The sequence below is a fragment of the Chrysemys picta genome, chromosome 8 (assembly GCF_011386835.1).
Source record: "Chrysemys picta bellii isolate R12L10 chromosome 8, ASM1138683v2, whole genome shotgun sequence".
Taxonomy (NCBI): Eukaryota; Metazoa; Chordata; order Testudines; family Emydidae; genus Chrysemys; species Chrysemys picta.
Genome location: NC_088798.1, coordinates 40,430,122 through 40,574,300, shown reverse-complemented (window position 1 = coordinate 40,574,300; position 144,179 = coordinate 40,430,122).

Here is a 144,179-nt window from a genome sequence, read left to right as displayed (position 1 = left end):
TTCTGTGTGTAGCAATAAATGGCTGCTCCAAGGTTTACAGTTCTCTGTGTCTCCAGTGATTTCTTCCTAAAACTGTTGCCCCCAAGGATATAACAACGTGGTGACGAGGGTGGGATATCTGTGCTGCCCCAGCAACAGAAGGAAGTAGAAGTTAAGGTACAAAAACCAACAAACAAACCTTGTTTGCTGCTGGAAGGGGGTGAGAACTGGCTTGTTTGCTCTGACTGTGCAAACTGAAACTAAAATCAGGGCCACTGGAACCTTTTGAGGAGACTATAGTGCAATGGCATGTATATACTGAGTGTTTTGAGCTTTTTGTTATTGCAAATGACATTACAGAAGAGAAGAAGGTGCCAATATTCTTACGTGTTGTAGGGGCTAAGACCTACTCCCTGCTATGCAGCTTACTACACCCTGTTAAGCCAGAGACTAAATCTTACAGTGACATTGTGGAAATCCTGGGGTCCCATTTTTCTCCAAAACCACTGTTAATTGCTGAAAGATATAGGTTCCACAAAAGAGACCAGAAAGAAGACGAAACAGTTGTACAATTTGTAGAAACTTTGAGAAAGCTTGCAGAACACTGTGAATTTAAGGAGATGTTAAATGATGCCCTGCGTGGCTTGCACAGTGGAGCTGTGTGTGGCTTGCACAGTGAAGCTATACGGAAGCATCTATTGACAGAGGCTCAGCTTACCTTACAGAAGGCCATTGATATTGCTTTCTCCATGGAACTGGCTACAAAAGAGGCACAATCCATTGGTGCATCCCCTAGGGTGCATAAGATATCATAAGAACCTACCCACAAAACTGTGGGGAGTCAGGAATGTTACAGCTGTGGTAAGCCGGGTCACCCTGCATCAGAATGCTGGTGTAAGGACCTGGTGTGTCGACACTGTGGCAAAAAGGGACACATTGTGTGTGCCTGTAAACAAAAGAAAAAGAGGAAATCTGCATACCCTAGAGCAGACCCAGGATGACCAAAGATACCTCCTCACAAGAAGAAGAGCCACTCCACGTTTTGTCTTTGGTAGTGGGCTCACATGAATACTGGGTAACCCCGTTGTTGGACGGCAAACCTATATGCATGGAACTGGACACCGGTGGAACCATTTCGCTGGTCTCAGAGACTGTGTATAAAGAAAAGTTACAGCATCTTCCGCTTAAAGCAACAAAAACAGTGCTGAACACATATACGGGATGTTAAGGTGGAGCTCAATGGACAGGCTGCTAAATTGCCACTGTTTGTGGTTAGAGGTAATTACCCAGCCTTAATGGGTAGGTCTTGGCTTAGGAAGATCCAGCTGAATTGGGCAGAAGTGCACCGAGTGACTAAAGAAGAAACTGGTCTGACCACTATACTAAAGAAACATGCTGCTGTTTTTGGAGAGGATCTGGGAAGCATGAAGTATGAAGGGAATCACTGTGACATTGAACATTAAACCTGACAGTCAACCAAAATATCTGAAAGCCAGAACTGTGCCATATGCCATCAGGCCGAAAGTTGAAGCGGACCTGGAGTGCCTGGTCACAAATGGAGTCCTAATACCAGTTACCCATAGCCGATGGGCAACTCCCTATTGCTCCAATAGTGAAGAAAGATGGCTCCCTCCAGATTTGCGGTGATTTTAAAGTTACTGTCAATCCAGTGTTATGTGCAGAGCAATACCTGCTTCCCCGCATCGATGACCTCTTTGCAGGCCTGGCTGGGGGACAAAAGTTCAGTAAGATTGATCTGAGTCAAGCATATTTACAGATGCATGTTGATGAAAAGTCCCAAGAGCTGTTGACTATTGTGACGCATAAGGGGCTTTATTGATACTGTCACCTACCCTTCGGAATAACATCTGCTCCCGCCTGTTCCAGAGGGCTATGGACCAGATCTTGTGTAGCTTGCCAGGAGTCCAGTGCTATCTGGATGACATCCTGGTCACTGGAAGGAATGAGGAGGATCACCTAAAGAATTTGGAGGCTACCCTACAAAGAGTGGAAGAGAATGGACTGCGAGTCCACAAAGACAAGTGTGAATTTTTCCAGCCCTCTGTTGAATATTTGGGACACATCATTGATGCTACAGGTCTTCATAAGGCCCCTGCCAAAGTTAAGGTTATTGTGGAGGCTCCCCCTCTTCAAAATGTTAGTCAGCTTCGCTTGTTTCTAGGACTATTGAACTATTATGGAAAGTTTATCTCACAGTTAGCCACACTGCTAAAACCACTTCACGGACTCCTTGGGCAGAACAAGGCCTGAAAGTGGACTGAAGCCTGTGATGTTGCATTTAACAAAGCTAAGGATGCATTGCTAAATTCTGAAGTTCTGACGCACTTTGATCCATCCTTACCCCTACAGTTGGCCTGCGATGCGTCCCCTTATGGAGTGGGAGCAGTCGTGTCACACATTATGCCTTCAGGAGAAGAGAGACCTATTGCTTTTGCTTCACACACTCTAAGAAAAGCAGAAACGAACTATGCCCAAATAGAATGTGAGGCATTAGGAATCGTTTTCGGAATTTGGAAGTTTCATCAGTACCTGTTCGGACAGAAGTTTACTCTTCTCACATACCATCGACCCCTGACTTCAATTTTTGGACCCCACACAGGAATTCCACCATTAGCCGCTAGTCGTAGGCAACAGTGGGCATTGTTGCCTTCCGCGCACACATATGAAATCAAATATCGGAAATCCACTCTGCACGGCAATGCGGATGGTCTCTTAAGGCTGCCTTTGCCAGTCAACCATCGAGATATTGCCCAGAAGGAAATCTTTTACTTTGAACAGGTAGAGAATACACCCATCACCGCTATTCAGGTAAAGAAGGCAACTCGAGTTGACCCAATATTGTCCCAGGTTATGGACCTGGTGATGCATGGAACATCTCGACGAACCTCTCTGGTCTCACGTGACCTTGTTACCTACATGTCCAGGAGGACGGAGTTATCAATCCAATCTGGTTATTTGTTGTGGGGGAGACGTCATTATCCCACCACCACTGAGATCACAGATGTTAGAACAGCTCCATTCCGGTCACTGTGGAATAGTGCGCATGAAGGAAATTGCACAAAGCTATTTTTGGTGGCCTGGGTTGGACAGTGCTATTGAAAAGAAGGCAAGAGCTTGTATGTCATGTCAGGGTGTGAGGAATGCACCCCAGTGGGCACCCCTACATCCATGGGACTGGCCTGAAAACCCGTGGCAACGTATTCACGTTGACTTGGCTGGCCTCCTTGAAGGTAGATGCCCATTCTAAATGGCCAGAAGTCTCTATAATGCAGTCCACTACTGCAGTGAGTACTATCCAAAAACTACGAGGATTCTTTAGTCGTTTCGGTCTGCCAGAACAACTTGTGAGTGACAATGGACTGCAGTTCGTCTCTCAGGAGTTTCAAAAGTTTATGAAGGCAAATGGGATACACCACATCACTTCAGCACCATATCATCCATCCACCAATGGATTAGCTGAAAGATTTGTGCAGACAATGAAACAAGCTTTGAAATCGGCAAGGGGACAATTATCCATTCAAAAGCGTCTGGACACCGTCTTACTATCCTACAGAAACACACCTCATGCTACGACCAAGGCATCCCCGGCCTTTCTAATGATGGGACGACAGCTGTGCACTTGCTTTGATCTGCTGAAACCTTCTGAACCCCAACAAATTGTGCAATGTCAGCAGCAAGATCAAGTTATTAGGCATGCACTCAGAGCAAAAGACCAAACCTTTAGCCCGGGACAACCAGTTTTGGCTCGGAATTATATTTCTGGAGCTAAATGGGTCCCTGCCACTGTCATCGCTCAAATGGGACCTGTTTCCTACACAGTCCGGACTTCAGAGGATCTCTCCTGGCGGCGACATGTAGATCAGTTGCTGCCAGGTCATACCAGTCCTCAGGACACATCTTCAGTTGAGCTGCCTGACTTCACCACCTCCGGCGAGACACCAAATCAAGAGTCACCTGTTCCTGACTTTTCCCTTCCATTACTGCCAGCGGCAGAGATACCCCTCTGCCCGGCACGAGCTGATACCCCATCCTCACCCCTTCACCCTACAAACCCTGAGTCCATTGTCAGGCCCACGCCCAAGACACTTTCAGGTGCAACAACACCAGAAGTCCGCCGTAATCCACCTAAAGACAGAAGGCCTCCTCGTCGGCTGGATCTTTAGCTAGGGCGAACCCATGGTTACAGGGCAAAATAATCCCTGGGGTTTAGCCGGGAATGGAGGCAGTCTACCCTCCTTCTCTAGTTAGTGTTTGTTTCATTTTGGGGACATTCTTATTAAGGGGGGAGGAATATGTTGTGTATTTGGTTGTTGTGGTAATAGAATCTTGTGTTGCTATGGCAATTGAGTTAGATTATTAGGGGATAGTCTAGCCTGTTTTGGCTGGCTGTTGGTTAGTTCTGTGTGTAGCATAAATGGCTGCTCCAAGGTTTACAGCTCTCTGTGTCTCCAGTGATTTCTTCCTAAAACGTTGCCCCCAAGGATATAACAGAAACTGTTGGTTTTTTCAGTTGTACCTGCATATATTGGTGCAGCTGATTTTAATTCCTCAGCATGAGTGGGATTTGAAGCCCATTGAAACCAATGGAAAGTTTCCCACTTTCTTTAATGGGCTCTGGAGCAGGCCCCAGATGACAAAATCTAGTTGTAAACAGCTCTTATCTTCTATTTATTCATATTACACATATTACATATTACAACTTCAGGTTTTTGAATAGGTTTAAGTGCACGATAGTCAGTAATATTTACACTAAATTAAATAGCTTTAGAGTTAAATCCTGGCCACATTGAAGTCTGTAGCAACTGCTATGGAGTTCAATAGGATTAGGATTTCACCCTCAAACTTTGTGTCCAACAACAAAAAAATACTCTGAGATATTTTGTGACAGTTTTTTGGAATGAAGAATCAATGTTATTTTGAACACAAGAAACAATATAATGAAGGATAAGATTGATGTAAAAGTTTGGTTGGTATATTCCTAGGGCTCTGCTAATGGAATAAAAGTGAATTGCTTTATCTTAATATCATTCATTTAGAACTAGTCTTTCCAAATATTGTAATTTTGGGGGACAAAATGTCTGATGAATTGTACATTTAATTATATATACAAAGTGAGTCTGTTTTTTGTAGTAGTTTAGAAAGTTACATAGACCTAATCTGATTGGTCAGTTATTTCCCCTGATGAATATTCTGAATTTACATATAATACCTGTATGTATTAATTATGTTAGAATGTTTCATATTCAAACATGTTAAATACACCTCTACCCCGATATAACACGACCCGATATAACACGAATTCGGATAAAATGCGGTAAAGCAGCGCTCTAGGGAGGGCGGATCAAAGCAAGTTCGATATAACATGGTTTCACCTATAACACGGTAAGATTTTTTGGCTCCTGAGGACAGCGTTATATCGGGGTAGAGGTGTATATGACAGAATTATTTTAAATGTTCTTTTGAAATACCTCAAATCAATTTTAAAGTTTATATAGATTTGCGTATACTTCTCTGTTTGAGATCCCATTTTATTATGAAATATTAAATTGATATCCTACTATAAGCAAATGAACCTAAATTGCCCTGCATTGAAATGCAAGTTGCAATATGCAAACATCCAGAATAACAACATATCTATGGAAACATGGTATTGTTTAAGTAAAGAACATTAAGGACTAAATCATTCAGCATATTAAATACTGAAAATCTACTTATACAAAAATTAAATCATCTAAAAATTATCATATTAACTTTGAAGTCTTTTTAAATATTGAATACATCCCAAGCAGCCAACCCTGATCTGGTAATCCCAATGGATACTAATTCTGAGTTTCCCTATTTTTTCATATGCGTTTCTTAAAGCATAATTTTTCATCTGGTGTCTGCTTTTTCATGGAAGTGTGTCAATTTAGCCCTTGTCCTTAGATATAACCTCGTATTAACTCAGTCTGTTTAAGACTGAAATACATTTTGACATTCTTCTCACATTTTCAGCCACAAGTGCATATATCTTAGAAACCTCTACATGTTAATAAATTCTTCTGCTGGATTCAGAAACCAAAAGTAGCAATTATTAAAGGGAACATATGGCAGGTGCCTTAAAGCTCCAGGGTGACACTAAAGCATATGACTTCAGCTCATTATAAGTATTTTCTAGGATCTTCTTAATTGCTCTAGTAATTAAAATTCACCAAAAATTGTGAAAATGCCAAACAATTAAATAATATGGAGCTAATATATGCTTTAGAATATTGAATTTAATAGAAAGGTGAATTGTGAGAATATTTTTTTAAAATTCTGGGGGGAAATTATAATCCATCTGTCTAGTTTTGTTTTGTTTTTTATTTAATATTTTATTTTGTTATCCTTTGTCACACTGTCTTCTGGTTAAGCAATTGCATGTTGGTATGTTTTTAGTTTGCAGGTAAAATGTAATGATATTACATAAAGTAGCCACTACAGATCATAGGTGATGGAAGCACTAGAAATGTATGGATGAATGGATGGAGAGAAGGGTCTGATCATGGAAGCAATGCATATGACAGCTACTCTTCATATTAATGGGAATTACACCCACAGAGCTCAAGGTCCTGATCCAAAGCCCAGTCAAAAGCTTCTTGTTGACTGAATTGGGCTTTGGAGCAAGCCTTCATAGAATTAGGCCCTCATCATACAAACACTTATGACCATGAATAACTTTTAAACTTAAGAGTAGCTCCATTGATTTTAAACATGTGACTGTGTTTGCAGGGTCATGGCCTTTGAATTTAAGCAATGCATACAGAAGTACAACAGTGTTGACATTTGAACTCTGAGATCATAAGCTATTTTTTATATGAAATTGGATTGTTAAATGAAAGCATCTATTTGTTTTGTGGTATTGGAGGTTAGATAATACCCTTGAGAAAACAGAGTTATTTTAAAAATATAATCTGAAATGCATAGCCATTGCAAATTGGCGTTCAACAGGAGGTTTAGTTATTATGTGTTTAATCAATCCTAGCTGTAAGGAAATTTAAGAGCATAGTGTAAACAGAAGAAAAATGCAGTTCATTCTTTAAGGCAAAAATAGAGAATTACAAATAACTAAGCATCTAAGAGATTTACCAAGAAGTTTCCTGGGGATAAAACTGTTTGTGACAATATTTTATTATATTCAAAAAACTATGTTGAAAGGATGTTAATGTTGCAACATCAAGCACTCAAAATTAAGTAACCAAACCACTAGCCAATTAAGGTCATCAGTATGGTTCAGACCTATATTATCCACAGCTCAGGATACTGTCACTTGAACGAATGGAAAAAGATTTCTATTAAAAATGGGTGGGGGGGCGCTGAGAAATTTGTTTTTGTGTAGCTTTTCCTGGTTTGTAGTTATTGGGTTTTTGTAATTCCACATCCTTCTGTGAGATATTTATCAAATTTTTCATTTTAGAAACTAAGCTAGTTATTATAGTCAGAGGAGAATTCTAAGGTGAAGATGAGTAAAACATTAATTTTTAATTATGTTCTGGAACTCCCACTAATGGATCCTTCCTCCCAACTTACCCAAGTAAAACATCTGTCCTCTATCTAGTTTAACAGCTGGATTAGATGTAGCACACTTACATCTGTGCTTATCTGCTATACATATTTGATTATGGGGCTGCTATCCAACATTGCTGGGGTTGTTTATTCACAGCTATTGAATAAAGGGAAAAGGCAGGTTGTCCATACCCCAGGGCATATCCAACTTCCTGTTCTTTTTGTTAACATGCATCAAGTCAGACAATTGGCTATGAACAAATGCCAGTCTTACTCAAGATATCTGCTTCTTCTGCGTATTTGAATCATAGCTGCTTACTGTACTGCCAAATCAAGTGTTCATTATTTCAACACTAGTAAAGCTATTGCAAAGTGAGCTGGATTCTGTTCTGCTCAGTGCTGTGCTAACAAAATATTAACATGGGCTCCCTGAAATATTTTCTGCACATTCTCTGAAAAAAATGTTCCTTTAAAACAATCATTCCAATACTCATTCTCCTGCAATACTCTATTGATTCTATACTCTTACCCTATACTCTTCACCCACCCCTCTAGATCTTCCTCACTGCAGCAGTGGGGGTGGCAGGCAGGTTGTCCTGGAGGCTCTGAGTGTGGGGTGGGTCCCCTCTAGTGACCACATAAGGAACTGGTCTCCTTTAGCTCTTGAGATGAGCTAGTCTCTCCTGACTGCTGGGGAACTCCCTTAACTCTTGGGAGAGGGCTTGTGTCTTCCTTAGCTGGCACAGGGGCTTGTGGTAGAAAGTTGGAGTTAGGAGGAAGATATGGCACTTCAGGCTTCCACCCAGAACCAACTCTTTAAACGCTAGGGCTGGACAGACAGGCACTGGCAGGGAAAGTGATGGCCTGCAGCTCTAGTGGCTGACCCTCTTACAGAGCAGCAGCAGTCTGGCTCCACCTGTTAAGGAGAGGTGCTTGACTCCATGGTACAATCACCCATGTACTCCTCCTAGTGCAGGTTGAGGATGAAATAAGGAATTCTTCTTCTTTGGGAACGAGCAGCCTGCACAGTCCCAGTCTCACAGAGGACTGAAATTTTTAAAAAGCAGATACAGCCTTAGCATTTTTGGGTAGGCATACGAACAGTTTTTTTCACTCACCCTTCCTCCTATAAGTGAGTCTGCCTCAACACTGATACTTGTAATGACATAGGAGGCAGAAAAATCTCAGGCTGAGTTTTCAGTCTGGCCAGTTAGAAAATCTTCTTTTAACTTGTAAGCTGAATATATTTCGTCCAAGAGTCATTGGGAGGGAATGAAAACAGAACCCCACAAAGCCAGCTCTCTGGCTAGAATTGCACTTTAGTTTCTCCTCATTCTTTCTCCTTCTGTTTTATGGCTGCTTTTTGAAAAGAAAAACATATAAAGGTTATACTTTGAAACACCTGTCCCTCTGTGTTGTCGTTTTCTTAGTGTATTGAATGCAGTTTTGAAGGGCGGGGAAGAATGTGGAGGAATGCAGGTTGAAAAGTTGAGAGAGATCTCAATGAATGCTCTTTTCTGCATTTACAGTGTCCCATTAGATAGTAACCAAACTCAGCTTTTTTACAAATACTAGAAACACTCCAAAAACCCATCATCTGCAAAAAGCCATGTCTATAGTGTTGAGTTCATGATAAAGCACTGCAAATTTAATAATGCACAGTTTTACAGAGCATAGGTAACTGCCCTGAGGATCTTGCAGTCTAAGGTCTAAGCTCTTTGGACCAGGAAGTATCTGCTATCTAACAAAATACTGCCCCATTCTTGGTTACTCCTTAGGGACTACTGTAATAAAACTGATTATTAATAATAATTACAAAGCCTTGATCCTGAAAGACTTACAGCTGTGCTTAGTTTTATACGTGTGAGGAGTCCTATTGAAATCAATGGAGCTATTTACAGTGTATAAAGCTAAGCATTTGCGTAAGTCTTTACAGGATCAGAGCCCAAATGAGAGAAAAAAACAAATACAAGAGAAGTTCTAGGGAACTGTTTTGGAGAGAGAGGGACTGGGGATTATTAATGGTACAGAAAGGGAGGAAGATTTTGTGGGAAGGTGAATTCGAAGAAAAGATTTTAAATAGCGAGAAGGCCCATGGCTAATAACATGGAAGTGCTCCAAGGAGCAGAGGGCAGTACAATGAAAAACAAAAAATAGACTGAGAAAGGGACAAATGAAAGAATAAAGTGAGAGGATTAGAAATTGGATCAGAAGCAGGAGGTGTAGTACCAGGGAAAATAAGTGTAGGATATAGGTGGGACAAAATTATGTAGGACCTTGTAAATGAGGACAAAAGGGCTTGGATTTTATGTGGTCAGAGTTGTGAAGCTAGTCAAGGAATCAAAGGATGGAGCCATGGAACGGGAGTGGTTTTTTTTTTTTTTTTTTTTTTTCATTTCAGCAGCCTAGAAGAATAGGATCCTATGCTTCTAAATGGTGAAGTTCATACAGGCTGAAGGCACGTTCCCCTCCCCCACCCTATATATATTCACCTTAAACACATTGCTTCATTGCAAGTTTCTTAGACACATTCAGATTCGTGATGAAGACTGAGCCAAGTTGGCGAACAGTAAACAGCTTGCAGAGTTTGAGAGGCTTAATCATATGAGTTTTCAGCTCTGGCCAACAGTTCTCTGCAATTAAAATTTAGAAAATAACAAGTGAGTATCATTCAGAGTCAATGGGTGAGCATGCCATGAAGAAATACTGAAGGCTGAGGGAAATGTTCTACTTCTAGTTTGGCTGAATATAACTTTATACTCTGACAAAGTTTTTCCTTTTTATTATTATTTTTGTTGTTGCTGTGAAGGAATAAGGAATGGTTTCAGAAACAATTTGAAACTAATCTTGGTTATATATAATTTGACATTAAAACAGGGACTAATATCACATACTAGGAAAAGAAAGGCATTTTGAAAATTGAAGCCCCAGTGATTAAAAAATAAGATTGAACTGCCATACCATATAATAAGTAAAATTGCTGTCCTGCAAGCTTTCTGTTTCAGAGGCAGCGGCAATTTAAGCCACAATCGCATCTTGATAGAGAATGACAAATGGCAAGTCTTTCCTCATCAGTAGAGAGTCTGAGAAAACTGGCTTAGAAAAGAAAAGCCCTTTACCATTAATGCTGTCTCAGATCAACAGGGTAAATATAGATTAAAACCTATGGGGCCACTTTTAAAGCAAGGGGCAACATATAGTTGCACTGCCTCAGGAGCTGAGCAGCGACCACAGTGAGACTCAGAGCTGAAGTCAGTTGTACTGGTCCACCTCCTCCAAGCTTTTGCCTTCTTACTCCCTATCTACCTGCTCCGGGGATAGTAGCTCAGCAGTGTGAGTGGGTATCAAGTACTAGGGAATAAGAGGCTCATTGCTCCATGGCATAAACATATAAGTTACAATGCTGGTATCTCTAGGCAGTTGGTAACTCTGACTAGTATCACTATAACCTTCCTTGGGGATTTTAAAAAGAGAGAATCAATAAGGTGCTTAGCTGTGATGTCTCCATTGTTACCATTAGGCAAAGCCTTCAGCAGCCAGCCAAAATAGTTATCTCTTGGCCTCCAGCTTGTACAAGGCAAACAGATTTAGCCGTTCTAGAATTTTTATCCCGTTGTAGGATGAAAGACGCCTGTTAGTTTCCTTCTGATGGAGGAACTCTCCTCATATCAACACATAGCATAAGTTCAGTGATCAGAGATAATGCTCCTATTTCAGCAAGGTCCTTCCACATGGGCTTCATTTGGAACAAGCAAATAGTCCTATTGAAATCAGTGGGATCAATCATGTGCTTAAACTTACACTCATGTATGAGTTCCTTCCTAAATCAGGACCAACACATAAATGTTTTCCAGAACTTATCCTTCATGTCAGTTTAAATTAATTTTTAAGCACTTATCCTTGACCTTCTGTAAGGATTCCATTTTATCTGCAATAACTGTCAGTGGTGCTAATGCACCAACCACTCATGGTATCTACTTAGCAGAAGTTGTAAAGTATTTTAGGCGAGACTGGTAGTGCTCTCTGCTATTAAAGTTACCTGACATTTTCCATTATAAAATTCTGTTTTTAGTTGCATATAAAACTTTAGTGTTTGGGCTGAAATTTTACATGACAGGTGTCTACCTCCGGCTGAACTTTTCTGGAAAATTTCAACCAAAGCTGATCAGATATTTCCAAAAAGAAGACATGGGGGAAATATATATCAGGGGTCGGCAACCTTTCAGAAGTGGTGTGTCGAGTCTTCATTTATTCACTCTAATTTAAGGTTTCGCGTGCCAGTCATACATTTTAATGTTTTTAGATGGTCTCTTTCTATAAGTCTATAATATATAACCAAACTATTGTTGTATGTAAAATAAATAAGGTTTTTAAAATGTTTAAGAAGCTTCATTTTAAATTAAATTAAAATGCAGAGCCGCCAGGACCCAGGCATTGTGAGTGCCACTGAAAATCAGTTCGCGTGCCCTCTTTGGTACACGTGCAATAGGTTGCCTACCCCAATATATATTATTGCCCATGTTAAAAAACTTCCACCAACATGATCAAAAACTTGAAATTTATCAGGGAGTGTCCTTTGTGTCAGCAATAGGCCTTTTCCCCTCCCTAAATTTGGCTAAGTTATAAACTTTGAAAAATCGCAGATTGCACCAGCTCAGTAGAGATGTATTTGCTTTTAGCAGCTAAAATCTCTGATGATTGCATTCTCACATCCACATTCTTGAGCCCCCAAAGCTCCTAGCGCTGACCAGATTGCACATGCACCATGCCTACAGTGATGGAGCATTCTCCCTCTCTCCAGGGCTATAGGGGGGAAGGTGGACTTTCCCTGTAATGGCTTCTCTGGGCCAGGCACTGGAACTGGGAGCAGGGAGACTGATTCTGAGTAGCTCTCAGTGCCCCCGCTCACACCCACGCTGCATGAAGGAGGAAGTCACCTATTTTTAATGTAGTGGGATCAAAAGCTAATCCAGGGGGGTGGGAAAGGAGTAGATTGGGACAAGGAAACTGGTGAGACTATGACAGGGGTTGGGCAGAGAAATTGGAACTGGTTGGGAAAGGAGACTTGGATGTGAGGCAGGTGTGAGAAGGGGAGGCTGGAAATGGGAGTGGGGCTGGGAATGGGAGCCAGTGATGGAAACAAGACTGGAAACCAGCTGGCTGGAGGTGGAGACACTTAGCTTGGATGAGGAGCTTGGGGGTACAGGAGGGAACTGGTAATGGCTGGGAAAGGAGACTAGGTCAAGAAGCCTTTGAAGTGGAGACTGGGCCTGGGTAGGAAAGGTACTTCGAACTAGTAAAAGGAGCCAGAGGTGGGGAAGAGCTAGGAGAGGTACACGTTGCCAGTGACAAGACAGAAGTCCTGAGTCTCATCAATCCTTGGCAGACCTCAGTGAAACCCACTGGCAAATTGTATGTCCCATCTTCCTCCAGTACTAGTTCACCTGTAAGATGACAACTTCCTACTATCAGTTACTCAAGTGGCAGAGGTTTGCACAATAGATCTGAAGGTTTCAACCCTGCTGATGGACCATGTGAGTGTTAGTATGATGTCATGTGATGGAATTTCTGATTTGTTCAGTTTATTTTTTTAATGAAATAATTTCTTGGGAATTATTAACAAACAAAGACACTATGTTAAAATAACATTATTAAAGTTACAAAGTCAAGCACTCAAAAGTTAGGAAATGTCAGACTTAGAGTTGCCTGTGAAACTTTAACTTGGCCCTTTGTGCCTATACATTATGATGCAGTCTTCAATTACATGATCACATACATTTTTTTTCTTTCAACAGGACCTCTGCTTTATTCAGTACGCAGGATAGACCTGCTCTGGGGATGAATCAAGGTTGTATAGTGAAGGAAGCTGTTATCTTTAGCACTCCTGCTTCATTTGTTGCAGAAGATAGAAAGTGTGTAGTGAACGAAGCCAGGCTATTGCAAGAAAGGAAAAGATGATGGTATCATTGTTAAGGTAATTGAAATGCTTTGTTTTGATTTCAACTTTTAAAAAATGTTTGTATTATCATATATTTAAAAATCAAAACAAAGTAATTTCAAAACAAAAAATCTAAACATCTGATTCTGAAAATGTTGAAACTTTTTCCAGTTTTCTTCCAAAACAAAATTCTGGCAAAACTGACCCAATTTTGTGAAGTATTTTGATTTCAATGGAACACCATATTCCCATGGAACATGGTTAGGTCAAAGTTTCTCCAACTAGCTCTAATAGACATTGCTCACCTTTTCCCTTGAAGTGTATGTATTTTATGTTCCCTGGAGCTTATTTTCACGTAGTCCTATTTTGTTCTGTTTTAACATACATTCCAGGACACATGGCTGCTTGCCTTCCAATTTGTTCAGATAAGGTGATGTTATCATTAGCTTTTACTTACTGGCTTGCGTATTTGCATTTCAGTTGAAGGAAGCATTGATATCAGAACAAAGGTGTATGGTAGATAAGCTGACTATAAATTGTGTAGTTTTAACATTTATTTTATGCTATTATTATTTTATTAATATTAGTTCCTAGAAGCTCCAGTGAGGGGTCAAGTTTCCACTGTGCTCAGCTCCAAAGACTTTATAATAGATACTCGGGATGAGACACAACAGGTGGATAAAACAAATGAATGGGAGATAAGGTAAACATAACCTCACTCAATTATTAACACTATTTACATTCATATTTGTGGAGCTTTCTGTCTTACAATATATTGGTGACTTCACTTCCTGACCATAATATTAAACCTCCATTAAATGGGAAATAAAAATACAAATCCTTTTGTCAGACATTATCTGGAAAACCATTTGGCTAAATGTCAAAAATACCTCAAACTCTCTATCTCTGTCTTCAAGGTTCCTTCAGAATAAGATTTTCAATCAATTCTAATGGTCCCCAGAGAGGTTATAGCCCTGCTGAGGACAGTAAATGCCAGAGGTGTCATCAGCAGGCAGTGAGTCTGTCACATATACTTTACTCATGTCCCGACCTGCAAAATGTCTAGTCTGACACATCTCTCAGCAGTCCTGAATATCCAGACTTCTCCCTCTCCCTGATTCTGCTTGCTGGGCCTGCCAGAAGTTGATATAACATCCAGCATGTCAGTGAAATAACTCCTTACTGTAGTGATTCGAGTGATCCTTAGAAGATGGCATGTTGGCATCTGTCTAATACATTTCAAATGGCAATCTGACCTAACAAACTGGGCACATATTTTTGTGTGGAAGAGATACGAAGTAAGTGGGGTCATATAGATTTGTTAAAGGGGTAGTTTTGCTCTGTCTTTTCAGTTTTTGTATTCCAGCTTCAGCTCATAACCTGCTAGTTTTCTTTGACTTTGCACACAGTGCCCTCTCACTCTCAGGGTCCTTTATACACGGTTCCATATGCCTGAAATGCACTCCCAAACCCTTCCGTTCCCTTCCTATATCCTCTTGTCCTCCAAGTCTCTCCTCAAAACACACCCATTCCTAAAGGGAGATAAAGCTTAATCCCCTCCAGAATGAGGTGGTAACTAACCAGGCAACTGAAAGTTATAAACACAGCACAACACAGACACATATAATCTCCAGCAAAAATCATGGAAATAACAAGATACAGTCCCAATTTCACCACCCACTCATTGCATCCCATTTCTTCTGTTTGGCTGCATGTTTTCTATTTAGAAACAATTGTTGCAAAAGACCTTGTCTTCATACCACTCTGTAAAGTGCTTAGCTCATTGTTGCCACAAATAATTGGTTTTTGATACCTTCCACTAATCAACATCTTATACTTTCCATAGCACACTGTTCATGCTCAATAAAGTATCTTATGCTTTCTGAACATAGTGCTGGTAGATCATCTACTAACTCCATTCATTCCTGATCATTTTAAAAAATGAGTAATGGGGAAGCTAGTGGTTAGGGAAAATCGGTGAGTGGGATTTGGGTAGCATGGCAGCTGTGTGTATGTATTTTATGTTCCCTGGGCTGAAAGGGGGAAAGAGTAGAGTAGAAGAGGCAGATGCCAAGCAGTAAGCTAGTAAGTGAAGGGATCAAACTTGTTGGTAGGGCACCTACACAACTACATGGAGTTGCCCTGCAAGGGGAAGCAACAGCAGAGCCAGCTCAGGGAAGATTGTTCTTCTACAAAGAAAGTTGCACTGCTGTGAGGTAGCTACAACCTTTTGATCAAAGATGTATCCAATGAACCACTTTAATAATATGTCAGAATTAAAGAGTTATAATTAATAAGGGATGGATAATAATAGTGATGATGTACTTTGGCTTTTTCGAAGACCAGAGCGTAGTTATTTGTATCTGATAGATACTGAATCTCCATACAGCCACTGATTATCATGGAGCCAGGCAGCTGGGGAAAGAAGAGTGTGTCTAGGGCACTGGGGAGTTTTGGTGTGAGAATGCTGGACAGCAGGAGAGAGCAACTGGAAGCCTTAGCAGAGACCTGGAGTGAGGTCAGGTAGCTACAGTATGAAAAAGGAGGAGAGGGAAGGAATTGAACCTTATTTAGAATCATAATGTGTGATCACCATTTTAAGCACACATTTATTTACTGTAAAGTTGGGAAGCTGATTTGTTTGAATATATGTGGCAGTACACGATACAAATCAGTTCAGACTCAGGAACTCCCCATACCCTTAAAATTATTCCTGTGTATTTTAATTTAATGTATATCTTTGTATTTGTGCCTTTCTTCAAGGATCTCAAAGGGCTTTACCACCATTCATTAAATAAGTTAGATCAACAGCACCACTGGCAAGTAGGTAACCATTATTATTATGCTCATTTTACATATGAATAAATTGAGGCACAAATTTACATGAGATTACAACATGTTTTTCAAACTTGGGTACCTAAAATCAGGCATTTAAATAAGTGCCCTGATTTTTTCTGAGCAACTCTGAAATCAAGTTACTTTTATTTAGGTGCCAAAATTTGGACATTCAGGTTTGAAAATTTTGGTCTAAGTCTCTTGTCTCCTATCACATAAGATCATAAGAATGGCCATACTGGGTCATACTAATGGTTCATCTAGCCCAATATCCTGTCTTCCAACAGTGGCCAGTGCCAGATGCCTCAGAGGTAATGAAAAGAACAGGGCATTTATCGAGTGATCCACCCTCTGTTGTCGAGTCCCAGCGTCTAACAGTCAGAAGTACAGGGACACCCAGAGCATAGGGTTGCATCCCTGACTGTCTTGGCTTATCTTCCATCATACTGTGGCCAAATCAAAATTAGAACCCAGGACTCCTGACTCCCAGTCACTTGCTTTACCTGCTAAAAGCAAATGTATTAGCCTTACTGCTATTTGAATTTTTTAAATTAAAAAGACAAACAAAAATAAAATAAAGGGTTGGTTTCAGCAGATATTAAAGATCATTTTGTCTCTGCAGTGGTAGCTTGGTAATCTTCAGAGACTAGTGATATTTCTCTCCCCAAAAATAAACTAAAATGCTTCAGCTTTGTGGTTCTTAGATTGGTTTTACAAAGTGTAAAATTGATCTGTATGTTAACCAAGGACATCCACTTCCTAAGACAGGTGATTAATTAATGCAGCTTTTGATTCCAGATTTAATAATATTTTATTTTGCCTATCAACACCATTGTAAAATCCCAGAAGCCCTTTACTGAAACTGGAATGAGACAGAGTTAGCAGGTGTTATTAAGAGAACATGTCTGTTGCCTTTGCAAAATGCCAGAAGTTGATTGCAGACCAACTGGGGAAGACCTATGAGATCCTTCCAGTATACACAAAAGGAATGAACCTATAATTAAATTACAGTTAAACACAGATGGTTATTTTACAGCAGGTGCTCAACTTTGAAAGTGTATCTCTGGACTATTTTTGTTCCAACATGGTGTTCAGTCCCTGTTGGGTTTCTGGCAGCATTTTATGGTTAGATAGAAATATCCCTTTGTATCAATTTTGGTCTTTTTGCCAGAATATAAAGCTACTGAGCTCTGTTATGCTTTAAAGAAAAGCTAGAGGAATAATTGTGAAGCATAGATTAAACATACCTTTAGATTTTTTGAAAAGGAAAAAGAAGTATCACTAGATCATAGTAAAGGATATCTGCATACTATTCACAGGATTTAAAGGACTGTTATGTACAATTAAACCTAGTTCTTAGAATGTTTCATTATCCAAGGTGAAATAAATATTATGCAAATTTTACAGTTAAATATATACTTTTTATTTGAATGCCAAAAAATATCTCAGTGGAACATTATAGCATTCGAAGGTCAGCGTATTAACTTCTGTTTGCATTTTTATACAAAATATGAGCCTGACCCTTCAAGGGCTAAATATCTTTCATCTTCCACTCAAGTGAGTGCTTTGTGCCACTTAGTACCTTTTAGGATCATGCCCTAAAAACTCTCACTGAGAAAAATAATAATAATTTGAAAAATAAATGTCTTTAAAATGGAATTTGCTTTTAAATTTAAAAGACTTAATTGCATTTAAATCCATCCAGTAGAAAATAGCCATGTCCTTCCATCCATGCAATGCATTCTGATGGTAACTTGGTAATAGTCAAAAGAGTCAGGTTTCCTAGCTTATGAGTCTATTTGTCATGATGGAGTTTAATCTGTGATTTATATTTCCTATTACTCATCAGAAAGGTTGGTGTTTTGCTGAGAGATCACCTCAGTGTTTTTTGTTTGGTTAGTAGCTTTGGCAGTAGTATGCAAGGGGGATTTGACTTGCACTGGCAAGACATTTAAATAAACCAATAACGTAGAGCAAGATGTTGTAAAATAGCTTTGGGAGCAAGTTATATAAATGAGCCACCCATATCCCTTGCTCTACAATCATGTAACCTAAGGTAGGTTCTGCAGCCCTAGGGCTGGAGTAGTCCTATGAGGAGTCCCAAAGTTGAGAAGAATCTTGCTTCCTTTTCTGGTTTAAGTGCCATCTAAACAAAAATGACCTGATGTCTGTTGGGGCGGACAAGCTGTTCATATCCCTACTTGATAGGGGTTCTTGCTACTGGATCCCCAAGTCCATCCAAGCGATCATCCAAGCACTTGATTAAGGGAAGGTGCTGAGAGGGATTTTCTGACAGTTGCTCTTCTCTTCTCTCTTGCTGAGCTAAGCAATACAGCTGTCAGTCAGGATGATAAACAGCTTCTGAATATTTGGTTTGTGGTTGACAGAAAGTCAGTCTTACATGGAACAGCCTGTCCCTCTCTTAGAGAACAAACTGAGAACCTTCTACATGAGCAGTTGTGCAGCATGAAGAATAGTGTCCTACCCAATTTTAGTGTAATAGTATACTGAACTTACACCATGCTCCTCATCCTTCTCCTCTGCATCTGCTCCTTCTCTCCATCTTTAGTCACCTCAATCCTACCCCAGTCTTCCACTCTCCCTTTACCACTCATCTATTCTCCTTTCTCATTCTTTGCCATCCAGAAACTTTACTCTCTTATTAACCAATTGCCACACCCAGCAATACCATTCCCTCTCTTGCAGATCTTCTCAGCTCTGCTTCTTCTTGTTTCCTCTCCTTGCTTCGGGCAATGTCTTTTTCAATCCTGGCCCACCATATACTGACACTTCTTTTACTCCCACTGCTTCCTCTGCCTGCAATATTCTCCATGATGTGGTATGCCATTCAACCATATTCTCTTCCTTCATGCCCTTCTTTGAGACTCACTACTTTTATTATAATATTTGTATTACACTAGTACCCAGAGACCCCAGCCAGGTTGAGGCCATATTACAGTCCGCACTGTAGAGCGACAAGATGGGTGGGATAATCTCTTTTATTGGACCAACTTTTGTTGGTGAGAGAGAGAGAAGCTTTCGAGCTATGCAATACAGCTGCAATAATAGTAGGCACTATACACGCATGTAATAAAACACAGTCTTTGTCCTGAAGAGTCTTACATACTTTTAGATAATGTTTCAGTGCTGACTAAAAAGCCCATCTTACTTTTAAAATGAAAAGGGAACTAATATGATGTACACCTAATAGAAGCACATTTCAGTCTTCCACTGTTATAGTCCTAATCCTCTATATCTGACCATTACATATCCTGGTTCATGTCATCTATTGCTGTGCTCTATCTCAATTAGACTGCAAACTCCTGAAGACAGGGCCTCTCTCTCTTTCATGTGTAAAGTGCTTTGTGCATCTATGGGGCTCTATAAATAATTATACGTAATAATGACCGTCTCTTCAAATGCACCCAGTGTGTCCCCCAGTGTGATGCCCATTAGCTCAATTGCTGTATACGTCAATCAGTCTGTGTAGCATCTACAATTTACAATACATACTAGAAACAGTCTTCTCCATCAGAAAGCAGTTAGCTCCTTGATTGTGCAACTGTGGTAACTGCTCCCTTATACCAATGGGTACTACCCATTCACTAACATCCAAGTTATGCCAATTAGGCCCTAAACAGCTACTCCACATTGTCTGTTGGGTGGCAGGTATTGTAAGGTGGCTACTTAGTGTCTAAATTGGCATTACTGAAAGGGCAGTGGCCCTTGGTATAAGGGAGAAGCTTCTACAGTTGCATAGTCAGGGAGCCAACAGTTTTCTAATGGATTAGACGATTTCGATTTTCAAATGCATATAGAACACTTGCTGATGACCAAGGAATGGCAAAAATCTAGAAAATCTCATTATCAGCTGTATTACAGTTTCTCTTTTTATAAATGTAGCCTTTCATATATTTTTTAATCTGTAGTCAGCTACTAGCTAGGTTAGTGGAGAATGTGATTGTATTAAATCTAAGAGTACAATAACCAATGCTTTGTAAAGCCCCCTGCTTATATGGTAATAAAAATACAATGTGCATCAAAAGGCTCAGATAAGTACTACCTAGCCAATACATTTCTAATGGATAGTTTATCTCTTATGAAGATGATTTAAGAAAAAAGTCATTTTAAATGGATATTTATCACCCTCATTATAAAGCCACCTGTTGTAAGTCTCTGCCTAAGTCTGAGGTTGTGCTTTTCTGACATAGGTTTTAATGGTACAGAGCCATTATGAATAGGTAACAAAAAAAATTCACCCAGAGCAAAACTTGCAGTATGTAGCTTAATTGCACACCTTCCCAAAATCCCCCACAGAAAAGAGTGATGATGTCAACAAAGGTTCGTGAAGCTGTTCCTGAGACCATCTTAGTTGGCTATTGTTTTTGAAGAGCTATCAAACCATCAACAAAACTACTGGTTTTGTCCATTACAGTATGGTTAGATTCATAAATAACCCTTAAGGATTAAATTTGCTCAGATTGACCCAATTAAATTGTCTGAAAAGAATATTCTATTCTTCCAGGTTCATTCATGTCTAGTAAGATCATGCAAGGCTCTCCATGATATGTAAACCCCACATTTGCTCTGTGTGTGTGTGTTAGCAAGAATTGGGGGTCAGCATAGAGGGAGGCTTTGGGAGTTGGGATATTGGAGGGTCTATTGGAACCGTTATGATGCAGATTCACTGTCTCCAAGTGTGGAAAGGATGGAGCTGCTGCTCCAGTTCAGAGTATTTGGGGCTGCTCTAAGGTTATGCATCCTGCCTCAGGCTGCACGATGCTGAGTAAGCCCCATCAGCCTCAAGATTAGTTACTCAGGTTTATGGACTTAAGTTATTGACCGTGAAATGACTTTTGACTCCAAATAACTGATGTTCTACCGTACCTTGATATGTTAATTTGTTTTCCTACATGTTGCCGCCTCCTTCACTGCATCAAGTTTCTAAACAAAGAAAATCTATTTTTAAAAGCTTAGAGTTCTACAGTATTCTAGCCAATATGTGACTGTTAGTTCATTGTGATGCTCATAAAAATCTATCCAATCCTGTTGAAGTTCTGCCTTTCAATAGTTGAGCTACACTTTCTTTGTCTTAAATCCCCCACCTCTTCCATGGCTCCAGTAACCTTGGGATTTTAGAGCTAGGTTCTCAGATTGGTGGTTTCTTTGTTAGTTATTCATTTTGTTAAAGGAAATTAGTCATTTACTTGCCTTTGCAAGTAGGTACAGACTTAGAAGATCTTTTAAAACAAGATATGGAGGAAATCTTTAATACAGGTTTTACTGTTTTTCACACATTTTTCCTTTAAATCTAATCAGTAACTGCAGCACCTTGTGCTCTATGTTTTTAGTTACAAATTGGGCTGTTTTCCGTTACTCCCCAGTGTCACAAGATGACATTCCTAATAAACTCCCGTATGCTTAGGATTTACAATAGGTCAGAGTGGAAATACTACTTCTTCACCAAAGTTTGGAAACTAAAAGGAATCTTTGGAATCTTGAAAAACATATAGCAACATAGAAACATTCTCATCAACAGCATGGTTATGCATCTGACTCTCCTCTATACTCATGGGTGATAGAATTTTTTTTTCATATCAGCATTTTCCTTATTGCTGTTTCCAACACCGTTACTTAATCACATTCAATTTACACTGACCCCATAATTTAAAGCAATGAGACTGGTGGAGATTTCCTTGTTACACTTGAAATATGACAGTTTTGCTTGCACATTAATCACAAGAAAGTCAATGCTTGGATTTGAGATTTAGGATGGGTTCCAAGATTTATTCTACTAGATTTATGTGAAAGGATTACAATGTTTTGAATAAGAATTATATAATACTGACTAGCTGTGAATTATTTTTACTTGAGATTCACCTTTATGGATTTTAAATTAAAATTTGTTCAACCTTATTGAGACAGACTTTGTGTTTTTATCATAAGGTCAATAATACGGTAATAGCCGCATAGTAAGGAAATATTAACAGTGTAATAAAATACAAAGCTTATTTTTTCTTTCTCTTAAGATCAATTCACATTCTTTGCTAATATTTGACCAGTCCTACTGACATAGTGATTTACCTGGCATTACCTCTGATACGTTCCTATAAGGTTCTGATTCTATTTGCCTTTCAACTCCTTATGACCTACATTCATCCTTCTATGACTGAAGGAAATTCCTCCTTTGCCATTCCAGTATTGGTGAGTAAACTACTGAGAAAAGATATATGTAAGCCATTCATTGCCATTGCCATTAAGTTAGCCATAAAATGTTGATATACAAGAATGTCTCCTATCATATCCTATATGCACTTTGTTGCCATGTGCACAGTGCAGAGCAACAACGTAGGTAGCATGGATAGATGTGACTTCTGACCACAGACACAATAATTACTGATTTGGACTGAAACCATTTTCTCCCCAAAATTTCATATGAACCAGAGATTATGAAAAAAATTGTTTTGGAAATGTTGCAACATGATGTTTCTGAAACAAAATATGCTCCCAATATGCCCTGCAGCTGCTGGGATCTTGGAGTCTGCTGGCTTTGGGAACACCTAGCCATGTGGACCTCCCCAGGGACAGGGACCTCAGAGCTTTGAAATTTCAAGGCCAGCTGATTCTGTGGGCTGCCTGACGCCTGCTGCCCCAAGGAACCAGTTGACCTGGGAGTCTGGCTCAGTGGCAGGAGGCCTGGAAACGTTGAGAGCCTCACCTTGAGTTGCCACTGTCTGGGCTCCCTGTTGTGGTAATGGGAACCTAGACACTGAGAGCCAGGGCTTCCATGGCTGCCATGCTCCCAGTAGCAGAGCCAGGGAGCCTGGACCCATGGCTGGAGCCAGGGTTCCAGTGTTGCCATGAGCTGAGCCCTGGTTACAGTCGGGCTTCAAAGACTCTCTGCTCTGCTGCAGGGAGCCTGGAAGCCTTGGGGTCCAGGTCCCAGGTCAGTCCTTCTGGCAGAACTGCAGCCCCTGGAAGCATGGGCTTCCCAACAGCATGAGCTGGCAAGGAACTGGGATCGTTTCCAGTGGAACTCTGCCTGCAATTCCACAAAAATTTGTCTAACTCGAACTGATTTTGTGAAATATTTTGGGTTCAACAAATCATCATTTTCCAACTAAACTCAGTTTTATTGGAAAATGTCTGACAAGCTCTACACCTAAGGGCATATGGGATAGTGTAGCCACCTCCCAGTCTTAGTTCCCTTTTCCTGTCCTTGGCAGGAAGGCAAAACCCAGCAGTGTCCTCCTACTGTCCTGTACTTTCCTTTCATCAAATCAATTTGTAAATATTGCTAGTAAGTTTAGTGTCAGGAGCAGGGCTGGGACCAAGGCAGGCACAGGAGTGATTGCAAATGCAGGATAAGCATTGAGCAGCTAGAGAATTGCTCTGGGCTTAAGAGCAGGCTTTCTGATTCCCGTGGCCAGTCAAGTGGAGTGGTCAATCTGGCAGTCCTTCTGTGGCTCAGTTGTGCCCATAGGCTGCCCAGAGACTGAGCAGATGAAACTGCAAGTCCTTGTTCCTGACAGGGAGTCAGCAGCAATGTCTCTTTACAGGTGTTCTGGCCTAGCTTCCTCTTCCCTGTTACCAAAGACCTTCCCTGCTTGCTGGCACAACATCCTCAATGGCCTCCCCAAGCACCTGGTGACTACCCAGTCAGGCTTTGTCATGTCCCTAATGCGTAACTGGCTATGGGATGTGTCACAAATATGCTTATGTTATTCATCTGCTAAAAACACATCTCTTTAGCCTCATTCTTCTTTAAATATATATGGTATTTAAGTGGTGTAAAGATAGGGTGACCAGATAGCAACTGTAAAAAATCGGGACAGGGGGTGGGGGGTAATAGGAGCCTATATAAGAAAAAGCCCCCAAAATCGGGACTGTCCCTATAAAATCGGGACATCTGGTCACCCTATGTAAAGATACCAATGATGGGGCAACAGCTCAGACTTGCAGTACAGTCCCTACCAGAGGAAAAGAGGAAAAGAGTTTGGAATGGTATTGGTAAGACAATTGGCAATCTCCTTCTTTGTATCTAACTTTTATGTAGCCGCTTGGCCAAGCTTTATTATTATTTTTCCCCTTTGTTGCCTTTAATTAAGTTGTAAAGTGAGCTTCTCTGTGTACCTAACTCCCAAAGGGGGCATTATAGCTAGACAAACTCTTACTGACAATATTGTCAGAAAAGTGATGTGGAGATATTACATCCATGTTAATAATAGAAAAGGAATCCCCAATGCTCATTTTCAGTGTGTATGTCATTCCCAAACTACAATATAATAAGTACCTGCAGATCGAGACCTTTAGTGGGGAAAGAAAACAGAGATCTCAGTTCTTGTGGTGCCTGATTTTTTCAGAGGCACTGAGCACCCACAGCTCCCATTCAAGTGAAGGGGAAAGGAGGCACTCAGCATATTTAAAAATCAGGCCATAAAAGTCTCAGGTTGAGTACCCCAAATTAAAAATTCTGATATCTTAATGTCCACTAACCGTGTGTTCAGTTAACCTGAAACCAGGAGTCTCTTCCAAAACAACAACAAAATTGATATGTGTCTAAAGATGACAGAGCAAAAATTATATTGAAAGGTTGGTAACCTCCTCCTGACATCTGTACCCCCAAATTTGGATAAAAGACAGCTAATTTGATGGAGGTCTTTTTTTTTTCTTTCTTTCTTGTGGGTGAACCTGGAATCACATAATTTTTGCTTGGTTTGGGTATTAGTAACAAATGTTTTATCCAGCTCTAATGAATATCATAGTGGAGCAGACATTCCCAAATGTGTTTAGAGAAGCTGAAGAGTTATTTTTTATGTAGCATGCTGAAATTTAATAGATGGGGAAAGTATTTTCCACTTACATACTGTCCACACCTGGGGCAAATTGTGCTGTTAGGTATGGACATTAATGGGAGCAGAGTTAGGTCAATGCTGAGTGCCTTGAAAATCCTGACCTCAAGGACAGGGCTGGGATTGAAGAAGGTGTAGAACTGTGCTGCCCCAGGGACAGCTCTGAGAGACACTGTGCTAGAATGGGCCTTCCTAGCATGTAAGGGAGTGTGATAGTACATTCTCCCTCGGAGGGGCACGGCATGCTTTCCTCTGCATAGCCAGCCAACTCGACAGGCTTGTGCAGACTGGGGAATGGTCCATAGCCTGACCACCTTTCCCCTCTACTTTTTGGGGTGGTTGACACCACTGGGAGCAGTACCTGTACTCAGGAAATTGCTGGGACTATGATATTGGCTGGCGTCTCCATAGCAGGGGGCAGAGGAGAAGGGGGAAGGAGGGAGTGGAGAGTGAAGAAGGTTTGTTAAATTCACTTACTACCTGTTTACCCTGAAAGAACTAGGGAAAATCTGGACCATGCTGCACTAGTCCTGAATAACTTCATTTGCCAGGCACAGAGGTTCAACGTGGTGCACATTTTAATGAAGTCATGCAAATGAGTTTTATATCTCTGCTGCTTGGATTAATAATTAGAACCACCTTCTTTCATCTGAGTCATAGAAATATACTGGAAACTGGGCATTAGATAGTTTTCTCTCTTTGGAACAAAAAAATTATTATCCAGTCAAATAAGAAATTTGTGAATTTATCCACATATAATTTAGTTAGTGGCTTGTATTGCATTTCCCTCACTGCATTGGTTGAATGGTCTGTCTGTCTACAAAAATTATAATTGTTTGTTCCAGACAGTGTCAGCCTCAGAATATTGAGAATACTTATGTTTTCATTATCTATTATGTTGGGAATAATTTTGTAACAGTATTTAGAAAATGAATCCAGCACACAGGAGAGGAAAAATCACAGATGGCTCAGATTTGGTGATGATGGATAGATACACTAGTGCTTTTAATCAGAGAGCATTTATATGGGACTCTATTAGCTGATGGAATAAACAGGGAAAATCTTTTATTATTTTTCTTCTTCTAAGACATATTTCTAGAGTACTTTCAAAGATGGCAAGTGATTTTTTTTTTCAACTGAACTTCTGCCAGGTAACTTTAGTTGAAGTTGCTATTCTACAAAAATAAAAATGGAACATTTTCATAAGGCAGAAAGATTACACTGGTCTACAATTTTTGAGAAGTCGTCTGCTTCAGAGATAAAATGTGCTATTTATTATGTATTTTGATGTGCTGAATTCAAATATGACAATTAAAACAACTGATTGGCTACTGTTTCTAAGATATTTAAGTTTTTACATTTTATGTCTATGCATATTGTGTAGATAGTAGAGTTTTAATCATAAATTGTAAACCTAGGTCTTTTCATGTGTTTATGGTTGTAACACTTTAAAAATCAGCAAAAGGGTTATATAAATAAAATTTATTATGAAACAAAAGGCAAAAAACTATTACGTACATAGTTTAGACCTATTCAGTGTCTACTCGGCGCTTCTTGGCTTGTCTCTTGTATTCATTAAATGGAGCATCTCTTGTCACTGTCCAGCAATAGTCTGCAAGCATTGATGGGCTCCATTTGCCCTGATAGCGTTTCTCCATTGTTGCAATGTCCTGGTGAAATCGCTCGCCGTGCTCGTCGCTCACTGCTCCGCAGTTCGGTGGAAAAAAATCTAGATGAGAGTGCAAAAAATGTCTCTTTAGTGACATGTTGCAACCAAGGCTTTTGTATGCCTTGAGGAGATTTTCCACCAATAACCTGTAGTTATCTGCTTTGTTGTTTCCGAGAAAATTTATTGCCACTAACTGGAAGGCTTTCTATGCTGTCTTTTCCTTGCCACGCAGTGCATGGTCAAATGCATCATCTCGAAGAAGTTCACGAATCTGAGGACCAACAAAGACACCTTCCTTTATCTTAGCTTGACTTAACCTTGGAAATTTTCCATGGAGGTACTTGAAAGCTGCTTGTGTTTTGTCAACGGCCGTGTTGCAGCATATGTGTGGGGCCCACCACTTGTCCTGATCTCCAATTTTGCAGCCAAAATAAAGGTGATAGGCTTTCTTAACCATAGTGGTTATACTGCGCTTTTGTGATGCAAAAGTCACTTCACCACAAACAGAGCAGAAGTTATCTGCACTGTTCACACAAGTACGAGGCATCTCTGCTCACTTTGGCTAAACAGATATGTGTCCCTTTGCAAAATCAAACACTGACAAATAAGAGAGCACGACACTGTATGATTTCTAGAGCTGATATAGGGCAATTTGTTCAGCAGAGTGATGTAAGCTTCGTTATGATTGCATCATCCATGACTTCTAGGAATAACATGATGCAATTCATATCACGTATGATGCAATACCAGCTTCAGATTGCATCATTCATTGTTTTGCCTAAAAAGCAAGTACTGTCCAAACGCAGTCATAGATTTATTCATCGATCCAGTCAAAGATGTATTTTAGTCATTTCTGGTTTAAATTGAGATCCCTTCCCTTTATAACTCACTTATCCTCCGCCATTCCCAAGTCAAGGGTCGTATATACTGACCCAATAGCATATCTTGAAAACTAGAGCCAATCAACAATTTTAAGCATCATTTTCGTTCTCAGTGACCCAGAATTAGTAAGTTTGCCTACATTTATTTCAGAAGCATTTTGGCTGTAGAGCAGTGTTATTATATTAGATATGAGCTGGCATAGTGTAGTTTCCAAATCTTTCTTCTAAGTTTAAACAAATCATCAAACTGAATGCACAAAGACTTAAGCTAGTTTCTAGCTTTATTTCATCAGTTAATTACACTTGTTATAATCATAGGTTACCAAAAGTGAATTGGTGAAATTCAGTGTCTCTCTCCTCTTTTATAGCTTAAATAATAAACAAATACTAGGTTATTTTAAAATATGCTTACATCTATAGTATTACCTTAGGAAAAATATAATTTGCATCGGCTTTTAAATATTGTGCTTGGGGATGTGTTTATTCTATCAAACTGGATCCCCATAATATCTTAGTAAGTTGCTTAATACTTGGACTGGTGGTTGAATCGCTGACAAGGGGCATAGCATGTTCTCTAAGGTAATTGGCTGATGAATCTGTGGTCTAAATTTATACAATTTGATTAGTTCCACTGGCAGATAATTGGTAATTAGATGGTACACAAATGTCATTTTCTTCCATGCTTCATCTTTCAATCTTATTTCCCAAATAACATTTGTTGGAATATAAAATCACGAGCTGACATGAAAACAGCTTTATATCCTAAATAATGTCATAGAATGGAGTATTAGGATTGATTGATACAATTGTTTATGTTGAGAGTAACAATGAATTTATTTATTTTAAAGGAAATGCAATTTAGGTTTATTTTTCATCATAAAATTTTAAAGATAAATTGTCTAAGACAAGCAGACCTTTAGCTTGCAACACTAAAACGTGTCTGTGCTGCTGCCATGTTCGATTCTTTATTAAAACTATTTTCTTTGCAAGGTTTTGCTATGAATTACTGTGAAAGTCTTATAGATATCCATTACCATCTGGTTATAAGACGAATGACTGTAACATTTGCTTATTAGCATAACAGACCAGTGGTGCATGTCCCATTATTTCAAGAGGGTGAAGCAGCAGTTTCTGTATTTGGAGCTCTACAGTAACTAAGCAAAGAAAAAGATGGGTTCCAACTACTGAAATGCCAGTAGGTCCCATTAGAATCTATTCTAATCTATGGCTTCTGTTCACCAAAAGTAGTTCTTTAGCAATGAATGACTGAGGAAGAACATTGCTTTCCTAGAAAGAATCTAGATCAGATTTTCTTCTTCACTGAAAGTTAGGTTCAGCAGGACTTTAGTGTGTGGTCGCTGATGGAATAATTGAAGATGAAAAGCAAATGGGATGTCCTCAGGGCCAGAGAGTGGGATGATGAAGATGACTCCGGAATATGCTGCTGATTGCAAGTTAGGTTCGATGAGCAGAAAAGTCTAAGTATAGGTATAACTACCAAGAGTTCCTGAATTCTAGTGCCACTCTGACAATGATGGCTATGGCCTTGAACAGCTCACTTAAACTTCCTATCTCCATTTCACTGTTATTGATGGAAATTAATGGAGTTATTGGGTCTTCACTTCCTTGCAACTTGCGTCATCATTCACATGTGTGCAAGGTCAGTGTGAAACATTACTGTATCAGAATTGTAGCACAAGTGTAAATGACTTCAAGGTAATGAAGAATCAGACCTCACTATATTTGCCCCACCTCCCAGTGCTGTTGTGAGTATGCATTAATGTTTGTAAAGAAGTACTTACTATTTACATTAATGGCAAGAGGCCTCTGTTAACAATTCCTACTGTGAAGGGCTTACTGGGTCTAATTCTCCTCTGGCTTGTACCAGAGTAAATCAGGAGCAACTCCAAGTCATGTGAGTGGAAAACTGGGGAAAGTGAGAGGGAGAATCAAGGCCCAAATCTAAGCAAAGACAAGTCTCAACAGCTGGGTGTAACAAATATGAGTGCGTATGAAGTTAACAGTGAAAGGTACATGTAGTTAGGGATACTAGCTATGTTCCCAGCCTCTAGATGGCAAAACTTTATTTTTCCAGTACATGAACAATAGGTAATATTAATGGTGTCCATAATCCCTGCTGGCCAGCTGCCTAGCAATTTTCAGTCAATATGAGAAAAGTTGTCTAAGGGTTAGTACTTCTATAAGCCCTCCTATTTTGCATCTAATTCACTTGACCAGTGAAGGCTTCAAGTAAGAAGTGAAATGAGAACTTCAGTTTCTCAAATGCTGCCTAAACTTACCATTAGCCAATTTTTAACAAACTTTGCTAAAGCATGAAAAAGAATGTTAACATGAGGAGTACAGACTCAGTCCAAGAGATAGGATAGGTTTAACAGTCTTTGTAAATCCCCCTCCTTTGAAAAGAATATTGTGTGTCCAAATTTTGCCAGGAGCTGGGAATGGGCAACAGGGGATGGAGCACTTGATGATTACCTGTTCTGTTCATTCCCTCTGAAGCACCTGGCATGGGCCACTGTCAGAAGACAGGATACTGGGCTAGATGGACCTTTGGTCTGACCCAGTATGGCCGTTCTTATGTTCTTAATGCCACCAGCTAAAGAAGAAACATTGGTAAGAATCCATGGATGGAAGATGACATATGTGGAACACGGCCTATAACAACAAAAACGTTAGGACTTAATGTCAGCCTGAGGAGGGGGTGCCCTGATGCCTGGGAACTCCTAGAGGCAGGTTGGTTATCGCAATCTGAAGTGGGAAGTGAGGCTCCAGGTGAGGAAGGGCCCCCGTAAAGTGGCAGAATTATGCCCTCACTGCAGGGGAGAGGCAGTAAGTGCTGCTGCTCCTTTACCATGAAGAGGGGTAAAGTGCAGAGCAATCTCTAGCTGCTTGGTAGGGGAGGGGAAGCAAAGAGTAGAGGGCCCAGCTGAAGGAGGAAAAGTAGGATGGCTGAGAGCCTCCCATATGCCCAGGAGAACAGAGGGGGCAGCAGCAAGAGTTATTGTCTCAAAAGAGGGAAATGTGGTAAGATTGAATTTGTTTTGTGGGATTTGGGAATGGTTGATTTACTGGGGGTATGTGCAGATGTGACAATTAAATATTCATGACTTTGGCAGGGTGGCTGTCGTGGGGCATGGCAGTAGGCTTAGGCCTTGGAACAAAAGGATTCTTTCAAGTGTGGCTCCTCACACTTCCTCAGTACCCCAAGATTTTGCAAGCTGTGCCTCATAAAAAAAATTGAGACCCACCCCCAGGCACAGGCTGGAAACTTTGGACCCTCTGAGACGTGAGGTCAAGAGAAGGAAAAATGTATGGCATTTGGGATAGGGTGTCAGGGCCCTCAGCAGCTAGCTGCTTTATGTTCTTCTTCCACTGTAGGAAACTCCTATAGCCCAGGTTCCTTATTTCCTGTTCCTGCCACTGAATCTCCTCTCCCAATTTGAATTATAAGCATGGGGGAGAGAGGTGTAAGAATTACATGGACCTCATGACTCAGCCAGGGTCTCCAGATATACTTGAACAAGCCCTGCCAGGAGGCATTTTGCCTCTTACAAGTGTAATACCTCTAGTGAAGCGGCAGAGCAGCTGTTGTGCCACAGCACAGGGTGTCATATGAGCTGGTAGAGGTGTGGGGTCATTGCTATGCCCCTCTCTTGCCCTATTTGTGGAAGATACTGTTGCTAGCGATGCTGCCTGGAGCAGGCCTTGCTTTCAGAAGTGCACACGGATTGTCGCGCCCAACCTATGCACAAGGGCACAAAGTCTGGGCGCTGTCGGACCTGGAGTGAATGTGTTGGATTATCTGAATTTTCGGAATATTGCCAAACGTTTCAATAGCAGCTGCTTTTGTGATGATCTAATTATACAGATGGGTTAAATTCTGGTAGAGATGTTCACCAGCTGTGTGAAGAATGGCATCATTCTGACGTTACTCTGGTCATACTCTCTGTGTGTGACAGATTCTGCACTGCCTGAGGATGCAATATGCAGTAAGCAAACATCAGTAGTACAATATACAGATACAATGCATTGTGCTAAAATGTAAAGGCAAATACATTTTGGGGTTTGATTTCACTGTCAATTTCCCTTCTTATGTCATCGTAGTGCATATTGGCAGAACGTCCAGTTAGCTTGATCATGTGGGCATTTGAGTGCACTTTGCTCATCTCTTTTAAAACAACCAGTGTGCACTAGTATATTGTATTCATGCTTTACAAGATGCTCAGCAATGCACACCCACATAATTTGTGGGAAAGATCACACCTTCAATCTTTCACATATGTTAAAATCAGCTGCAACTATTGATACAGTGCTTCATTCATCTTAGTATTTCATTTTATTATTATTCATCAGACTCAAAAAAATCTGCTAAATCCACAAATCTCTCCAATAAACAGGATTTAGCCAATAAAATGTTAAGGCACTATTCTACATAATGCAAGGCCACTGATTTAAAATAAACATGTTGGTCTTTTCAGTAAGAAATGGCTGAAAATCTAGCTACATCTCTGATACCTGAAAGCACACTTAAATTCCAGGATTTACTTTTTCTTTAAAAAAATTAAATTCACTTCTGTAGCCATTGTGGGAACCTTCTAAAAGACCCATCTGACATGAATCACTAGCCTAATTACAGTAATGTCAGAGCTCTGTTTAAACTTGTAGAAACATTTATTTTCTGTGTCTAGTTACATCTCTGTAATAATTACTGAGATTTGGCAATACTTCTTATATAAGCATTGACCATAAATTATAGTTAGAACAAGCACCTTTGGAGACTGGTGGTAGGACAGCTGACAGTTTTAATTTACTGATGCTGTTGTCATTAGTGTGTGTGTGTAAAGTAGATGGTAAGGTGAAAAGAGGGTCAGGGTTAAATTCTACACAAGTAGAGAATCTGATCACAACTGTAGCAGGTGATTACCCCTCCTATACAATGGTATTGACAGTCTTTTAGCAAGGGTGACATCTGCTGGCACCTGTGAGCAAACAGTAATAGCTTAGCCTGAAATTCCTTATCATTAGTGCCAGTTCTGTTCTGCTATTGCCAGATCAGCAGAGTTAGTAACAAAGAGTGCCAAGCAGCAAACCAACACAATAGAACACTCAAATTATCATTAAACAAATATAATGTGTGGTGTGCATGAGTGTGAGAGAGACACAGAGAGAAATTGCATACATGTGTGACACACAATTGGTGTGTGTTAGTGTGGCCAAATACAGATATAAAGGGCCAGATCCTCAGATGGTGTAAACTGGCATATCTTCTTAGACTTCCCTGGGAACACTTGGTGCTCAGCACTTATGAAAATCTGGCCAATTGAGTGCCTAATCATGAATTTGGGAGCTTAACCTTAGGTGTCCATTTTTTAATATCTTGTCTGTAGAGTAAGAATAAAGACAGAAATATTACAAGGGCTTGTTATACATGTAATTTCATGGGCCCAATTCTGCTAGCTGCTGAGCATTCTCAATTGAGTTGAAGATACTCAGTACCTCGCTGAGTATCAAGTATTTAGTTTGAAGGAAATATATATTTCATATAGCCTTTTGTTTGAGAAATAGTTTTGTGTTCACACAATTAAAGGATGTGTCATAATTCATGCACACTAGGGGCTCTATTTTAAGGTTACACATTCATCCTTAACTGCCATTTTCTTGACTTGGAGTGGTTTAACTGTAACTGTGATGTTGCAACATTAATGTGTGTATGTGTGCCCATATATGCAACTATGTTTACTGACTTGGAATGAATAGCTGTGTGATTTGTTCTCTTAATCTCTTAAAATGGGGGGGAGGGTTATATGAAATATATCTTGGACCTCAATCTCCACTCCAGGTAGTTTTTGGCAGAGGCAGAAACAAAACCTACTTCTCCTTTGTGGCATTCAATTGCTTTAACTATATGATCACCATATCTCTTTTTGCAGCCTCATTCTCTATACACCTTCCAACTTATTCATGACATAGCCCAGCTTCATTCCCTGAGAACTGTCCATCTGTCCATCTTGTTCACTGAATGAAGGGATCTTGTAGAGAAAATAGTATGTGATCATGTTATTAAGGAGGGAATCATTTCCCCCAAAGGGAAAAAGATACACTTTTTATAGACTATCAGGGTTAGAAGGGACCTCGGGAGGTCATCTAGTCCAAACCCCCAAAAAGCAGGACCAATCGCCAGACAGATTTTTGCCTCAGATCTCTAAATGGCCCCTTCAAGGATTGAACTCACAACCCTTGGTTTAATAGGCTAACACTCAAACCACTGAGCTATCCCTGCGTGAGGGGTGACCCCTGAGCCCTGCCTGCATCCCCACATGAGGCTGGGCCTGGCATCACTGCTTGCCCGAGCCCTGCCTGCCCCCCATGCTCAAGCCTTGCCTCCCCCTGCACAGGGCTGGCATCAGCACTTGCCCGCCCTGCATGTTCCTCCACACTCCGCTTTTTTGACAAAAGTGGGCATTTGTCCCATTTACTCTTGTCAACTGATGAAGTTGGAGACCAAATGGGACAAATGCCCATTTTTGCCAAAAAAGTTGGGACAACTGGGATAGGACTTAGAAAAGGGACTGTCCCAGCCAAAACCGAACGTATTGTCACCCTATGCATGCGTACAAGAGACCAGAACTGAGGATGTCTGAGCAACTTTAATTCTGGCATTTCCTAACTTCTGGATACATGGCTTTGCAACCTTACTACATTCTTTTTCATAGGGTTGTTCTTTGGGTCCTGGGTGGAGGATGTATATTTAATTTCCAATGTTTTTTAAAGAAAGAACAAACATTTTTATTACATGGAATGGCAAAGCGGCCTTGTCCATTGCATCAGCAACATGAAGCACTGCAGCAGAGATCTATACCACTTAAGCTAAAAAGTTAATTATGGTAGCTAGTAGCATGAGTAGGCTGTTACCAGACACTAGAGAAGGATGCTGCTGCCACTCCCTCCCTCTTTCTTTCCTCACTTACCATGCTGGTGCCATTTTGTGTGGCCTTCTAACGGTGTCACTAACTCTCACAAATGTCTTAATATTTGGCATGTCTTTTCTTAAAGCCCCAACTCCAGGAGTCATGTGATTACATGAGAATCTTGTCTTCTGGTTCTTTAAAAAGGAAATTTCTAGCCTCCTGTTTGCTGAGAAAAGCTTGAAAATATAAATCCCAAAGGCTCAAAACCCAGAAGGCCAGTAAAAAGAATCCCACATGTATTACATGTAAAATCTCATTATTTTAAAATAATCTCAAGATTTTTGGGAGCCTTACTCATGTCTTTGAATGATTGGGGTTGGCAGCACTGCTAAAGGAAGATACTGGAATGGTGTATGTGCAGTGCTCATAGAATGCCCAGCATTTTTGGCAGCAAGCCTGGAATGACTGTACTGAGCAAAACATAGATGGGAAATGGAGATTTTTCTCAGGCTCATAACTTACCCAAATAGGAATGGATTTTCAAGGGATCAGTACCTTGAGCCTAGGATGATTCCCCCTGACAACCTTCAGATGCTTGCTGCAAACCATGGAGGTTTTAGAGCTTTAAAAAAAAGCCAGAAGAATTTTTATAATGGAAAGTATTAGTCAACGTTAATAGAAGGGTAGCTGCTGCTCCTTCTACAATGCTTTTTTTCTTTGTATGGATTGTATTTCTACAATGTGTATACATGTGATATTTATGTACCCTTCCATATGTTGTTTATGGCAAATTCACCTACAACAAGTTGGTTATTTGCTGCTGTGAAAGACTCTGGGCTTATTTCTGCAAGCAGCTGTTGCTTCCAAAATATGTATTTTTGAAATAAAAGATTGAATTGGCTAAAAAGGTTAAAAGTTTCAGATGTGTTGCTTTTGACTAGCAATGTATACAAATTTGTTTGTTTTTTCAATTGTTCACCCCGCCGTAGTCAGGGATGCATAGGAGGGTTTGGTTGGTTGATTTTTAAAGAAAGTTGCTGAATATTAAAATGATTCAATTATAAATCAGTATCAATCTTCAGAGTCATTTTTTAAATCTGGATATTTTGAAATGTTTGGCTTTTGTAGGTTAGTAGCCAGGAGATTGTTAATGTTGTGACCTTACTGCTTTCAGAATTTTAGTCTTAGGCAGGTATTAGCAAATTTCTGGTGGTTGGTTTGTTTCTACTTCTCAGTAATTGCTTTCAAATGTGTCTGCCATTCACCACTTTAACAAACATTGTATACTTTTATAGTTCATCTTTGAGCTGCAGAAGCATAGCCTGGTACCATGTGATGATGGCACCATGAGTCAGATGGTGATGAATATGCAAATTAGTGGTAAACCTCATTCATTCGTAAATTTCCCCTTTAGACATTCACAGAGAAACCTTAAGAGTCAATGAACTTTAAAAATTTAGAGCACTTTTTTGGCTCATTTGATGTGACGTTTTGAATAGCAATGAGTCCTGTTCATAAAGGGACAAATCCAGTCCTCCTCTGTATGGCTGTGGTGATCCCTCAGGCATATCCAAACCCATTCCATCATGTGTGGTGGAGGTGTATGCCCCTGTTTGGCGTGGAGTTCAGCAGTGCATGGGTAATGAAGGAAATGTGGCAGGGGTGGCAAGGTGAGTTTTGACATCAGCGTCAGAGGATCCATTAATACCATTGCTCTTCTGGTCCTTTCCCTCACCCCCACATGGGAAGGAAGAGGTATTGGGGCTATAGATATCTAATTCAGCCATAGTCCTAAGAATCCTGGGCTAGAATGGCTGTGCCAAGTGTATTTCTTTCCTTCTCAGGTTCCAAGTGGGGTAATCCATCCCTGGAGGCTCTGGCTGGATCCTGGGTCCTTAGATTGATGCTAAGTGAAGTTGTATTACAGTATCCATTCTACCACTGATGGCCCAACATTTCATACACCTCAATCACTTTTGGAAAACTTTTGCATAATATCATGGAAGTTTCCTCATCTGTACTGATAGTTTTAGTATAGAGAACTTCACATTAGAAAAGTAGCTAATTAAGGCCCCAATCAACCAAATATTTACACATGATTTGACTTGACTTGAGTTTAGCTTTAAGCACATAAGTACTTCTATTGAACTCTTTGGAGCGTCTGGTGTGTTTAAATCTAGAGTATGTGCTTAGTGAATAGCCTGCATCATGGCCTAAACATTGTCAATGAGAGTAACTGATTTCTGTACCAGAAAGATTCCTAGAAGAGAAAGTCCAACAGAGAAAATGTAATGTCTGTTTAATATCTCCAAAGTTTTGCTAGTCCATTTTTGATTATTTATTCTGGACATACAAGGAAATGCAAAGCATATTAATGTTGAAATGTGAAGATAGTTTTTTGTTTGTTTGGGGGAGGGAGGTTAAATGAAAAAAGTTAAATAAGTTTCTAGGAATAATTAATTTATTTCAAAACTTTTTTAATAATACATTCAATAGAAAAATGGTGGTTTTAATGTTATTCTATCATGCAAGAAGTCATGGAACCACACAAGTATCATCTTTCTAAAGATGACCACATCTTGGAGACATCCTCTCCATAGCAATCATCATCAATTAACTGTCAATTTGGGACAATATAAATATGAAGCAATACATCAAACACACACAAGCCATTAAAAAGGGTGGTAATATAGCTATGTAATGTACTGACATGGCATCCATTACAATAATATATTTGTACTTTGTGTTCTTTTAATGCATTTATCCTCACAGAAAGGATGGAAGTACTTTCCCCGCGTTTCACAGATGGGGAACTAAGGCACCATAAGATTGACTAACTTGCCTGAGGTCACACAGGAAGTCACTAGTGGACCAGGGAGTTAAATATAGCTCTCCCAAGTGCTGTAGCCAAGTGTTCTCCTTTAGAACCCTAAGCACTGGGCCATCCATTCTCCGACCAGAACACAGTTTGAGGATTCTGCCCAGTGTAATTACTGAGTAAGCTAAAAGTCCTCTGGTTTCAAAGTAAAATACCCTGTTCAGACGTAGACTCTCCCTTCCTCCTTGGATTCATTGATAACCTCTCTTAAAATTGTAATAGGAAGCCAACCCTGAATAAAAGCAATGTTTGTTGAACTGCCAGTCCCAGTTTTCAATATCATATGCCAGCATCCTGACAGTCTGTTAGTGTTCCTCGTCATCTAGCTATTTTATCACCATGCACAGCGCAGTCAATGAAAAGTAACTTTTTTTACTGATTGTGCTGCTCATTCAGTGCAATTATACCAAGATGCATCTCTCATTCCTAAGATTGCACATGGCAAACAATCATGACAGGAGTTATTAGGGTAGCCAGATGGGAAGTGTGAAAAATTGGGACAGGCAATGGAGCATAATAGGCACCTGTATAAGACAAAGCCCCAAATATCAGGACAGTTGCTATAAAATCGGGACACCTGGTCACTCTAGGAGTTATGTAAGTTATATCCTCTTAACTCAAATTTGAGGGTCTGATACAACACCTGTGCAGACTAACAAAATAGAGCTGGATGTCTATGAGAGCGAGCGAGAGAGAAAAAAACAAAAAAACTTGTATCAGGTTTTAATGTATTCTGATAAATATATCCTTCTGACTACTAAAATGACTGCAACCACCTTCCTTCCTATAACCTTTAAGTAGTCCATCTGGTTTCCTTCATCCCATCTTGGTTATGACCCTCCTAAAAAGTTTGTGATTTTGCTACTACAGAGAAAGTAAATACTCTTACATTTATGTTGCTGGTAGTGTTAAAACATAGTTATTCCTTAGGATTTTTAAAGCATCTTGGAGGATCAAAAAGGAGGGGAATATAAAAGAGCCAAAAGGAGAAAGTTATGTCTCTTATGTATTCAGGGATTAATATATCTACTCTTCAACAGGAACAGTAGGCAGCCCCATCTTTGGAGCTTCATCCCATTTCTAATCTACTCCAATTTGCCTTCAGGCTGATTTATAGACTTCTTGTACGTCTTTCCTGCTGAATTCATGTCAGAGGTAGAGCAATGTGTTATTTTAATTTGGGAATAAACACCCATGTGGATTCAATATATGCCACTCGCATACCAATTCCTTCTCAACCAATTAGTTGTATTATCAGCCCCTCCTCCCATGGTCATCATAACACTCCTCTTTGACCTACAAGCTCCTATGTGTCCGTTCCTGGATAACAGAATATTAGAATATTCCTTGAATTTGTTGGGAGAAAAGGTCATTTTGGCCTCCACTGTAACATGCAACAGCCAATAAAACTGTTCGTTTTATCTCTTTATCTCTTGGCTTAGTTTTTCACAAGGTACTCTAGACCCAGTTGTGTGGGGCGGAAATTCTAAACTGAACTGTGTATTATGAATGTCCTGTGGGGAAAAAACCATAATGTAAATAGTACTTCCATTTAATGTCCTCGTGTTTAAAAATGACCTATGGATAAGTGTAACAAATGAATTACCTGCAAAAAATCAGCTCTTCTTTTTACTAAAATAGAGCCATTCAAATATGAGGCGTTTGATTCTGCAAAACATACCCTTGTCTGTGTGACATGCATCCGACGAAGTGGGTATTCACCCATGAAAGCTCATGCTCCAATACGTCTGTTAGTCTATAAGGTGCCACGGGACTCTTTGCTGCTTGTCTGTGTGGTCACTGCTATAACTAGAAAAGAAAGGAAGAGATGTAATGATGTATGCTACCTTTGCTCGTTTTGTACAGGAAGTGATGTTTGTGAATCAGCAGACAGAAAAGATTGTGACTTTTTTTTTTGAGAAAGCTTATGAGGTGTGAATTTCCAATTTGGGGACGTTGGTTTGACATAAATAAGCCTAATGTTAAGCATAGGCATAGTCACATTGAAATCAAGGTGCTTAAGTTAGACTTTCTGAATCAGGGCTTGTGTGATTCCTCAGTACATAGTTACATTCTCCTGGCAGCCTCATTTGGCATGTTCTTCTCCAATTCCTTTCTTACATTTTTTTGACGTCGTGGTAACATTTTATTTTGGTTTATTGTTTTGCAATTGTTATGTTTCATGCCAAAGGAAGTTACATTTCAGTAGATGATGAAAGTGAAGTGATTCCAAGTACCTGCTGCTACTGCATTATGTAGTGGCAGCACCACGGCCATAATTAAGGTTGCAAACCTGCTTTAGTATCCTTATGACTTTAATTGGGAAAACTGGTTTGACCAGAAAATTACCTGCATTACTATACTGGAAAAAGAGAATGTTTGTTACGATGTTAAAGAAAATTCTTCGATTTTTTTAATTTTTAAGAGGTAATTTAAAATTATATTTGAAATTTTGACTTTTGTCTTCCATTTGTTTGGGTCCTTTTAGCTCCAAACAAGCTTGTTTCTTACCCTGTAAACTATTTACCATGTATTTAAATCTATGTAAATCTATGTAAAAGCTTGTGAATGCCTGTATTTAAAGCCAGTAGATTGTAGTTAAGCAAAGTTACTGGTATATTTTTGTTGGAGTCTCAGCCTGCTTTTTTCGATTTCATAGGGAGTTATGGGTCCTAATCTGTTCCCGTTGATCTCATTAGTGGTCTTTTGCCATTGACCTCAAAGGGAGCGGGTTTGGATCCTATGGGGGAAGATTTTCAAAACTGTTCATCTCCCATTTGGGCTCCAAAATAAGTGGCCACATTTTCAAAAGAGTTTAGCATCCAGCATGCGGGGATCCTTTGAAAATCTGGCCATAAGTCTCACAATGTGAGCAGTTGTGGGCTGAGCACTTCAGAAAATCTGGCCCTTTATGTATGTGCCTAAATAGGAGCTGAATTCTTTTGAGGGGAAAAATCGATCCCCTTGCTTGTGTGAATATTTTCAGCAGCTGCTGCTTAGAAAGGACATAAAAGTCCTTGTGTAGCTGATAGTTAAGCAAGAGCTTCCTTTAGCTGAAATGGTAGGCTCTAGATACAGCGCTGCAGCTGTGTTTAGTTTATTAATTCTGACCCAAAATAAATAGTATTCTTTCAAAGTAAAGGTGGTGTTGTGAAAGTCCATTACTTTATACTTGAGAAGAATAACTTGTTTACTATGTATGTAGTGCAAGATTTACAGTCTCCTGAGCTATTCACTTACTTAGTTTGAAGCGTTTAGCTGTTGTAGATGTGATGCTACATGGTTGCTACTCAGTAAAGAATTGGGGGGGGGGGAATGTTTTGACCCAAAATGACAACAAATTTTTGGCAAAGTGAACAGTTAAAAAAAATTTGTTTTGGGTTGAACTAAACATTTTGATTTGACCCAAAACAAAGCATTATGTTTCAGTTTCAAGATTTTAAAGGTTTTTGTTTTAAATAAAATTGAAGGAAATTTATAAATGAAAAGTCATTTTAAATCCAAACATCAAAACATTTCATTTGGAAAATATTGAAACAACATATTCTGATTGTTTTTTTATTTTTTGACAGAAACAATTCAGTGAATTTGGTATGAATTTGCAAAATGTTTCAGTCAACCCAAATTTGGATTTTTCACTGAAAAGATTTTGGTAAAAAGAATTTCACTAAGCTCTACTCAGTAACCTTAATTTGATTTTGAAATAAAGGGGAAAGGGCTGTTTATTTTGTTGTACTTATATATAACATGCATTAATGCCCAACACATACAAACAAAGTTCTTTTAATTAGGGTCCCTTAGTGGGTGGTCTGCTATCTCAGTTCTCATTTATGAAGACAGAAAATGATATCATATATGTCATTTTGAATATAAATCTGAATGCAAAAATTAAAACATTTAATGCATTTGGTCTTTTATTTCTTTTTATTAGGTTGTATTAAAAGATGGAGCTTAGAATTTCGCATCTATATAATTTCTGGGTAAGCCCTGCTTGGCACTGGCCAACTGTATTCCCATTAAGCAGAAGGTATGCTAATATTTCCTGATTAAATTGCAGTTATTGCCATTCACTATCTTTAGGTTAGATCTGTTTCTTTGAGGCAACCCAGTTAGGTGGATTGTATGTGTATGGGAAAGAAACTTTAAAAAAAAATTCTTGTCTACATATTAAGCTACTAAATATGTAATTGCTTTTTTATGACCCCTTTTGTTTGAACTACTTTGTAGAGCATCAGAGGATTTTTTAGTTTTTGCCTTCATAAAAAAGAATTATTTTAAGCAAACTGAATTTAGTGAATATATCTTGTCTTCAAGTGTCAAAATTGGGCAATGGGTCACTGCACGCTTCCTCCTGGGGGCGCAAAGTATTTGTGCTTCAATGACTCTCAGTGCTGAGTGCCCAAGGGACTCACCAAGAAGAAATTCTGTTTCAGTACTAAGTGTCATCAAAAACAGACTTGCAAATGGAAATCTATAGCAGCATCATAGACACACCATGTTTGCCAGCTACTGGGAGCAAAATTCTAAATCTTCTGCTCCAAAACCACCAGCCTACGTCTTTTAAATAGAAGGAAAATCTCTCTGAGCTCTTCCTAAGATTCTTGTTCCCTGCAATTTGAAAAGTCCAGTTTCAGAAAGCTCATCAGAACTGACCTGATCTTTGGAGATATGTGTTTGAGTCATTTTATAAAAATGCTAACGTGGAGAAGACTCTCTTCTGTGCCAGAGCTCTGCTTGGTGTAAGAGGGGGTGGGAAGTGTTATTTCTGGGGATAGTCTTGGCCCTGATACCACTTAGCGATGTTGTCAGGCAATTCTAAGTTCCGCTACTGGTTTAGGGTCCTTCACAGCCCTATGCAGGTGGAGGAGAGCAAAGCTCCCTCGTGCACCCTCTCCACTCCCTATCTACTCTGCAATCCTATACGCTGAGAGGGAGTGGTTAATGGCAGACAAAGTGTACTTGCCAGCATACTTGCACCAACAGGGGTTTCCTCTATACCACGAGAATTCTCTGCTGGCTATTTGTGGCCAGATTGTGTCCCCTTTATGCCTCTTGAGGGAAGCAAAGGGACTGAATCTAGTTAGACAACTCAGTCTTAAGAATATGAATAAGTATTTGTAGTAACAATAAATAAATGTTAAAGGTTTGACTTATATGAAAATCCTTGGATGTAGTTAACAAATGCATACGGTACACACTTCACTTCCTTCAGCTAGGAAAGGGCATGCCAGGAGAGGTTATTTTCTTTTGCTGTGAGCTGTATAATTTGCTTTTTTCACACCTTGTTACTAATAATCCTCTTCTCCTTGCACCTTTTTCTTCTTCCTTTTTGTGATGGGGAAATTTAAGTCATTGGACCAAAGTTACATCCATGGACAATGGGGTTACGTGAGTGTAAGTGAGAGCAGAATATGGTCCCTCCTATTTCAAACCAGGCTGTAGGTTAGACTGTAGGAGTGTTGTGGTTGATCCTAATTGCTGAGAGCACATGTTTCAATTTATTTTAGAACATTTTCACTACACGTGGATGGTGATGTTTGCCACTCCTTTCAACATACATAAAGATGCGAGCTGGTGCAGAGTGGCTTCTCCTTACTTTAGGCGTTGCAGTTGTGTTTCCCGTTCAAAGCCCATTTTTAACACCAGTTTTGAATTGTAGCAGTAGGTATTGACTGATTCTTTTTCTGCATTTTTTTAAAAACTGCCAGCAAAGAAAGGTGACAAAGTAGCAGCAGCTGCTCCAGGCTGCTGGGGACTGATTTTCTAAGTTTTCTGAGACATACTCCAGGCAATTGCCTCGGTACCAGCTGTATTAATTTAGTGCTTTGGATGCAAGACAACTATACATTTTTTGGTTTTGCTTTTGTTTAAGCAAAAGAGGCTATGAGTGAGTTTCCCAACTTCTGTGCACCACTATGCCTCACTCCTGACAGGCTGCACCTTGGCTTGCATTTCTGGTACTGACTGCACTTCACTTTATTTTTTTGGTTCAATAAAAGATATTACCTCACTCACCTTGTCTCTGTGCTTCGCTTACACAGTCTGCTAGTCGTGCTGTGGTGGAGCAACTGGTGATGAGGGCAAATGTTAAGGACTATGGAATGGAAATGTAGGTTGCATATCAGAAAAATAATTCCCATCAGGAGGTTCTATTAAAATGTGGAATGGTCTACCAAGGGAGTTGCCACCTTTTCACGTTCTCTGTATGTGTGTATATATATCTCCTTACTATATGTTCCATTCTATGCATCCGATGAAGTGGGTTGTAGCCCATGAAAGCTCATGCTCAAATAAATGTGTTAGTCTCTAAGGTGCCACAAGTACTCCTGTTCTTTTTGCGGATACAGACTAACACGGCTGCCACTCTGAAACTTGTCGTTAAAAAAATAAATGCATTAAATACATTTGTGAATGAACTCCTTGGGGGAGAAATGTATGTCTCCTGTTATGTTTTACCTGCATTCTGCCATATACTTCATGTTATAGCAGTCTTGGATGATGACCCAACACATGTTCATTTTAAGAACACTTTCACAGCAGATTTGACAAAACGCAAAGAAGGTAACAATGTGAGATTTCTAAGGATAGATACAGCAGTTGACCCACAATTTAAGAATCTGAAGTGCCTTCCAAAATCTGAGACGGATGAGGTGTGGAGAATGCTTTCAGATGTCTTAAAAGAGCAACACTCCGATGTGGACACTACAGAACCCGAACCACCAAAAAAGAAAATCAACCTTCTGCTGGTGGCATCTGACTCAGATGATGAAAATGAACATGTGTCAGTCCGCTCTGCTTTGGATCATTATTGAGCAAAACCCGTCATCAGAATGGATGCATGTCTTCTGGAATGTTGGTTGAAGCATGAAGGGACATATGAATCTTTAGTACATATGGCACATAAATATCTTGCAATGCCGGCTACAACAGTGCCATGCGAACACCTGTTCTCACTTTCAGGTGACATTGTGAACAAGGCGTGGGCAGCATTATCTCCTGCAAATTGTAACCAAACTTGTTTGTCTGAGCGATTAGCTGAAGTAGGACTGAGTGGCTTTGTAGGTTCTAAAGTTTTACATTGTTTTATTTTTGAATACAGTTATTTTTTGTACATAATTCTACATTTGTAAGTTCAACTTTCATTATAAGGAGATTGCACTACAGTATTTGTATTAGGTGAATTGAAATATACTATTTCTTTTTTTACAGTGTAAATATTTGTAATAAAAAATAAATACAAAGTGAGCACTGTACACTTTGTATTCTGTGTTGTAATTGAAATCAATATATTTGAAAATGTAGAAAACATCCAAAAATATTTAAATACATGGTATTCTATTATTGTTTAACAGTGCGATTAATTGTGATTAATTTTTTTAATTCCTTGACAGCCCTAAAAAACTCCCACCTAAGTATTATGACACATAATTGTTACTGTTTACATAATATTTCACATACTTTTAGTTTAAAGAGTCTCCAGGATTCCAGACACTCAGGAACGTATTTTAAAGCCTGGATCTTTCAAAGCTGAATGTCATAAGTACACGTAAATGATCAATATTCAACTGTGAGAAATCCTTCCAGTGCTGCAGTATTTTTGATGTTTTCACTGATAGAGAGACTCAGTGTTAATCCTGTGTTTCTAAATTTTGTTAAAAATCCACAATCTAATATTTCCCCATCAAATTCAAGTGTGACAGAAGTATAGACATTATTGCTTGAGTATCCTGATCTGCTTTACATAACCAACACAACTCATAATCCAGTAGTCCAGCTGTACCACTAACAAAACCACTCATACAGGGAAACCAGTAATTCAGGGAAGTTCTTCTTGCAAAGTTTAGCTAGCATCATTCTGGGGAGGAAGTATGATTTTTCCTCTTGCTTAAGCCCCATAGGGAGCATAGCAGATCTTGGTAAATTCACTGCTCATGGAGTTTCACTTCGTCCACTTGACCTCTTCTGATTGTCTTGGTGCCTTCTTCTCTGTTGGGGTCTGAGACTCTAGTGGCTGTGTGGGCCATGTTTCAACTTGAGTTATAAATGGAGCCTCATGCTGGGTATCTGATCCAGGCTGGGTCCAGACCTGGGGGAAATAAGAGGGGCAATATCACTATGTTAATATAATCTGATCCCAGATGTTCCAGGTGTTCATCCCAAGATTGTGGATCTATTCAGCATATATCCCTAAAGTTGTACTCACGGGAGGATTCTTGCTTAAAAATTCTGTTGGTATGCCATCTACATGAGTTTGCTGGAGCATTTATCTCTTCAATTGATGGGCTTCTCTCTTCATTTCTCCAAGTCCTCAAGGCAGTTGGTAACTTCTTATGAATTTTAATTACAGAAAAATGCTGATTACTGCTTTTTTTTTTTTTTTTGCTGGAGACTTTTTTTGCACCTTAGTGATGGGCTTTACCCAATTAATTACTGAGAGGCAAAATAAAGCAGATCACAGTACAGGGCATAGCTAGTCTATCTGGACAGATCTATATTTGAGGAAGTATCAGTGTGGGTAGGATTTAAGATTACTTGTGTGTCTTGAAAAATCATATATTAAAATTTCAGATTGGGGAGAGCACGGTGCATCATGGGAGATGTAGTAAAATTACAGGACACAGTCTATAGAGGGGAAGGGGAACATAAGGCACCCAAACTACAAATCCCACAAGGTACTGTGGCAGCATCTCAGAATCCATTTTTTCACTCAAATATTTTGGATTTTGATTTTTCTCCTCTGTCAAAATTTTGTATGAAGCTCCATTTTACCACTAGTTCTAGTAATTAGGCATGTAACTACCTAGTTTGCAAGCACAAATACCATTTGCAAATTCACAGCTAAGGTTTTCTGCCCACTTTAACTTAGGTAGCAAAAAAGAAGTGCCAAAATATAGGCATATAAATTTAGAGCCCTTTGTAAACTTGCCTCTACGTGTCTTCACTCCTCATAGAATGCCCGATGTTGTGGAAGCTTACTATATGGTTCATCTCCTGGAAATGAAAAAGAATGGAAGAAAGTGGACAGTTGGTTGAAAGAGACTGGATTTGAGAGTGACAGAAAGCTCTATCAAGTTTGGTTCAGGCACTTACAGAGCTATAGTGGAGATAAAATACTGTTCTATCTGCTGTATATTCAGCAAAGAATTGCCCAACAAAGTTATACAGGCTAGTGACGAATCTACTCCATCCAGACTTATTCTTCCCTAATTCAGACTCATTATTTGAAAGTTGTAAGCAATTTGCCATCTTGTTTTGATGACAAAATGAATTGTGTTAGAGCAAGTCTCTCGGCAAGTAAACGATGTGAGAATGGAAAGGTGCAAGTGTCCTCTCTAACCTGGTTGAATTAGATCAGATGCCCTCTTGAGTGTGTTCCAAGGAGTTATCTAAGGACTTGCAAGATGCAGATTTTTTAAAGTACTGGCCATATAAACACCTTGAATAGGTACCAGGCATTTCTCCATCTATCTAAAAATATATGTTTGCTCCTTTAAAGACTTTTTGGGGAGGGAAAAGACTATGAACTCATAATATTTTGATACAAAGGTTTGTGATAAAATGTGCTAAAGTGCCTAAAGTCACTTATTGAAAGTCAATGGGACTTAGGCTCCTTAGTCACTTAAGCACTTCTGAAAATTTTATCCTTGGTGACTAGAGACTTGTTTTTTCCCCTTTTTAAGAGGTGGTGACATTCAGCACAATGTGACTAACTAGGTATATTTGTTTCAGTTAGTCTGTATAGAAGTAGACATTTCATCCTGCAGAATTCAACCACGAGAGGATAGGAACTTTTGCATGCAGAGTACCTGGGTGGGTAAATATATAATCAATGATACATGAAACCTCAACACATGTTTGAGTGTAGATTTCAAATATAGTGTATGATTTTCCTTGGCACTGATTAACAGCATGAGAGAACAATTTAAGTCTTGAGTGGACAATACAGAGCAACGAAGAGGCAGCCTGATGCACAGAAACTAGTTGGCAGGTTTTATAGTACAAAATGGAGGAATTGCCTTTAGCGCAGTCAGCTGATTTTGATACTCTTGAAATTACAAGCTTTTATGCTTAAAAAGCTGATACCTAAAATCTTAGCTATTATTGCCACTGCAAACTCTTGGGCATCTAGTTAAGGAGCACTTTCTGTATCTTCATATGTAAGGGTGCTCAAAAGGTGTAGAAATCAGACAGCTTAGACTGAGACAGCACTACAAAGTATATGACACAAGGAAATTAGTCCAAAAGCCTGGCAATAGGAATTAGAAAGAAACAGTGGGAAATAATAGTAGAAAAAGCTGAATACAGCATAAAAATATCAGCTAAAAACTATTAATACTTCTGTGATACTATGAGCATATTAATAGTACAGCACCACACATCCTTTGCAGATGATGCTGGCATTGTAGGATGAAATAGGAGATGTTACAGACATGGTTTTGCATTATGAACCATTCAGACATTTTATGGAAGGATAAATAAAGTTCATGTGTAAAGTGCTACCAAATTTCCCATCCATCCCCTCCATTTGTTTATTTGGACCCAGGGAAAGCTAGCCAGTTGGGAAATATGTCCTCCAAGCTACGGAGTGTAGCATTTTCTGTCCAATCACTGTGTTAATGTCTATCAAAAAGAGCATGAAAAACACGGGTGTCTCTTTTAGATAGTCCTTTGTCATTGCTGTTGATATTTTCTGGTTGGCATAAAGATAGGTATGTATTGTCAGACTAGTCATCTGTTTATGTGGAGCAGAGCGCTTGTTGGGTACAATACTTACTATAGTGCATTTACCTGAACCTTCAATATGGGCATTCTATTCATTGAGCTCTTTCCAAGGTTGGCAGAAGTTATTCTTGGGGGAGAAAAGCTAAGTATCAACAAAATGTGTTTCTGGTTAGATAATGAAACCTTGGTGGAGCTGATCAGTTGGCAGCCTTCCAAATCAGAATCTGTCTTGCACCTGTTTCATTTATTTGTTTTATGCAGCCTCTAGTTCAACATACTGTAATATTCAGGTAAAGCAACCAGGTTCCACTAATCAAATTGCTAATGCTACCTTCCTTTAGTTCAAGAAATTCCAGACACTAATGCCCAGTCTGCAATTACAATATGAGAGCATTCTCTAGGGTGTTGGAATATAATTAGAAATGTGCCAAATTTTGCAACGGAAATTCTTTCTGTATTAGAAGCCTGTAAGCACTTATGCTGCTGGTGGCTAAGATTACTCTGAGGATGAATATTAAAACACAACAGGACTTAGAAATCAAAAGTCAAACATTCCCAGTACAATGTAGATTTGATTTGATTTGTTATTCACATGGACTTAAAGGGCTATTTAGAGCAACACCCTGCTAAAGAAAATGGAATAAACTATTGGGACCACTTGACAAGCTATAGGCAGTTATATTATTTCTGGTAAATTCGTGTGTCATATGATCATGTTCTGCCTACAATTAGACAGGCCTACTTTATCTGGGCTTCAGCAGGTCTGCTTCATAAAGATGGTGCTTGCATGTAAATTGTTACTTTAGACAACTTCAATCAAAATGTTGCTGAATGTATTACAAAAATCCAGATTGCATAGTCTAGGAATCACCATTTCTGAAGATGTAGATGTGTTGGATTGATTTATATAATTGCTAAGCTTAGCAATGGGACATTTATTGTCTCATGTCTGAGTCTCCCTATCTTTTCAGAACATCTCCCTAATGCTGATGGGTAATCTGGATTCTCACTGAAAGCTCCATTGTCATTATTAGGGAAATGTTCTGAAAAGATAGGGAGACTCAGACATGAGACAATAAATGTCCCATTGCTAAGCTTAGCAATTATATAAATCAATGGTGTTCAAAATTACATAGAAAAGAATACACCTTATGATATTTAATTGAATTGCACTTATCCAACACATCTACATCTTCAGAAATGGTGATTCCTAGACTGTGCAATCTGGATTTTTGTAATACATTCAGCAAAATTTTCATTGAAATTGTCTAAAGTAACAATATACATACAAGCACCAGCTTTATGAAGCAGACCTGCTGAAGCCCAGATAAAGTATGCCTTCTAATTACAACCATAAGGTTGTAATTTTTCAAGTTCCATCTAATTCTCTACAATGGTAGCGTGCAAGTGTATTCTAACCTGTTTCAAGTTCTTGCTGGTTTTCTTGTTCTAGTGAATCATCTTTCTTTGTTCCATCGTTATATTTTTAATTGTTTAGTTGCTTGTAAAGCTGTGATATTTTTGACCCAGCATTCAACTGTGCCCCAAATTTTTCCTGTTGGGTTTGGAGTAGAAGAGGAAAATTAGGATATGCTTTCCTGTGTAACAATGTTTGAACTGCAACTCACTGCCTGCTGACAGGTGAGGAAGTAGTTGTCAACCAGATTTAAAGTTACTGTCATGTTTACACAGCCACACAGAAGAGGTTGAGAGAGGACAATGTTGTTTTTGTTCGTTTGTTTTTTAATTAAATACCAACAACTACTGGACCATAACAACACACTTTAGTTATCATTAGTGTTTTAGATTTGCATCTTTTTAAATATGTTTAAGTCTCTTTTCATGTCAACAAGTGTCTTCCCGTATGCTGCTCATCAATTTCTTCAAAGATTAATGCACTGACACCAGATTTTTAGAGGTTGGTTCAGATAGGCACCTACTGGGATTATCAAAAGCACCTAGGCATCAAACTCCGGGGCACCTAGCTACTTTTGAAAATCCCACTATGTTTTTGACATAAAAAGCAACTTCAGCATCTCAAAAAAGATGCACATCGCAAACATTAATGATAACTGATGTCCACCATGTGGCTGTGTAATCATGACAGTATCTTTAGTTCTGGCCCTTGGTTCTTATATAGCCCTAGCTTTTATTTTCCATTTTGCTTACGCAACTAGCAGGGATGTGCCAAAATATCTGGATGTTAACTGTTTGCTTTTAGATGTGAAAGTTGCTGCAAAAGTTGAGAAAGGTGCTGCTTCCATAATCACTGGATTCAGTAAAATGCTGGATTTCTTTTGGCTGTGAAGTGGTTTGAAGGACTAGATCCAAGCTTTAACAATTTTAACTAAAATTTTGCTGGCCCTGGATGATATATGCAAGAAACCAGAGAGATTGTATGAAGTCTCTGAAATAGTTGGGCATGAAAAAATTAAAGCACCTCAGAATCTGAATTTGGAGAGACTTGAACCTCAGTCACCATGGCAATCAAAGGATGCTCCTCTTTTCTTCTTTCGATGGAGTTTGAAATCTGGAGTTTTGTGTGAGCAGTTCTTCCAGAACCTAAGCTTGGCATTGTCATGAACCATTACACCAATATGAGGCTGAGTATGACATTACATTTCAATATGTGCATATTTGAATGAGAATGTAAAAAGTGCATACCATCCACACACACGCCCTTAGGGCCAGATGCAGTGCTGCAGGTATTTCAGTCCTTAATTTCCACAACTGGGTTGACAATAGGTTTAATAAGGTTTTTATTATCAAACAGTGCCCTCCCCTCCCCTTTCTGGGGGTCTTACTTATTAACAGCAAGTTCAACAACAACAACATAAGAGACTTTTCCTTAGGCCCTCCTCTCTCTTTAATGTCACCCATTCAGCTGAGCTCTGGTAGCCTTTTATTAAGCCCTGGTGCTTGTTAGCCAATAAGCTGCCAGCCAGCCACTTAGGCAATTCATTTACTAACAGGTGGGCCAACAAGGGCTTGTTCGCTTTGAAAAAAAAGATCCCTGGTAGCCTTGGCCAGCCACCCTGGAACACAGAACATGGGAAGTTTATTAAATGTATCAACTCTTTTTAAAATGTTATTTAAAATGTTAAGAGCAGTGGTACTTCAATACTCAGTGTTCAGCTATGATAGAAAAATGCAAAAGGCCTACTAGCTGAGCTACCAGAGCTCCTTCCCCCCCCCCCCTTCACATTAATGGGTGTGGTAGCAGTGCTTTGATGCTGTAGGTGTTGAGTTTGAATATCACTTATGATTTCTATATGTGAAATGATCAACTGTAGTGTGTAACTATGCACAGTCACAGATTATTGGAATGTAACAGTTAATCAAAAGATTGGCAACTTTTATCTGGTACAGGATTTGCAAGTCTGTTGCCATAGAGTATTTATATTTAAAGTTCCCAGTAATTGAGTACTATACAATGAACATGTTAATGTGCTGGGAAAGGGACATTTGTTTGTGCAGCACTAGCATTTCAGGAAGCCATGAAAAACAATTCATATGCATCTTTGTTTTTAAGTAGTATGGATGGTGTCTGATAATGTTTGAGTAGGCTAATTATGTCAACAGCAGACTGGCAACCTTTCCTTTCTTGAGGCTTGCGGCAGATTTAGAGAGCAGAAAAGAGAGAGGCATACAAAGACAAATAAAAGGTAAATCATGCAGAATACCTTAATCAGCCTCTTGTGAACTGCTTGGATGGTATAAATAGGCAACTTGATATACAGCAAGCATCTATAACCTATGGGAAAGTGCCATTGCCAGTAGCTAATGAGTGGAGTGATTGCTCACTGCCTCTAGTAAAATCAGCTTTTTTTTTTAGGGCTGCCTGAAGACTTTTGACACTCAGGGTTCTGACATATGAAACTGTAGGCCTAAGGTTTAAACAAACGTATCTTACGGTTGAACTTCGACTGCACAGAATTATTCACCAGAAATTTAATCACTTTTTAATGCCTATTTACGTACAGCATATGTCCCCTAATGTAGCCTCCATAAGGCCCTATGTCATATTAGTTAAATCCTACTGCTTCAATGAAACACCAGTGGAAATGATGGAGTGAATTTAGGAGCACAAACTTTGTTTTACACCAGTTTGAGTCATACAGCTAAATCCTCATACACTAATTTGAAGGTGTATCAGTGAAACATATGGCACTGGGTCTGCATGGGGTGCAAGAAAGGTCAAAACAGAGGACAATAACTTTCTGTTGCTGGATCTTGTCTTTTAAAGAGGTTCACCAACACACACTTAGAAGAATTCAGATAGGAATTCAACCTAAGAGTCTCTAGAACACTTTCAAAGTGGTATCAATATCACAAGACCGCATGAATGTAGTAATTAAAGCAGTTCTTGGTTTTGATTTCAATTTTTTCTAAAAGAAAATATAGTTTTCCACTCTCTGGCTGATGTATCACCTTCTGGAGTGTACCATTACGCACCCAATAGGTCCTTGACAATTGTGACCACACCATTATTTTTATTTTCAAAATCGGAGACTTTGTTGCAGCCAAGGTTATGTCTTTATGTCTCCTTAATTATCCCAGGGAAGCAGCATTTTAAAATGTCATTAAGAATTTTCCACTCTATCAGTATGTTAACTTGAACATGCATTGTATGCCATACTTCAATACTTCAGGCTGATTCAAATTCCAGGAAAAGTCATAGATACACATAGCAGAAACCTCCTGCTATGTTGTTCTCACTCACCATCACACATGGTACCCTAATTCAGTATCTTAAATTCAGTAATTTAAAAAGTAGAAATACAGAATGTAGGGGCAAAAAAAAATGCAGGTACTGTACTTCTAGCTAATTGCATACTAGTTACTGGTTATTTATATTTCTTTCAATCGTTCAAGAAAATGAGACTGTGGAAGTTCATAGGCATTTCCCCTTTCTAAAATTGATCCCTAAAATCTTTTTCTAGATGCTCCTAAATGAGGGACTATTCAGGAGAGCCATAGCCCCATATATTGTTAGACTATTTTGACAACAACCAATTTGTAGGTCTTTCTGTTTTGACTTTTGTGGTTTTAAACACAAGTGCATTACAAAACATTCAGTTCTTTTTTCTCTTTCATTTTGTCTGGATCCCAGCAAGGGCAGTCAGGGCCAAGGGGAAAAACTGAGACTGGGAGTTCTAGAGGAGTTCGTAATCAGATCCATGTAGGGTTGATACCAAGGGTTAGAATGAGGTTTCAGGGTCCGAGTCAGGAGGCGAAGTCCAGGTCAAGCCAGGAATTCAAGAGCAAGGAGCTGGAACAGTTGTGACAGGTACAGAAGATCTGCACTGTTGCCTGGACATGTCCTAGAATGCCCCTTGAGTTTATATAGGGCAGGGAGCTAATTGGGAGCAATGGGGCTGCTGTCTGTCAAACCCTTGAGGTGGAACTTTCCACAATCTGTGTCCACAGCAGGTCCTGGGAAGTGGAGCATAAGTTGGTTACAGCTTCTGTTGGTGGCAGCCTAGCGATGTCAGTTGCCTGGTAGGTCTACAGATCTGAGTTCTAGATCTGTGGAACCCTACACAGTCAAAGCTTGTTTAATATGCACATGACTTATGCATTGCCAAACTTACAATTCATTGTGGGTCACTTATATTAAACAAACACTGGGAATATTTTCTGCTCTTACTGTAACAGCAAGAATGCCAATAACTTCACTGCAATTTGAGCTCTGATCAGAATATTTTAGAATACATTTTTCCAAATATTTTGTGAAAAGAAATGTGCTAGCACTCAATATTTTGTCACTGTTGTTATAATTATATTTTCTGGTATTTATTTTCCATTGTCTCTTCCTGCCACAGTGGCACTTTTAATATACACAGGCAATGGCTTCCAGGGATTGCCATTAGGAAATATGACTGGAGTACTTGTAAGCTTCCGCACTGCAGTGGCTGCCACTGAGCTGGTTGTAGGTGCCAGGCTGAACACTTTTAATACCACACTCTGTCTCTCCATGTGTTCAGCTTACAGAGATTAGCCTGAACAAAAATCCCCAAATCAAAATGCTCTTGAACTGCGGAGCAGTTTGGGATCCTGAGCTACACTTTAGGGTTGTCTATAATTAGCTGAAACAGAGATTTTTATCCAAATCGCATTGAACGGTGAGGGATTTGAAATTTGGATGAGAATATGAAGTTTGCAACTGTGCCAGAACCATGCTGCTACTGTCTCATGTTTTTGCCCTGTAGTAAATATGGAACAAAATACATAGTAGCACAGGAAACACTGCCCCTAACATATTCTGTAATCAGTTGATTGTAATGAAGCATCATGGTAGATGCAATTATTTCTGTTGGCATTTCTAAAAACAATAGTTCTGATAAATATGCTATTTTAATCATCCAGTCACTTTCATATTTACCTTTATGCTTTGCCAGATGTCATAATCAGTTACCTATTCAAGCATCCGTTATCCCATCTCTGCCAAGGAATAATGCTTTAAGGTCATATCTGCAGTAGTTGACCTTGCAGTTGATGCATACTCTGGAGATTCACTTTAGCAGTGGGGGAATTTAATGTCTCTCTCTGTGTTTCTGTGACTTTTATTGCCATTTTCTCCCTCCCACTTTGCATTAATATTGATCTACATTTCACTGTATGTGATGTAATGATGACATTAGAAGACAAAACACTGTTTTTACTTTAGGTCATAAAGGCTTATCTCAGAAGTGATTAGAAATAATGAATGAATTATCCTCAATATTTATTTTCACCAAGCTGTAATTATAACCCAGCATTCATTTGCTTATGAATGAAAACCATACATGCTTATTCCAAAAATATTAGCAAGGCCTTGTTTACAGATTTTTTTGTTATCAGATATAATTTGTGTATGCCTGATACACAGAAGGAGATGCAATCTGAAAATATGTTGTTTGCATAACAATGTTATACAGAGCGTTAAGAAGAACAGAATCAATAATCTGCTTCAGATTTCTAATTATTGCCCATAAATGTATGACATAGACAGAAAAATGTTAGTATATAAAGCAATCAGAAGGGTTGGCTGACACATGGTCGAGTAAAATGTGAAACCTGCGAAAATAGTTATGAACTGGCAACGTGCCTTGGGATAGAGACACCGGGGAGCAATGTTAAACACTTCATCATTCTTGCCCTCCAGTGTCTGATGTTTCTGATTTCTTCTTTATTGATTTCAACTAAAGAAAATATAGAGGCGTATAGAGATGACCTATTTTGTTGACAGATACACGTGTTACTCTCAGACTGCCAGCAAATAGTTTAGACATCAGGAATAATGGCTGGTAGGCAACAGATAAACACAATTTCCTGTGATTTCCAAAGCTTTTTTGTGAATCAGAGGGCAGAAGTTAAAGACACAATCCACTTTTGTAGTCACTCTGTTGTTTGTCTATTATTAAATTTAATGAAAATTTAAAAGGATATGGGTTATTGTCATTAGTACCATTTTTTGTCAGTCCCTAAAAATTACTGAGTTCTTTTTGCTTCAGGGAAGTCTCTGTATATTTTCAACAAAACTCATTTTCATTTTTTTATTGCCTAAGTTATGAGCCTGATCTGCTCATGTTGAGCCTAATTCCACCACTGGCCTTCAACTTGTATAGTCATTTGACATCATTGTAATATGAATATTATAGGTCATAGTTCTGATTTGGTAGCATTTTACATGCATTTAACACTGGGGTAAAATGACTGCCCAAGTTGTTGGGCAGTGGTGAATTAGCCCCATCGACACCACCACCATCCGAAAATAATGGTGCACAAAAATAGCATCTGAAACCATGAGCAACTGTTGCACTGTGCTGCTAATGTCATTCAGTCCAGTTCATAAAACTTGCCCAACTGGCACAGGACTTCCACTGTTTACTCAGAAAATATGGTCTTTTCAGGTTAGGTTTGGGCTTTGGAGATGCATGAAATCCCACTTGTTTCATGCTCAACTCGTCACTTTTGCAAACTACTCTAGGGTTACCATATTTCAGCAAGCAAAAAAGAGGACGGGAGGAGCCCCACCCTAGCCCCGCCCCCGCCCCCGTCCTGCCCTAGCCCCGCCCCTGCCCCTTCCACTCCCTCCCACTTCCCGCGCCCCTCAGAACCCCCAACCCTCCCCCTGCTCCTTATCCCCTGACTGCCCCCTCCTGGGACCCCTGCCCCTGCCCAAATTCCCCCTGGACGCTACTTTTAGCTCAAAATTCGGACATGTTCGGGGGTATCTGGACAAATGGTAACCCTAAACTACTCACTAAAAAGCTGTTAACTGGAAATGAAAAGAGAGCACCCAGCTTCAAAGAGAAAATTATGTATTTTCTTATGAGAGTATATAGCAGAGGCATTCAGTATACTTGCCGGGGCACAAACCGTGTCTCGTTATTTTGTTTTATACAGTAGTTAGATTGTAAACTCTTTGGGGCAAGGAATGTCATTTGTGTGTGCACATTGCTCAGCTCAGTGGGGCCCTGATCCTAACCTGGGGCCTTCTAGGTGCTACCAGAATCCAAACAATAATAAATAATCAATGCTCTCTGAATGCAACCAAAAATATTCACTGAATAAACTATTCAATTAAAAGTGGCACATTTTTCCTAATAATATATTTTGGCAAACACTATCCAATCAGCTTTGCAGATAAGGAAAGTAGCACATATAGAGTATTCAGAACCCATATGCGAAAGACATTTTTTCCTGTGCCTATCTGCCTTTACCATGAGTAGTGTCTTTTATGTTCCTGCCTGAAAACCAGAGACAATTATTTCTTTGAAATCAGCTGGGTACAGTCTGAACAAAAATTTGAGCCCCATCTTCTTCCCAAAACAACAGAGTCGCAATTCAGAACCCAAACATCTGGACTTGCTGTATACAGGTTATGATTAGGGCTACATAGGGAACAGTCTACCTGTCTTGTCAGAATTTTCGAGATCTCAAAAATTTTCCTGTCCCAATTCAAGTCTTAAAATCAAAAGCTTAAAAAAAATATTGCAAACTGACAAACCGAAACAAAAACAAACAAAAAAACACACCCCGACCAATTCAGTTCAGGTCACTTTAAACATTTCATTTTGATAATTTTGAAACACTTCATTTAGATTTTAACCTTTTTTTCTGTGTAAACCTTTGTTAGTATAAATTAAGTTAAATGGTGAAATACAAAAAGCTGTTTCAAACCAAAAACTTTAAAGTTTTCATTTCAAACATTTTTTGAAATGGGATGTTTTAACAATTTTGGTACTTTTTCCAACTTTTTTTTGAGTTAGAGAATTCAGCAAAACTGATCCTTTCCTGCAAACGGTGTCAGATTTGTGGACTCTACATTTTTTGGAGGAAAAAAAATGAGTTGCAAATTCCCACCTAGCTATAGTTATGATTCCTTTATGTGAAGTCAGCCACTACTCCAGAATAAAGTGACTATTCCCAATGGAAGTCAGAAGAAGCCAGTGGTGAACACAGTAGTTCACCAGCCAGAAGCAAGAAACAATGTACTCCCAAGGATATTTTGGTAGCCCTAATGGGGAGAATCAAGAACAGCAGCTCTAAATATGATGCAAAGCTGAGTTCACAGCTTTTACGACTAGACCAAGAGAGTAAGGTATGTTCTCCAGCTAAAAGCTTACTTAAAAACCACCTGCAGTTGTGAGTACCTTCTATTCTGCTCTCTTCCCAAAGTGAAGCTTTGAGCTATCACAAGGGATCAGATTTTTAAGTTTTATAAAAACCTAAGACCAGAGATGGGATCAGATCTTCAGCTGGTATAAACAGATATACACCTCTATCCCGATATAACACACCCCGATATAACACGAATTCGGATATAACACGGTAAAGCAGCGCTCCGGGGGGAGGGAGGGGCGGCGGGCTGCGCACTCTGGCAGATCAAAGCAAGTTCAATATAATGCGGTTTCACCTATAACGTGGTAAGATTTTTTGGCTCTCAAGGACAGCGATATATTGGGGTAGAGGTGTAGTTCCAGTGTCTTCATTGGAGCTTATACCACCTAAGGATCTGCCCCATGGTCATGCTTCAGGTTTGATTCCTGGTCTATAGAACTGCTGAGTATTTTACTCTTTCTAGATTACCTCTGCTCACTTAAGTTTAGATTGAAATGAAAATTACTATCATGCAAAAATATAAAACTGGAATTATAATTATCTATCTAGTACTTAGGGGGTAAGACCCTTTAAAAAATCTAACTTTCTCCATGAACACAAACATAAAATTAGTCTGGAAATTCAAAGTTAATATTATACTTTTAGCAAAATAAAAAATATGGAAATTCAAAGTTATCCAATCAATGTTAACTGTGACCCTGTCTCCTGGTGACTTTCCTCCTTGTGTTCTTTTCACACCTTTCTTGTAAAACAAACATTTCCATTAAGGATATTTTTTAATCAAGACTTTAAGATATTTGCAGGTTGTGGAGTTCATGAATTGGAGTCAAGGAACATTGAAATACATGGCTGTATTTTGATATGTAGGGGTATGATATATGAGATTCCTCTTGGAACCTTTGTTCTGGTTGGTAAGTTACTTAATTATTGCTACAGTCTGGAAAAGGATTAAGATAAGATGATGATAGGTCTATTTTAGTTAGTTATTTTAGTTATTAAAAACAATTTTTTTAATACATGAAACTCCATGCACTTTTAGGGAATTTTCCCTAAGGATTATCCTGAATGTGGTCACTTTTGCTTAAGAAATATTTTAAAAACCTGGCTCTTTCTGTTGATTATGTATGGCCTCAAAGAAGGCAGAAGTAGCGTGCTCTAATGAATGTACATGCATTTAGCTTTACAACAACAATCATTTTAGGTGATTTCAATGCCAGAGTTGGTAGTGATTATGCATCATGGGCCAATGCAATAGGTTATCACAAAGTTGGTAACACGAACTTTAACAGTTTGCTACTACTTTCTGAATGCACCATGTACAACCTGGTCATCACAAACACAGGGTTTCAACAGGCCAACAAGTATAAGATGGCCTGGATGTACCCTCATTCAAAACACTGGCACATAATCGATTACGATATTTTACAGTGAAGGGATCTCTGCAATGCCAGACTCACTCGGGTCATGAGAGATGCTGACTGTGGATCAGATTGTAGACTTGTGAGAAGTCAAATGTCCCTCCCTTTTGCTCTCAAGCAACATAGATAGTGATTCAAATCAGTGAAGAAAATCAATATTTCAAGCCTGGAAAACTGAGAGACACAGTCTGAATTCTAACTAAAACTCACGGAAGCCTATTCCCTCACTAAGAGAAGTCTCTGCTGATGTTGAGACAGCCTGGAATCATTTTTAAGGTACAATGTATAATAAGACTGCTGAAGTTCTCAGTTTCATTGAGGAAACATCAGGTCTCATTTGATGAAAATGACCCCAAAATATATTGGCTCTTGAATTCACTGCATACCATCCATTGAGCCTACATAGTGGACAAGAATTCAGCAACTAGGAAGGCTGAATATCATCATGCAAAACAGATGGTTCAGACCAGAGTTCAGCAAATGAAAAACCAGTGGTGAGGAAAAAAAAGCAGTGAAGTTACAACTGGCAGGAGACCTCAAAGACACCAAAAGCTTTTTTGCTGGCCTTCATGCAGTGGATGATCCCAGGTGCAATGGGATAACCACTGTATGCGCATTGGACTGCAATCAACTCTCAAATGACAAAAAGGAAATACTTGACTGATGAAGGGAACATTTCAGTTTGCTTCCCAATCATCCTTCCAACATTTCCAAGGAAGTAATTAATTCTCTTCCACAACATTTGTTAAAAAGAACTTGCACTAGCCCCACCTTATATGTGACCATGGTAGCAATTGAGCAGATGTCACAAGGGAAAGCACCTAGACCAGCTGGCATTCCAGCAAAGATCTATAAGCAGGATGGTTACCTTGCTGCAAGACACCTCACATGGCCCTTCTGTGGTATCTGAAAGCAAGAGTCATTGCCACAGGACTTGAAGGATGCCAGCATTGTCCATCCCTATAAACATAAGGGTGGTAGGGCAAACTGTGATAACTACCATGGCATTTCCTTAGTCTGTTGCTGGGAAAATTCTTGCAAGGGTCATATTGAATAGACTTGTGGAAACCATCATCTTGAATCTCAGTGTGGATTTCGGTCTGGAAGAGGGCACGATAGACTTGATATTCACAGCCCATCAGCTTCAGGAAAAGTGCCAGGAGCAAAACTATGGTCTTTATATGGTGTTCATCGACTTAGATAATGCTTTTGACTCTGTAAATTGTGAGTGAATCTGGAAGCTTTTGTTCATATTTGGGTGTCTTGCAAAGTTTATTTCTGTCACTCGGTCTTATGATGGCCAGAGAAGGGGAAAATTGTGAGATATCTGATCTCTTTCCAGTTATTAATGATACCACAACATTCTTACATTCTTTTCCATCCTTTTTTTTTTTTTTTGGCTATGCTTATGGATGTCTATCATTACACTGATAGTGGAGTATTTATCCAGTTCTGCACTGATGGGAAGCTGTTTAATCTACAACACTTCCATGCTTGCACAAAAGTGGCAGATTTACTCTTTAAGGAGCTTTTATTTGTTGATGACTGTGCACTGGTTGCTCACTCAATTGATGACATTCAGTTTATAACTGATCACTTTATTCATGCAGTCAATCATTTTGGTTTTACAATCAGCCTAAAGAGAGCTGAAGTACTGTATGCTGGTAATGTGTGCTGGGGGATCCAATTATGTCTATCCAATTATGAAGATCAACATCACTCCTCTCAAGTCCGTGGAGATATTTTCCTACCTAGGGAATGTGCTGTCACAGAATGCCACAACTGATGAGATTACCTATTGCATAGCCAAGGACAGCTCTGCATTTGGAATGCTGTCACACCAACTATGGAATGATAGGGGTGTCAGAATAAATACCAAGCTAAATGTCTATTGGGCAGTCATGCTTACAATGCTTCTGTATATTTGTGAGACCTGGACAACATATTGCTGCCACATTAGGAATTTTGTTCAGTTCCATATGCACTGTCTTAGCACAAAGCAAAGATACAACAGTCTACAATGGTCATGGACAATCCTGTTAGTCCCACACGTAACCATGATTGTGGTTTTTATATTGGTCTGACCTCACATGTTGTACGTCAACATTGATGTGAGACTCTAACATCGTGATGATCACTGTATAATGCATCTATTAGAGCAAGGCAGTCTAGTTAGATCACTTCTCAATTTCTAGAGTCACTGATGCAATGGAAATATGCATATTTTTGAGGCTAGGATTGTATCTTAGTTTTCTATTGTTCTGTAGGTAGCAACAATAACATTCCTTGTGTGAACTTCAACAGTGAATTTCCATATATTAGCATTCATTTGCTTTGTTGTGGTGGGTTTTTGCTTTGTTTTGTTATAGAGAACATAAACTTTGAATTTCCAGGATTTCTAATATTTTATTATTAAGAGAAACTGCAACATTCTCTCAAGATATTTTTTCCTTTTAAGTAATTGACAGAAACTCAGAACCTTAACTCCATCTTAACAAATTGGGTGAGGCCCATCCTAAATTGTGGTTTGGCAATTGAAGGAGTGTTTGTGACTCAAAAGAAATAATAGGTTTTTGCAAGTGACAAACAAGACTGTCACTATTCTGACTGAATGCTGTGCAAGTCAAATATATGAAGGGGTATGTGCTGATATGATATCTAGTCTTCTCTAGTCTATCATTTCTAACTCAGTCACAGTCTAGGGGACAAGGCTAGAGTAGAAACAGTTTAAGTGGTAATAAGTAAAATAAACTTTAATCATGTTGGATATCTGTAATGCTAATGTTTTCCGCAGATACGCTATAGAATGACAGTGTAATAATGGGCATTGCCTGGGAGAAAGATGATACTTAAATTTATTTTGTCTGTCCAGAATCTGAGAAACACAAGCTTATTTTGTAGGATTGCCAAATTCATCTTCATAAACCTGGGAGGCTGTATTCAAAAGGCCACTTCCTGAGGGATCTGGAGAAGATTGGATGAAGCACAGAGTCAGCCCAGATGAGGACAACGAGTAAAGATGGAGAATGTGGGATCTCTATGTGCCTGCAGGTTTTTGAAAGCCCCATAAGATGCTGAGCACTCTCTGCTCCCATTAACTTGTGGGATAAGGCCCAATGACAGAAAACCTCTAAACATGAAGATAGTCACTTGCTACCAGTGAACAATAACACTTAGAAACAGCGTAGCTACACCTGCAGGAAGAGCTGTCACCAAAATCAAGTCTGTCCACAACATATTCTAATCTAGGATGTGTGGGCAATTACAATTACTTAGTCAGTAAATGGAAATACACTGAGACAACTAGAAATTGAAAAGAACATCCTGGCTCCCAAATATCAGATCAGGAGGGAATTTCTTCCTCTGCTTAATCATGAGTTAAGGTGGACTGAGAGAGTTAAAAAAAGGAAAAAGTCTTTTAAAAGTGGTCTTGGGACTGAGGTATTTTTTATCCAGAACTTAGGGGACAATCTTGAGACGGGATGCTGTTTGTGAATGCTGGATCTCTCTTATAGTTAGGGAGTACTCTGAGAAACTGTTTTAAGGCAAACGGTAACTCTTCTTAGAAAAGGGATTTTATCTAATATGAAAGTGTAAAGCCTGAATTTGTCTTTGTTTCTTTTCTGTGTAACTTGTATATATTTGCTTTCCCTTACTATTTCATCTTTGAATCTGTGATTTTTCTATTAAATAAATGTTTTCTGTGGTGTGCAAACTGTGTGGAGTGTGTGTGCCAAAGAATGCTGATAAATGGGTGGCTGGTTTCACTCCTTTAGGAGTGACAAAGCAGAGGGGAATGGTCCGAATGTCTGGTAATTACAAATTCAGGGAGAATGTATTTGGAGATACTTGGGACTGAAAGGGTTGTTGGTGTCACCCTGCAAAGAGTAACTGGGTTGGTGAAAGCAAGGGTGAGACCTTCTGCTGGTGGGCTGCTTACTGGTGTCAGGGATCTAAACTATAGCTGTGCAGCACAAAGGCCCCCAAGGTTATCAGGCAGTGGGGATAGAACTGCTTAGTGGTCTGGGTGGTCCCCAGAATGTCACACTGAGGTCTGTCATTAGCTATTTCAATGACTGTTGCCTTTCTATCTTCTCAAAGAGAAGAATTGTACATTGCAGCAGGATGGTCATTCCAGGGTTGGCACTGAAAGTAAGAGAGTCCGCATAAACAATTAACAAACATAACTAAACATTTCACTGAGATTGAACAGTATAGCTATATCTGATCAGGAGCATTAACATGAATAAATAAGATATTTTAGCAACATAAAACAGAAGAGATCAGCCATATTCAGATGTGAAAGCTACAACAAGAACAGTAAATGGCTGGCTGTTAAAAAGTTCAAGTTAAGACACACATAGGGAAAAGTCTTTCTCCCTCAAAGAGCTATCTGAATTCTGGGAAAAGCTTGCATTGTCCATTTAAATAGTTTGTCTGTACTCTGGGTTGCTTGGAGTGAAATCCAGGGATGGCCCTAGGCATTTTGCTGGCCAGGACAGAAAACATTTTTTGTCCCCTCCTCCCGCAGAGTGGCTAAGCAAAAATAAATAAATAAATGGAGAGACAATCAGGAAAACAAATATAAACAAATAGAAAAATCCCACAGCCTACTATCTCTGGTATGGCACTTGCTGGAATCAGGCACTCAAGGCAACCACCTTGTTCACTTGCCCCAAGAATCAGCCCTGCTGTCTTCATTGAAATCAATTAGCCAGGATTTTATTTTTGGTTGTTAAAAGATAGCTAGATAGATAATTATTATTATTTTATTATTATTATTTTAATCTTACTTTTTTTTGCTTTTCACTTGTAGTAAATAATTTTGATCACTGTTTTTCTTCTTGCAGAAGCATTTTTTATACTTTCCCCCATGCTATATGTGGCACAAATGCCCTGAAAATATTCAGAATGTCATGGCTTATAGGAGCATGAGCAATCTCTATAGGGCATGTTGTTTAGACAGATGAGGGGATGGCATGGGCTGTGCACTAAAATTAGTAAATAGTTATTACTAAACAGATCCCTTCCTGCTTCATGTAGAATCCACAGGCTGCATGCAAAGAATGAATTCCACAGGGTTTCGAAGAGTTAGGGCCTGAAAGCTGCAGACAAACCTTTGGCTGCCCTACTGCTGCTGATCATCTGCTGTACCCAAAATCTAGATATAGCCCTAAATATTTAACTGCTTCAATAAACTAAATAAATAGAAGAAAAATATTCTCCATTCTCAAATGCATATTCTTTAATAACTAGTTTACTTATTAATATCATATTTTACAGAGGAGGCTTGAGTCATTTGTACAAAATCATACTTGAGGTCAAAACTTTTATGAGAGATGGTTATTTTATCCATATACACTTAGCTTTGTATTGGACAACAGTAAGCACATTGTTGGCTCTAAGCAATTCAGCCAAAGTTTTCAAAAGTGACCAGTGCTTGCCCTCTGAAATCAGACCCCTTTAAGTTATCTCAAGTTGAGTATCCAAAATCAGTTGTTGCTTTAGAAAATCTTGGCTTCAATAAATTATATCACAATCTCCAGCAAGAATAGTGTGTTCAGATATTGATGTGGAAATTTGCAGTTGTACTGATGAGGAGTGGGGCACTTCAAAAGTTTTCAAGTGTCATTCAGAGAAATATCCAAAAATTTAGAAGCTGAAACAAACTATCCAAACCTTTTCAAGTTTTGCCTCTTCTTGAATGGTGCTACTGTTCTCCCCTATAACCCTTCTGGTAGCAACAAGACCCAGAAAGATTCCTCAAGTGATTTAAGACAGCCAGTGCAGGGGGAGTCTATCAGCCCCAGACTCTTAAAGGCCATTAGCTGCAGGAGTAGGACTGTACATAGAGCAGAGATTAAACTCAGAACTCATTAGAGAATAATGCACATTATTTTTTTATGACTGTTTAAATACAGCGGCCTGTAAAGGGGCCTAGTTTTTGGTATTTTTTCCTTTTACTTCTTGCTCTTTTCGTTGGTGGTTTTTCTCTTTTCTTTTCAGTTTAGTACCCCAAATGGTGTAATCTGGGCCTTGTTCATGGACAATTTGGGACTCCTGATTAGCGCTTTGAATGATGTATTTGGGTTTAATGCCCTGTAACCTGATAGGACCAGACTATAAGTGTGGGGTTGGGGTCAGGTGGGAAAACAACAGGATCCTCTCCTCCTCCGCCTGTCCTTTGGGTGCCCTGCTCCTGCCAGCCCCTGCCACCTCATTGCACCGTGTGTTTGCTGCGGAGGGAGCATGCTGAGCCAAGGAATCCAAGCAGCACTTCCCACTTGCAGCAGGCAGGTGAAATGGCGGCTGGGTTGGGGAGGAGACACAGTCGCTGCTGCACTGAACCCATGGGCAGCAGGGGGTGGCTGCGCTGACTCGGCTCTGGGTTTGGCCTGAAAACTACTTGAGTCTCTCAGTGTTGGGTCTGCTTGGGCTGGGTTCAGGTCCAAGTCGAGCTTTAAAATTAGGCCCAAGCAGACCTCTATCCCAAATGCTGTGTTTGGAACCTCCTTTTGGGCTATGAATGGTATGTTTGGGGTCCCCATTAATGGCCTGAATTGTGAGTTTGGGGACCCCTTTAGTGCTTTGTAGATTTCATCAATATCCACTCCAAAACTGGGGAAGGTATTATGGAGGAAGCTGGAAGCAGATGGTTTATATGGCTGATTACAGGGGACAAAGTTATGACAATGGAGCTCACGTGGCTACAGCACACAAAAACGTTTAAAATTGAATTCAGCAGGTTAATCAGTATCTATTTTTCATCACATGTGCTGTCTGCTCAATAAAACTTATTGGAGAAGCTGCTGCAGTGGTTGTTCCCCAATTTCTATTTTTGGAATTGTTCAAAGATTATATACTCTCTTTTTCACTTCTACCAGTCATTGGGATGTGTTGACAAAGCATATTGTATTACATTAAAATGCCAAAGTCTGACAAAGTGGTCAGCAAAGGTAGAGGCAATCTGTTCACTAGAACATCAGGTGGGGGGTGTTTTTGATAATTTAGATGAGATCAAGGCTTCATGCAATCTTACACCAGATTTTAAGTCTGAATCTGATAGCTTGCAAATGAAGATTTCACAGTTTTTGTTTCTTATTTTGGCTGAGATATGGAATAAGATACTATCTTATCAAAAATTAATATTGTGAACAAAAAATTGCAGCCTCTAGATCTTGCGATTCAAATGGCTTGCTGTTTACTTGGTGGCCTTCAAGACGCGTTATTGGAATTATGGTGTCCTGGATTCCCTGCATGTAAAGAAGCTGCTGCTTCATCGACTGAAATGTTAGGCATATTCATGCAGTTGAAAGAGAAATTGAAGGAGGAAGATAATACCAGGCGAACTTGCAAAGGACAAAAAGATCATCAGATCTCAAAAAAGTTTTGGAATGTGAGGTTTGCAACTACACCTTAGATACAGTATTAACACAATTAGACAGTGGGATTCATGACCATGATGGAGTTGGATAAAGGTTTGCTTTTTTGACAGGTGAGAAAATTAAAAGTCTCAGCAGCGAAGAATTAAAGAGGCACACTTGCAATGTAGCAGGCACTTACCCAGAGGATTTAAACTCTGAGAGTTTTGAGAATTAAATTGAACTTTTTGCCAGTTTTTGCAAGCAAAACTTTAAGGATGGCTTGGAAACAAAAGCACTCATTGATCTCCTTACCTACATTCATGAAAGGTCTTTAGATGCAAGTTTCCCTAATACAGAAATAGCACTGTGTGTTTTTCGGTATCTTACTGTAACTGCGGCTGCTAATGAAAGGAGTTTCAACAAGCTAAAATTAATCAAGACCTACCTAAGAACATCCATGGGGCAGGAAGGGTTAAGGGATCAGAAAGTTATTTCTATAGAGCAGGTGTAGGCAACTTATGGCACGTGTGCCAAAGGTGGCACGCAAGCTGATTTTCAGTGGCACTCACACTGCCCGGGTCCTGGCCACTGGTCCAGGGGGCTCTGCATTTTAATTTAATTTTAAATTAAGCTTCTTAAACATTTTAAAAACTTTATTTACAACAATAGTTTAGCTATATATTATAGACTTATAGAAAGAGACCTTCTAAAAATGTTAAAATGTATTACTGGCATGCGAAACCTTAAATCAGAGTGAATAAATGAAGACTCAGCACACCACTTCTGAAAGGTTGCTGACCCCTGCTATTGAGAACTTGGAAGCAAGAGTGAGCTAATTAAGGAGGTTGTTTCAGAGAAGGCAGAGAAGGTCCCTTAGTAAAAGTACTTAGTGGTGAGTATGGGTGGCGGGGGGAGAAGGAGCGTTGAGTCTTCAAACTGGGCCTAGAACACCTGTCCTTGGCACAGCACTGTTTCTGATAGCCGGTTCATAGGAGAGTGCCATGTAACTTACCCAGCAGGATGTAGTCGTGAGGAAAGCTAACCTGCTATAAGAATACACTTGCCATGGCTTATGAAAGCTCTATCCGGAAATCTAAAATTCCAGATTTTCCTCATGCCTTCCTTGTTCTGTGCTCTATAGGGGTGTATTTCTAGAATGGGTCTAATTGCCATCCACTCTTTGAGTGCTGCCAGCATTCTGCAGAACATACATGTGTTCCTTTAATAAGTGATAGTTGGGAATGAATCTCCTATGTTCAGGTAATTTCTTGTTTGAATTTTACACATACATTTGCAATTTTATCTTTGAAGTCTAAGGAACATTGTTCGTTATACTGTAGATTAAAGTAATTTCTGGAAGAACAAATCTGTAAATTGGCAGTGAGTAAATGATTGACACCGGTAAAGGGATTTATTTTTTTCAAAAGACTGCCTGAAAATGTGAATAATTTAATTCAAAAGATACAAAAGTATCACTGAGAAAAGGATTACAGCTCTTCACCCACTCATATCTTATGTCCATATGTCCCTCTGTGTCCATGTCTTTGATTCGTACACTTACTCAGCCACCATGATCTGAAAATGACCTAGTCTGTTTCCATTGCAGATAGTGGTGAACCTCCCATTCAGTAAGAACAGATTTAGGCCAATGTGAGCGCTTTGGAAAAACCCACCCACAATGGGCCTCTCAAGCAGGTCCGGCTCCAGGGTTGTGGCCGCCCCAAGCAGCCAAAAAAAAAAAAAAAAAAAAAGCCGTGATCGCGATCTGCGGTGGCAATTCGGCGGGAGGTCCTTCGCTCCGAGCAGGAGTGAGGGACCGTCCGCCGAATTGCCGCCGAATAGCTGGATGTGCCGCCCCCATCCGGAGTGGCCGCCCCAAACACCTGCTTGCCAGGCTGGTGCCTGGAGCCAGCCCTGCTCTCAAGACCTTGTTGACAATACATGGAAGTCATTCTTTTAGAACCAAACTCTACCTGGCTTTTATGTGAGCATGCAGTGTGGGAGTAGAGGGCATAAGGAGTGTTTCCTCCTTGCATTTGCAAGCCTATACAAGGGTCCAGGAAAATTGCAACCCCTGCCTTCTGGGGGATGTAGGAGCTGTTCCATCCCTATTTATTTTAGGATTCAGAAAGGGCTGGGAGGGGGCAGTGCCATGGCTCAGTCCTCCCCACACACAGGGAAGCATAGCTTGACAGCCTTCCAGAGGGGGTGTAAGTGGCACACACAAAGGGCACAGTATTGGGTATGCAGATATTACAGATGTGAGAAAGTCAGAACCACTTTACCCCCTTGAGGCAGAATATCTCTTGATGCTACACCCAGAGCAGTGTGACTGCACCATTACTTATTGTCGGTTATACCTATATGGCACAGCCCTTAATGATCATGGCAAGATTCTTTGTAAATTCCAGGGGGAAAGATATACCATGCTATGTCGCAGCAAATTTGTGGACTGCTACCAGTGTGTGAAGTATCTTGTTACTTGCAGGAGCTTGTACTACTTCTAAAAGTGCTACTTCTTTTTAGTTGTGATCCATATCCATGCGTGCTTCAAAATCTGTCAGAATAGAGCATGTCATATGACACATAAGAAACATCAGTTTTCAACAGGAGGTAGAAACAATAATTATCCTCAAAGCTGGGTGTTTTCCTCATTGCTTTAGGACTTAGATTGAGGCGTATCTTGTCTTTTGGCAATAGGTAGACTCTATGGGTTTTCCTACTGGTGGTTATTCCCTTTTGTTTAAATATTTTTAATTGTATCTTCAAAAGGATACTTACATTTAAGAACAGGATTATCCCACTGTTTCTGCATGTGGCTTATTCACAGCTAACTGGTGTTCTTAAAGCTGCTTAACATTTTTTCACATGCCATTTATTCTTAAATTGTAAATTGTTCTTTGTAAACAATAATCATCCATGTAAAACTATTATTTGGGCTTCCGAGGCTGTTTTTTCTGGCAGCTTTCTGCCCTCTTCACATATCAGGACATACTCTGTTCTTCAAATTCCATCTCAACTTACTTTTTACTCAAGCAGTTTACATTCTAAAAAGCCACAGCTATCCACTTGTAGTGAGAGTTAGCAGCACTCCTCAATAGATTCCGTTTCACAGCTATATTTATATGATAATTAAAATGACCCACAAGAGGGAAGCCAAAAGACCATAAATAAATTTTCATTGGAAAAGTTAGGGAGAAATAGGACTTTAAAAAGTCAGCAACTGCTTTTTATGATTGCAGGAAATTATTTAAAATAGGCAAATTCATACCCTGATACTACCTTTTCTATTGACTATACTTTGTATTTAGTATTTAAACAGCATGCTTGCCATTTATAAGGTTTATCTGGCCATTAATGTGTTCCTCTTGACATCTGCAGGACACTTTAATGGAAAGCATCATTGACACAACTGTTTCCTCAAGGTGTAAAATCTAGAGAAGGGGAAAAATGATTAGTCACAGTGACAGCATGAACATTTGGGAATTACTTTTCTGTGCATATCATTAAAAAATCAATAAGATGAATATATAGAGGCCAATACTATTTACTGTAGAAAAACAAGGAAAAACAGAACAGCCATGCTTTGCATTACTTAGATTTTTCTCTGTGGTCTAGTCCTCTTGTGCAATGAAACTTTGAGGAGGACATGTAATAATAAAGGTCACCTTTATTGGTTGGTTGTATTTCCCCTCTCTTCAGAAGCCCAGTGCATCCATACCCAGGGCAGAATAAAAGACTTCATTACTTAGGTTTAAAAACAAAGTTACATTCATAAATTATGGGTGGAAAATGATTTCCCACAATGAACCAAGAGGAAATAGCCTTTTTTGTGTGCTATTTATCATTGAGCCTGTTAGATCAGTAAGTGAGGTTTTATTTAAACTATGTGGCTTTGAATTTGGTTTTTACAGTTGATTTTAGTCTTTGATGATGCCTGTTCATGCCTTTTTTAAAATGTACGTAAGTTTTAATTAATACCATATTGGTAGTGCTGTAGAAACTGACCTGCCATCCTTCCGGAGGAATGCAAGAGTCTTTTGGGCCCATTAATCACATGATTAAAATAGTGTATGATGGCTCTTAGGGAGATGAATTTCTTGGTCAAATTTGATATATGAAATAACATACAGAGAAATCAGAAAACTACTATTAACTGCAGTCCTATGCTGTATATAGAAGCTAATGATTCACCAGCATTCCAAGCAAGTCACTAGGTGGCTGCAAGCTTTGTTTCATGAGCGTTATGTCATTTGCCTCTTGGGTTTATCCCAAATGTGGTCATTTTGTCTCAAAATAAGTGTGTAACAGTGGGCCTGAAGGAGGGGAATTGGATAAAATGTAGGATTGGCTTTCTGATCTTCTTTCCCCTTATTTTGAGGAAAATAACCAAAATTAAAGTAAAATTCTTCAATTTTCAAGACAAAAAAAAGGAATAATTACAATCATTTCTGTAAGGACCCCACAGCTGGCCATCATTGGCAATAGAACCAGAGAACTTTTTTTAAGTAATTCAAGCATTTATGGCTTGAACTAGAGGAGTAATAGTATTAGTTAGGTGCAGTAATGGGTTCTTGTCTTCTGTGTGAGCAAACAATTACAAGAGGATGTGGCACACCTAGGCTGTGTGTGTTATATTTTCATAAAGAAGGCATATTACACAAACATATGGGTGGGTTTTCAAAGTTCAAAATGCATAGTTGTGTCCACATACTTTTGTATGTCTAATTTGTGCTGAAAAAGCACCCAATTGGGAATATACATACAGAAATGCTGATTTTGCCATGCATGGTCAGATATTTGTGTATATTCATTAGGACCATGCAAATTTACATGCCCAGGTGCATGCCACTAACTTAAAAAATCTGACTCATAGTCTTCACAGACTTTGATGAAAGATGGTTCTAGAGAAGAGCATGACTATACCCTTAAGCATAAATTAATTATACAACTTGTGATATATTTGCTAAATTTCTGTGATAACCTAGTATGCAATAATAACTTCAGGTACTGTATCTTTTGGAAATCTGCTATTTTAGCACCAACATAAAGGCACTTTAGTTGATGCTGCTACCAGGTAGGAAGAGAGTCAGTACAGTATCTTCAGATAAGAAAATGACTAAGATAGTATGTGTGTAGTGATACCAGAATATGACAACACAAATCAACAATATGTTTAAATCTAGTCACATTATTGGAAGTTTTTTATTGTCTGAATAGTGACCCTCTGTTCTGAAATGTAGTTCTGTAAAAACCTTAAGATCTCAGAACTGCGTGGAAGAGTGTAATCTGGTTGAAGTTCTGCTGCCAGTATCTTATGCAGAGAGATCTGTTGAAATTCTCACCTTACATGCTACTTCTAAGTAGCAATTCTCCTTAGACAAATCTTTAGTCTCTACTCGCACATGAAAGTTTTGCCTGTGCAAGAACTATGAGTTCTACATGAACTAGCACACCTTATTTATTAATGTGTGTGTGTGTGTGTGTGTGTGTGTGTGTGTGTGTGTGTGTGTGTGTGTGTGTGTGTTTCATACACTGTAAATCCCTCTTCCTCCTGTTCACAAAATGGTAGCCTAACATTTTAAACTCCCATTGTGGTTATTTTTAAGCAGTCACGGGGTGGTGTGGCTCTCCACTATCCTTGGGGGAATTCTGGCAAAGAACATGGCACAAAAAGCACAATTTCTCATGGATCTCTCTGGCATAAATGCTGATGGACTGTTTTTTATGTAGACTGCTGCCCCCTGCTTGCCTGGAGGGAAAGAGCAAATGAGTGCTGAGATGGATATTGTACCCTGGCCTCTTCACAGAAGACACAAGCTGAGGACATTCATTGTATTTTCCCACCCTTTATGCCTTCATATTGAGGCCAGACACATTTTGTGTCCTTGCTCCTTTTCACAGTGTAGACTCTATGTGTCTAAAACCAATATTTTTACCCTGCCTAACTTTCAGAGCTTGAAATGTTTGGATTTCGGTTCCTGGTAGCATAGCTGATTGTTTAGTTTACTTACAGTTTTCTTTTTCTCTCACTTTTTCTACAGTATTTACAGGTTCCCTGGAGTCAATGTTTTCTTAAGAACAACTCCTGTATCATCCAGGAGCTCCATGCTCCCTGAAGTTTGATTTTTATCCTGATTAGCTGTGTCAGACTCAAACTGTGATGTAAACTCACCCCCAGTTCTTCCCTGGTGTGTTGAGCTATGGTGCTGTTTGATAACTCATTTAAAACTCGACAACACAATAGCAACATACAGAATATTCTGCAGATAGAGAAAATATAAACATACCACTGTAATCTTTAAGGGGAAAACCACTTCCTTTGTGCAAAATAAAATTGGGGTTAATAAATGTATACTGTAGCTAACGGTTATCATACTTTTATAACTTTTATACCAACTCACATACAGAACAACCTTCCACATTGTTGAAATTACAGCAAATATTTTATAATAAGAAGTGACACATATTTCAGACCAAATTCCAAGTACTTCATAAAAGAAATGTGAAACTTTCAAACTCTGGTGTTCTTTTTTAGTCTCTAATGAGAACTCATCTCATTAAAAATTAACACCTTTTTATTATACCTAATTTACTTATAAATCTTATTGCCACTCATTATCAAATTTCATGGACATCTCAATCAACCTCATGATTAAATCTCTTTTATTCAGGCTATCCTTTCCCTATGATTTTAATTCCACCTTAATGACTTTTTCTTTTTTCTTTGAGAATTCATTCAGCTTGATACTTTCTCATAGTTTTATGTGCATACCTTTAAGCTTTTATTGGTTCATGTAGCCACCAATTGGTTGTTTTTATTAAACCTATACTATGTTTGTTGAGAAGAAAAACCTCTTATACTGTCTAAATAGTGCCACATTTAAGGACATTCTTCATAAAAGGTTATTTCTTAACTTTATCAAAAAGTTAAATATAACTAACTAGCATCAAATTATATCCCTCCCCACCACCTTTCTAGCTAACAAATGAGACCCTAGTTGAGACATTGTACTCAATGAAGTCAGTAGATATTGAGCCAATTATGTGACAGCCAGGATATTAATTTTTGGAACCCTGACCAACATTGAGTGACTGAAGTCAGGCAATAAAGTTCAGCTTTTTCCCAGAACCCCTGTGTCACATAATTATTAGAAATATATGCCAGGTGAAAGTCCTACAGAGCCTGAAAATGAGGTAGCTATGTAACCTGATTACCCACTGCTAAAGGGATGACATTACTCCCTGACACATCACACACTCTGGGCAATAGTAATAAAGTACCTTTGTCTTTTAATAGACGTTAAATCATCTTGTATATAGAATTCATTCTTGTTCCTCAGTGCATCACATACTTCCATCTGACAGGCTGGGTCTTAGTGTTTCCTAAGAAAAGTTGCTTCTGATTCTCAGGTAAGGCAAGTAGAGGTGAAGAGCCCATTTTTCTTCCTCTTTGTACATTCCATTCTGTTTTCTCATGGACTTAAGCAGAGCTCACAACAGCTAAGTAAAATGAGACAAGAAAAGGAACCAGTGGTTGTGAATGGTACCATTCCAAAAGCTGCCTTTTTCAGTTCTTCTAACAAAGTAGATAGATTGAGCAGATTTTTGCTCTCAGTTGAAAGGGTGTAAATTAAAATGACCCAGTTTACCTCAGTGTAATTACTCAAGATTGATGGTGATGTAACCATCAGATGTAAATCAGAATTTAGATCACTGAGAGTAGATAAAGAAGATATAACACCACCGCTACTGGCAAGACTTCTATCACAATTCTCTTTTAAAGTGCTAGCCATGTGGGTGTATTACCAGATAACTGCTTAGGGTGGAGGGAAGGGAGAGAGAGACTTGTACTAAGTACTGGCAGCCTAAATAAGACAATCAGTGGTTTGTTTGTGAATCGGTTAAAGTAGCAATAGAAAAATGTGTTGCTCTTCCCTTCTTGTAATCAATTTGGACAAATGTAAATAGTTATGCAAAGTATCAATAGATACCACAGGTATTTTTAAGTGAAGGTAGGTATTGCCCAAACACCTTTTCCAAAATACTCCATCTCTGAAATATAGCAAACCTGCATTTTCCTGTAAGGGTCTGATCTAATGTATGCATCTTCTGAACTTCTGCCAGTCATGCCAAATTGTGCTCTTTTTTAGTTTTTGTGTTTATTGTGGAGAAAGATCCACAAGCAACTGTTTCACTGCTAAAGCCATGTCATTCATTGAAACATGATGACTGAGGAAAATAGGTCTACAATGCATGGCACCACAAAGTCCCCTTCTATTCCATTGTCATTAATTTGCAAAAGTTTAATGAAAGGAGAACCAAGAAATAATCATAGTGCAGGTTTCTTTCCTCTGAAAAGACTCTGGAGTGAGTCAAAGAACAAAACGTTGCAGTATCCACTTCCTAGTGTGTAGGGAAGCAGTTTTAATACCTATATCTCTCGGCCTTCGTGAGTCACACATATTACTTACTGTGCTATGTTACAGTACTACTCAGGAAAAGTGCTCTAGGAAACCTTTAGTGCACACCAGCAAGGTCTACACGAACCAATTAATGTGCAGCACTAAGTAACTAACGTTACTGCATTTTAGAAACGATACCCTTGTACAGCATATTATGCCACCGTGTAGACAAGTCCTAAGATTATGCAGTTGGTGGATTTGGCCTAGGGAGAGTTTACAACATGTGAATGACTGGGACAGAGAGGAAGAGTGAAAAGTATGCTGTGATGTTGTTTCCCAGTCATCACTTCTGTTGGTTGAGGTGTAAAACAGCTACTGCCTCACTGCTTCAGTTCTACTTTTCAGTCACAAGGTGGCAAAGTATTAGATCTCTGGATTCCTGGGTTTGAATATGAGTGAAGTGACTAGAGATCTGTGCCCCCTATGTGACATGAAAGGATATGTTTCTATTATAATCTTCACATGTAAGTGAAATAAAATTCAAATGTTTCAAGTTAGCAAACATCCCTGTTTAAAATACTTATCACTCAGTGACCTCCTGCAGGTCATTACTGTCTAGTCTTCTTCCTGCATGAGACTCTCAAAGGCATCCCTAACTGCTGCTGCTGTATAAACTTTAGACCTATCTCAAAATTGCCTCTTGCTCTCTCTTTTTTAATAATGGAATTTTGCAATTGGAGAGGAGAGTTTTATCCTCTTTGCTTTTTAATAAATTGTCTCTAATTGATCATTCATATTTTTCTTTGGGACAAGTCTTTCACTCAAAAAAGAAACAATGAAATTTCTTAGGGTTACTTTTAAGTAATTTTTCCATAATGCATATATGAATAATAATAATGCATGGCTGGGGGCATGCAGCAGAGAAACTCTGACACAACCCCTCCTAAGGCCATGGAGCTGAGCCTTGTAGAAGCTTTCTGCAATGGGATGAATTTGAATACCAATAATTACCAACAAAAATGCTCTTATTCTCCAGCAAAACCATGCAAAAAAGATCAAGAATAAGAGTAAATCTATGCTATTTAATTCACAACATAAAAGGATTTGTGAATGTTAAAGATGCAGGATCCAAGTTCTACACTTACCTATAGATAACTTGGCTCCCATTGGTTTCATTGGGAATTGCACATGCATATATGAAGGATGGAAGGAAACATTTCTCCTGGCATATTCTAAGTATGATATAAGTACGGCGATACAACTCTGCCATACAGATTATTTTAATAAGTACTGTATTTCCAAGAAAAAATGGGAAGTCCAAACAGCTTACTCGACATGGGCTTATTGATCAACTGAAATTATTGCTGCAGTTACATAAATATTACAGAGAAAATTATAGTTCTAACTATTGGCATATTTCTAATATTCCACTGTACATCAGGAACAAACAATTGCAACAATTGCAGTTCTGTTCTCTAACTGCTACCCAAGCATATACTGTTGTAATGAAATTAAGCCATTTAGAACTAGTATATATTTGCCTAATTGTCTAGCATGACATTTAAACAGTGTACTCTCCAAGGTTAGCAAAATATTTTACAGACTACATACTAAAAATAATTTTTAAATAATGAGCTGATGTGTGTACATTTTTGTGGTAAAATGAAGTGTCAAAATTAAGCATTTTATCCTGATTTAATAGAGCAATTATATGTTATATCATTTGATAATGAAATAAAGCATGTACCGTATGTTTAATAGGTGTACAAGAGATCAGCTGAGATGGAAACTTAAAGTCATATTAGCAATAAATGTATAATTACATTTACAATAATGAAGTCAATTCATCATGATGTTTTAGGCCTGTAATTGGCATTTATTCATAAATGTAATTCTTTGAGACAGCTCCATTGCAGCCATTATTGTCATATAGGGACCTCTAACTGATTTTTATCATCTTTATTCAGTATGCCAAGGAAGTTAGGAAATAAATACGACTTGTTTAAGGCCAAAGCCAATAGGCTGGAAAGCAAAAGAAATCTAGAGATGTAGAACCAGACTCAGGCCTAGTTAAGCAGGCATAGCTTGTAGACAATAAGAATTGTATCTGGATATGCCAAGGGGAGTGAGTTGAACTGTTGAACTGATCCCTACATTAAACAAAAGTAAACAAATGTCTTTCACTTGTTGGGAGGAAATGGTAATAGGGAAAGCACGGAGAAGGAGGCCTTCACCTGTGGAGATTCCTCTCTCACTGCTGCTTTTCAGAGAACTCTTTATATGTGCAGCTTTGTTATGTGAGAAAAATCACAAAAATACAAAAAAATTGGATATGGATTCCTGGCGTCTATGCTTAGTCCTGCGACCAAAATCTATATATGACTTGTCTTTAGCCCTGTCTGCACTTCAGTTTTCCTATCTCTAAAACAGGCACTCTAATGCTTATCTACCAGAGGTGTTCTAAGGTATTTTAAAGTGCTTTGTATTTTCATCCAATAATCTCAGTATAGTATGGACATGATACAACATGTATATGATATTCTCTCTGGCTCCTATGCAGCTGAAGACAACCATGCACTTAAGTCCCACTGATTCCATGGGACTTAAGGGTATGCTAAAATTTGCTTAAAAGTTTTGCTGAATCTGGGCCTCTTTGCCCATACTTATGTGTAAGCACATTAGTAGTATATAAAGTATTACTTTTAATTAAATGATTGTACATAACTACTCTATTTTTGTCAGGCCAAGGAACACAACAGATTCTATTTCTGAGACTCTCCACACTGCACACAGAAGCTCTCTAGCAGGTGAATATGTGTTTTTGTTTAAAACTGAAAATGTACGAAAAAACTCATTAAAGTCATTTGCAGCATTCAGTGAATCATTGGCTCCAAATAAATGTCACCATTTCCCAGAATGTGCATAGCAAATCACAAGTCTGTGTGGGCTTGGAATCGGAACATTACTGAGCCTATTTGTGGAATGATTCTGCCAGTTAATATAAATCGTAGCAGCTAGACACAGTTTGGATGCTCTGTCTTGCATGTTGTCCTAGGGAGGAAAAAGCGTGAAGCTATAAAAAATTAAAAGAATGGCCCATCCAAAACAAAACAAAAAAATTCCTACGCAAAGAATGCTGTGTTTCCTGTGCATGAAACATGTACCCTTTGGCATGTCTTACCTATGAATGTTTTAATGGACAAACTTTGGAAGGTAAAATATTTTGGTTCCTCAATGTTTTCCTTTTTCTCTTCAGCTTATGTGCAGGGCTGTTATAGGCATAGTTTTATGTGCTACAGTCACATGCCTATGGCTGCAGCTGCCGGAGCATATGATGACATAGGAAGCACAGCTTTCTTTCAAAATAAAATGTTTTGTGAAGAAAATATTGAACATTTGGGACCGCTTTTAACTGATGCAGTGTAGTCATAATAATCAAAAACTGTAAAACTTACTACAGTTTCATTGAAAATGATGGTAAGTCTGAATTTAGTGTATATATAATGCATGGATGATATGTGGTTTGGATATTATGTCATTCAAGCATATTCAAAAATAAATTATACACCCACCTAGTAAAATATAGTGGAATGTATGTGAGCATGAAGGTTGTTTTTTTCCCCAAACAAACAAAATGGTCAGAAATGAGCATGAGAATTCCATTTTTTATTCACAAAAGCACTCATCATATGCTGACAGTTGAAAAGGTTGTAGGGGCTGATTTATTAAAATCTTAAGTCATTATATACTTCTTTTCCACAGTGAGAGCAAAGTGACCACGCAAAGGGGAACTGCCAAAGACACGCCTCAACTGTTCTTTGAAACCCTCATTCCCTCTTTTTCCTTGAAGTTGCAAAATTCATGGCTATATTAAACAGCACACAAATACTTAGTTGAGATTGGACAATGGGGAGAGGAGAAAGTGGGGACAGGGAATTGGTAAAACACATGTAAGTAACTGTGAAAGGCCAGTTAAGGTGAAACAGAAACAGAGTCCTAATAAATAAGCTGGATCTTAGTGGGACTTAGATGTTGATTCGGCAAATGCAGGTGAACTACTAACAGAAGTGAGAGAATTAAAGACAACAGAGCAAAGAGTCGATGAAAAATAAAGTAAAAGAAGATGAAAAGTTAAGGTGGTAGGAAGGAAGCAAAGTTGGACCTAGAAGTATGTATTTTAGATCAGGCGTGGGCAAACTTTTTGGCCCGAGGGCGACATTGGGGAATAGAAATTGTATGGCAGGCCATGAATGCTCACAAAATTGGGGTTGGGGTGCGGGAGGGGGTGAGGTGAGGGCTCTGGCTGGGGGTGTGGGCTCTGGGGTGAGGCTGGGGATGAGGAGTTTGGGGTGTAGGAGGGTGCTCTGGGCTGGGACCGAGGGATTCGGAGGGCGGGAGGGGGATCAGGGCTGGGGCAAGTGGTTGGGGCGTGGTGAGAGGCTCAGGTCTAAGGCTTACCTCAAGCAGTTCCTGGAAGCAGCAGCAAGTCCCTTCTTCAGCTCCTACACGGAGGCACAGCCAGGCGGCTCTGCATGCTGCCCTGTCCGCAGGCACCGCCCCTTCAGCTCCCATTGGCTGCAGTTCCTGGCCAAAGGGAACTATGGGGGCAGTGCTTGGGGTAGGGGCAGTGTGCAGAGTGGAGCCCCCTGGCTGCCCCTATGTGTAGGAGCCAGAGGGCCAGGCCGCTGCTTCCGGGAGCCGCATGGAGTAGCCCCTGACCCTGCTCCCCGTCTGGAGCACCGGAGTGGGGCCATGCCACTTCTTCCGGGAGCTGTGTGGAGCGGGCCCCGACCCTGCGCCATGTCTGGAGTGCCGGAGCAGGGCAAACTCCAGACCCCGCTCCCCAGCAAGAGATTGAGGGCTGGCTTAAAATGGCTGGCTGGCCGGATGAGGCCCGCGGGCCATAGTTTGCCCATCCCTGTTTTAGACGGAAGTTGCCAAGAAGTGCCTTGCTACAAGGCACTGTGTTATGATACTTTAATATTTTGACATCCCTACTGTCGGTGAGACCATTGCATTTCAAGGAGATACTACTGCAGGTAGTAGTTGAGACTCAGGCTATGTCTTCACTGCCCAAAAAGTGAGATAGATAATGTGAGTTAACTATCTTCCTGTAAAATTGCAGTGCAGACAAGGTGCAAGTAGTTTTTACCTCAGTGTGGCTAGGCAAGATTAACACTATGCCTCTCCTACCTGCAGTTGACCTTGCCTTGCTACATTGCTGTAAAAATTATCTGCACCTTATCTCCACTAGGATTGTATAGCAAGAAAGCTAATATGCATGTGTTATTTACTGTAAATAACTCTACCTTTCTGAGCAGTGAAGACATGTTTGGAGTGGTAGTCAGGATGGGTTTAGGTGAGTAGGCTTGGAAATGGAATATAAAATTTAAGTGTAAGTATAATATGTTATAATTGGGTGGAAATAATATCCAAGATAAGTACAGTTTAAATTGTATTGAATCAGTTAAGATACTAGAGTAAAAGGAGCGAGGTATGTAATATAGATCCAACATTAAACTCTGGCAGCTGCAGTAAATAGGTTAATGGAATGTTGGTTTGTATCAAATAGGATCTGTTATATTAATCAAAGACTATTGGGCTACTGCTTAGTAAAGCATTGGTTATACCAGTGTTTCTTAAATGCAGGCAACGTGGCTTCATGCGGGTTTTTTCCTGTGGCCAGGGGTGCTGGAACAATTTTTATAGTGGGTGTGTTGAAAGCCATAAAACCAAATTGTAAACCCTGTATATAATGGAATCCACATCAAGCTGGGGGTGCAGCAGCACCCCAGCACTCCTAGGTCCAGCACTATGCCTGTGGCCAATGACAGCCTCCTGGGCAGAGATGGGGGAGGGGGAAAAGCAGTGCCCAGGGGGGAGGGGTTCAGCCCTCTCTGTCTAGCTTCAGCTGGGGAACTCCGGCGGCAGGCTTCACCCTCCCCCCACTTCAGCCGCATGGTTCCAGGGGCAGACTTAACCCACTTTCCCCCCTTCAGCCTTGGGGCTCTGGCGGCAGGTCCATGCTTCAGCTCCCCCACCCCAGATCCAGCCATGGGGCTCCAGCTTTGGGCTTCAGCCCAGGGTGGTGGGGCTTCAGCAGGGCCAGCTTTACCAGGCACCGTGGTCAAGAGGCAAGGAGCAGGGTGATCCTGGGGTGCGAGGCTGTGGAAGGGAGCTCGGAGCAACGGGAGGGAAGCAGTGGGCCCCTGGGGGGTGGCAGTGGGGGCAGCGGGGACCAGGGGGAGGCAGCGGGGGCCAGAGGCAATGGGTGGGGGACCAGGGGAGGCAGTGGGGGACAAGGCCACCAAAATACAACTGTACATTACACTGGTCTACAATTTTGGAGAAGTCATCTGCTTCAGAGATAAAATGTGCTATTTATTATGTATTTTGATTTGCTGAATTCAAATATGACAATTAAAACAACTGATTGGCTACTGTTTCTAAGATATTTAAATTTTTACATTTTATGTCTATGTATATTGTGTAGATAGTAGAGTTTTAATCATAAATTGTAAACCTAGGTCTTTTCATGTGTTTATGGTTGCTTTACATGATAATATTTCACCTGTCCTGTTTATGTAACACTTTAAAAATCAGCAAAAGGGTTATATAAATAAAATGTATTATGAAACAAAAGGCAAAAAACTATTCTGTACATAGTTTAGTCCTATTCAGTGTCTACTCGGCGCTTCTTGGCTTGTCTTTTGTATTCATTAAATGGAGCATCTCTTGTCACTGTCCAGCAATAGTCTGCAAGCATTGATGGGCTCCATTTGTCCTGATACCGTTTCTCCATTGTTGCAATGTCCAGGTGAAATCGCTCGCCGTGCTCGTCGCTCACTGCTCCGCAGTTCGGTGGAAAAAAATCTAGATGAGAGTGCAAAAAATGTATCTTTAGTGACATGTTGCAACCAAGGCTTTTGTATGCCTTGAGGAGGTTTTCCACCAACAACCTGTAGTTGTCTGCCTTGTTGTTTCCGAGAAAATTTATTGCCACTTTCCATGCCGTCTTTTCCTTGCCACGCAGTGCAGGGTCAAATGCATCATCTCGAAGAAGTTCACGAATCTGAGGACCAACAAAGACACCTTCCTTTATCTTAGCTTCACTTAACCTTGGAAATTTTCCACAGAGGTACTTGAAAGCTGCTTGTGTTTTGTCAATGGCCTTGACAAAGTTCTTCATCAGACCCAGCTTGATGTGTAAGGGTGGTAACAAAATGTTCCTTGATTCAACAAGTGGTGGATGCTGAACACTTTTCCTCCCAGGCTCCAATGACTATCGGAGTGGCCAATCTTTCTTGATGTAGTGGGAATCTCTTGCACGACTATCCCATTCGCAGAGAAAACAGCAGTACTTTGTATGATCTGTTGGCTCTCTCCAAATCATTGGCACTGCAAAAGGCATAGATTTCCTTTTCCTGTTCAACCACTGGCGAAGATTTGTTGCACAAGTGTTGCAGCATATGTGTGGGGCCCACCTCTTGTCCTGATCTCAAATTTTGAAGCCAAAATAAAGGTGATAGGCTTTCTTAACCATACTGGTTATACTGCGCTTTTGTGATGCAAAAGTCACTTCACCACAAACAGAGCAGAAGTTATCTGCACTGTTCACACAAGTACGAGGCATCTCTGCTCACTTTGGCTAAACAGAAATGTGTCCCTTTGCAAAATCAAACACTGACAAATAAGAGAGCACGACACTGTATGATTTCTAGAGCTGATATAGGGCAATTTGTTCAGCAGAGTGATGTAAGCTTCGTTATGATTGCATCATCCATGACTTCTAGGAATAACATGATGCAATTCATATTATGTCTGATGCAATACCAGCTTCAGATTGCATCATTCATTGTTTTGCCTAAAAAGCAAGTACTGTCCAAACCCAGTCATAGATTTATTCATCGATCCAGTCAAAGATGTATTTTAGTCATTTCTGGTTTAAATTGAGATCCCTTCCCTTTATAACTCATTTATCCTCCGCCATTCCCAAGTCAAGGGTCGTATATACTGACCCAATAGCATATCTTGAAAACTAGAGCCAATCAACAATTTTAAGCATCATTTTCGTTCTCAGTGACCCTGAATTAGTAAAGTTTGACTACATTTATTTCAGAAGCATTTTGGCTGTAGAGCAGTGTTATTTCTATTATTGAGTCTACAAAAAAACGACCTACATGAATAAATTACAATGATTTGGACATGTATATGTGCATATTTATTTGTTTTTTCCTAAATTTAATTAAGTATTTTAGGAAAATTTGTCAGAGTAGCCACCAGCAAGAGTTGGTAGCCACACTCTGAGGCCACCAAAATATTTGTTGTGAGAACCCCTGGGTTAGACCACCTTTAGAGTATGATGCCTACTTCCTAGCCACTCTACTTGAAAAAAGAAGACCATTTAGGTGGAGATAGAGCCGTATGAAATAAGTTGATAAATGGAATGGAGGAGCATATGTATGACAAAGTAACATGGCTATGTCACTTTATACCAGCTGAGGATCTGACCCTAAATGTTATGGGTGAAGTTCAACAGACAGTCAAAACTTACCTAAGCTTGACAACTTGAGTGACTGGGAGCTTGATGGAGTTGTCAGTGGAAATGGAGAAAGTGGGGAAGAGAGATGGCTTAGAGGGCCAGGCGGAGCTGCAATCCCTGCCTTCTTAGAGATGAACAGTGCCTCAAAGTTGATAGAGAGGAGGTGGAGAAATGGTTTGGCACCAACAGAGTAGGGCCAGTGTGCAAAGGAGAGAAAGGTGTACTCCTTGGATAGGCATTGTAGCATTGAAGCTGCCACAGTATGGCCAGGAGCTCCAGGGGTCATTCAGTGTCATGGCTATGGTGCTGCAGCTCCATATGGTGGGCTGTGCCCATGAGGGACAATCAAAAGAAGACTTTTTATCAATACATTAGAAGCAAGAGGAAGACCAAAGACAGGGTAGGCCCACTGCTTAGTGAAGAGGGAGAAACAGTAACAGGAAACTTGGAAATGGCAGAGATGCTTAATGACTTCTTTGTTTCGGTCTTCACCGAGAAGTCTGAAGCAATGCCTAACATAGTGAATGCTAATGGGAAGGGGGTAGGTTTAGCGGATAAAATAAAAAAAGAACAAGTTAAAAATCACTTAGAAAAGTTAGATGCCTGCAAGTCACCCGGGCCTGATGAAATGCATCCTAGAATACTCAAGGAGCTAATAGAGGAGGTATCTGAGCCTCTAGCTATTATCTTTGGAAAGTCATGGGAGATGGGAGAGATTCCAGAAGACTGGAAAAGGGCAAATATAGTGCCCATCTATAAAAAGGGAAATAAAAACAACCCAGGTAACTACAGACCAGTTAGTTTAACTTCTGTGCCAGGGAAGATAATGGAGCAAGTAATTAAGGAAATCATCTGCAAACACTTGGAAGGTGGTAAGGTGATAGGGAACAGCCAGCATGGATTTGTGAAGAACAAATCATGTCAAACCAATCTGATAGCTTTCTTTGATAGAATAACGAGCCTTGTGGATAAGGGTGAAGCGGTGGATGTGGTATACCTAGACTTTAGTAAGGCATTTGATACGGTCTCGCATGATATTCTTATCGATAAACTAGGCAAATACAAATTAGATGGGGCTACTATAAGGTGGGTGCATAACTGGCTGGATAACCGTACTCAGAGAGTTGTTATTAATGGTTCCCAATCCTGCTGGAAAGGCGTAACGAGTGGGGTTCCGCAGGGGTCTGTTTTGGGACCGGCTCTGTTCAATATCTTCATCAACGACTTAGATATTGGCATAGAAAGTACGCTTATTAAGTTTGCGGATGATACCAAACTGGGAGGGATTGCAACTACTTTGGAGGACAGGGTCATAATTCAAAATGATCTGGACAAATTGGAGAAATGGTCTGAGTTAAACAGGATGAAGTTTAACAAAGACAAATGCAAAGTACTCCACTTAGGAAGGAAAAATCAATTTCACACATACAGAATGGGAAAAGACTGTCTAGGAAGGAGTACGGCAGAAAGGGATCTAGGGGTTATAGTGGACCACAAGCTAAATATGAGTCAACAGTGTGATGCTGTTGCAAAAAAAGCAAACATGATTCTGGGATGCATTAACAGGTGTGTTGTGAGCAAGACACGAGAAGTCATTCTTCCGCTCTACTCTGCTCTGGTTAGGCCTCAGCTGGAGTATTGTGTCCAGTTCTGGGCGCCGCATTTTAAAAAAGATGTGGAGAAATTGGAAAGGGTCCAAAGAAGAGCAACAAGAATGATTAAAGGTCTTGAGAACATGACCTATGAAGGAAGGCTGAAAGAACTGGGTTTGTTTAGTTTGGAGAAGAGAAGACTGAGAGGGGACATGATAGCAGTTTACAGGTATCTAAAAGGGTGTCATGAGGAGGAGGGAGAGAACTTGTTCACCTTAGCCTCTAAGGATAGAACCAGAAACAATGGGTTTAAACTGCAGCAAGGGAGGTCTAGGTTGGACATTAGGAAAAAGTTCCTAACTGTCAGGGTGGTTAAACACTGGAATAAATTGCCTAGGGAGGTTGTGGAATCTCCGTCTCTGGAGATATTTAAGAGTAGGTTAGATAAATGTCTATCAGGGATGGTCTAGACAGTATTTGGTCCTGCCATGCGGGCAGGGGACTGGACTCGATGACCTCTCGAGGTCCCTTCCAGTCCTATAATCTATGATTCTATGATTCTATGTTAGGGACATGCTTAAAAGGAGGGAAATGGAGAAGTTAAGGAAAATGGGCCAGATCCTCTGCATAGCTCCACCAGGCCTTGAACCTGTCAACTGATGGCAAAATGTCAGTTTTGAATATAAAAATCTCTGATAAGGCCCATCAGTAACATCTTCGTTTTAGTGAAAATATTTTAGGTTATGTTTGGTCTGTTTGGGGTTTTTGTTTGGTTGGTTTTTGTATATGCTCTAGTTTGAACAGAGGTCCCCATTTTACTTTCCAGAAGCACTTCTTGTCTGTGAACGAGTGCTTCAGCCATTTAAAAGCAGGAGAAATGGCTAGACTAAATGCAATATGAATCAAAGGTGCTGGGCTTTTTTTAAAACTAAGTTTGTGGTAAATCTCTTACGTTGTATGCAGTTGGCATGCATATAAAAAGTTGATCTTTTTAAATGTAAGTTGTTATTTTTCTAACCATCTGACAACCCACATAAATTCAGAACTGCTTTTATGGTGCTTTTCCATTATTTTTTGTTGCTTGCTAATTACTTTTCTTGCCCAATTTCATTTGCAGTTTAAATAAATAAAGTGTTTGGTTCTGCCTTCAGGTTATTGTAGGAATAGTCAATATGCAGCTATAATAAAATCATAAATTTCTTAGAACAGGCAATTTCCAACACATCCTTCCACAGGGTTTTTAAATTTCTACTGTTATAGAAATAACTTGCATGAAAGTTGGAAAGTTTCAGAGCTAATTTCTGAAGTTTGGAATAAGTGAAAATAAAATCAAGTTATATACCCATAGCTCTCTATACTGTACAGGATAACTTAAAACATTTGTGTCGTCAGTCAGGTGAGAATGGCTCCAAAATATACTGAAGTGCTGACTGCTTAATGTTTTGATCCCTTTTTGATCCCTTTTTGATCCAAATTCAAGGCCGTTTTGGGCCTTGCTCAAGAAAGACACATAGAGGGATTGCTACTTACAGAGCTACAGTGATGAATATATGCTTATTCACTAGGGGCCAAATCCTGCCATCCTTAAATCGAGTAGTATCTTATTGGCTAAATACTCTCCTTTTCTTCAGTGGCACTACTTTTGAGGTGCTTCTCAATGTGAGCAAGATGGCAAAATTTGGCCTTATATCACTTTTGTTCTCCATTTCACAGTCATTTTTCCCCTTACAAAAATATCCCTTAGGCATGCTAAATGGCTCTCTTTATTATTGTGATAGGATTTGTCTTCAGGCATACTGACGAATCTGTTAAGGAAAGGAGCCCTATTAAATTGTGTTAAAGTCTCTGTGAAATTAAACATTAATATTAAAGGATGGGAGAACTCTTAGGAAAAACTAAATATCCTTTGTCAATTTTGTGAGTGCTATGTTTTGCAGCAGTAGCCATTAAAAGGGGTAAATCCTTTACTTAGCATCCCACCCAGTTTAGGCACTGGGCAGATGCACAGGAGGCTAGGAGTGGGGAAAACTACCTCTGACTCCTTTTTTTCTTTTTGTTTCTCTGTTAATACCCTATATAAAATTTTTTTTGCCTTCATCCACATTTAGTTACATTGCATGGTGACATTCTCCTATGATTTTTTTCATTTATAATTCTAGATATAATTTATCATCATTGTTATGTTTTCTAGTGAATGTTAATGTGGGAGTTTTAGTATTAACACTACTTGGTGAACTCTTGACTAACTTTGGAGCCTTCTTATCCCAGTTTCTCAGGTGCTTCCTTCCCTCTTCAGATCCCTCAAGGCCTTGTAATTAGTTCATAGAAAAGAAAATGACAGCTCCAAGTAGCTGTGCATGTATAAGCTTGAAATTAATAAGGCATTAATTTCATTTTGTCTAATATTGATATCAATACAAACGCATTTGTAACACAAAACACTGGGAATAGATTAACTGTGATTTGGTATATCAAGATACTGAGAGGAATCATTACTAGCACTGTAAATGCTAAAAATTACTTAGGTGTATCTAAATAGTCACAAAGTTAATTGCTTTTTTAGCTGCCACGTAGCTGTTTAATATTCTTTAGAGGTCAGTTTTCTAAACCAGATGTATTACTACAGTGTGCAAAAGCAGTTTGTAGGAGCTGTGAATAACAGTAATGTATGAAAGACCTTACAATATATAATTGTTAATAGGCCACTAGTGACTACCAGCTCAAGAATAAAAATTGGGATGTCTCATGAAGAGTAATACACAGCTGTTTGATGTTCTGCTGATGTAACGTGACCTTGATCTCTGCACCAGAAAAAGGGACCATGGTGGCAAAGAAATTAATTCAGCTCAGTTATCCTGTATTAGTGGCAATGGATGAGGTAATTTGTCAGGCCACAACAAAGTTCTCAGACTAAATTTCCTCTCCTCCTTCCCCCTCTAAATAAGAGAGGGCTGGTAGGGTCTTTAGCTACTGCATCTGGAGAGATTTATAATCATTGTTCTGTTCTGCCTGCATAATATATAAGCTTTGGGAATATTCTAGCTATGTACTTTCATGCCTGCCATAAGTATAATATTTGGCAAACAATGAATTAATAGATATTTAGCCTGCTTGGGAGGGAGGTTTTTTTTAAGGTCGGGGTCACTACCTTAGAATCCAGTCATGTTATTTTTGGTCTTTTTGCTTAAAGTCCAACACTGTAATCTGGCATTGCTATTCTCTTAATAGTATTTGTGACCAAAAACCAACCTAGTGCAACATGATGGGCCAAAGCTCTTAAAAGCTGCAAGCTTGAACTTGTTGTGACCCCGAAGAATGGTGCTGCATTCTGAGTAGCATATGATTCACTTAGGGTTGCCAGGAGTCTGGTTTTTGACCGGAATGCCCAGTCAAAAAGGGACCCTGGCAGCTCCAGTCAGCACTGCTGATCGGGCCATTAAAAGTCCAGTTGGCAGCGCAGGCAGGCTCTCTACCCAGCTCCGTGAGACTCCCGGAAGCTGCTGGTATCTCATTCTGGCTCCTAGGTGGAGGGACGACCACAGGGGCTCTGACCACTGCCTCCACCTGCAGCGCCAACTCAGCTGCTCCCATTGGCCAGGAACCGTGAGGGGGTGGTGCCTGCAGACGCACAGAGCCACGTGGTTGCACCTCCGCTTAGGAGCCGGAGGGAGATACTGGCAGCTTCCTGGGAGCCACCAAAGGTAAGCACCACCCAGAGTCCACACCCCCTCCCACACCCCAACCCCCTCCTCAGCCTGGAGCCCTCTCCTCCACCCCAAACCCCTAATCTCCAGCCCCACCTGAGAGCCCATACCCACAGCCGGAGCCCTCACCCCCAGCACCCCAACCCCCTGCCCCATCCCGGATCCCCCTCCAGCACCCTGAATCCCTCATTTATGGCCCACCCCGGAGCCTGCACCCCGGCCCAGAGCCCACACCCCCACTTGGAGCCCTCACCACCTCCCACACCCCAATCCCCGGCCCCAGCCCTCTCCTGCCCCCAAAACCACTCATCTCTGGCCCCACCCCAGAGCCTGTACCCGCAGCCAGAGCCCTCACTGCCACTCCCTCCGCACCCGAACCCCCTGCTCCAGCCCAGTGAAAATGAACGAGGGTGGGCGAGAGTGAGCGATGGACGGAGGGGAATGGAGTGAGCAGGAGCATGGCCTCAGAAAAGGGATGGGGCAAGGGGCAGGGGAAGGATGTTCGGTTTTCTGCAAATAGAAAGTTGCCAACCCTAGATTCACTGTACCGTGTGGTTTTTTAACCCATAGAATGCTGGTGTTTTTGAGATTGCAGCCAAATGAACTCTAGGGAGACTATATTACGTATTTTTACATTTTCAGCCTCCATAATGTTACAGATGGAAATATGAAGCTGAATGGTATAAGTGTGAAAGGGGGTATTATTTATGAATTTGCTGAGGTGGAATCTAAAATCTAATCGACTAGGTTTGCCAATTGAGTAAGTGTTACAGCCAATATAGAATGGAGTCTAGGGTACAATAATTTACAATTTTAACGTTGGGTTATTTTGGGTTAACTTTAAACTTGAACAGTATTTCTCAAATCGGGACACTTGCTTATTCTTAATCAACAATGTATTAATTCACCCAGACCCACTCTACTATACTTCATCACTCAAGTGTAGTAAACACAACCAATGTTCTTTGTGTAGTACACACAATATTGTCTTGCAAGCAATTATCACAGACCAGAGTTGGGATTCAGCAGTTGTACCAAGAAACAATGCAAATTGCCTGGATTCTGTATTACATGTACTTATGATAATTAATTTTCAATTATTTAGTACCAAACACATTTTGAATGTGACCACATAGTCTGTTTTAGCCAGGACAATCCCTTTTATTAAGCCCTGTTCTGGCTGTCCCAACTTTTTTGACAAAAGTGGTATTTTGTCAAAAAAGTGGGGTGTGGAGGAACATGTAGCGATGCCAGCCCCACACAGAGGGAGAGGCAGGGCTCGGGCATGGGGCAGGCAGGGCTTGAGCAAGCATCAACACCATCCCCAGCCTCACATGGTGGGCAGGCAGGGCCCGGGCAAGCAGCGATGCCAGCCCTAGGCTGGGGGGGGGGGCAGGGCTCCGACGAGCAGCTCAGGCCAGCTCCACAGGGAGTGGGGGAGGCTCGGGCTAGCCCCATGCAGTATCCCATTTTCCCTTTGGGAAATATGGTCACCCTACACATTTTTATCACACCTCCAAGGATGTGCTTGTCTTTAAGGCATTTTTCTGAGAGTGTGGTTAGTACTCTTTGAATGGGTTGGTCCAAAAGTTTAGAATATCTCAAGCAATTGTTTGAAGTTACTGTTTTCACTCTCTCTCCGGCCAATTTGCTTGGATTTATAAAGGAGTTGAAATCTAAAATATGGTTAGTAGGTCTCACTAGAGAACACAGACTTGGCAAAATAATCCACAGTTATTTATATTAAGGAACAGAAGGGGAAATACAATCTGGGAGGGGGGGGACAAAAGAAACCTCACCACATCTTTTTATCCTCTTAACCCTGGCATAGGTGGGAGGGAAGTCCTTTCCACATGGCTGGTCTGAGCATCAGTCACACTTAGGATTCTGGAGCTTTTGTCGGGTTCAGTCAACTCTGCAGTTTTACAGAGTGACCTCCGTTTTATATACCTTATTGCAGGGCTTGCGGGACGGGGCCACCCTCTGATTTCTATTGGACATGTGCCAAATGAGTGCTCAGCTTTCAGTTCAGTGTCTCTGCCGCTTCCATCAGTACCCAGTAGATGACACTGGTGTATAACACATTTCTTCAATCCTTTTCCTATCGGAGGCTTTTTATGTTTGGTTCATTTCAAGGACTGTATTTTATTATTAGCCCCTGCTATCAGTTGGGATCCCCCTTTTAAGAATGTTTTCTTAATATTCCAAAGTCATACCCTGGATTATATCTTTCAACATTCCTTCTTCCTTGTGCCAGACAATTTCTATTACTTCTAGAGTGCAACAATTATTTACAATAAAGGCCAACAAAATCCTTTATAATCTTCTAAATTTGGAGGACACATTCCATACATTCTTTGATAGTACAGAAGCATTTCACATTATTTAGGACAAACTGTAGAACAAGAAACATTATCCATATATAGAATGATATAGTTCTGAGTCTCAAGGCAAACAAATGTGTGACATCTAATTTGAGGTGAAAGACTATCCATGGTAACAACAAGGAGTCTGGTGGCACCTTAAAGACTAACAGATTTATTTGGGCATAAGCTTTCGTGAGTAAAAACCTCACTTCTTCGGATGCATATGTTGATGTACAAGGAAAACCATGTAAAGTTCATAATTTGGGGTGAAAACACATGGCTTAGATTTCTTGGGATAACAGATTAACCCAGTTTGACGTTAATCTTACAGTCATTTCTAGATTGCTTAATTTTCATTTTCCCCACCCATCTCTTAATCCACTCACAACTTGCAATGAGCCACTTTCCATAGGAAAGCAGGGTGTCATCCTAGCTTGCTAACTTGGAATTCTTTTTAACTAGGTTGGGAGGGAGAAAGTATCCATATGCAAATTATGAGAGATTCTTGCCTAGGCAATTAACAATATTCTCATTTAGCCTGTTTAGTTTCTATTCTTGAGATGAAGAACTCGTGACCTGTGGGTCCTTAGATAAAGTGTCTCACATGACGTGAAACATTTTTCAGACTTTCTTGGTGGATCCTATTTTGGGATAAACAGAGATGGATAGCTTTTCCAATTTTTGAGGACCAGAAGGAACCAGCAGTTATGCATCGTTCAAGGCATATCTGTTCTATATATCCCTTACAATAGGACACTGCCTGTTTGTAGGTCCTATCATGTGTAAATGACTGCTCTGGTACTATTACATGTCACATATGGGCTCTGAAATCCTTGTGGTGTCTCATGTGACACTAGAACAAATTAATTTTCCCATTTAATGTGTGTCACTGTGTACTATAGCCAATTTTTCATAAGTATAGTTTTCTACATAATAAAGATGCTATTGAATTATGTACAGTCCTCTTGTTTGCTCTTTCACAATATGTAATTGGTCTTAGACCATGGAACAATCATATACAGGCTGTTTAGGACAGGAGAGATCTACAAAGCTGGGTTCACTTGAACAATATGCATTTTTATACACCCGAATGAGAGGTCATACATCTGGGAACCAGAAATGGAGGTCACACTTACAGGATAGGAGACTGTATTTGGGCAAGCAGTGAGTCTGAAAAGGAATTATGCATCATAATAGATAACTAAATAAACATGAGCTTCCAATGCAATGCAGTGGCTAAGAGAACTAATGAGATCTTTGGATGTATCAGCAAGGGAATATAGAGTAGAAGTGGAGAGGTGATATTACCACAGTGTATAGCAGTAGTGAGATCACTTCAGAAATACTGTGTCCACACTTTTAAAAGGATGTTGACAGTTAGAAGGGGTTTGGAAAACATCTACAATTGTTCAAGGTCTGGAAAACCTCTGTTGGAGTGAAACTAAAAAAGATCAATCTATTTGGTTCATCCAAAGGAACATTAAGAGGTGAGATGATCATAATGTAGAAGTAGCATCCTGGAGAAAAGATTTCTGATAGCAATAGCAGACAAAAATCCAATGGCCAGAAGCTGAAGATGGACAAACTCAAAGTGGAGATAGTTGGAAACATTTTTTTAACATTAATGGTAATTAGCTGTTGGAATAGCTTTCCTAAATGTGTGGTAGCATCTCTGTGACTTGGAAGTCTTTAAATCAAGACTGGGTGTCTTTCTAAAAGATATATTGTAACTCATCTAGACCTTTTAGGCTTGATGCAGGAATTACTGGGTGAATTTCTATGGCCTGTGTTATACAGGTGATCAGAAAACTAATGGTTCTTTCTGGTCTTAAAACATATGAATCTATTAGTAGTCCTTACTCACTCACATATGCCACTCACCTGCCTGAGTGGGTGGGAGAATTTGATGGGTCCAGCAGTGAACGGAGGACAGCCCCTTCAGCGAGGGAATTTGTTACTTGGTGAGGGACATTAGATAGCTCCTTCCCCCATATCCTTTGGAGTCTCTGGCATCCATTGGCCAGTTGTGGGGGAGGAGTTCTGATTGACTAGTATTCCCTAGCTCTCCCAATTTTACCAAGAACCGGGACTATTGGAGCCTCTTTTGACTCCATTCAAGCAGCTCAACCCCGAACTGGTAAGGGTAATCTGGCCTCACAGATGTTGCAGGTCTAGCCAGTTGCCTGTTTTGAGGTCAGCAAGGACATTCTTCTGGCATGAGCAAATTGGCAGAGGATCAGGGAGTTTTTTGCCTTTCTTGCAGCACTTTCAAGCCACAGTGGGTAAGGCAGGAATGTGCTTAGTACCTAACTGAGGTACTTGCTTATGTAGTTAATTTGTCGCAGTTTGTGGTTGGTTTCCAGGGCAGTTAAAAGGATAAAATAAACATTTCCCAGAAGTAAGAGATCTGGGATTTTGCTGAGGGGCCTGGAGCTTATGAGATAGGCTGAGACCTTGTGACCCTTGCGGGCCGAGGTCACCACCATTCTGCACCCTTGTTCACAGGGGTGGTGGTGGTAGGACTCATAACGAGCTGAGTCCTGGGGCACAGGCTGAGGCAAGCCTAACCCAAGTTACCAGTTATATGCTAGAATCCCTGTAGCCCTTCCACTAGTTATGGGTTATATGGTAGGAGCCTTATACCCCACTATGGAACCAATTAAATGCCTGGTACAGGAGACTATGGGTGATGGCTGGGTAGTGGTTCTTCCCTGTATTTAATTTTTTTCTAAAAGTTGAAGCCTGCTGCTTAAACTCCATCTATGTGTCTATCCTCGTTTCTCTGTTGTGTCCGCATGAAATTTCCATTGGCTTCAATGGGATTGATTGCTCACAGGAGTAAGAATTGCTCATACCAATAAAAATTTTAAGGATTGTTTCTCAGGTATTAAAAGAACAATATTACCAGAAGGCTTCACTGTCAGTTTGGGTAGGTATGATTTTTATGATATACTTAAAAACCTGACAAACTTAAAAAACCTTCTTTGAGCTTCACAGAGCTCTTCAAACTTGTCTTTTTCAGCAACAGAAATTGGTCCAGTAAAATATATTACCTCATGCAACTTATCTCTCTTTAAGACATTATGCAATATGTCAGTGTGCGTACTTTTCACTGTACTGAACAGAGCCTTTAAAGCAGTGGTGGGCAACTGTGGCCCGTGGGCCACACGCAGCCTGTCAGGATAATCCGCTGGCGGGCCACAAGATAGTTTGTTTACATTTACCATCCTCAGGCAAGGCCACCCACAGCTCCCAGCTCCCGTTACCAGCCAATGGGAGTGGCAGGAAGCGATGGTCCGCACCGCTTCCCACAGCTCATATTGGCTGGGAATGGCAAACTGCGGCCACTGAGAGCTGCGGGCGGCCATGTCTATGGATGGTCAATGTAAACAAACTGTCTCATGGCCCACCAGCAGGTTACCCTGACAGGCCGCAGGTTGCCTACCACTGCTTTAAAGCATATGGTACTACAAATGTATATGTCAGTATTACTAAGGTTTTAACAGACCTATAACTGTATCAATTAATATTCTGGTTCATTTCTTATATAGCTCCTTTCTTGTGCCAGACAATTTCTATTACTTCTAGAGTGCAACAATTATTTGTTCTAGTAAAAAGCTTATTAGCAACTTGTATTTGCTCCCCCTGATTGCATTCAATAAATTGAATGCTCTCACACTCTGAGGACTCCACACCATATAAGCCATCATCTCAGTGTTCTATAATTAGATTTCACCAAGCCAGTATCAAATGTGAACTCCTGGATTACTATACCAGTCTTACCATAGAGTCACAGTCAGTTTCCTCAGACTCTCCATTCTATCTTATCACCCAGACAAACTGGATTTTGTAATAAAAGGTCATTTAAACCGAAAATCACACCAGATCAGGTTTCTCCCAGCCCCAAGAGACCAGTCACCTACCCCAGATCAATTGGTACTCCTGATCTTACCTCAAAGACAATTAAAGATTTATTAGCTAAGAAAATTAAATGAGTTATTGAGCAGTTAAAGCTGGTAAAATATATGTACATGTGAATTACAGTTTGTAATTCCAAATGGTGGCAGTGATGTAATAAACTGACAGTTTCCCAAAAGTCTTTTCAGGGTACCCAGATTGTCTCTGGTGATCTCTGCTTTGCATCTTGTACACTTCCCTGTAAGAGTCCAAACAGTCCAGAGATGCAGGATCTTTCTTTGAATCCCTTTTTATTGCTTCTTCTCACAAACAACAAGCTGACAATCTCTCTGCCCACTTGGGCTTTTCCTTTGATGACAGTGAGTGAGGAATGCACTTTGAATCTCTCACCTCTGGTCATCCCACACAATGGCCATTTGCTTTGCAGTTAGCACTTTTTCTGTTCAAGCCCTTCATTAGCATTCCACAAGGCTTCTTTGATGTTTGATGAGTTATTTAGTTATAGGGGTATTTACAATGTAAATGTTTGCTACTGCATCATAAGAGGATACAGATAAGAGAAAACAATGCACATAATGTCCCATTAGTTTCATGAAGTTTAAACACCCAATACACTTATACATTTAACATTCGCTTTGATCTATACTAATACACAAGTGAACTGGCCTGAATACACTCTGACATGACCCGGTCTGCCAGCCTCACACAAACTATATAGTATTACTACTGCAATATTCCCCAGTGTAGTATATTTACTAAAATTCATAGTAAACAATATAACAAAACTTATAATAATCCACTGAAGTGCAATATGCACTATAATGCACATTAAATAGTAGTTTATAATCCAAAACTTACAATGTTTTCTATAGTGAAAGCTGCAGTTAGAAATATAAATCAGTCTTAGGACTCAATCCTGCAAACATGAATCACATGTGCATAACTTTATTCGTGTGAGTAAAGTTATGCACATGCTTCAATGTTTGCAGGATTGGGGCATAATTGATCTAGGTGAAAATACAAAAAAATTACCAAAAAAAAATTCATAAATGCTAAAAAAAAAATATTAAGCTCAATGATTTCACTCTCTGCATACAAAAATGTCTCCATGAATATCCTGCTGTCCTTCCTTAGAGGGAGATTAAGTGTTGTTGTTTTTTCAGGTTTTATACTACAGTTTTTTAAAGACATGGATGGATTCCTGGCCCTTGAAGTCCATGAAAGTATTGCTATTGATCATTTCACTCCAAATTTTTAGAATTAATCTTTGTTACTGTGCTTTAGTATTGGTCTCATATTGGGACTCTTATCAATATGTGCAGCTTCCCTTAACACTAAGGCCCCAATCCTGCAAACACTTAACTATGTTCTTAACTTCATGCATGGGACTGGTACCATTAAGTCAGTCTTGACTGCAGAATTGGAGCTGAGCAGCTGCTTTGCCTATAGTACCAGTTTTTTCTCTAAATGTAAAGGTCTTTCCCATGTCAGGTTGTCCCTTGATGATTAATACATGAGTAGATTCACTTTCCCACAGGAATATTTTCATTCCTAATAGACTTTGACATTTTAAAATGTAAGTCTTCTAGCAACAACCTAAGACAAAAACTCTAGGAGACAGAGAGCTTTATCGTTATTATTAAAAGATGTCACTGAAAGTACAAAATGGTCCCTGCTTGTGAATTGCCACTAACCTAAGAAGAAGAAGTTTTTCCAGTACTTGAACTTAGAAATTATTTTGTAATTTAACACTCTCAGGTGTCACTGTAAGATAAAGAATCCTATTCAGAATTCTACAGCATATCCCTTGCCAGTGTGAAAATCCAAGCCTGATGTAATTCTGATAGGTTAAAGTGCAATGCAAAGTTCCAGTGCAAAAGTCTTATTCTAATTTTTTTTTCCATTTTGCTCTGAGGTAAAATCCTAATTTAAGATTTTACAAAGTCTATTCCCTTGGAGGCATATACTTTATTTATTTATTTTAAGAAAAGAAGAAAAATACTTGAGAGAGTCAAATAGAAACTGGTTTACACTTAACAATTTAAACCCTCCTGAAGTTGGTAGAATATATTTGTCCCAAAGAGGTGTAATTGACAATATCAGAAATTAGGATATATTTTATAGATTTCTGAAATCTTATGTTAACATTACTGTTCATTTTTTGGTGGTGCAGAGTAGTTGGAACAATTTAAAATGGAAAATTGTGTTAACTATAACTATCCATTTGGCTGTGCAACACTGTATTGATGAATCTGACTTTCAGTTTCATAACTCATTAAATAATACCTTTCACTTATGAAAGCGAAGTTACATATTGGAGTTGAGCAAACCACAAAAGGTCAGAAGGAGGAAAAGTATTTATGCTTTTGTGAATCTGTTGGCTCTTCATTGGGTTTCCAGCTGTGTTGAATTATCCTGCTCTAACACAAGTTTTTGGATATGCTGGGTCCTATCTACATATGTTGTGATAACTGTCCGGGGGCGGGGGAGGGAGGGAGGTAGCTCCCTTATGGACACCCAGCCAGCCAGTTAGATGTAATATCCCTCTTAGTGTCTGTTCTCTGCTTGCTTTACCTGTAAAGGGTTAACAAGTCCACAGGTAAAAGAAAAGGAGTGGGCACCTGACCAAAAGAGCCAGTAGGAAGGTAGAACTTTTAAAATTGGGAAATAAACTTTCCGTTTGTCTGTTGCTCTCTGGAGAAGGAGACACGGCGCAGCAATGCTGTGTAAGGCTTGAACCAGGTATGAATATTCATCAGATCATACCTAGAATTACTTATTTGAAACCCCCCAAATATGTAAGTAAATTAGGAATGTTCAGGTTTATTTCTTTATTTGGCTTGTGGATCTCTTCTGTGCTAACCCCAGATGCTTTTGTTTGCTTTAAGCTGAACTCCCAAGAAAGCTATTTTGGGTGCTTAATTTTTGGAATTGCTCTTTTAAAATCTAGCAAAAGCCTAAGTTCCCAGTGTACTTTCTTCCTTTTTGTTTTTAATAAAATTTACCTTTTTTAAGAACAGGATTGGATTTTTAGTGTCCTAATAGATTTGTGCATGTTGTTCGATCACCTGGCAGCCACAGCTAATTTCCTTTGTTTTCTTTCTCAGCTCTTCCCCTGAGGGGGTGTGTGAAAGGACTTGAGGGTACCCTATAGGGAGGAATTCCCAAGTGCTCTTTCCTGGGTTCAAAGGGATGTTTTTGCGTTTGGGTGGTGGCAGAGTTTATCAAGCCAAGGTCAGAGAAAACCTGTAACTTTGGGAGTGTAATACATGCCTGGAGAGGCAAGTATTAATTTTTAGAATCCTTGAGGGCCCCCACCTTCTGCACTCAGAGTGATAGAATGGGGATTCAGCCTTGACATATGTAGACAGTGGAATCCTGTTGGAAGCCATGCTGTCCCACCTCAAGTTAATGGTCTTCAGAGGAAGCCCACTAATGCCAAGAGACTGGCAGGAGGTCAAGGATTGATGAGTGTGGTTCCCTCACCAAAGTGGTAAGAAGACATGTATGGCATGACTCTCATTCAGACTAAGCCCCCTCTCCTCCCCCCCCCCCCATTACATCACTCTGGCAGTGGTGGGAGTACATGTAATTTGCTTTAATGTAAAAAGACTCGAGCCTGGACTGATGTGTACCAAATGAGGTAGACACTCATATCTTACACAGGTCACCCATTTTGGTTACAAGTCTCTTGTGGACCCTGCTTCTCCTAGTAATACCGAGAAGTATTTGCATCTATTAGGGGATAAGTGAAGATGTAAACGTAAAGAGTCACTGGGAAACTACTTGGTGCTGGGGGACCGATGACAGGGGTAGGGGAAGAGTAGAGAAGCTGAAGAGGAAGAAAGCAGACAGGCTAGTTCAAGTAGGAAGTTGCAGTTGCATGCCAGTCAGCTTCTCAGATTGTCTATATGGATAATATATCAATCTGCAATATAGAAATACAGTCAGGATTAGTAAATAGCTATCACCACTGACATGATTTCCCTGCTACATATGGAGCAAAACATTTTCAATCTAGATGCTTTCCCACCCCCCACCCCCCCGCTAAAGGAAAATAGCAAAGAGAAAACACATCTAATGTCTCTATAAATTAAAGAGACAATAGTAACTCAATTCTACATTGGAACTGAAAGACAGCATGGCAGTGGCCCCCCTTAGCAGGCAGGGTGACTCTGGTCCTTTCAAAGAAGCAGTGCTCACAAAACAGAAGGAAATCATATATTTTTGGTTACATAGCTACATACACCACAACTGCATCCCTTGTAAAGGGCCAGAAAAGTGTCATTTTATTGCATTGAAAGTGGCTAAAATTACCATAGAATCATTGATTGCAAAGTTTGGAATAAAATTAAGCCCATGATAAAGCAAGATGGCTATAATGACTTACTACATATCTGTGCTGTTTCTTCCTCCTTCCCTTTTTACCTCCTCTCAACAGCTTTATGTCTTTTCTTCAATCTTTTTTAGAAGCTGTGTTTTTCCCCCAGGCAAATTTTCTGTAATTTTCAATCCTCTTTAATTGCTTTCCATTTTTCCTACTAAAACACTATCTCAATCCTCATGCCATTTCCCCCTCTTCCTAATTCAGCCTTTCTTTATCAATATCTCTGTTTAATTTTTCATAAGGTCACCCTTCACCATGGCATCTGAGTGCCATTGTGTAAAAGTAAACATAAAAATCTCTCTCCCCCACAGCCCTTTTGGCAGAAACAAACCTAACTCCTACCAAGTATTTTTTTAACTTATGTAAACATGTGTAAAGTGAGGGCACAGCTGTGATCGAAAGAGTTATTGCAAGACAGCTGTCAGAGATGGTGTTTGAATTTAGCCCCCAGTTCTGTGGGTGCACACAGGTGGGCTGCTGGGCCTGAGCAGAGCTCTTTTGACTCCGATGGGACTCCACGCAGGGGAAGGGGCTGCCTTTGTGTTGGAAGTCACAGGATCAGGGCCTTATTTCTGAATGTGGTGAAGTTAGAAGTCATTCTGTCTTCTCTAATTCTCCATCAGTGTTCATTCACTTACTTTCTCGCTCTGCTTCCCTTCCTTTTTTTCCTCCTCTCTCTCTCCCCCCCACACTTTTCTACTCAGTCTTGTCTTTTCTATCCATTTTGCAGGGGCAGTCTGGCATTCTGCTCTCCATTACACTGGCACGTTCACAGGCAGTCAATGCAGTTACTCTGGATTTACGTCATCGTAACTAAGTGGACTCTGTTTCTCTCTGTTTGTCTTTTTAAATGGAAAGGTGTTAAGAAATAGTAGAAATTAAAAGGTAAGAAACAAGTTCTCCATGTTTCTTCAGCTGGTAGCCACTGCTAACTGATCCAGGGGGATAAATAATCCTACCATTTAAAGAGTGATTCCCTCTTGCTCTGATGTAAAGTTCTCATTCATAGTGGCTACAGATAAAACAAAACTAATAGTTATTATCTGACATTTATATTATTGTTGTGGCTAGAGACCAACCAGGTGGAGCCCCATTGTGTTAGGTGCTGCACAAACATATAGCAAATAATAGTCTATATGCAAAGAGATTGCAATCTAAAAGTCAAGAAATAGCAGATGGATGAATAAATAAGGGGATCTATGGGGTGATGAGGAGGGAGATGCAGGTTAGTCAGGATAAAATAATGGGATATTTGCAATTTTTAGCCAATCAGGAGCAGTAATCAGAGTTATCCGGTTGCAATTTTCTGACAGCATTATGGCAGAGGTGAGTTTTGAAGAGTGCCATGAAGCAGGACAAAGTGGTGTCTTTCCAGACTTTGACTGGGAGCTTTTCCCAGTAGGTATGGGAAGAAGCATGGATGTGCTTGTCAGAGAAATGGGAGATGGAGTCTAGCATCACTGGTGGTGCGAAGGCATGAGCTGACCTTGTAATCAGATAATAAGGCAGATAGTGCGGGACTTTAAAAGGAAGGACAAAGGTTGCATTGGAAGCAGTGGAAGGAGGGGGAGCCAGTGGAGGGGGACTTAAACTAGGAGAGACCTAATCACTGATGATCCATGGAGATGATCTTAACAGCAACATTTTGAATGGATTTAAGGGAGTGAAGTTACAAGCATCAAGACCACAGAAGAGGAATTGGAGTAGTTAAAGTGCAAGATGATCAGGGTTAATTTGATTTTTGGCAGTGCAGGCAGGGAGGAAAGGTAAGACCTTGGAGATGCTGTGCAGGAAGAAATTGCAAGATTTAAATGCAGCCTAGATGTGGGAGTCAAAAGAGAGGGCCGCATCAGAGATGAAGCCAAGATTATGTGGTTGACTGGCAGGGAGGATGGCAGTGATAACTTCTATGATAGTGAAAGGAGGAAGGAGGAGAATGTGATTAGTAGTTGGTAGGGGGGAAAATGGTAGTCGTAAGGCAAAACTATTCTGAATTGTAAGCAACCACTATAATCCTGTATGTAAAATTGTATTTGAATCATATTTTGATAATACAATGGCATTCCAGTAAAATCAACCATCAGTAAAAATCAGTACATCAGTTTTAGAGATACACTAAAAATGCAATTTTGATATGTTCCACATCATATTTATTCAACATTCATTCATGCACTATATATATGCTAAATGTGTGTGTGTATATGTATATATATAAATCATGTTTCAGCCATGGGAAAATTTAATTTCTTGATTCCCCCTCTTTTGGAACATATATAAGTAATATTAAGGACTTCTGTGCATGATAAAACTAAAAGCTAATGGCTCTGTAGGGGTAAATCCTAAAACCAGCATACAGATTTTCCTCATTTTACCTTTGCTGCTCATCAACCCTTTTCTAAACTGATTTCATTGTGAGCTGTTGGAAAGTTCTAACCCAATATTAAACCATTGTTCTAGGGCTCACTACCGCAAACAAAGTCTCTATAATACAATCCATGCTTCTGACAGAATAAGCTTTTCCCTTTTCCTGTTATTGTCAGTGGCCTAGAGTCACTCACTAGGCTTTTAATGAAACCCTCAGGTCCAATGGTAATAGTAGAGAGCCTCATAAAATGTTATGAAATACACTTAAAACAGCATAAACATAATCAAACATGCCACTTGCATTATTTTTAACATAAAACTAGAGAAAAATTATTTTGCTAATAACATAAGTATTTCAGTATTGTGTTATACAAGGAACTGCATTCCTTGGGTGAAACAACTGTTATGTAATTCAAGCCTAGAGTATAATGTCTATCATTATGCAGCTCATCACTAAACACAGCAAGAATTATGATCAAAATAACAATGCACCTTGGAAACAAAGAAGTGTAAAGACTTGACAAAATCTAAAGGCTAAATCCTTTCTTAAATGGGTTATTGCCACATATGGGAGTGGAAAGTGTACATTTTAATTCACAAGGCATGATTTTTGTCTCATTTACCTGGGTTCATCTTCAGCCTAATTCCATTAACATCAGTGGAGTTGTTCCTGATTTATACCAATATAGGGCCAAACCAGAAAAACACATACACACTTACATAAATTTAGGCACCTGAGTAGTCCCAAATGGGAAGGCTTGAAACCAAATTGGCTGTTTAAAGTTTCACATGTACTTATGTATATTGCTAGATCGAGTCACAAATAAGAGGAAAATCAGACCCAGATTCTATCTACCATTTGAATGTCCACAGAAAGGTTATATGTAAGGGTTACAAACATGACCGTGTTGAAATTCGCTTTTGATTTTGAATCAATGTCCTCCATGCACTAAGTTTTCATTTGTAGCATCAAAAAAATCCCCTCTTGCCCATTCTATTTCTGACATTTTTAGTGCTATGGGAAGTGCCTGATAGAGAGAAATCCTGTCTGAGATGAGGAAAAATAGATCAGGCAAGTACGAGAGAGGGCTGTCAGCTGAGAAGCTGGAGGTATGCAGAATTACAGAATGGGAGAGGAGAAAAAGTCTTGCTGTCTGCCTTGGAGAAGGCATAGCTCAGAGGGATTGTCACATGGGAGATTTGCCTAGTAGAGTGTACAAAAATCAGAGGTTTTGGTTTGTGGGGACTCATTTCTTAACTTTTGCCAAATCCTGCTCTGTATTACATGGGTATGTGTATAGGGGAAGAGGATATAGGGAAACTTTTACCCCCAGGATAACACACATGTAGGAGTCTATTCTAGCATTAATTTGAGAGCTGAGGAAGCAATAGCTATTTTTCCAGCTGCCAAACCTTAAACACAAAATCTGCCAGCAAGGTTCTGTTATGCTGGAAGGTATTAATGGCTGCCCTCAAGCATGTCTCTGATCTATAGGCAATGAAAGATCTCATTAAAGCTGATGGGGGTGATGATCAGCCTTCATTCAGGCTAAATGGAAGAAGCAGTTAAGCCCCTTAATGGAGTAGATGGCTGGAAATAATAAGAAGCCTCCACCCAAGGCACAGGGCCACATGAAAAGTCCTGAGCATGAACTAACTCAGTGATCATAAGAGTTCTTGGGACTGATTGAAAACACAGGGGCTGGGGTGTTGAATGGTTGTAGCTGTATGTTTCTATGTATGACAAGGCAGAAAGACAAGAGAAAGGCACCACACACTTGAGAAGCAGTCATGAGTGTGGCCCTGACAGGGAGCAGAGACAGTGGCTCTGCGCAGCGGTACAGGCTGACTGGTAAGGCAGGCTTGGAAATTGCCTGATGTTGTTTGTTTCTACTGTGTTTAGGGAAACAGGACTGTCATGGGCTGGCTGGCCCCTTGAGGCAAGCTGGGCTCAATCTTGCCTGTGACTTAGCAACAATCCCTCAACCTCATTGATGAGCTGGCAGGGGGTGGAGTGCAAGAGGCAAAGTCCCCTGCAAGGCCATGTCCATGCATGAGGGGCTGTCCTAGAGGTGAGGATGTATGCTTACAGATACTTTGCATGCATTCTTTGTAAATAAACAGGAGTACACCAAAGAAATACTTGAAATGTTTAATCAATTTTTCCTCCTACTGGAAACAGCCTGGCAAGACCCTGAATATTGGCTAACCGCTTAGGGCAAGCGGTAACAGGACCATAGTTAGATCTCCGTCCTGCTTGCCGCATGGTGCCACATATAGCTTATACAGCATATATTCTATTGAGAGGTTCAAGTTCAAAGAATTAGCAGTGTTTTCTCTTCCAAATTATATGACTGCCCCTTTCCAGAAGGATGATCTTTTTCACAGATACTGCACAGGGTTGGTTTGTTGTTGTTGTTGTTGTTGGCGGGTGTGTTTCCCAGAACATAATAGATTGGGTGTCTTTGTCAAAATGTATGTTGAAAATGTTCCATGGTCTCTTATATCTGTGTAACCAAAATGTCTGGATTTGTCAGTAGTCCCAGGAAATTTATGAGGGGTAATCTACAGGCCCATGTCCTCTCTGGGGAATTAAGACAATTTGAGTTAATTTTTGTGGTGATGAGGGGGCTGTGGGCAAAAGATATGGCTGCTTTTCAGAGAGATTTTTCTCCACGATGGAGAGGAAGTGGCAGCGAGTGTCATTTCTGAGGATTTCCCCAAAGGTCTTTGGTATGTGAAAGTTCTGCTGCTTACTTTTTGTTTTGTGTCTGTATGTATTACAGAACTGCATGGAGAATAGCAATTTCTCCTTAACTTTTCCTGCTTCTTTGCATTGTGCAGTTTATTTTTGGATTTGGGCATGGTCTGTAGTATGTCTGTTCAGTCTGTGCTGATGTGGAGTTAACGGTTCTGCTCGCTTGAGTAAGTGGGAGTCCTTCCATTGATTTGAATGTGCATCAGGCCTTGAATGTTATAGCTGGAAAAAGTTTTGTAAGAATTGGAACTTTCAGATTTCACACTCAAAGTTCTTTGAAGATTTAATTGCTAACTGAGTTTTTTAAAGAGTTTACTTAGGTGAGTCATTTTACTTTGCTCCCATCTAGTTACAGCCTCCTGAAATGACCCAGGAGCAAAGTCTGAGATGTCCAAAATATTTACCAGATGAAACTGGAAAGTTTTGACACACAATTTCTCTTATGTGCTTCCAAATAATTAAGATAGTTTGACCAAGTTGTTAATCTAAATTTGTGCTTTCATTTTTGTGGTATCTGAATCATTGATTTTTCAATTGTGTGTTTACGAGGGCTGATTTGTTATGTACCTTGATGTGTGTTTAGCACTGTATAAATCCAGAGTATTAAGATATTACATATATATTACATGAGCTACTATGGACACTGATATGTTTGTAGGATGCCATTTAAATGCATCTGCAGAATTTGCACAGGCATCAATTGCATCCACACATCCACATTTGTGTTCATAAATGGACATCTGTGCATACCCAAAAAGGTAGCTGTGCCTACAAACAGATACTTTTATTCATTGTTAACTGACTTTTAGATACATTTTTGTCACTTGTGCTATGAAAATACCAGATTTATGGATACAACAGGTACACATTTTGTAGTTGAATCTTAGGCATTCTCGTTTGAAAAGACGGTCCTTAATATTTAGCATGAAGACAATTAAACATAGTATATTCACTTCCTAATGCTTTAGAATTTGCATACATACTTTGACTACTGGGAATGGCTGAGAGTGAAAATCTTTCACCCATTGAGGCCAGCTGCGGGTGTTGGCATTGATATTATTGGAAGTGGGATTGAACCATACATTGTATACTTAGCAACTTCACCTTTACCTCACTTTTGTGGTTACACACGTCTCAGATGTATAGCAGGGAGGAGTCCATATGATCTCAGGGTAAAAGATACAGACTAAATAGTAAATTAAAATATTTTACCTAGGGGAAATTGATTAGCTTTTGGAGTATGTTTCACTAGTTCTAAAACTTAATATACATTTTACTATGACTATTTTAATAAGCTGGTAAGAGATTAGGAAAAAATATTTTTCTTTACAAATAACTAGCTGCCAGGTAAGACCATTGACTATTATGTTACAGAACTATGTAATAACACTAAGTTGAGTAACTGAGGGGAGGAAATAAAGAACATCCCCTGTTTTCTGCACACCTGCCTGTCAACCATTTATCAAAATTGTCATGTAATAGAAAGGTATTTTATTTCATAACTTGGGATCCCAGTGCTGCGTACACTGAACGAGAATGTTGTGTTTAAGTACAATGGACCCAGTTCACTTTTAGAAGCAAAATAAGGGTTGTGGGCTCCAACTGGCAGAAAGTCCATTAAGAGAGAGGAAGGTAGAAGTGGTTCAACCTGTCCATCGTCCATGGTTTATCAGTTGGCTGAAAGCTGGCCAGTGTAACTCTAAAAGAAGAATTAGCCAAGGAGGAGGAGAAGCCACAGCAGTTGGCGAATGCTCTAGTTTACTCATGTCCCAGGAAGCCCTACCAGTGGTCTTCTATGAAGACTTTTCTGAAACTGAAGGCTGTTTTACGTCCTGGCACAACCCCTAGAGAGTGCAATAGCCACAGTGGTATTTGATTTCCCCGGGGGTGAATGTCACTCTGCAGATGCAAAGCAGTTCAAATTGCACCCGGTTGGGCCCTCAAGGGTGAATAAAGCTTAATGCATTTGCTTTGAATGTACAAATTTACATGCACACACACGCGAAAATCTGTGTATGCTAGCAAAAATGTAATGGACTAGAAATGTTTCTGAAGAAGAAGAAGAAATAAAGCTGAGGTGATGAAATGCAGTGTGATAGTGATTGGTGATATATAATTCTAATATCAGTATAAAACAGAAAGGAGTAAATACATCAAATACTCTGTCAGGTTTATCTAAAAAAATCAGTAGCTGGACTTTATTGTCTTGTTTATTTTAATCTTCCAGCCTGTCAGGATAGCATGATGGCCTTTTGAAGTGTAATTCTTGAATAAGAGTCAATATAAACCAAACCAAGCGGGATTATATATCTTTAGCTAAATGGATGCAATATGATACAGATCATTAACTCTAAACACCTTATCCATTCATCTTTAACAACATACATATTGAGGTTGCTGGATTGAGAAATGCTACTGAGGGTGCAGACCATCCATTTTTAGCAGTGATCGGAAAATAAAGGAGGTAAAAAATAGAGGTTCCTTGTATGAATTATTTTTTTTTAGTTTAAATAACATTTGCTATAACTAAACCTTCCCATAAAGTGATAGTGTACATCACCCTGAAATATAAAATAGGGTACATTTACTTTGAAACGCTGAAAAAAATATTAATGTTTTCTTTCCTGTACGTGTTATACATTATATCTTTCTTTTTATCTTCTACTAAGAGACTCATGTAATACCAGGAAGTAGTTTTTTGGCATACTATTAACTACATCTAATCATGGTAGGTTACAGTTTGTCATTGATGCTAGCCTACAACTCTTAAAATAAATCTCAGGAACTTCCAGTACAAGGAAAGTTCATATTTATAGGCTTCCATAGCCATATTTCTGTTCCACAGATAAAAATTTGTCAACAGAAAAAAATCCCAGTACTTTAAAATATAGATTTGCAACTGTGGTGTACTGTTAAAATTTAGTACATATTTTAGGTGTAAGTACTTCACAGTTATCTTTTATAATAGAAGAAATAATCTATACTTACAGATTACCCTATGGACTTTATACTCACAACACGAATTTATTTGGACTTCTTGTCTGGGCTGTAGAAGCATTTGTTCCTCTTAAGATAAGGTTAAATAAGTGCAGTGTTAAATAAATAAAGGGGGAAAAGGCTGCTATCAAGGTTGATACAGTCATACAAAATACTATACTAAAATAAAACAAGAGGTGAACAAGTTTTAAAACTTATCTTTTTCTAATTGAAAAAAAGTCAAGCTAAAGATACTACCACAAAAACAGATGATAGTTAAAAGAAGACCCATAGAGAATGTATACTAGATATTGTATTTAGAGTTCATTAAGAAAAAAAAATCAGATTCAGAGTCTATTAGCCATATTTTTTCTTTTTTCTTGAACTTGTATTTTAAGGGCCATATCCTGCTATAGTGAGGAATGATTTTTGGAAAGGTGTTGAACACCCTGAACTTGCCCTGACTCATCATATCTGATAGCACCATAATTAACTCAGAACACATACAGCTGTTGGCTTTCAGGAGGTACCAATAATTGACTCAATAATTTGGAGCTCTGCTTTTTTTTCTATGAGTAATTTTGAGTACTAATAGTTACAAGGTTATCTTGGGTACTATATGATTATTGTATGGATTTATGTATTGGTCATGGCACTTCAAATTAATCATTTATTGTACTTCATCATTATTATATTGTTTCTACTGTATTTACTTTTAAAAATCTCTTTGCAAAGACAAAGCCAAATTCATTTCAGTTTGGCATTCATTTAGATAGGGCATCTCTTCTCACCCATTTACACACACACCCGTTGGCCCTCCCTATGCTATGTATGTGATAAACCACTAAAACTGCAGTGTCATTTAAAGGAAATGTATTGTAATTACTATAAGTGTACCTTTGCTCACTGTACTTGAATTGCTTTTCTGTGTGATGAATGTGACTATATCCATTCGTTCTCTGATTCCTCGGATTTGGTGCTAATAAGGGATGCCTTTCTTTTTCTTTTGGTCATGTGATAATCATCACAAAAGCTGAACTCTTAGCAGCATTTAGGAAACCTTAGCAAGTTTGAAGAGTGGAAGATAGCAATGGGAGAATAGGTCTGTCCTAAGAGATGCAGAGAACCCTCTTTTCCCACTGATTGAGGGCCCCGTTGTTTCAAATTGTTGTTGAAAGCTAGAGATAGGTCAACTTTGTAGCAAAAAATTTTTCCAATGAATTTAGCCACTTTTCTGTTTGTGCATTATCCATGAACAAACTTCAGTGTTTACAAATGTGTTCATTTATTTGAAATTAGCAGCTGAATGGTTTAAGGGAATATATTTCACTCTATACACTGCTTGCAAGCAATTTCTGCTAATTTAGCTTCAAGTTTCTGTTAGTTGTGGTGCTCTGTGATTGGACACCTAATCAGGCCTCCAAGTCACATTGTATTGTTTTTACTTCTCACAAATAGTCTTCTAAACAAAAACAAAAAATCAACACCACAAGCATTTGTAGGTACTTGTTAGAATGGAATATTCATAAATATTCAAATTCAGAAACATATACAAATGAATATTCACAGCACTTTTCCTTTCTACAAATATCCTTGCAAACAAAATTTCACATACATGTCTGTGAAAGCAAATAAAAGGATTCACAAACATCATCAAAGCATGTCACAGAGTTATTCAAATAAACTTTTGTGAATATTTTTGTGTGGTATCTCTCCAGTTCTTTTTAGGACAACACTTGGGTTTCCAGCCCATGGATGGGCAACCTCATCCAGTACAGAGTAGCCCATTCCAATATTTTCTATCAGAAAAAGATTCTCTAGTAGTGTATAGGGATGGAAACAGTCCCCAGGGAAACCCCTCTGTTTGGGAGCATAGATTTTTTTTCTTGCTGCCCTCCAGCCCTGTGGCATTGGGGGGAAGTGTGTCAGAGCTGGGGCAAGGCCAGAGTGGCCAGCAGGGTCCCCAGCTGGGACCAGCCGAGGCAACACATGTGGGGGCACATGGGGTCATGTGCCCCCCAAAGTTGCTGCTTGCCTTGTATTGAGCATATTCAGTAACATATGCTGAAACTGCTGCCATCACTCTGCTCCGCCCCCTCCCCCCCCCCCCATTGGCAGGTACGGGTCGTCTCTGGGGGCCAGGATTTATAAGGTGCAAAAGTGGCTTGAAGCTGAGAACCAGAGAGCAAGAGAATCAGGCCCTGAAACTGTTTTCCAATAATATTTATCTCAGTGACATAAAATAATCTGTCACATTTTATTTCAAATAATGGAAATGTGTCCATGTAACTTCTAAAGCTGCAGTTTATGGCGTGTTATTGTGGTTCACCAGTAGCATTTTTATGGGTTACATTATGGGGAATATAATACCTAGCTCTTATATAACACTTTTCATCAGTAGATCTCAAAGTGCTTTACCAAGAAGGTCGATCTCATTATCTTAATTTTTTACAAATGGGGAAACTGAGGCACAGATTGGTGAAGCTACTTGCCCAAGGTTATCTAGCAGTAGAGCCTAGGACACAGCCTCCCACTCTCCATAAAGCAGATGCATTATATTGCATCTAAATGTTTTATGGAAATGTCAAAAGACACCCTAATAATAGGTTTTTTCCAGGCACTCCAGTTTTGTTGCATGTCATAGCACTTCAAGCATACATTAAACCTTGGTAAGTCCCACCAGAGCAGGCTCTGCTTTACCCCAGGGTCGTCTACCTACATTAGTGGTTTGCACTGTGTAGCTGCTCTTGAGCAGATATCCCTAATGTAGATGAGCTGAGTCTGCTTCATTTTGAAGAGGCCAACCCAAAGCAGTAAGCATTTTAAAACCAGCAGAGCTCTAGTTAAAATATATGCCTGGTTGTTTTTCCAGTGTTTATATTTTATTGTATTAGTTATCTTTCCCCTTCCTGTTTACAGATAGTAGATTTGTAAAGTTAAATCCCTCTTTAATATACTCTCCTCTTTTCAAAGAAGCTATTGCAGCTCCCTTGTGAGTGGGCTTAATAAAAACATAAGTATGAAGTTTAGGATTACAAAAATGTCTTTTTTTAAAAAGAATCATGTCCCAGCTGTAGATAGCAGGGAGCAATCAGCATGCCTGGTTACAGAGAGCAGGAAAATCTTCAAACCTTTGTGGCTCTATTGTACTTTGCTCACGTCATCTGCTACTAAAATCCTTTAGAAAATCTTCTGATCTGCTTTTTCTTTTTTTCCCTCAGAACTGCACTGTTTAACTCTTTCTGTTCTTTTCAATGACATTTAGACTCCGAATAAAATTACTCACATATTGGCCTTCAGTACTCACGATGTCTACTATGAACAAGTTATTTCCTGGAATTAGTGATTGTGTAAGTGATTATTTCAGCCATCAGGCACTTAGGGCCTGATCCAAAGCTCCTCAGATAAATGGGAGTCTTTCCTTTGGATTTAGGTGGGTTTTGGATCTGGCCCTTAGCAATAGCTCACCCACACATTTTGACTTGTCTTAATTAAAAGAAGGATAAATGGGCGAGATACCAGAGTAATTGTTTGAAAGTGTCATGGAGTTCTTTACTTTCACCCGAGAAGGCAAAAAGGACCTCAAATTGATTTTGTCCCTCTAAGACACAAACCGAACAATTTCAGAACAGGCAATAAGAGCCTCAGCATGGATAAGAGAGAGAGGGTAAAATCCCAGACCCATTGAAGTCAATGGCAAAATTCCTATTGACTTCATTGGTTGCAGAATTTCACTCCTGGGACCCGATTCCCATTGACACTAAGACCTCTTTACACCACTCTAGTAGTACAAAGGGACCTTAAAGTGAGTTAAAATAATGTACTCCCACTGTAAGGCTGCCAGAGTGATGTAACGTAACCTTAGGATAGAGGAGGATTGGGCCCCTATAACGAAGATTGAACAGAAAAAAACAATAGTATCAGTATTCCCTGTGGAAAGTCTTTGGTTGAAGTTATTATTTGGCTAAAGCACAGAAGTATCCATGCATCCAAATAAAAGAAAGTAGTATCATCAGAGAGAAAAATTATGGTAGTAACTGAAAAATAAATCTGCAATATCCCAGTGGGTTATGGTGGTAATCAAAGAGTGCTTTTTAAAATCAACTTGAAATACTTTTATTTTGTGAGAATCCAGCAACCGAGAAATTAAATTAGGGTGACCTAAGCCCGTTTTGAAAAGGGCATTGCTGATAGAATGCAATATTGATGACTCATGAATGTTAGTTCTATTTATAATGTTTGAGCTGATGAGAAATTGTCTATAATATACACACACTATTGGAACATTGTTATGAGTGGATAGAAAATTAGAAGATTAAATTTATAGAATGTTTTATACGTTATGCTTTTTTAATAATATTGTTAATCATACATCTTTCAAACAAACCTGATTAGTTAGGCTACATGTTACCTATTTAAATCACCACAACTCCTCTATTTCACTGTAACCAAGAGCTCTGGGCAACAATAAAATGTGAGTAATGACCCTTTTCATTTCAACACTGTAAGCAAGAGGCAGAAACACTCACCGTTTATGAGAAAATTGTGATTGGTGGAATGAAAAGTGGTAATTGCTCTGCATTAAGTAAACAAAGGAAACTATCTTATATTAATGCACTCAGTTTTATTACAGCTCAATCTGATATTCAAATCAAGTGTGATGGGAACTGAATGAATTGGCGGCACCCAAAGGTGCTGTTTATTCATTTATCTTAACAAATAATGACGATGTGTCAAAGTAAATTTATGTTCCTTCATATGTTGGATGTCTGTATTGAAACACTGGCACTCAGAGAGATTTGTTCACTTGCCCTTCTCAAAATCAGAAGCATTGGAAGAGCCATGTGTTGTTGAGTTTGCATGTTTCACTCTGTTTTTCTGCAGTGAAGATTAGTCAGAAGATAACCAAATATACATGCATATGTTCCCAGCCACTATCACACATCTTTCCCAGCTCTTTGTTCCTGAATTAGGATAGTTAAATGACTGGAGAATTACCATTAGTTACTGGTTTCAGAGTTACTGGGTTCTTAGAAGCAACATGAGATATCAGTGCCCTGTTACGCACACAGTAACAAACAGTCTCTGACCTTGTAAACTCTTTGGTTCAATCTAAATTATAGGCAAGACAAAGAATTGCATTTTATAGATGGAGAACTGAAGCACGAACAGCTTAAATGATTTGCCTAAGCTCCCAACACTGGTCTACACTACAAAGTTAGCTCAATGCAAGGCAACTTACATTTATCTATTTATGCAGATTTACACTCAAATTTGTCTCACACCAGTATAAGCGTCCCATTACGGTGACACAGTAAAACTACTTTTCCAAATGCTGTTGAGCCCTGGTCGACGTACTGTGATCAATGCAATGTGAGTATAGACCAGTGTTTCTCAAACTGGGGTCACCGCTTTTGTAGGGAAAGCCCCTGGGGGGGGGGCAGGCTGGTTTGTTTACCTGCCCTGTCCACAGGTCTGGCCGATCGAGGCTCCCACTGGCCGCAGTTCGCTGCTGCAGGCCAATGGTAGCGGCATCCAGTATGTCCCTTGGCCCGCGCCACTTCCAGCAGCTTCCATTGGCCCGGAGCAGCGAACCGCGGCCAGTGGGAGCCGCAATCGGCCAAACCTGCGGACAGGGCAGGTAAACAAACCAGCCCAGCCCACCAGGGGTTTTCCCTACACAAGCAGTGACCCCAGTTTGAAAAACACTGGTATAGATACTGCATAACCTATGTTGACCCTAACAGTCCTCCAGCAGCTGTCCCAAGATGCTCATCGCTCACTGCTCTGGTCACAATTGTGAACTCCACTGCCCGTTGGTTATGGAGACTAGAAGCCAGTCTTTCTTTGCTCCTTACCCCCAAAAACACCCCATGTATTTTTGAAATGCCTTTCCCTGATTGCCAGGCTTGGCAAGCATGCCTAGCAGCTCTCCCTTGTTGTGTGCAGCTGCCCAACTGACCATGTTGGCTACATACTTTAGACCAGTGGTTCTCAACCTTGTTTTCATTTGCAGACCCCTACAAAATTTCAAATAGAGGCATAGACCCCTTTGGAAATCTTAGACATAGTCTGTGGACCCTGAGGGGTCCGCAGACCACAGGTTGAAAGCCACTGCTTTACTACATACCCTCCTGCGTGGAGTAGATGAGTTATGGGATCTCCTGGGACTTTGGGGAGAAGAGGTTGTGCAGGCACAGCTACAAGGCAATCATATAAATGTGGACCCCTACAAACAAATTGCACATGGGATGCAGAGGTGAAGGGGTACAACAGGGATCACCAGCAACACTGAATGAAAGCACATAAACTGAGGTTGGCATACCGTAAGGCCAGGGAGGCCAACAACTGATCTGGTGCTAAGGTGAGACCTGCCTCTTTTACAAGGGGCTGCATGCCATACTTGGTGGAGACATCACCAGCACTCTGCAGCCCAGGGACTGTGTACTCTGTACCTTTGTGACTCTCAGAGGTGAGATCAGCTAAAATCACTGCCAGTACCTAGTGGCAATGCCCTATACTTGTACCCATGGAAATATGAATGCCCTCCTTTCTTCTTCTGCCCCCTTCCACTTGCAGGTGATACTCACCCTGGCTGGGGCTGGAGAGTGGAGCTGTGCAGGTGCAGAAGTGTCAATAAGCATGTCTTAATAAAAAAAATTGAGAATGAGGGAAGGGAGTCTTAACATTTATTTTATGCTTTCTGATGTGACTATAAATACAATGACATAGCTCTCTGTTTTATCTGTACCTGCTGCCATTGTGGCCTTGAATGGTGCTCCCTCCACACCCATAGAACACCTGACCCTGATGCGGAGGAGAAAGAATAAGACTAGAGTCAGAGTCCTGCAGGCCATGATTAATGGCCTGACATCCTTGCTTGGCAACGGCCCCCATTGTGGATTTCCCAACTCCAAAATCCCCTGACCATTAACAGTCCAGTGTTGCAAGCTTGCAGAGTGTGATCACCACTTGCTTCCCAACTGTGAACACAGCTCTCATTCTGGTGTCCGTGTGTGGAGGGCTGAGGCGAGACATGGCAGAAAGGTCAACACACAGATCCAGGAATGTGGCCTTTCACATCTAAAAGTTCTGCAGCCACTGCTCGTCGTCCAGACATGCATTATGATACAATCCCACCAGCCAGAGCTCATTTCTTGGGCCCAGAAGCAGTGCTCCACCATCTTCAACTGCTTAACCAGCACCACATGAACAACCTTGAATTGTTTTTCACTATGTTTCTCAGCAGTCTGTCCTCGACAACATCATTGTGTCCTCCACTGCTGCAGCTCTGATATTACTGGAGAATCATGCAACCTGTAACTGTAGGGTTACCATATTTCCACAATCAAAAAAGAGGACACTGGGGGGAGGGGGAGCCCTGCTCTAGCCCCGCCCCTGCCCCACCCCCATCCACTCCGTCCCACTCCCCACCCCCTGACTGCCCCCCTTAGAACCACAACCCCCCCCCGCTTCTTGTCCCCTGACTGCCCCCTCCTGAGAACCCCCCACCCTAACTGCCCCCCTAGGACCCTACCTGTCCCTCACATGGGTGCCAGGTTTGTAGAAATTTTGGTGGTGCCCCGAAACCCCCTCCCCCCCCCCCGCACTTGCCTAAGGCTCTGGGAGGAGGTCTGGGGTGCAGGTCCTGGGCTGGGGATTAGGGTGCAGGAGGGGTGCAGCGTGCAGGCTTTGAGATAGAGTTTGGGTGCTGGGTGCTGGGTGCAGGCTCCAGGCTGGGGCAGGGGGTGGGTGTGCAGGAGGGGGTGAGGGGTGCGGGTTCTGGGATGGAATTTGGGGGTGGGAGAGGGTGCAAAGAGAGGGGGTGAAGGCTTTGGGAGGGAGTTTGAGGGCAAGAGGGGGTGTGTGGAAAGGGGAGGGGGTTTGGGAGGGAGTTTGGGGATAGGAGGGGGTGCGGGGTGAGGGCTGTGGGTCTGAGGATGAGGGGTTCATGATGCAGGGGGGCTCAGGGATGGAGCAGAGGATTAGGGTGCCGGGGGATGAGGGTTGAGTCTGAGGATGAGGGGTTCATGATGCAGGGGGGGCTCAGGGATGGAGCAGAGGATTAGGGTGCGGGGGGATGGGGGCTGGGGATGAGGGGTTTGGGGCGTTGGAGAGGCTCAGGGCTAGGGTGGAAGGGCAGCCTGCCTTGCCATTAGTGGATGGATGGCACTAGGACCCTGGGGCAGCAGACAGCAGTTGCTGCCGGGAGGGCGTAGGAATGTGCTACTCTGGCAGCACAAGGAGGCATGGGAGAGGGGCATGCTGCTTTCTTTCGGGCAGGGACGGGGGGCACCCGCGGGGGGGAATGCTTGGAGGGGGGTGGCAGGTGGAGGCTGGGGCCCACTCCAGGCATGGCCGGGGGAGAGACCCAGCTCCAAATATTGCTGGAGCTCGGGCACCACAAAAGAATATAACCTGCCGCCCCCCCACCCCATATTCACACCTCCACCCCCAGACAGGCCCATCCAACCCTCCCCCTGCTCCCTGACTGCCCACTGGGACTCCCCTTACCATTAGGGTTACCATATTCAAACATTTAAAAAAGAGGACAGTCCACGGGGCCCCGCCCCCGGCCCCACCCTAACTCCGCCCTTCCCCGCCCCAACCCCACCCCTTCCCCGCCCCCATTCCAACCCCTTCCCCAAAGTCCCTGCCCCAACTCTGCCCCCTCCTCTGAGCACCCCGCATTCCCCCTCCTCCCTCCCACTCTGATCTTGGTTGGGGGTTGCTAAGTGCTTCCCTGCTCCCCACTTGCCCTGCAGCCCCTGCATCCTCCCGCCCCTGCAGCCTCTGCGCCCCCTGCCTGCCCTGCTCCTCCTCACACTGCAGCCTCTGCACCCCCCCGCCTGCCCTGCCCCTGCGCCTCCCTGCCTGCCCTACTCCTCCTCGCCCTGAAGCCCCTGCACCCCCCCGCCCCTGCAGCCTCTGTGCCCCCTGCTCCCCACTCGCCCTGCAGCCTCTGCGCCCCCCTTCTGCCCTGCCCCTGTGTCCCCCTGTCCCTGCAGCCTCTATGCCCCTGCCTGCCCTGCTCCTCCTCGCCCTGCAGTCTCTGCACCCCCCCCCCCGCCTGCCCTGCTCCCCCGCTCACCTGGCAGCCTCTGCCTGGCGGGGGCTTCAGATGTTCAGCGGCGACCAGGGCAGCGCAGGTCCCTGCAGCCCCGGCACACGCTGCACTCCCTGCCCCGCAGCCTCCTTCCTGCCGCGTGGGGTGACGGGCCGCAGGAAGGGTCCCCCAGTGGCCGGGGAGTCCCTGCCTGCGAGGGAAGGCTGAGCCGCTGGCTGGGCCCAGCCTCCCCGTGGTCCTGCGGGCTCGGCTGGGGCGCGCGGTCCACCTGGTGTCCGGGGGCAGCAGCGGCCCCTTCGCCACCTTCTGCGGTTGCGCCCTCCCTTCCCCCGCCCGAGCTTGCTACAATGTAGCTGGGCGGCTGGGCTGCGCAGCAGACCCTGCGGGTCGTGCTGGGGCCGGGCAGACCCTGGCTTATGCTGCTTCCCTATTTCCCCGGACATGTTCGGCTTTTTGGCAATTCCCCCCGGATGGGATTTGAGTACCAAAAAGCCGGACATGTCTGGGGAACCCTAATTACCATGCCCATTCCGGTCAGATGTTGGCTCCACGTGTAGGCAAAACACGCTGCCAGTGGGGCTGTTTGTGTCGTTATAGCGGACTGCAGGCAGCGGGGGGGCAGGGGAGGGGCTCTGGCTGCTGGAGGCCAATGGGAGCGGTGCAGTCAGGCCCAGCTGCCCAATCAGCCGCGCCGCACTCTGCATGGAAGGGAGGGAGGTAGGGGAGGGGGAAAAATCCCGGACCTTTTAACCTTGTTACCAATTCCTCCCGGACGGCTATTTAAAGACGCAAAACCCGGACATGTCCAGGGAAATATGGACAGATGGTAACCCTATGTAACTGCAACATTCATAAGACTAATACAGACCTGTGCCGGCTCCATGATTCTGTCAGAGATGATGGATGCTGAACAGTGCCACACAGCTGTCAGGGGGTAGACCAGCTAGGAACAGCTACTGCCCTGCTTCCCTGATAACTTTTCTGCTAGGCAACTAATAGGCCTAGATGCACTGCCCTGGAACCACTTGATTAATCACAGTGACCAATTGGCTGCAGGGCCAGCAGCTAGCTTTATAAGCGCAGCAGCAACAGCAGAGCAATGACTGCTCAATGTGCTCTTGCCCAATGCTGTGCGTGGTCCTGTCCCTGCCTCTGCTGTTTCTAGCTCTGCTCCTGCTTCAGCTGCAGACCCAATCTGTACCTGCCCCTGCCCAACCCCCAGCTTTGTCCTGGCTTCAGACTTTCAGCTCTGACCCTTGCCTACACCTCCTGACTGTGACTCCGGTTAACCCTTTAGCTTCTGATTCCTGGTTCCAGCCCTTGGCTCTGCTTCAGGACCTGTCCCTTCTGAGTTCAGCTCTAACCGGTAGGCCAGACACAATAATATGGGAAAACACTGCCTGCACAGAACATGGGGTGTGTTTCACCTCAATATCCACTACTAAGACTCTCACACTGTGCGTCAAACAGCTTTGTCAGAAAAATCCTACTTGTGACATAATTCTGAGAAATATTGGGGAAAGTCTTATAAGGATAGTCTTAAACTTTGTTATTGCTGGCAAAACTTCCCTTGGTTGATTGTGATAACTGCCATTTTTATCACCAAAATGATTGATTTGTGAGTTGAAAATATGATTAGTAATTTACAGGGTCTCAAGCAATATGCTGAATTAATTATTTTCCATTATTCATCTTTTTTTCTCAGCTGATCACTCAAGGTTACCAGTGTAGAGTATAAGTCAGGGGTGGGCAAACTTTTTGGCCCAAGGGCCACATCTGAATATGGAAATTGTATAGTGGGCCATGAATGCTCACAAAATTGGGGGTTGGGCTGCGGGCTGTGAGGTGGGGCTGGGGATGAGGGGTTGAGGGTACAGGATGGTGCTCTGGGCTGGAACCGAGGGGTTCGGAGGGCAGGAGGGGGTTCAGGGCTTGGGCAGGGGTTTGGGGTGCAGGAGGTGGTCAGGGGTGCAGGCTCCAGGCAGTGCTTACCTCAAGCAGCTCCCAGAACCAGCAGAATGTCCTCCTTTCGGCTTCTACGCTGAAGCGTGGCCAGGCAGTGCATGCTGCCCTGTTGCTTGGGGTGGGGGCAGTGTGTGGAGCCCCCTGGCTGCCCCTATATGTAGGAAATGGAGGGGGGACATGCCGCTGCTTCCAGGAGTTGTGTGGCGTGGGGAAAGCCCCCGACCCCGTTCCCTGGTGGGAGCTCAAGGGCCAGATTAAAACTCTGGAAGGCCAGAAGGATCCCCCCAGGCTGTAGTTTGCCCACCCCTGGAATAGGTACTGGAACTAGGGGTGCTCCCGCACCCCCTGGCTTGAAGTGGTTTCCATTATGTACAGGGTTTACAGTTTGGTTCAATGGCTCTCAGCACCCCCACTATACAAAATGTTCCAGCACCCCTGGTGTAGAGTCTCAAGTATCTAACTCAATCATAAAACTTTTCTGGGGCTTGAAACTTAACATATGAGGTCTTGTTCACAGTGAAAATTGAAATGAAAAACAAAACAAAAAAAGAACTCATGATTTCACCAAGATCAAATGAAGAGTCTTGCATCTAGGCTAGTTCCTAGGAAAGATTACAAAGAAAACCTGTAAAACGCAACAGAGGGTCCTGTGGCACCTTTGAGACTAACAGAAGTACTGGGAGCATAAGCTTTCGTGGGTAAGAACCTCACTTCTTCAGATGCAAGAAGCTTATGCTCCCAGTACTTCTGTTAGTCTCAAAGGTGCCACAGGACCCTCTGTTGCGTTTTACAGATTCAGACTAACACGGCTACCCCTCTGATAAAGAAAACCTGATAAGCTACATTTTCCACTGAATGTATATCTAACCTCACCGAAAGTCTACTAGGAAATTGGATATGCCATGCTCTTTCATTGTGAATGGATCAACCCCCAGCCTATGGAAACAAAGTCTACAGAAACCGTTCTTGATCTTGACTCAGTTGTTAAAAGGCACAATCTCAGCTCTCACTACTTGTTTAGTAGTTATATATTATAATATAGGACAAATTTACCAATTTTATGGCATTTCTATTCCCATCTTCTGTTACTTAACATATGTGAATTTGCATGGTGGATATATTAAAAATGACCAATTAATAATTAGTAATATTTGTGCTAATATTTACATACATTGGAAATGAGTCCAAGCAAAAACCCCCAAGTTTGAGAAATGCCAAACTTGATTCTAGACCCACATTTTGCAAATGGCTCCTGTATTTATTATGGGTTGAACCAAATCTGATCACTATTGAATTATGATGTTTGAATTTTGCAGCCTGGGGTCAGCTCTAATGTAACATTTTTGACAAATCAATAAATCCTATGTATGTGCTAAACTTCTCATATACATGATGCCACATCTTTCTGCTTAAAACCCATTATGGCTGCATCCCGCCTGCACTGTGAGGAGTACTGCATAGAATGCAGAGGGTGTAGTATACTCCTGCCCTGTGAACCTGGCTGAGAAGGAGCATGGGGCTATGGCCATACTCTTTTCAGACACATAGCATGCATATGGGCATTAAGAAGGAACAGGGATTACACTCCCTTGTAGATTCTGGCTAGTCACTTTTAACGAGGTGCAAAAGAGAAGGGAGCTCACACTCCTTGCATTCACTGAAGTCCGACCAGTATGTGATCCTAAATTAGGAACTGGTGTACACTGTGTGGGCGATTGATAGTATAGAATGTCTTGATGTATCTGCTTGACCTTGTAAGAGGACTCACTCACAGGCAACTAACCCAGGAGTTATCTGGGAGTGAGAAAATTTGGCTGCTAAAGAAGTGAGTTTGGCGATGAGGTTTATAAGTAGTGCGTGGTTCAGTTCCTATAAATAACTGTTCCTTAGATGGAATTTATGTATGCTGCTGCTTTCACAGAAAGGCTAGCATGGTTCCGTCCCAGCAGATGAGCTTACTCAGACTGCAGCTGTGCCACTGAAGAGAAAAGTGCCCTCCCCAAACCTTGCACTATTTACTAGTTTGTAAGGAATTACATGCTCATAAATTGGATCCGTTTAAAGAAGAGAAAGGAACGAAGGACTAAGAACATATTCTCATGAATATTGCCAAATGGACAACCTTAAAGGCCAAAATCCTTTACTGGTTCCCAGAATGGGGGCAATGCAGGCTCCCACAAACTGTCCCGATTATATGCCTCAACTCATGCAGCAGGAACTGTTGGAAGGGGGCAAAGGATGTAGTCCTGTGCTACGTTTGGCCTTTCTATTGAGAGTACTACAAGGATACTGCTCAGGGCCAGCTGTAATTGTGTGAGTGTTGGTCAGTAGGTACTAGTCTACTAGAAAATGAACTGCGACAACTAATTCATTTAATGTACTGTAGACTTTGGAATACCCATTAGACAGCAATAAATTTAGCTATTACCAATGTGGGATTGATTTGAACTGGTGACTTACACTATGTCTTCACTACTAGCTAGGGGTGCGATTCTCTGGTTCATGTACATATATTCTCGCTAGCTCTTGTCAAGCTAGCTGGAGTATAAATAGCAGCATAGCCACAGTGTCATGGGTAGCAGCAGCGGTGGCACAACTGAGCCATGCCAAGTTATATCTGCATATTCCTAGCCGTACAGATCTGTATTTCATAGAAAATGGGGACATGAAAAAACCTTAATCTCATCAGGCATGCTGTTTACTCCCAAGTTTGGAGTTGTCCATAGTGTGTCCAGATCATTGTTAGCAGTAAGTAGAGTACATTCTTAATTAACAGAAGGTTACTTGCAACTGCAGGTATTTAAATCTGTACTAATCAATCTTTGGCTGAATTGGGAACTAGCCAAAAGAGAGAGAATGGTTCAAGAACCACAAGCTGAATTGTTAAGTGTCAGTATCTGATATGAAGGTGGGTATATTATACTGTCATAACAGTGTACAATTGTATTATGAATAGAAGACTGATTTTGTATTTCAATTTTAATTGAGCTTTGAATATTTGAATTCCATGGACATATGTCTGAGTTTAATAACCATCATGTACATGTTCAGATTGAATGGCCAAGTCAATTATTTTTCCAAAAGTACTTATTAGGATACTGTTGAAGGCACACAAATAGTAATGAAAACACACTCATGAATATGCTGCGTTTTTCCAAAATTAATTTCTACCAACTTTAGCAGCATGCATTTTGTTAAATAATTATTCCTGTTTTGAGGTGCTAATGTAGTATTGCAGCTAATGAATACTGTAGTACTGTAAGTATCTGAGTGACTAAATGAATTTGCAATTACAATGCCACCTGAGTCACTACTGTGTTCTCAAAACCATAGTACGTATGTCTTCACCGGGAAGCCAAATAATGGAGTTCTCCTATAATATATGGTATTAGTGACTTCAAGGTGTATCTTATTTCTTCCTTTTAGCGAGTGGTTAACCAATGCCCACATTATGGGGGAGGGGGGCTAATTTGCTGAGCTGCTATATCTATGGAATATTGATATATTGTATTCCATTATATATATATATATATATATATATATATATATATATATTATTATAACACTTGCTATTTAATTGTGCAACACCTTGCAAAATGAAGAAACCATATTGCCTAACTTTCAAAGATACTGGGCACCAGCAGCTCCCATTGACTTCAGTAGGCTTAGAAAATTGCCTATTTAAGTAATTTATGTTAATATCTTTTGTATGTTTTTTGAGCAAACAATGAATATATTAAATGAAAAAGTATACAAAGTGAGATTTATAAAATGTAACCTTTTGCCAGAAACAGGCAGAACAAAGTGTGTGAAGTGCAAAAATGTCACTGCTCACCCTTGGGTAGTTTCACAGATGTTATCATTGGGAAAAGGCAGGTTTTGATGGTAAAACATTTGCTAAACACACACAACGCACCATTATCAGAAAACTTGGCCTTCACCCCTTCATCCCACTCCATTAATCTCTTAGCCTTTTTATCTCAGCCCCTGCGCTGACTAATGCCACAAAGAAAAGCAAAGGGATGGTGCCAAAGAGAAACAATAGGTCCATTACTGAATAAGATAAATGTAGTGGCACTTCTGCTAATCTTAATTTACTTAGAATTTAGTGAGGCTTCTTTTGTCACATCATCCATCACAGACAGACCTTAGAGAGAGAGAGAGAAGTAAGCAACTAAAAACATGATTCTTCATTTCAGGTATTTTATTCAGTTAGGTTCGATCAATTGTTTTGCTCTTCTTGCCAACTATAAAATAATTTGTCAACTTTTAAAGTTAATTTTAGTATTCATGAAAGGACCAGCATTGGCAACCACAGAGGCTGGAGTATACGTATATTTTATTTATAGAACAGTTGCTGTATGAGCAATGGCAATTCAAGCTTCACCATGCTGCTTCAGTAATGTACTCCACTTTGGCCTTGGGGAGCCACTTCTAGTGGTGAAATCTAATATTTTGGCATTCAGCTCAGTGGGATTTCACATTGCACAGTCCACCTGTGGAATTCACTGCCAGAGGAAGCCATCAAGTCAACTATTGTCACAGGGTTTCTAAGAGGATTGAAAGATTTTATGCACACTAATGACAATCATAGTTATGCAAGCCAAGATAATAAGTGTAATCAAATTTCATGCTCCAGGGAGTACACTGATTACCTGCAGGGGCCAGGAAGAATTCATCTCCATACACTTACCTCTTATACTGCATCATTCTACTGCCTAGAGATATAATGGGGCAGGAAAAAAGTGTTTCTTCTGAAGCATCAGTTTTTGTCCACTCCTTGTGGCAGGATTATATAGACCAATGGTCTGATATGTAAAAGAGGGCAGTTTATCTATATTATTTTATTTCTAAACATGACAAATGAGGGAGAGGGAGGACCCCTATAATTTAGGGCAAATGGTTTGCATTAGATTCTTATTTAGTCTTAGGCCTGGTCTACACGTGGGGAAGAGGGGGGTCGATCTAAGTTACGCAACTTCAGCTACGTTATTCACGTAGCTGAAGTTGACGTACTTAGATCTACTTACTGCGGTGTCTTCAATGGGGTGAGTCAACTGCTGCTGCTCCCCCATCAACTCTGCCTGTGCCTCTCGCCAAGCTGGAGGATGGGAGTCGACAGGAGATCGCTCGGGGATCGATTTATTGCATCTAGACTAGACGTGATAAATCGATCCCCGCTGGATCGATCGCTGCCCGCTGATCCGGCCAGTAGTGAAGACATACCCTTAGTCTATATTGTATTCACTATTCTGTGTACTATAATTACAATTCCCTGGTTAATATATCTGCCTATAAATACTCCTAGAAGTCAGTTGACATCAACCAAATGCTCTTTAGAGTAGGTCCTCAGTTGATGTATGTCAGCAGAGCTCAGTAAAGTAAATGGAGCTACAACCATTTACACCAGCCCATAATTATTAAATCCCTTTGTTTTCTGATTGAAATAATAAGAAACCTCTACAAATATTTGAGATCAGGGCATCGTTTCACAGTGTGAACAATACACTGAAGATGTAGCCACTGACACATTTCTCTATTACAGTAACTCCACACTTAAAGTCATCCCGGTTAATGTTGTTTCGTTGTTACGTTGCTGATCAATTAGGGAACATGCTCTTTTAAAGTTGTGTAATGCTCGTCCTTTGGCAGCCGCCTGTTTTGTCTATTGCTTGCAGGAAGAGCAGCCCCTTACAGCTAGCTGGTGGGGGCTTGGAACCAGGGTGGACTGGCAGCCTCCCTATCAGCTCCCTGCTCCCCTAAGTTCCCTGTGCAGCAGCTGCCTGCAGTTCAGCTGAGCTGTGTCCACCCCCACCCCCACACACACACTGCCATATGCTGCTCCTGTCCTCTGCCTTGGAGCTGATCCCCGAGACTCCTGCTTGCTGTGCTGGGGGGGGGAGGGAAGGAAGAGGGGGGCTAATATCAGGGTGTCCCCCTCCCCTCTGCTCCTGCACCACGCTTACCCCATCTTCCATAGAGCAGGGCTCAGAATGGAGGGAGCTTGCAGCAGCTGTGATCTCAGCAAGCTGATCTAATTAACAAGGCAGTGTACCTAAGGGAAATGCGCATATCTCCCTCCATTCCTGCAGCCTTGCAGAGTGAGAGAGTTAACCCTTGAGGGCTCAGCCAGTTGCTAATTCATTTAGCAGTAAGGGAAATATCCCACCCTCTGATGCCTCCACCTCAACCAAGCTTCACAATCATCATCACTGTGTACCTGTATTAAATTGTTTGTTTAAAACTTATACTCTGTGTGTGTGTGTGTGTGTGTGTGTGTGTGTGTGTGTATATATATATATATATATATATATATATATATATATATATATATAGTCTTTTGTCTGGAACCTAACCCCCTCATTTACATTAATTCTTATGGGGAAATTGGATTTGCTTAACATCGTTTTGCTTAAAGTCACATTTTTCAGGAACATCACTACAACGTTAAGTGAGGAGTTACTGTACTATGCCAGTCCTTTTTGTTCACATTTGAGGGTACTTACTGCCTGTCTATCCTACTGACTGATATTTCAATATACATCTCAGACTGAGGCATATTTAAAAACATGCATGTATAGGAAGTTCCACTCTAATGTATTTCGGATTCAGAATAGGATTTACTTTAGGTGTCCTCATATTTTGACATCTTGACCATGTCTGGTGAATAATAAATTTCATTTATTAGTTATTTATCAAACAGCTTTAAGGGAAAAATACATCTAAAATAAATGTAAACTTACCAACATTTTGGTCAGATAAGAGGTTTTAAAAGTAAACCCAAGTGAAAATTTTCTGTGAAAATTGAGGATTCATTATTTAAATTATTCTGCTACAGCCATTTGACATCCTTAGCCCTAACCTGTTGATATACATTGCAAGCCTGGGGATTTTGTCTCCTCTTGATCCACATACCCCTCCCCCCACACACATCCCAATAGCATTAATGTAAACACTCCACAACTTGCTAACATTCAATTTTGAAAGTCAGCAATACATGATATCACTATATTGATGCCTCATTTCCATTATCAAGGTTGGATCTATTTTTTGTTTTAAATCAGTAAAAAGACTCCCATTGTCTTCATTGGGACCTTACTGTCTTGCTGAGTTGTGTGACCAAGATCAAGAGGTTGTTTTTTTAAATTGGTGCCTTTAGGCTCCTCTATCCATATTCATATACTTAAATAGGTGGCTTGATTTTCAGAAGTGTCCCTTTTCTTTGGCCCCAGTTTGCCCCTTTTCAAGCCCCCATTGTCCTCACAGTTTCTCCTCTCCAAGTTTCTCTGCTTTCAGAGATCTCCTTTCAAGGTCCCAGATGAACTCTGCCTCCATCCTTCTTATCCTTAATTACCTAGTGTTTCCAGCATTTCTCCTTGCATTTCTGGCAAATACGTCTCTAGTAACATGTATCATTGCTTGAAGAGCTGCTTTCTGTAGCTACAGACAGGTAGGGGAAAGGACAGGCAAGACATTGTGGAAGCTTATAATCTTTCTACTGACTCTGGTCCATGGCTCTATTTTGTTTTTCCTGGCCTTCCCCAAACAGGAAGTAAGTGTGTGTGTGTGTGTGTGTGTGTGTGTGTGTGTGTATGTACACGCGTTCTAGCAGGTAGCTCAATAGCAGAAGGTCCTGATGATACAGTCAAGGATAGGGAATAGTTTTGAGTGAGACTTCCTGGGGGGATGGGGGAAGTTGCAGAAGACACCTCCACATATTGTTCAAAATTATAAGGTATTGACTGTGTGCTGATGGACCTGCAGATGACAGAGGTTTAACTGTTCCACTTGTACAGTATCTTTTTTCTAGAATCTGATTATTATATGTGATTTTTATGGAATTACAGGCTAAAATGATAGAAATCTCATGAAATAGCTTACCTCTGCCATCTTATTCTTATTCTTATTGTCCTGAAGCTCTGGGCATCCAAACCCAACAATCTTTTGAAATTCAAACAAGGAGGAATTGCTTGCATTTGAGGTTCTGGTTTGTGATAGCACTAAGCTAGCCCCTGAAGTGTGTTAGGTGTTTTACAGATGCCTACAAATAAGTTCCATGTCCTTTGTGGCACACAATCATATCAAAGAACACATAGATAAAGGTGGGAAGAAGGATTGCAATATAAAGCCAGGTGATTGGGAACTGAAGTGTGACTTGGTAGTTTTGTTTTTTGAAGAAGGGTGGATTTTCTAACAATGATATTGCTTATGTTTGAGTAGGGTTTAAAGGCCACTTGAAAGCTGTTTTTTAAGAAGAAAGTTGAAAGAGAAGGGAAAGGGGGGCAGTATGGGGGACTGGGTCAGAAGTTAGCTTCCATGCATACGGTACAACATGAAAGAAAAGAGTGGAGGAAGGGCATGAAGGAGGCCTCAATTGTTTGACAGAATTGGGTGGCACAAACGTGATGAGGTGGAACTAAAATGAGATAAGACTGGGGAGGTAGAAGCTAAGTTGGATGGGGACAGGGAGCTTAAAGTGTTTGGTCAAAGCTAGCAAAAGGCCAGATATGATTTGAGTGGTGGAAAGAGTACATGGTTTTGGGCTGGAATTTTGGATGGTGGAGAGGGGAAAGGTGAGTCTCTATGTAAACATGATTTTTTAAGATGGCATAGTCTATAGCAGGGGTGGGCAAATTATGGCCCGCAGGCCAGATCCGGCCCATCAGGGCTTTGGATCCAGCCAGCAGGATTGCCACCCCCGTGGCGCCGCGGGCCCCGTGCCGCTCCCGGAAGCGTCTGGCACCATGTCCCTGCGGCCCCTGGAGAGCGGGGGGAGGAGGAGACAGAGGGCTCCGTGCGCTGCCCTTGCCTGCAAGCACTGCCCCCCGCAGCTCCCAGAGAATGGGGAACCAGGGCCAATGGAAGCTTTGGGGGAGGTACCTGCAGGCGAGGTCAGAGCGCGGAGCCCTCTGCCCCCCTCTTCTCATGAGGCCGCAGGGACATGGTGCCGGCCGCTTCCGGGAGCAGTGCGGCACGGAGCCAGGGCAGGCAGGGAGCCTGTCTTAGCCCCACTGCACGCCACTGCCACCCCAGAGCCACTCCAGGTAAGTGGCGCCAGGCCCAGAGCCCGCACCCCAACCCCTGCCCTAAGCCCCCTGACACACCCCTCCTGCCCCCCAACCTCCTGCCCTGACCCTCTGCCGCACCTCAACCCCCTGCCTGAGCCCCCGCTGCACCCTGCACCCTCACGCATCCCAATCCCCTGCCCTGAGCCCCCTCCCGCACTCCTGTACCCCTGCCCTAAGCCCCTTCCCACACTCTGCACCCCTCCTGCACACCAACCCCTTGCCCTGAGCCCCTTCCTGCACACTGCACCCGCTCCTACACCGCGTACTCCCTCCTGCACTGCAACCCTTGCCCCAGACCTACATTCATGGCCCTGCATGCAATTTCCCCACCCAGATGTGGCCCTCAAGCCAAAAAGTTTGCCCACCCCTGGTCCATAGGATAGGTCAACTCAAATAAAACTCTGAAGCAAAATATTGAGTCTGATCTCACTTACACTGATGTAAATCAAGAGTAACTCCACTAAACTCACTGGAGTTACACTGGTATAAAAGAACAGAGGTCAGAATCAAGCCATACAACATAGTTACTATTATAGTATTAAATAGTAATTGAATATATTTCTTAGAGAGCAGAAAACCTCTGAACAATTACAAGAACATCAGGGCACATATTAGAGTTTATTAAATTCACTGTAGAACAATAGGATCTGTCTTTACAAAGACAGCAAGCTAATTGGGCTTGTAATGGTGATGGTTCCACATCACAGTTAAATCCAACAGCTCTTGTGTCACAGCGTAATAAGCTTGACCCAAGCCTCAACATATCATTTGCCAATATCGTATCTCTGCATATTGTAATGATTGAACTTTTCAACTAAATTTTAAAATTAAAGTAAAATAACCCATGTATCATAAGCAATATGAAAAGTATTGTCCTCCGATAGTATCTTGGCCATGTTTTGTCTTCCATTTTGCTTCCTGTATTGCTACAATCAATTATTTCTCAAACTTAATTTTGAAAAAGAATATTCAAAAAGATAATTTTGTATCTTTATTTGTGTGGTCCATTCACTCTTAGGTCACTATTTTTGTTTACTCAAAGAGCATTTTTACCATCCCCAGCCCCCAATATTCAGGGTCTATGTATTTAATATAGTAATAAAAGTGTAAAATATTTCCATAAATACTTACTGAATAGTTGCCATAAAAATACTAAAAATAATAATTAGTCATCACTTAGGGCCTGCCCCAAAGCACATTCCTGTCAGTGGGATTTCTTCCATTGACTTTAACTGGCTTTGGTTCAGGCTTTCTGTAGTACTTGTCGTGTTCACGATATGTTGCAGATATCTAGTTAATGGCTTGGGAAAGACAGATGGACATTGCACACATATCCGATATGTGCATCATATAACTTATATACAATATTTATATCAGAGACCCTACTGTAATTTAATTTCTAATCTAACCTGTATACCAAAGTTGTCTGTTGCCACATAAACATTCCCCCTGATATAAATGGGAGGTATGTGTAGATCAAGAGGAGAATATAATCCTAGTGTTTGTGTGTACGGTATACATATGCAGGGGAGCTATATTAAACCTCTCATGCCACCAGTAATCAGTATTCCTGCTACTGTAAATAGACTTCACACCAGTAAAGTTTAAATTTCAGCATAATGGTATGAATTGTGATGGCCGGACATTTTCCTCAAAGGTAGCTGATAGATAATATATCCTGGCAAAACTGAGTGATTAAAATGCAAAAGAAGGATTGTGGAAGCACTCATGGATGATAGTGACCAAAGAAGGGGTGGACTGGGCTGGGTGGAAAAATACCTTAAACTGGGAGAACAGCCATCTCTCTCCTGCCATCCGCTGGCACTTAGGGTCGAATAGAGGTAGAATGTTGTAACTCTGTGCTCAACATGAATGCCACAGCAGCTTATGTCAAGGGAGGTTTCCTGGTAATGGAAATAAATCATTGTGTTGCATATGTGCAGAGGAAAATACTGTGATGGAAAGGCAGAAAATAAGATGCTAACTAGACTGGACTTGGAAGTGTAAATTGAGTTGAAGTGAAAAAGGCAGAAGTGAAATTAGCTGACTTAAGAAACGGAGGCATGTAATACTGAACATGTAAAGGAGAGCTGCCTATCCTTCAGTAGGGTAGGCAGCTTAAATGAAATGTAGTTTTCCTGGCTATTGTCCTGTGGATGCCCATCCAAATACCTAAAGACCAACATAGTGCATCATTAATATAATACAGCTCTTCATTTGTCTTTGCTAGGTGATATCTGTGCTACAAGTAAGAAGGCACAATCTGGAAGTTATTAATATAAAAAATGGCTCAGATACTAACTGTTTAGCTACTTTTGTTACAAACATGATCAAATTATGGATTCAGTCTTGCCCTCATTTGTATCAGAATGTGGCTCAGTCTGTTTCATTTGGTCAGGGCCCAATCCTGTGACTTGCTCAGCACCCTCAACTCCCATTGATTTCCCTCACGGCATTCTGCATCTTGAGTGAGGATCCTGGGACCTTGCGTGACTCGGCCCTGAAACAGTAGTTTTCAGAAAATTAAAGTGGAACACTTGGATGTTAGCTACTAGGCTGATTTAATACCTAAAGCTAAATTGGTTGTTCAGGCAGGATTACTTGGGGTGGGGGGAGGGAGAAACTGGGGAAATAGGAAAGGGAACTGCTCTCTTAGTAGTTGCAGCATTCGCTGGCTGGGGCATTTTTTGTATCTCCCCTATTATCAAAACCAGTGTTGTCCTATTCTTCATACTTCACATTTTATGTATGGGGGAAATCCTGGACTCAAAACACTTGCTAGACTGTCAGTTTAAAATATAATTTAGTAGTCTAAACAGCATTTTAGCAACTGCTCAAGGAAGCTTTAACCTCAGCATATGCACATTTGCTAGGATTTTGTTTTACAAAGACAAGGATTATTACCATCCCTATGGTAATTACTTTACTAAGTACTGCGGGACTGTTTCTCAACTGCCTTATACCTTGTGTAGTCATTTGCTACATCTGTGGTCCCCAAACTGTGGGGCACACTCTGCCTTGGGGGGCACATAGGAACATTTGGGGGCACATGGTGGGGCCCAGGCCAGCCCCCAGAGGGAGCAGGGAGGGAACACTACATTTCCAGCCCTGCTCCGCACCCAGACTCGCTCCTCCCCGAATCCCATACAGCCCTCAGTCCTTTTCCACCCCCAGATCCACACCCAGTCTGCTCCTCTCCCAGCACCAGTTCCACTTTGTCCTCTGCTCTGTCCCCAGTCCATCTTTGCCCTCATTTCCTCTCTGACCCCAGACTAGCTCTGCTTCTGGCCTCAGCTCCTCCCCCATCCCCAGTTCCACCTTCAGCCCAAAGCTCCCCTGCTGATGAAGCCTTAGATGTGCAGTAATGGAGCAGGAGCATGGACAGATTCTAATAATGCTAATAGAGGGGCGTGACTGGAAACGTGTGAGCACCACTGGTCTAAATGGTAGCACAATGTGTTGAATTTTGGTCTAAGTTAGCACAGGAGTAAATGACTGCACATTGTGAAGGCTGTGGAGAACCAGGCCCTGTGCAAAATGAGTACAAGGTAGGTATAAATCCTACCAAATCGTTGCATGGTGTAAAAGGGTACATAGGGTATAAGGAAAATTATATCCTGTATTTCAAACTCTGATTTTGTTCAAACCCATCTTTGCCTCTCCTGTGGTCCAAGGGCTGGTTGGGGGCTGACTCAATCCTTAGAGCAAGCTACAGCAACCACAAAGGTACTCTAATGTACACCAGCTAGAATGGTACTATTGGGGCCATTCCACCAGCCAGCGACCAACACAACACACTGCACTCTAGCCCATTTCCACCCTGCTCCAATATGACCTCTGCAAATTGAGGGTGGGAGAGGAATCCTTAGTTGCCCCCTAGAGCAACATTAATGTCACCGTGCAGCACTGTAGCAGCACAGTGACCTTACTCAGCCATTGCATACCAGTTTTTATGACATTAACATTACTAAGTTAAATGGTGGAACATGTATTTAATAGAGTTGCGAATCATACCTATAGGTCACGCGCAGTTCGAGTCTAGGCTGAGGCACATGAACAAAGTCCAGGACTGCAGAGTATTACAGAGATAGCAAGTTTATTACACTCGAGCGTGGTGCCCCGCCTGCTAATCAGGAGGGTGACCCAGACTGTCGGTTACACAAAGATTATATACCTTTTAGCAGTGCATGCTACTCTCGTGCATCATAACTTTTGGCCAATGAATAAGCCGTTTACTTGTCTCTCACCTATCCTAACTAAGCATCTTCCTCATGCTGGCTAGCGTTACAAGCCCCTGAGCTCATGCACAAGCCCCCTCTCCTCCTCCTCCTCCTCCTCAAGGCCATATTGTCTGAATTAGCTGGCATTCCTTCCTTTTACTGATTCCGGATGTTCCTTTCTCCCCTTCCCCATTTTCCAGTACGTGATGTGCTCGCTTCTAGCTAATGGCGGGCTCAAACCAAAATGGAGTCACTCATGCTAACTTTCCCCAACAATAGTTTTACTGAAGAAATCAGAATCTCCATATTGAGAAATCAGTCCATTATTTAGAAGTTTCACATTTCCAAGGTTATGCAGTTGTTAAGGCAAAAAGTTCCATATTGCTTTTCTAACCAAGGCTGACTGATTAAGGGTGCTGGAAGGAATATGTTTTCCTTCTAGAATCTTAATTAGGTTGACTCTAACTCACGACAGGAGATTCTGCCAGCTGTCAGCTACTGCTTGGATCTCTTACTAATTAAAACTCTGAGGAAGCCTATTAAAGGTGTTCAAAAAGCCAAATCTCCCTTTAAAACATCTTCTGCACTGCAACAAAGATTGGATGACAGTTATATCCCAGCTCAGATACCTTGCCTTTTGCATTCCTCACTGGAAATAAGCCAGGTATGCTTTACCTGAATTTATACCTTGTTCACTCACAGCCCTTACCTGTCATCTTTCTGTGAATGGATTGAAATGAATCTATCAGATGATGTTCTGCTGATATTTAACTTTAATATATTTCTGACATTCAGTCTCTCTAAAGTAATAAATACTGTTGATGTGGAAATATTTCTCTTAATTTAATTTTGAGGTATTATTACTACTCAGGAATTTCTAGCATTTTGAACAATAAAATAGACAACATTGCGACTATCTTAGCGTTCTCACACCTAATGACATTATTGTTACACTGCGGTTGTCAACTGCATGTGGTGACAATCAGAACAATTTAATGTATGTGACTAGTTTCAGTGTTTGATGTAGAGGTCAAGAAAACAGGGAGACTGTGGGATTTCAGGTGGACACAGATATTGGATGGAGGCAAACTTCACTTCTGAGTGGACCTGCATCTGAGCTGAATGAGAAGTAGTCCCCCATGTTCCTTATCCATCTTCTTTGTGAAATAGGGAGGCAGAGACGATGAGAAATGCTGCTGCATGAGAAAGGTCGACACTCCTTCATGAGGACAGTCTCTTTGGTGACAAAATCAGCTAAGCATGGTACGGTTGCCCTATATATACTGGAAGAGAGTGCAAGCTTTTTGGAATTCAGGAATTAAATCCATAGACCTGATACCATCATTTAAAGTGATATTTGGTTATTCAAGAGTGAAAATGTGGCATTATTCTCTGTGGAATAAATGTGAATTACTAGTATAACTTTGTCATGATTTAGTTAGAGTAAAATTGTATGGGTGAGTAAACTCCTGGAAGTAAGGATCTTTAACAATAGTGACCACAATGACTTTTCTACCAAAAAAAAAATGTATCCACAATTTAAATACTCATGTTGATATTTACTTGCAGGGATATGCACATTCTGAGAATCCCTTATGAAGATTTTGTAAGTCTGGTTAATAAGGGTTTTAAGATAAAAATGTATCTACAATATATGGGGCATGCTGCATCTCTGTCCCTTTTCTGGTCTCTCTGTGTGCACCCCTCCGATGTTAGGCCTCTTACCTTACCTGTCTTTGGGTGGAGCCTTGTGATTCTCCCACTCTCAGATTGGGACCTGGATGTAACAATGGGACTCGCAAGCTGCTTGGAGGGAGGAGTTTGGAGGAGGCACAAGGAAGCCAGTCTTGTGCACATGTCTGAAATGCTGGGTGCAGTTGCAGCTTCTCTGTAAATAGTTGTCTTAATAAAGAGCCAGTTTAGGTTTAGAAACATGGAATCTTCTCATGTTATTACCCAGCAAGTGGTACATGAAACAGCGGGTATACTCTGTGTATACCGACTACTTATTACCATGCAGGCCCATCTCAGGTTTGGGGATCTACTTGATCCTCTCTTTGGAAATCTGTGATCAGTGAAATTGGTCTTCTTGAAACAAAGTATTTTTGTTTAGCAGATGGAACAAAGCATTGGAGTTAAAAAGATTTAAAATAACAAACAACTGACATGCATATTTAATGGCATCTAATCTGACATTTCACTAAAAGCAAAGGGCAGGTCTACTCTTAAAATGCTGCATCAGTGCAGTTGCACTGATGCTGCTGTAGCACTTAAGTGAAGATGTTGCTATGCCAATGGGAGAGCTTCTCCCATCAGCGTAGTTAATCCACCTCCCTGAGAGAAGGTTCCCCCATGGACAGCGCTGTCTATGGGGACAAGGGGGGTTAGATTGGTATAACCCATGTTGCTCACAGGTGTGGATTTTTTACACCCCGGGGTGACCTAATTATACCCATATAGGTCTGTAGTGTAAACCTGGCCTAAGTCTCAGAGGGTTGTAATTGGTTGTGTCTCTGCTGAGGGTGAGGGTGTGCAGCCTGTCTGAGTAGGAGGTCAAACACACCATCTTAGAAGTCTAGTACATTAATCACATTTTGGGTATAGATTTAAAATGCAATTAATACAGATGCTTATGGTCCTGTTCCATCACACCCATCTGAGGAAAGTGGGAACATACGATTATTGTTTTGAGATTACCTGCAAGGCTTTTTCTATTTTTTTTTCTGGTAAATTCTTCAAATCAAAAATATATTTTAAAAAATTGTGGTACAGTGTTTGGTGCTACTAATTAGTGCAATATGGTAGCCTGCTGATATGGAGTCACAGGGGATGGATCTAATGCATAAAGTACAGATTTTGTATTATATCACAATTGTTTTTACAGGGTGTTAAAACCAACTTATATTATCATCAAACAAACAATATACAAAAAAGTTTCATTTAACAATATGGGATATTAACATTAACAATGGGCAAATGATTTTAATCAAATAATTTATCTGAGTTAAGGTAAGATAACATGATGGTTGAAATGCCAGCAGAGCCAGTCTACACTATCATTCCTACTGCTGCTGCCATCTATGAGAACAACTGTGGGGGAGAAGAGGGGAGGGAGAGGGAGGGAAGTAAAGCACTCACGAAGTGGCTTGCTTACCAAAACTAACAGGTAAACAAATTACATTCCCAATTTTAGAGTTTTGTACTAGTGCCCATCACCATAGCAGCAGGGTTCCTACAAATCTGTTTTAACAAGGGAACAGAATTTAGATGAGGAGTCCAGTGGCACCTTAAAGCCTAACAGATTTATTTGGGCATAAGCTTTCATGGATAAAAAACCCACTTCTTCAGATGCATGGAGTTATGCCCAAATAAACCTGTTCGTCTTTAAAATGCCACCAGACTCCTCGTTGTTTTTGTGGATAAAGACTAGCACGGCTACCCCTCTGAGAATTTAGAAGACAGCATATAGACATAGGGCTCTTCTTGCCTACTGGTGCTGATATTAGATGCTAGGATCCTGCACAGAGCTAGAAAGTTATATAGGCTGACTCATTCTGCTTACTGATCAGGTGGGTACTAATAGCTGCTAGCTAAAAATATACAAAGATTTTGAATGCCTTGCTGAGGTAGGGGCAAAGATTATGAGAAACTCAGCTTTTCCTAGCCAAGATCATGAGAAAGCTTAGTCTGAATTTTATACTTTGCTGTTGTCATTTCTGTTAACAATAGAAGGAAACTCAGGAACAGGGCTGGTCCTAGACCAAATGGTGCCCCAGGCGAGGAGGGTCTTCAGTGCCCCTCCCCCCCCATTTGTTAAATTTTTGAATAGCTTACAGCACCCCAAGCCCAGTGCCCCCCAAACCTATCAGACCAGGTGGTCACCTGGATCACCTGCCCCTAAATCCGGTCCTGCTCAGGAAGGGAGTTCTAGTAACTTTTTAATTTGTTAGGAGTAAGGTGAGACTGTCACCTACTTATGTACATGTATATAAATGTAATGAGAACTATTTTAAAGTTGTTGAAGGTTTTTTAATTCTCTCTCTTCCCCAATTAAAGTAAAGATTTGTTTTCCTTTTACATTTGTAGCTATTAGGTTGAATTACCCTGGATTTGTGGAGCAGATAAATGAAAGTACTTTAAAGGCAGCGTTGGGTTTTGAGTCCAGGCACATCTGTATCTCAGACATTCTTGTCTTCATTTGAAAACCATCTCTTTCCTAATTAAACAGCAGAAAGAAAAAGGTAGAGAGAGATTGTTATTGGTAAAAGCATCACTCTAAGGCACTTGGAGGTGACATACATTCTCATCCATATATTCATTGATTGTTATCACCTAGGGATAATAAAATAAACTATTCAAGCACATTAGTTCAGCACGATCAGTCTCTCAGTTTAGTGGTTTAAGAATTATTTTTAAGAGCTGTCACCTGGGAGTCTGTATTTGGCACCACTGCATTTTATATGCACTAATATGTATCATAAAATTATTTATAGGAACCATGTAGGTTTCATGTAGCAAGTGCTAACCTTTATAGTATGTTGGGTAGCTCCAAAAATAGATAATTTGCACTTTTAAAATCTAATTAAAATACTCCAGTTTAGAGCACATAAATAACCATTCCAGTATCATCATTACATATTGCATGTGTTATCATGTATTTGTCAATAATTAACCTGCAACACAGACTTCCTAAAATGATTTTTTTCTTCCATGTACAAGAAGCTGTTAACAGTTTTTCTTTCACACACCCTGCTAAAGCTCTGCCACTCTCCAGTCCCTTAGCAAGTTTCTCAATGCTGCAGATCAAAATAGGACTGTTATCTCACAAAAGAAATGTTACAGCAAGCAGATTTTACCTTTTGACCTGCCACTGTAACACACAAGGTGTTATAAAAATAGCAGTTGCAAAAATCAGCAGGCTGCCTTGAAAAGACATAAACTGATTTTGTGTGTGTGCATGTGTGCTAGGAAGGAAAATATTAAAAGCTAGAGTGTATTAATTTATTTTCTATGTAAATTATTTTTACACCACTTCACTCACTGTTTTAATCACTTTGTGAGATACATTGTATAGCTGGTAGAGTCATTTTTAAGTGCCAGTGTTTGGCACCACCTGTAGCTTGGGTTGTTAAAGTGGCATAAAGTGAATGAGTTAAAAGCAGTGCAATAGAAGTATGGATCTCATGGTAGTTTTTAAATGTCAAAGATACTCCACTCATTTCCCCCAAAGCCAGAGTAGTAGCTAGAGAAATGCTGCTGCAGCCACTTTCCCATTCTCCACTGATGTTGGTAAAAGCCTATGTTCTATCTATCTCTTTATATGGCCCTCTTCACAACATTATGAGTTGATCCTCTCAGTAATCCCATGAAGTAAGGAAATATTATTATATCAATTTTACAGATGGGATAACTGAGGCACAAAAAGCAAAAAAGACATAGTCCTCTGAACATATGCATACTTAACTTTAAGCACCTCGATAACCTCTTTGATTTCAGTGGGGCCTCTTAGGTGCTTAAGTGTTTACATGCACAATAAAGTTATTTAGTTCAGCAGAAAATCACTGTTGCATAGAATCTATATACATTCACCTGTTACATAAAATAAAATAAAAGGGATAATCATTCCCCCTAAGAGATCATAAAAGGGGGAAATGAATCACAAATCCAAGACAATGGAGTGTCACATAAGGGATGGCATAGCTTGTTTGTAAGTTGAATGTGCTCGTCTCATAAGAGATTTCTTGCAAACCCATGGCCTTGTCATTGGATTCCCCTGATGTTGGAAGCAGGGTGAGACTTTCCTTATTTGTAAAGTAATATCTGAATTTTCAGATGTTAGGACTGAAATGGAAAGTGGAGTGCTTTCAGCACACCAAGATGAGGAAGGATGGTCTTGTGGGTTGAGGAACTGGACTAGAAATTTGGAAATGTGGGTGAAATTCATATGTCTACCACAGTTGCTAATGTCACCTTGAACAAGTAACTTAGGCCCTGATCCTGCAAACTCTTATGCAAAGTCTCACCCTGCTTCCAGCATCAGGGGAATCCAATGTCAAGGCCATGGTTTTGCAAGAAATCTGTCGTGAGACGAGCACATTCAACTTATGAACAAGCCGTGCCATCCCTTATGTGACACTGCATCCTCTGGACTTGTGGTTCATATCCCCATTTTATGATCTTACAGGGAATGATTATCCCTTTTATTTTATTTTATTTGGCAGGTGAATGTTTATTGATTCTATGCAACAGTGATTTTCTGCCTGCTGAACTAAGTAGCTTTATTGTGCATGTAAACACTTTAAAAAAAGATTAATTTGCTTGGACAGTTTTAAAACAATAATATTTCAAATACAGAACATTTGCTAAATGTATAATTCATCTTTGTAGCATATAGCTCAACCATTCAGGCACTGTTCACTTCATTATAATGTATGAGAATCGCCGAGCAAAAAATAACCTATGGTAAAATCCAATCTAAAGTTTAAAAAAATGGATTCTGGAGCAATAAATAGATATATTAGGAGTAAGGAATACTAGAAGGATTTGTGCTAGCCAATATTTTTACCCTTGTCTTAATCCAAGATTACAATATGGACATAGTTTCAGCCTGTGCCAATTTTACAAGAAAACCTTTAAGTTCTTGAAGGTGTTTACTGAACATTTCTCATTAGAAATATTTTAGCAAAATTGGTGGGGGAAGGGGAAAAAAGAGCTTCAGCTCTTTGTACTGTCTGCTATACCCTCCTCTACTTTCTCCTACTCTAATTTCAAGTTAAAATTATCCAATGGTCAGCCCTGTTAAAAATAAATACAAACAATGTGTCATTTGGGTCCAATTGTAACTAATCTATTTTAGCCACTTCCCAGGAGCCAGTGGATCCCTTTGCTATCTTTCCTGCCCATCCAAGCATGTAACTCTTTCAAAATGTACTAGAAATGCAAGCGTACTAGAAGGCATCTACAGCTAGAGCTGGGGGAAATAACTAATGTTTTGGTTTGCTGGCAATTCTAGAAAAACGTTCAAAAATTGTGTGGGTGGATCAGAATTAAAAAGTATGTCAGTGAACCAAAGAAGTCTGTTTCAAGTTCAGCTTTGTATTGCATTTTGTAATAGTCACAGAGAGAGAATATGACTTTTTAGCCTGGTGTCTAGGGCACTCACCTGGGAGGTGGGAGACACAATTATTGATCCAATGAATGTTGAATTATTTATACAAAGTGGAAAAGCTTCAGCAGGAGAGACACAGAGCACTCTACCTCAGAATAGGTTATAGCCTGGTGATTAAGTGGCATGCAAGAGATCTGGGTTCAAATCCCTGCTATACAGGAGTCATACCTGTGTTTCCTACATCTGTTATAAGAGATGAGGAAAAGCCACCTACTTCTCTCTCTTCCACCCTGCCTTCCTACCCTTTGTGTTAATGTAGTCTGTGAACTTGTGTCTAATTCATGAACGGTTTCAGGTTGATTGAATCTGCATTTTTTGGCAAATAAGCTATTTATTAAAAAAAAAAAGCCCATCTTTATATAGAATTGAGCCAGCCTCACTACTGGCCTCTCCAGTTCTGATGCTAACACCGGGGCACTGCCTTACTCGGTGAACAAGCCTGTAAGTCTGAGGGTATGTCTACAATGAAATAAAACACCAGTGGCTGGCCTGTGTCAGCTGACACTAGGGTGACCAGATGTCCCGATTTATAGGGACAGTCCCGATTTTGGGGGCTTTTTCTTATATAGGCTCCTATTACCCCCTTACCCCGTCCCGATTTTTCATGTTTGCTGTCCGGTCACCCTAGCTGACACTGGCTTGTAGGGCTTGGGCTGCAGGGCTATAAATGAGCAGCGTAGATGTTCAGGCTCAGTTTGGAGCCTGGGCTCTGGGACCTCATGAGGAGGGGAAGGTCCCAGAGCCCACATCTACATTGCAGCCTGAGCCCTGAACTCAGCTGACACAGGCCAGCTGTGAGTGTTTCATTGCAGTGTAGACATACCCTGAAGACTCCTCAGTTCTGAGACACCAAATCTGCTGGCTAAAGCTAAACAGAGGCACTACATTTAACAAGTGTATGGGAATTTGTCAGCAATGGTTAATTTACTACAGAGTTTTATAAAAAGGGAGCACTGAGTTTAGCTAAATAACTTTCTCTTACATAGTCAAGGAGAAATTTTAGAAAACAAAAGCTACAGCAAATTACATAGGGCAAAATGACAAAAATAATGCAAATTATATATGAAATGTTTTGAAGGTGCACTTTTAATTAACCTCCACTGTTAATGTGGAATCCTGTTATCCTAAATACTGATGTCATTAAACTGATGGCAAAGTAATTTGGTTTAATAAAAGCTTTAATAACACCCTTTTTCGCATTGCATTATTGTCCAGTTTCATCCTATTAGTGCTTTCATTAAGGAAAATTAAGTTTAAAATAAAAAGAGATGGAGAGAGAAAACTGTAAATACAGTTTATTTGTTCTTATTCTCTGATGTCAATGCATTTTAATTTGTTCTTTAGATATTGCTTGCAGTGGCTCTGTATTTTGTTTCATGTTTAGTATGACTGTGTGATTTCTTAAAGGAAGTAGATGTTTAGGTGAGAAAGTCAAACAAAAATCATAAAGCTGATTGGAACTAAGAGACACATTAGGAAAATGCTGATATCAGCCCATGTAATACCTGCTGCTTTACCTTTCTGCCTACGGAATGTGGGTACCTATTGGTTGTTATGAATTCCAGTAGTGATGGTGGAGTCTCAGAACATTTGGATAAGCTCCAGAAGGATCCTGTATTTATTCAAGCATCCCAAGTGGCTGCTAGATGTCTGATATTGATATATATCTTCCTTTATTGTTTTTTTTTTCTGCTGCTAAAGGTGCAATGTTGATGTGCTTCAGACATTATCATTGTTTTCATAGTGGAGATCAGTAGATTTACAATGATAACTATGTTAAGATCTCTGTCTCTTCTTCCCAGCCTCAGTAGCTGCCCAGAAAGATCCTCTGTCCAGCTAAATCCTAGCTAATCTCTTTTACTTTGTATTCCTTTCCCTGATTAAACTGATGCTCCTGTCCCTGGGCAACACTATCAGCCTAATTTAGACAGCCTAGGAATCCTAGGGCTTTCTCAACATGTGAGAGGGACCTGGAAAAGTTTCTATTGTTGAAATGGGTTTTAGTTTGTAGGATGCTTCATTTTAGATCTAGAAGTGAATGGGGATGTTGTTTTTGATATTTATTTTCCTATTGTAGTTCTGTTATTTCCATTTCTGCCAGTAGATCCCCTGTTAAGCATTTATACTATGGGTTAATGTAACAACATCAATAAGAGCTGTCTTTTTAAGGGGGTAAGAGGACACTCTGGTACAGTGATTGCAGGAGGGTCAAATCAGACTCCATTTCTGGAAAACCCTGCCTGTGTCCGGTAGTTAGAAAGAGAAGAGAAACTATCCCCGAGTGTGAAAGGTCAGAACTTGAGTCACTAATGTTATTTCTTTTCTTTAACTCACATGCATCATCTTGTGAGATGATCTTTGATGTTCTAAGGGGCCTGGACTCTGGATGATAAAAGTGGAGGTACAGCTGGTCAGATTTTCTGTAGAATGCTTTTCATCAGAAAATGCCAAATCGTCAAAAAGGACACATTCCTGCAGGAGCATGTGGAGTTCAACAACAACTTGTTAACAAAACAAAACAAAAGAAACAAAGTCATTTTGAAATTTATTTTATATCACAAATTATAATATAATAAAATTTAAATTTGATAGTAAAACAAAATATTTTGAATGACCAAAGAAAAATGTTTCAAAAACATTCATTTTTTGGAAAATTTCAAAATTTTATATTTCGTTCTGATTTTGAATTTAAAAAAATGAAATTACTGAATTCCCCAAGAAACTGAAATTCTGATTCATGTACAGCTCTAGGTAGAGGGCACAGCATTGCCTAACAAGGTTGGCAAATATTGCAGATCTCTTGTGACACTCATGCATTTAGCATCCATTTCACGCATTCCTACAGCACAGCTGTGATGTCACGCATGCTGCAGGAATGCACTGCTGTTGCTGCTGGCAGCTTCCAGAGGCCACAGTGACACCTGTTTTGCCACCAGCTGGACAGCTATGTGGTCTCTGTCTCCCTCTGCTGGATCACAATGGGAAAGGAACAGATAAGAGGAGTGACAAGCAGCAGTAGCCATTGATAGATGTGTGAGGCCCAGTACTGGCCGGTTTACAGACTCCAACTCCACTCCAACCCCAACACCCTTTCAGACCACAGCTTTCCCCAAACAGTCATGCTAATATCCACCAGTCCAGCACCCTAGGCACCCACCAGCACTCACCCACCTACTTACTGCAGTACAACCCAGCCATTGCTGCCAAATTTTGTGCAGCTGTATGCCGTATCCTTGCAACTACTTGAGGCACCATGTATTGCCAGTGGGAGGGTTGGACTAGATGACCTCTCAAGGTCCCTTCCAGACCTACATTTCTATGATTCTATTCTGTGATATGCAAAATTAAGGCATTATTTATTAATCTGACATCCCTGGGTGGGTTGTCTGCATCAGTGATCAACCCCAGAACTTTTAGTTCGAAAAGTTTGATCCCCTTCTGCCTGACATAGAAGACTAGGATCTCTTAGTGTGATGGCTTGTACTCATCAGCCTCTCTGTAGTCCAACTACTAGAGAGGGAAAGAGCACCACATTGTGTCAGCAAGAGTTACATAAAACCTGTATAAAATGTTACTAAGGTGCATGAAACTTGGCAGCTATTTATAGGCCTACAGACAGATACATTAACAGGCCAGATATCCAAGGGATTTGGAAGGTGAGGGGTGGAAGTAAAAATTTATGTTCAGATTTCCATGGTTTAGATTTGGTTTAGACAAAGGAGAATAGAGTCTCAGCTGGTGCAGAATCCCCGCAGCCCCCTCACATTTTTCCATGAGATTTTCCCATTATTATCAACCCCCCAAAAACCTCTGAACACTCTTAATATGTATTAAGAACAGTACTCTACCACCATGATATACCCGTCCGTGATATCAAGAAAGGCACAAAATCGACTAACCCTTATCTATTCTCCCCATCTCTTTCTATTGTTTTTTTAACTCACTTGTTCACCTTGTCTAGGTGGATTGGAAGGGGCAGAGATGGTGTCTTTCTATATGTCTATATAATGTCTAATATAAGGAGGCCCTCATCCTTAATGGGGCTTCTAGGTTCTGCCATAATACAAGTAATAAATAGTACTAATTATTAGTAATTATGTCAAAAAGTCACAACCTATGCTCATTTACCCCAATCAGGAACATAAAAAATCTTGCATGTTTCTGTTTCTACCTGTGAATGCCCCAGTGCAATAAATAAATTAAATTAAAGGGGTCTCTCTGTAGGACACAAAACAGGAGAGAGTTGTTTATCTAGTGGTAAGATCAGTGAGGACTGGCCGAAAGGACTAGGGCTATTTGGAACCATTTCAGCTAACCTTATCCATAGACAGGGTGAGCAGATGTCCCGATAAAATTGGGACTGTCCCGATATTTAACCCTTTGTCCCATGTCCCGATCAATGTATGATTAGGATGCCATTTGTCCTGATATTCAGGTAAGGAGGCGAGCGGGAGGGAGGTGCTGACACCGTGGGTGTCACGGGGAAAAATTGCAGCCAAGCTCCCCGCTCCTCACCTCCTTCTCCTCCCCTCCCCACAGCGTGCTGCATCCCCGCTCCTCCCCCCCCCAACTGTTTGGCGGCGCTTAGCGCTTTCCAGGAGGGAGGGGGGAGGAGCGGGGGCATGGCACTTTCAGGGGAGGAGGTGGAGAAGAGGCAGGGCAGGGGCGGGGACTTGGGGGAAGGGGGTGGAATGGGGGTGGAGCGAGGGCGGATGCTTGGGTGGGAAGAGGCGGGGGGAGTGAGCACCCACCTGGCAGAGGGGAAGTCACCACCAAAGGGGTGAATGGTGGACGAAGGTGTGAAGAGGCGAGTGGTGGGCGGGGAGGGTGAAGAGACGAGCAGCGGTCGGGCAGGCGGGGTGGGGAAGGAGACGAGCGGTGGGTGGGGGACTGAGGAGGGACGCAGCAAGCCAGCAGGGGGTTGGGGGGATGAGGAAGGGTGCAACGGGGGGGCGAGCAGGGAGGGGGCGGAACCTGGGGCAGAGTGGGAGAGGAGCGAGGGTGGACTGTGGGCGGGGCTGATGGCACCCCAATGTGTCCCGATATTTTAGTGTTGTGATCTG